Source organism: Lutjanus erythropterus, chromosome 2, assembly GCF_056507025.1.
Source record: "Lutjanus erythropterus isolate fLutEry1 chromosome 2, fLutEry1.hap2, whole genome shotgun sequence".
NCBI lineage: Eukaryota > Metazoa > Chordata > Actinopteri > Lutjaniformes > Lutjanidae > Lutjanus > Lutjanus erythropterus.
The window spans coordinates 3,636,479-3,780,657 of NC_139318.1; the positions used below are offsets into that span (position 1 = coordinate 3,636,479).

The 144,179-nt window shown below is 38.3% G+C and overlaps 3 protein-coding genes across 3 annotated transcripts; all 3 read left to right on the plus strand.

Annotated features, from left to right (window-relative positions):
* Positions 1-11,005: 11,005 nt before the first annotated feature.
* cntn2 (contactin 2) lies at positions 11,006-102,714 on the plus strand. The gene is made up of 23 exons (XM_084726303.1): positions 11,006-11,310; positions 56,078-56,242; positions 61,493-61,634; positions 62,470-62,645; positions 62,850-62,945; positions 63,991-64,206; positions 65,880-65,982; positions 66,170-66,351; positions 66,919-67,055; positions 70,551-70,680; positions 73,265-73,415; positions 79,768-79,895; positions 82,232-82,407; positions 83,623-83,743; positions 85,610-85,768; positions 85,998-86,147; positions 88,274-88,344; positions 88,819-89,053; positions 91,809-91,924; positions 93,970-94,156; positions 97,719-97,831; positions 99,170-99,338; positions 101,972-102,714. The coding sequence occupies exons 2-23, from the start codon at positions 56,182-56,184 to the stop codon at positions 102,079-102,081; spliced, it is 3,129 nt and encodes a 1,042-aa protein (XP_084582429.1). The 5' UTR covers positions 11,006-11,310; positions 56,078-56,181; the 3' UTR covers positions 102,082-102,714.
* A 6,081-nt stretch (positions 102,715-108,795) lies between these two features.
* On the plus strand, positions 108,796-119,243 carry chia.1 (chitinase, acidic.1). Its single transcript, XM_084726405.1, has 12 exons — positions 108,796-108,870; positions 109,307-109,355; positions 111,142-111,171; positions 111,295-111,499; positions 114,622-114,678; positions 114,818-114,983; positions 116,107-116,231; positions 116,543-116,666; positions 117,123-117,305; positions 117,458-117,574; positions 118,397-118,523; positions 118,757-119,243. Exons 2-12 carry the CDS (start codon positions 109,337-109,339, stop codon positions 118,963-118,965), a joined length of 1,362 nt encoding a protein of 453 aa, XP_084582531.1. The 5' UTR covers positions 108,796-108,870; positions 109,307-109,336; the 3' UTR covers positions 118,966-119,243.
* Positions 119,244-132,635: 13,392 nt separating this feature from the next.
* On the plus strand, positions 132,636-137,958 carry LOC146331030 (acidic mammalian chitinase-like). Its single transcript, XM_084726382.1, has 11 exons — positions 132,636-132,660; positions 132,782-132,808; positions 132,920-133,124; positions 133,287-133,343; positions 133,551-133,716; positions 133,815-133,939; positions 134,871-134,994; positions 136,276-136,458; positions 136,544-136,660; positions 136,759-136,891; positions 137,058-137,958. The coding sequence occupies exons 1-11, from the start codon at positions 132,636-132,638 to the stop codon at positions 137,411-137,413; spliced, it is 1,518 nt and encodes a 505-aa protein (XP_084582508.1). The 3' UTR covers positions 137,414-137,958.
* Positions 137,959-144,179: the final 6,221 nt, after the last annotated feature.

The window sequence follows — 144,179 nt, forward strand, 5'->3', positions numbered from 1 at the left end:
TGCTATAACTTTAGAGAAAACATTGGATATGTAGGTATACATATACAAAAGTGAGCAAGGAAGTTGGCACAAGTTACAAGATGTAAAGGGAATAAAACTTTAAAGCTACTACAAACAGTTTTGAAATGGTTTCCATCACCTGTTAATCACATTAAAGCTATTTCCATTTCTATTACATGTAACATTTCCACAATAAAATGTTTTCAACAGTGTTCAAACCCATCAAAATAAGTAATTTATTTAAGGTAATAATGTGCTTCCTGACAGCTGTTACTAGCTAGTTGCTAGTTGCTAGTTGCTATAACTTTATTGACATCAAAGGATATGCTGGATAAAGTACACGACAAACTGTAACATGAACAAAACTTTAAAGCTATTACAAGGAGTTTTTAACTGTTTTCCATTTCCCGTTAGGCTATTATACATTATACATATACATATTATACATACATTTCTGCAGTAAAATGTTCTAAATGTTTTCAACAATACTCAAACCCAGAGAAATATGTAATTTATTTAAGATAGTGGTGCGTTTTCTGCTAGCTGTTGCTAGCTAGTAGTCAGTTGCTATACCTTTAGGGAAAACACAGGATGTGCCGGATATGTTGGATTCATAGATATACGTATACAAAAGTGAGGGAGAAGATTGGCACAAGTGATTAAGCATCATTTGACTAAAACTTTAAAGCTACCACAAGGAGTTGTTAACTGTTTTCCATCTCCCATTAAGCATATTAAAGTTCTTACATTCCGGCAGTAAAATGTTCTAAATGTTTTTAACAATGTCCAGGTAGGCAGCAGTGCGTTTCCTGCTAGCTGTTGCAAGCTAGCAGCTAGTTGCTACAACTTTAGAGAAAACACAGGATATGTTGGATACAGAGGTTGCGCTAGACTTTTTCATTGTCTGTCATTTTGACTGACAGGGTCATAAAAATCCCGTCATAATCTATTTTTACCTGTCACTTTAATTTTTAAAATGATAATAATTACATATTCAATGGCATTTAATTCTGATTCATTTTTAATTAATATTCAGTCCGAACAAGCTGAACAGAGAATCCACACCGTACCTCTTTTATCAACACCATCATCGTTATTGGGCTTTTTGAAGAAACTTCAGCTGCTGACACTCAGCTGCTGTGACACTAGGTGCGTTCGAGATGATCCAGGCCTGCGCAGAATTGATCAGCGGTGATCGCCGCACAATGCATGCCGGTTAGATTTGTGTCCCGACTTGATCCCGACTTGCTCTGACATCATGCACATGTGGGCAACGATAACCTCAGGAGATTGAGGCGGCCGCAGTTTGTTGAGCCAGATGCAGCAGCTGCCCTCCACCGACTGCAAACGCCTGGCTGTCACCTGATTGACAAGCTGACAGGCTCTGATTGGCTCATAATTTTGACAACAAACACCACGTGTTGTATAAAATACTAATTTTCTGTGTAATTGTAATATTTAATGCTGGACATATCAGTCTTCTGTTGTGTGATGATGTTTTAATCTGTCAGCAAGCAGATATTTTGTGTCTGATAATAATAAAGGTTATATATATATGACTTATCAAAAGAACAGTTTAGTGCTTTACAAGGCAAATAAAAGAACAGATGTTACATGTGTCAAAAGGAGGATCTCTTCTATTTTAACTTCAATCAACGATCAAGAACGCACTTTATTTCTTCAGCTATGATCATGATCTGCAGACTAAAGGTAACCTACAGGTGATCTAACAGGATGTTCGTGTCTCTTCCTCTACTCTCTCGTAAGTCTGTTGAAAAGTGTCCAACTTGACTGCAGCTTTTTGTCTCCACCTCCTGCTGTGGCCGCCTGATCTCTACAGGTTGATGCTGGGGTGTTGGTGGGACTGAATGAGCAGGTGGTGACACTGTTGTAAGGCAGCAATGGTCTTGACAGGCAGAGGGAGAGATGGGAGGTTTTAGCAATTTAAATAGACTGCCAGATTGCAAGGGTGCGTTTGATATGTACTACAGAGAGTGAGGAGTGTTTTTGCGGTGCAGCTCAAGTTGACTGCCTGAACTAGCTCGCAAGCGTCACTACATATTTTGACTGGTTTCCAGCTCTTGTCAGACTATTACTGTTGCTAGCTAGTAGCAAGCTAGTGCAACTTCAGAGGAAGTATAATGTTGAATACATTGGATATGTAGGTATACATATACTGTGAGGAAGGAGGTTGGCACATGTGACTAAGCATAGCATGAATAAAACTTTAAAGCTACTACAAAGAGTTTTTAACTGGTTTCCACCTCCCGCTGCACACATTTAAGTTATATGTAAAAAAGTGATTCCATCTCCCATTAAGCTATTATTCCGCAGTAAAATGTTATATGTGTAAGAAAATGAATCCCTCATGGATCATAAACATGCAGCACACATCTAAAAGCCTCCACTTCATCAGGTGGACGGTAAAAAACACTAAATTGCACATTTTGCTTCATCACGTAGAGCAAGACAGAGCAGAATTGTCCATTACTTCTCTACTAACAGCGCCTTGCGTATGATAAAACATTATGGCTGCAGAGTTTTCAGATGTCTGCAGGGCTTTATGTGATATTTACAGTGACCATCATTGGCCTTGAACTGACTGTTTGAAACAGACTGTTTACAGCATCATCATCATCACATCAGCATGATCAGCCAGTGGATGAGAGGAAAAAAAAAAAAAGTGCTAACAAAAATACTATACAAATGCAGTCCTTTCCACTACATTCAAGGTTCACCAGAACATCAAAAATACATCTTTCCCCTCTGGTCTGTAGTGCTGTATCCATCTAGATAGTTTTGGTGTGAGTCACAGAGTTTTGGAGATATCAGCTGTAAAAACATGTTTGTCTGGATTATCTATCTAGCTGACTATCTAAATGGATACATAGTACTGCAGGCCAGCGGGTAAATATGTATTTTTGATTTGGGGGTGAAATGTCCCTTCACATTTTTTCACATCTCAATGAATTTCAACTCCTCTGCAGGTCAGAAACATGTCATGAGACAGAGGTCAGATCAGATGAAACAAGTCTAAGTTTACATTTTTCCAAAGTCTCAGTATGTTAGCCAGTTGAAAAGAAGCTGGAGGAGATTTTGATTTTGTTCTATATTTTTGAATGTCCTTGTTTATGGTTATTGCTGTGGCAACACTCCTGCTCTATGAATGTTCCTTTTAGTGTCTTTAATATGACCTTGTCCATGAACATGATTTGAGATATGATTTGTTTTTTGCTGTGTGTATGTTTCCATCAACCTTTCTGAGTGCAATACTAAAATGTGAATAAAAATACATTGATGTCTTCCATGTCTCCAAACATACAAACTCTATTAACAGCTGTTAAAAGTGGGCATGGCAGATAATAAAATAAAGCATGATTCAAGAACTGAAAAGCTTGTTTTCGTCTTAAAATGTATTGACAAATTGACTTGGGGGGTTAGTCTGGGGGAGGGGGGTGAGTCATTCTTCTGATTGGAGGAGAGAGCTGTCAGTCATCTGTTTCATCGATCAGACCACAGTGAGCAAAAACAAATAGTGTGGGTCTGGATTTCCCTTTTATTTTTACAGAAATTTTAAACTATATTTGGTAAAATTTCAAAACAAGAAAATGTAATTTGTGTCATTCTTCTTCTTCTTCTTCTTCTTCTTCTTCTTCTTCTTCTTCTTCTTCTATTGATTATTAACTTTTACTATAGTACTTTGAGCTTGAGCTTGAACAATGCTATATAAATAAAATTATTACTATTTTAAAAATCATAATTATAATTATTTTGGCCATTTCTATATGCCTTGTAAAGTTTTACACCTAATTATTAATGAATTTATTTATTTATTTTTGGTTTGTTTGTTAGCGTTTTAATTTTGTCTGTGTATTTTGTCCCTGTCTTCATCATTGTTGTTTCTGTAAAATCACTATTGTATTGTTTTGCTTTTGCACCAATGAAAATAGATAAATACATTTTTAAAAAGCAGCAGCAGAGGAAGACGGAGGAGAAATATTATTTTGTTTGTCAAAAACTGATTTAAAATGGTCAAATTCATCAAGTGCTGTAAATGAAATTCAGTTCTGTGGTGGGACAGAAGGAGTCCCTGCTCCTGTCCTCTGTAGTATGCAGCTGCAGAAAAAGACACATCAGCGTCTTCATTTCATCATGGACACTTCTTACATTTGTCACTGTGCTATTTCATTAGGAGACACATTCAGTTCATTTGCTGCTGCTGCACATCACTCTTTGTAAACCTCATTTGATAAATCTGACACCACCGACACACACACACACACACACACACACACACACACACACACACACACACACACACACACACACACACACTACAACGAGCCCGCGAAAGATGACATGTGACAGTTGGTGGATGATTTGTGGACGCTGCTGGCTGACTTGTGTGCACGCAGAGTCCAAATGAAAATGAATAGGACGTCAGGGAGCACAGAGGGCACATGGAGAGGGGTCTGGGTGGGTGTGGTGGTGGTGAGGAGGGGTTAAAACAGACAGGGATGATGGGATGAGCTGGTGAGTCTGTCCGGGGTAACAAAATACCCGAAGGTGGGGCAGTGAGGGGCACAGAATCAGTCTTTGTTTCTTTATTTTCAGTATATGACTAATAATTTATCTATAATTTAGTGAACCATATGAGCAACATCTGCAGCAAGCCACAGTATGAACTGGCAACCATGTCTCCCACAAAATATGTTCATCCCCAAACACTGAAGGAATCAGTGCCTAGCAACATATTTTGTTCTTTTACCTCCAGAAACTCAAACCACAGGACAACACTAGGGTTTACCTGTCGGCTGTTTAGACTACTAGACCTGTTAGTTAAAAGGACAGTTCAACCAAAAATCAAAGTTCAGTCATTAACTACTCACCCTCACACTGACTGAAAGACAGGTTTAGTTTTTTAGTCCACAGACACTGCTGGAGTTTCACAGGAAAACAGCATAAATAAATAAAATGCCTCCATACTGCTCGTCTGGTGAAATCCAAGTCTCCTAAAGCCTTAACATGCCAAACGGACTTGAAGGATGTTATTTACACCATGTTTTTAGCCTGAATCTTCACTCTGGCGTGGAGCCATGTTGATGTGCACGTGCATACCATCTGAACTGGGTGTGCATGGTGTGACTATGTGCATGCGCAAGTGAATGGCGGGCTTTCCTGTGAAACTCCAGCAGTGTTTGTGGTCTAAAGCACTAAACCAGACCTTCAGTTGGGCTCAGGATGAGTAAATAATGTCTGGATTTTCATTTTTGGGTAAACTAACCCTTTAAATTAGTAATTTAGTGGAGAATTTTAGTATGTGATATTTATCTAAAAGCTTTTCCACTCTACAATTGTTTTTTTTATTTGTATTAACATAGTCAGTATTAAACAACCTGAATGTCTGAACAAAAGCGAATTTTAAACAAGTGAATGGAAAATGACGATGGATGTTTTAAAAGGACCCTGAGAGAAGGGAAGTCTGGAGTCGTGCCCTGAAAAAACAGAGCTCTGAAAGCAGCAGGGAAGGATGAGGAGGGTGTGACAAAAAGCAGATGAATGGAGGTGTGTGTGTGTGTGTGTGTGTGTGTGTGTGTGTGTGTGTGTGTGTGTGTGTGTGTGTGTGTGTATGCGTTTGTGTGTGCGGTTATGACGTCATGGTTTCAGATTCTCAAGGTGTTTTGGAAGTTGAGAGCTGAACAATCAGTAAATCTAAGAGCTAAGAGGCTCAGAGGGGATTGGATCAGAGGGAGAAAAAGCACTCACATCAAATCCGAGTGTAAAAGGAGAAATGGGCAAATGAAAGTTCCTGGAACACAGCCAAAGAAATTAATTTGAAACCTTTGATGGCAACTACTCAGGATATTTGATGTCATCTTGAACCTTTTTTAACTCAATTGTCTGTGACTTGATAAAAAAGCTGCTCAGACGGACGGAAAGCACAGTGACACCACTGTGACTCTGGAATACTTGTTTCAAATGCATCAGGAGACACACAGGAACAGTCTGTACAGCCTCACTGAGCAGACGTCTCTCTGCACAGAAAGATCTGAGAAGCTAAATATAACATTTACAGCAGATGTATTTTTTGTAAAAAATAAATAAATAAATAAAAATGCAAAATTCTAATGCAAACAGCAAGTGAATGCTTTGTTCTAAATGTCTCATACATTACAAAAGCAATTCAAATACGATTTGCAAAAGGTGCAGTTTTAGACGTCTTGGGAAATCAGTGATAAAGATCATTTTGGTTTAGATTCAGAAAAACAGTTCAGTAATGTTTACCATCTTCTTGTTCACAAACGTTGCAGGGTGCACACGCATCGAGGAGCCCAAACTGCCTCAATAGTTGGTCAAAAGATTATAATCAACAGATGTAATCAACATGTTTATTTCATGGTTTATAAATTCTTGTTGACTTAATCATAAAATGTTGTTTTAGAGTTGGATCTGTTTGTTTGTCTTTCATATCATATTAATATGTTGTGTAAAATGTTATCTGACCATCAGTACAGTCATCAGGTTTCTGAATGAAATCACCCTATTAAATTTGTTATTCAAGTAAATGTTTAGCAAAAAGGAGCTGAATCACAAAAACCTTATAGGTTGTTACAGATCATGTTAATTTTGCTCAACTTCCCTGGTTTTGTTGGTTATTGAAGCTGTTTATCCTCCTTATTTGGCCATATTAAGGTTGTAATGTCAGTGTCTATGAATGAATTAACTGTGAGTAAAAAGTTTTTACAACAAGGTTACTTTACAGACACATTTGAAAGAAACTGGACAACGACTGTAAATATACTGTACAAGACATGAGACACGTGTGGCAGCTAAACATCACCCTGATTGTTATGACCCCCAGGTTTGAGCTGGAGGATGAGGGGTGTAACAATAATTAATGTAATCTGGAGAAAAGGAGGAAGAGAAAACTGAGACAACAAGTGTGTTGTGTGTCTTTGCTAGCCAGAGAGGCTAGCAAAGACACACAAGTGTCTTTCTGAATTTCTTTTCGACAGGCTTTTTTCACAGCATGAAAAGCACAGGTGTAAACAATAAAATGAATTATGGCTGGACTCCATTAAGCTGCTTCAGTTTCTCGGCCCTGGTATTGTGCATGCTGTCATGCCTTGGACACGTGAATGGAACAGAGCCATTGTTAATGTTATTAGTAACACCTGTGCAAATGTCTGCCGTGAAAATGGACTGAACATGCAAATAAGACATGAAAAAGCACCACTGTCTGTGCTCCAAAGGGAGGAGACGGTCTTTACATCAGGATGTCACATGTATCATTTTTCAGCTTTACTGAATGATTTTCTTTTTCTCATTGTAATGCAGCTCCTCACTGAACACCTCTGACTGCCTGTTTGCTCAGTGTACTTTCTGAGTTTGCCCACTGAATCAGTCTGAGCTCATTTCACTCACTGTGTACTTTCACCGCTTCCTTCCACTTTTCCAACACTGTTACTGAACTGTTTTGTTCTGAAATTCAGAAATTAGCATGAAGTCTCATTATCCAGCCAGCAAAACAAGAGCATGAATTATTGCTGATTAATTAAGCACATATCGGTCTTTCTCAAGGCACTGTGACTTGTGTAATTACCAATTAGCCCAGGCCCCGATCGCACTGCCTCTGTGTGCTGTCTGTTGTCGTGTGTGTTGTCTTCAGTTGACCCTGTCCATCTAATTGGTGGCACTTTGCATGTTTTCTGCTCTGCTCTAATGAGCCCCAGGGTGAAATATGAAATTACAAAACCAGATCAGAGCTCATTACTCACACAATAATCCATTACTCATCAGATTCCACTGTCACGCTGTGGCTCTCACACAAACTGTTTGTTTGTTTTAGAGCATTTACATGATAGTCTTGTTGATACATGATGTTTCTGTCCTCCTTCCTCCTGCTGTCACATGTGCTGGACTAATATTCATTTCTGACAATATTTGTTTCATTTGTAAAAGTACACTGAATTCACTGAGTAAATTATTTTTGGTTATCTGTTATCTCATCAAATTATATTAGATCAAATAATGAATGTCTAAAGAGACAGTTCACCCCAAAATCAAAAACACAAATTTTCTGGCTTGTAGTGCTGTTTCCTAGAAAGAAAGTAATCCTTATGGATTTTGGAAAGAGACACATTTGGTGCTTTGGGCATCACAAGCTGAGTGCTATTTAGACCCTTAAAATGGAGAACAGGTTGACATCTGTATGGCTGATGTCCCAAAAACTCTGAAACTCACAGCGAAAAAAAAAAAATCTAGATGAATAAACAGCATTACAGTCCAGGGAGAAAATATGTATTTTTGATCTTCGCGTGAGCTGTACCTTTAACATGAATTATAAAACAGAAACTGAACCCGCTAAGCATTTTAATTTGCGTATACACTTGATACACCAAATTATATTAGAAGCAAATAATGAATGGTTCAAATTAACCAATTTATCAATTTAATTAAAAATGGTAATTAACAAATTTGACATTTGACATCCATAAAGCAAAAATAAATGCATCCCTACGTTTTTCAAATAGACAGGAGAATACTGCCAGCCCCTGAATCTTAAATCAAACGTAATAAAAATGGCTTAAAAACCTTAGAATATACTAAATAAAGAGCCTTCAAGACTGTGAAAAAAGATCTTGTCATATAAACATAGGCTACTTTATGTTTCAAATTATTAATTAATTACGCCGTTATTGACTTAATTACTTTGTTTATTTAGTCTTCTCTTTTTCTCAGTATATTTTTGGCTGTTATGTTGTTTGGTTATTTGGCCTTTTTGTACAGATACAACTTAAAATAAATCTAAATAAATTAAAATAAAATAAATCTAGACCATAAGACAGTAAGCACAATACTTACAATACTTGGAATATATTATACGTGTATGTAAGTGTGATACGTCCACGCAGTGTTTAATTGAAGGGGTCTCTTCTCGTCACTGGTCCCCAGGGAGCAGGCTGTGGAGGGAGGCAGGGAGGGAGCAGCACCTGCCGCCTCTGTTCTTCACTTCCAGGCAGCCGAGCGCCCACAACAAAAGGAGCCGCAGACTGCCGCCGCTCCATCTGACGACCGACAGGCTGCGTCAAGCTCACCGGGGGGAGAGAGAAAATCACCGGAAATGATCATATTCTGCCTTCAAAATAAAAGGTCTTGTTTGAGGCTCCGTGTCCAACTTAACATAAAGAGACTTAACATGGAAAAAATATGTATGCACATGAAGACAATAGCTGTTTGGTTGACTGATTGAGTGTAATCTATTTATTGTATAAAGAAATTATCATAGCACATTGGTTATGACAGATTGCCATGGTGGTGTTATATTTCCTGAATTCTGATTCCTTCAAGTTACATGACTACATGGTTAACATATTTGATCTACACCCATGTATAAGGATTACATTTTGAGTTTTCTTCACCACCTGACACTATTACAGTGTGATTATATTCTTTATATTATATATGTTATATACTATCAAAGGTGGACAGTAGTAAAGTACATGTACTTGAGTACTGTACTTAAGTACATTTTTTTTGTATCTGTACTTTACTTGAGTATTTGTTTTATTGGAAACTTATGACTTTCACTCCACTACACTTCAAAGACAAATATTGTACTTTTGACTCCACTACATTTCTAGGAAGGTTGTTGTTACTTTTCCACTAAGTTTTGAAGTCAGCTGTTGGTGTTTTTGGTGTTCTGTTGGTGTTCTTTTGTAAAAGAAGGAAATACGTCCAGGCACTCTGTAACAAGAACAAGCAAGCTTTCCCTCTGTCATTCAAACAAAAAGCGGTAATGGTGACAGCAGGAGAAAGACTAAATTAAATCTCAAGATGTTATTATAATTATTAATTGTTCCAGGTAGCTTTTAAAGTTGGATTGTTTTTATTGGGGTGAAAAATTTCACATAATTCATGTATATATACTGCCTCTGAAGACAGAAAGAAATCTCAGTTATTAAACTTGGAGAACAGTCAGCTTCAATCTAATGTTATGATGTGATTTTAATACAGTTACATCAGAAAATGACAACAGCTGTACTTTTTTTTTTTCATTGTATTTCTATGCTGAAGTTTTTATAGGTGTTTCTATAGACTTTGTGTAGCAGAATGGTTCTACAAGCAGGTCAGTGCATCATTAGGTGGTTATAGAGAGTTACAAGGTTCTGTAAATGCATCGTGAAAACAATACAGCATGTATTGATACTAGAAAATGTACTTTGTAATTTGTACTTTTGAATACTTAAGTATTTTTAAAAGCAAGAACTCTTGTACTTAAACTCAAGTAAAATTTTGACTGAGCAACTTTCGCTTGTAGTTGAGTAATATTTGACCAGGAGTATCTATACTTTGACTCAAGTACTGGGGTTGAGTACTTTGTCCACCACTGTATATTATACATGTACTTATATTTGGTTCTGTTTTGTCCCAGGAGTAGCTGCTGCTGATGGAAACATAGCTGATAAAAACATAGCGGGTTTAAGAACAAAAATATCACATATCACATTATTATTATAATATATTATTATTAGGTTACATAAATTTAATTTAGTTTAAAATAAAATTTAAAATGACCAACAAACACTGTAGCTTTGAAAATGCTAACATTAGATGTTATGCTAGCTAGACATTCCACCACAAGTTAATAGACCTTTTTCATAGCAGCCATTTGACATTAAATAGTAAACACAGGTGTTACCAGTTATATTAATTAAGGTACTATTCCATTCAGGCCAGTCAGAATCTAGGTGCTGCTTTGTGCATGCTGGCTCACTGGAAAGGCTCTGCTATACAAAATGGAATGGGACCTTAATTAGTATATATTGGTACCACTTGTGTTTATACTACTTAAATATGGCTGCCGTGAAAAAAACTCAAGACTAACCAGTTGTTTGAATTATTAAGGAGACGTTTAATTGTGTAAATACGGACACCGGAAGTACGTCATGTGTATTTTGGTGGGCTTGACGCCAGTGAAAGGAGAGCAGAAGGTGATCGAAAGAAAGCAGGGATGCGGAGGAGAGGGAGAAACTAGAGACACAGAGAGGGAGGGAGAGAGGAGCTGGCCCGTCGTTGAATGCGGCTCGCTTGAAATTTCACAACGTTAGAGGAGGAGAAGAGGACAGGAAGAAAGGCACAGAGAGAGGACAGGAAGAAAGAGAGAAGGAGAGCAGCGACGCTGTGTGAAACGAGTCCTGGTTGCTTCTATCATCTCGAACAGCAGCGTCAACCCGCTTCCTGCGCATCATCCGCGGCTCCGCATCGCTGCCGCCCGCCCGGGGAGAAGACTATCCGCATCTCAGCGAGGTAAACAAACCCACACCTCGCACCAAACACCTTTACCTTTTCTTTCCTCTCAAAAATCACATTTCACCTTCTCTTCTTGCTCAATAAACGCTGAAAAATAAGTGCGAGTGCGGGTTTTGTGGATGTTGTTCCGAGCTGTTTCTCCGGGCTAATAACGTTAGATTATGAGCGGGTATCCCGCTTATTAGTGTTTTTGACGCAATAGCCCAAGTGTAGCTCGGTCATACTCAGAATACCAACAGCTAACGGTAATGTTACTGAACGTGTTTGTCTCCCATGTAAGGCAGTGAACGCTACGCCAAACTTCATGTTAAAATCTGCTAATTTAATGTCCCCTTGTATATCGGCAAACGCACACCTCATATAATATGAGTTAGGAGCTTTGGTGTAGCCTGTACTCACCTCGGCTTAAACAGCATTTATTTGTAGTTACATTTCTACAAGGAACATCTCTAATTCCATGTGAGTATGTGTACACCTACTGTATGTGTAGTGAATGAATTCACATTTTGTTGAATTAGATACGATGCTGCTTGCTGAGTAACTGTTTCCTCGTCGGGATCAATTCTGTGTTCCAGTTTGGTGTGACATCCTCACAGGAGACGCGTTTTTGAGCTGCATGTGCATGCTGGGAGCATTTCAGGATACTGATCTGTAGTCAGCCTGCTAAAGGAGGGTTTGCTTGGAGATCCAGGAGGTGCTCAGGTTTGTAATTAGTGCTGAGGCTCATGAACCAGTCTGAGCAGTGCCGTCCAATAAGGGCCCCGTGGGGGCTCTGTGAGTGTGTGTAGAGGTCCTGAACAGGGGGGCCACAGCAGAACTGCTGAGAATTTATTTCAGTAATTGAATTCAATATAAATGCCAAGAGTTAGAGGCTGAGAGATTAGGTGATAATTCAGTATTATCTGCTACTGTGCGTGTTGACTTTCTCCCTTGTGATTTTGAATTAGGGCTTCAGCTAGTGGTTATTTTCACCATGGATTAATCTGTTGATTATTTTCTTGATCAATCGATTAGTTGTTTGGTCCATTAAATATCAGAAAATGGTGACAAATCTCATTCAGTATTTTCCAAAGCCCAAGACAATGTCCTGAAATATCTTGTTTTGTCCCACATCCCAAATATACTCAGCTTTACTGTCATAAAGTAGTAAAGAAACTGGAAAATATTCACATTTAAGAATCAGAGATTTTTTTTCCTTGAAAAATGACTCAAACCAATTAATCCATTAACAGAGTAGTTGACGATTAATTTAATTTAGTTAATTTAGTAATTGATTAATTGATTAATGGTTGTAGCTCTATTTTGAACATACACCATATTTGTGGTGAGATAATTCTGGTATAAATATCACAATAATGAGTCACTATAGTCACAAGGCTCACCTTCTCAACCACTATTATCTACTGTATAATATGGACTTGAATGCTATAATAATAAATTAAATGAACTCTTTAGACTAAGTGGGATGTTAAATGAGTCTGTCTGGAGTTGACAGGTTTAAGGTAAAGGATGTTCAGGTCATAACATCTTGTTCAGTATAATCACATTATGTGTCGGCACTGTGTCTGTGCTAATGGAGGTTGTGCACTGTGTTGTCACGTTACACCTTTTTCCTTCTACTCATAGTGCAGTGTACTACACACTTTTAAGGCTGCAAGTAATGATTATTTTCATTGTTGATTAGTCTTTCAATTATTTTCTAGATTGACTCTTTAGTTGTTTTCTCTATAAGGTGAAGGTGGAAATGTTCCCAAGTTGACGTCCTCAAATGTCTTATTTTGCCCACAACCCTAAGATATTCAGTTTAATATCATAAAGAAAAAAACCCCCAAAAAAACAACAACTTAAAACCATTAGTTGATTATTAAAATAGTTGGCGATCAATTGGTTAATAATTGATCAGGCCTAATAGAGTAATCGTTGCAGCTCTACTGTACTGTGCCCATTCTAGGGCAGCAAGTAATGATTATTTTCATTATTGATTAATCTGCTGCTTATTTTCACAATTAATAGTTTTTAAAATGTCATAAAATTGTGGAAAAATGCTCATCACAGTTTCCCTGAGCACAAAGTAGGGTCTTCAGTTTGTTTCTTTTGTCCAACCAACAGTTCAAAAGCTTTGACATTTTTGCTTGAAAAATTATCAAAATAGTTGGCATCTAATTTTCTTTCTAACAACTCATTGATTAATAGACTAGAGCTGCAGCGATCAATCTATTCATCGGTTATTTATCAATTATTAAATTAATAGCCAACTATTTTTATTTGAATCAGTTTGAGTAAATTCTCTGATTCCAGTTTCTTAATTGTGAATAATTTTCTGGTTTCTTAACTCGTCTCTGACAGTAAACTGAATATTTTTTGGTTTTTGGGGAAAACAAGACACTTGAGGACGTTATCTTGAGTTTTGGGAAACACTGGTCAACATTTTTACCCATTTTCTGACATTATATAGGCAAACTGTTAACTTTGCATAGGGGTGCAAAGTCCAAAAATCAAAATGTATTGAAATGAAATAGATATGATAAGATTGAAGTAATCATTTCCAAAAGTCACAGGATGTTTTTATTTAACAAAATATTGTGCTTCAGTCCATATTTGCTGGTGTTCAGCCTTTCAAAAACAACATTTTCACTGTGGTCAAAAACCTGTTTGCTCTGCTGCCTGCTGTCCACAAAAGAGACACACACCTGCATTAATGGAGCGGTCTAACAGCAGCAAAAAATGACATTTATGGTGATGAAACTGACAAGTTAAATTCATTAAAGAAAGCTGATCTAATCACTTTATTCAAATTGAGGGTTTTGTTTAAGGATTTTTTTTTTTAAAGTAATGATGTCATAAAATACGACAGACATTCAAAGCTTCTTGAAAGCCTCAGTAGTGAAATCAAATGTAAGAAAAACAAAGACATTTGGTGCAGTCCTACATTTTAATCTGGTGGCTGTACATTTTTACACTTACTATAAATTTGTGTTAATATTGTGGCACTTTACTACCATGTTGTTGCCTTTAACTAGTATCAGTGGAATTTACTGTTGAAAGCTGCTATAAAGAAAAACATTTGTCCAGGCTGAAGTTGTTGTTTTATATATCTTATTTACATCTACTGACTTTATAACCTCCTGAAAATCATTGACAAAGTGATCCAGTCAGTTCCATATTCCCTTATTACACCCACTCTGTTTACATGCAGTTAACTTGAATTATTCATAGTTTAGATTTCAGTGAACAGTGAATGAGACATCACAAAGTCATTCTGCAGCAGCTGACTTGTCAGAGACTTGGCAGTTCTTAGAAAAATAAATCAGTGCTGTGCTCACTGTAAAAAATAAAACCGAACAAAGATGGAACGCTGGAGAAGACGTGCAGAGAGATGATTGAGCTCAGTGCTGTTTGGCAGACTGATCCTTTAATGCTGCCACATGATATACTGTAGATGTTGTCAGAAGGCTGCACGATGTTGAGTTGCTGAAATGAAAGGTGATATGAGGTTTACTTGTAACCCATTCTTACTTGTAAAGAAACCTGAAGTGACCAAATATAACAAAAAATTAGCTGCATTAGCAAGATTGCACTTTGAGATGGATGAAGATGTTTACTTGCTCTGACAACACTAAAGGTTCAGGTGTATTTTGAGAAAAACACTTGTTTCCTGTCTTATCCAGGGCAGGAACACCACAATGAGTGAGTTTTCCCACCAGTTAGTAAACTCGTAACATCAGCGGTGTTACGGATTACACCGGACAAGAAAAGATATTTGTTAGTGACGCTCAATATCTGTAGAGCGCTTACGTGTATCGAAAAATGTTCTGGCCTCCCTGGTCTTTCACTGCAGAGCCCGTTTTGTTACTGTAGTCTCATTCTTGTGGTGTGCTTGAAGCTGTGCGTATGTAGATTAGAGGTGTTGCCTCCAGATGCGGCCACCTTGATCAGACAGTGTTTGCAGGTTGCCTTATTAAAGGTGCAGTAAGTGATGCTGGAGACTGCCCTCTGTCTTTAATTCTTTAATATTTTAAATATCTTTTATCTTACATTTGACCACTATAATGACTTTGCATGTTTTAATCTGATGTATTTTATTATTTTATTTGTATTTTTCTTTCTTTTTCTCCTTTTTAAAATACCTAAATTGCTATATTATATATGTATGTGTATATATATATATATATATATATATATATATATATATATATATATATATATATATATATATATATATATACATATATATATATATATTATTACTATTATTATTATTATTGTTATTATCATCATCATCTTTCTCCAGAATAACTTACTGTAATCGACCAAAGTCTCCCATTACAGGCTGGATTTTCTGAAGCTTGAAAACAGAGCCAAGAGGAGGAGCAAAAGTCTAGTTTTCTCTCAGACCACTTTAAAGGGATAGTTCACCCAAAAATGAAAATGTAGTCATTATTTACTTGCCCTCATGCCAATTTAAAGTCGGTTTTAGTTTTTTAGCCCACAAAAACCTGCTGGAGTGGAAAACAGTGTTGCAGAATCTCCCGAACAATGGAAGTGAATGGTGACCAGTTTTCAAATATTAAAAAAAAAAACGAAAAACAGCATAAGAAACATTAAATGCCTCCATACTGGTGTAATCTAAGTCTCTTAATTACAATTTGCTGAAAGGTTATTATGGAACTTTTGCCAAATGATGACAAAAGTAAACTGCCTTCTTCAGCTTTAATGTTATCAGAGTCTCTATTAGCATTGGGTTTAAATCCCACATGTTACGAAACAGGTGCTTTTGCTCTGGCACCAGATGCTCTGCCATCGTTTTGCCAGTCAACCCTATTTACTCGCGTCAAGTGATGAGTGAAATCTGACTCTTGCTACTCTGTGCTGTGACTCTGCTGCTGCTATACAGAGTAGGACTGTGTATTGGCAAGAAACTGGCGATATGATACGTATCATGATACAGGTGTTGTCATTCACTATATTGCAATATATTGTAGCACTGAAGCAAAGTGATATATTTCTATTTTTAAATCTAATTTTGGGAAAACTGTCTTAATAAAGGTCCTTGTGGCTGAAATGTCAGCACTTTGTAATACAGTAATGCAGTGGCAGTACGTGTGTGCAGGGATTGGCTTTTCTGTTAAATTTTAGGAAATCTGTCATAGTATAAAGAATACACTATCATATTAATAACATTTGAGTTGGAAAGGTTACTTTTTATACAATCAGGACAGTGAAGATAGATAACAGCACTACTGTCTAGCAGTTAAACACAACACAAAGTGAACCACTGCCACAAATCTTTGCATGTATGAATATATCACAATACAGTGTTTATGAGAATCAATACAGTGTCACAAAACTTAGTATTGCTATACTTAATTGTATTGATATTTTCTTACTTTGTCTTAAATTTTCAGTTAATAATTGTTGCGTTTGTCATCTGATTCTGATAATGTACGTAGCATTTTGCAAATTAGATTTGTTTTATTTGATAAATGTGGGTGCTGATATGTAAAAGTAAATAATACATTACATACATACATACATAAATACAATAAAAATACATTTCTTTTTAAAAAAAAAGCTGAATGGGAGTGATGGGAAAGTAAAGTAACTGATTTGGAAGCGGTGTAAGCCTGTATAAGTACAGTGTAACATCAGTGTCGCCGACTTCCACTTCAACTGTCAAGTCTAACCCAGAGTCAGATCAGTCAGCTCCAGTTGTGTGCATCCAGTTCAGACAGTGACAGGTCAGTGTTAAGCCTAGACTGGAAGCCGGGACAAACTGTTAGCTTAGCTCTATTAAAAGAGAAAATATATACCTTACAACAACTCCAGGCCTGTCTTATTTGCATGTTCACTGTTATGTTTATGCCATTAAAGTCACATGATGTGATGAGAAGTCTGTACATTGACTATGTGCTCTGGTTTATGACTGTGATATCAGAGTATACAAGGGTAAATGGCCGCAGCAGCTCTCTCTGAACATAAACACCTTTCGCGCTTTTAGAAAGTTTATTTGTGTACAGTCAAGCAAAATTTAGTCTGGTGCTAATATGGTCATTTCTTCCCTTTTAATTAACTGGTATAAAGAGCAGAGGTAGTAAATAACTGCAGAGACTCATCACTCTCAGCTCAGTTTACAGCCACTGGAATCAGATGTTTGCTAATGATTTTAACAGCGCACACAAGCTGAAAGCAGTTGTGGTTGCCAGTCATTTTGTAGGCTCATCGTCTCAAGATCACAATTAGATTTTATTGTTATTTCAGAACAGGATTATTTCATTGTACAAATTAAATGGTGGTCATAACAATTACACATGTTAACCTCGGTACTTCTCCTCTGGAGCTCCTTGACTTTTGTTCTGTTCTCCTCTGGGACACCTCTGTCTCTCAACGCTGAGAGGAATGACTGTATTGAAAACTCTAGGATAAGCCTGTTCTGATGTAATCCTGACATAATGAGATCATGGTCAAATTGGATTTTTGTGGGCCAGTACTAATGATATTGATATTTGACTTTTTAAAGATCCTCATCCTTCATTGACTTACAACTGTTTTTTAACTGCAAGGCTCAACGAAGCCAGATTGCCAGATTGTCTGGGGCAGGTGAAACACCACATCAAGCTAGCAAATCTATCAACTCACTCACCCGTCCAGGCAGGTGGTTAAAAAAACAAGAAAAAAAAAAAAAGAACCATAGTTCTTTTCTGGAGCTGATGGCAGAAGTAGCTAAGGAGTGAGCCATCACACTTCCCTCTGGTCTCTGTTACCTAACAGGCAGATAAACATATGCAAGAATACAATGACAAACTGTGTTTTTGTTCTGATTCATATACTTTAAGATTAAACACGACAATTATTTAGTCTTCTTTCTAGTTATTTTCACGATTAATTAAAACGTTAAAAGATTGTGAAAAATACTCATCACAATTTCCCAGAGCGCAAAGTGACATCTTCATATTGCTTTTTTGTCCAACTAATGATCCAAAACCCAAAAACCTTTGATTTATTGTCATAAATGATAAACACAAGCAAATCCTCACATTTAAGAAGCTGGAACCAGCAAAGACTGAAATGATGAATTAATTATCAAAATATTTGGCAGGTAATTGCCTTTGATCGACTACTCGATCAGTTGACTAATCTTTGCAGTTCTTCAGCTAGTATCCCCAGTAAAACAGTTTGTGCAGGGATAAGTGAAAACTGATTTTGGTAGTAGTAGATTACTGACTCAGATGCAATTTTTACAAGCCTTTGCTGGCACATTGTTTCATTTATTAGCTGCAGAACAGGGCAAGTGGAAAAAGAAAAAGAAATGTTACCCAGGTTGCATTAAATTTATTAGCATTATGATGAAGCTACATACTGAGCAAAAATAAAACACTCCACTACAAGTTATGCATTTCATATTAAAGTCAAAGGGGATGGACCAAATCAAATTTCATGGTACTGTTGACCAAATACTTCTTTATCAATATTTATCAATATTGCTACAATATTGTAGGGATGACTGTTGGTGCTTTAACAAAATATTAAAACAATGGGATTTTTGATAAATAATCATCAGTAATGTGGATATAATGACCAGGTGTATAAAGGCAAATAATAGAACAGCTAGAACATTCTGTAAGTTCAGAACATGACATCACTTTACTGTAATTCATCCTTTAAATCCAGGAGAAGACAACACTTATGACATATACAGTATAATGATATCCAAAACCTAGGACCATATCTAGTCTCATATGATGATATGAAAATAATATCAATATATTGCTAAGCCCTGGTAAAAGTATCTAAGTATCATTTTCGTATTTACTGAAAGTGTGAAAAGTAAATGTAGCATTGCTGATGGTGCATGTATTTGGATGAATATTTCTGCTGCATCAATGTGTATGTTGTTGTAGATGTTTAAAGTCGAGCTCATTTTAACTACTTTATATACTGTTGGGTAGTTCAGTCTACAGCAATGCATCGTATTCTATAAAATCATCATACAGTAGTGTTTTTTTTATATATATATGGAGATATATGTTGTATACTGCAGAACAGCGTCAAAATATTGAGATATTATTTTGCAACACTGTCTCTACATTACCTCAGACATATACGCACAGAATATATACAAATACAGGCATATCTGTGATAAGCTGAATTTAGCTAATAATATTGTAGATGTCAGTGTATGGGTCAGTATAATGTGCATCTTATCCTTGGATAAAGAGCTTAGAAAGCTTAATGTAAAAGATCCATTTGTTATCTTGAGATGATGGCACAACTAGGATATGATCATGAGACAATTAGCTTAAAAAAGAAGCATGAGCGTCCACCGCTCCATGTCTCCACATCAGGGCTGTTATCGCTCCACCAGTTGAATGGACCAGACTCCATCAGCGGTTCATAAGACATGCTTTGAGCCGCAGTGGAACAGTAAAGCCTTCACTCAGACCTTTCTCACCCACAGAAGATTCATGTCAATGTGCCCAGTTCACTCAACAGCTCTTTGTGCTCTAATAAGGGGTGAGAGCAGAGAGGTCAATCCCTCCATCTCACAAAGATATGAGCAGCAGGACCCTGTCCTGACTGCTGAACCTCTGCGCTGCTCCTGACTGTCAGAGAGATGTGGAGATATGGAGCTGACAGGAAAAGAATTCCTTGTTCCGCTCAGAGAAAAAAATCACCCTGATAGCTGGTCTGAGAGAACGTCTACAGGGAGAACAGCAACTTCACATTTCACAGCTTTTTTGTCCTTTATGCTTTTATTACACAGATGGTACTATTCATAACTTCTCGCTAAAACAAAAGACACAAGAACAACTATTATAAATACAACTTACTATAACTTCCAGCTGCAGTGGTCAATAGTTACAAAAGTTACTTGTACAAATTAGGATCAAATTGCAGGTGATGTAAAATAACAATAGTCATCATCATTTATTAAACACATCTCAGTGTAGAGTAACAGAATACTATACTGTAGAAACATATTTATATTTTGGGACACTTTGTACTGATGTATTTCTTTGTAAAAGTAAAGTTTAGAGTGCAGGACTTTTACTTGTAGTGGAGTATTTTCAACTTTGGGTATTAGTACTTTTCCTTAAGTACAGGACTTAAATTACACACCCACTGCACCTGTGTGTTACTGGTCGAGCCTTCCCCTTTAAGTTAGGTGGGTTTCTGGGTAATCTGTGTGACAGAGGTCTAGAGAGGTTTGTTGTGACAGTGAGCTAGCTACTTAGACGCGTCAGGCTAAAGACGATTAAAATAGTAATGGAAGCTGTGTGTGTGTAATGTGGTGAGTTGTGTTGGTTCTTTGAGTCCTGAATGATCACACTCTCTAATAACTGATGCTAATTTACCCATGTTTTGCTGAAGGAACATGGGGGTTACTGAAGAGCATTGTGGGGGAAATGAAGGAAACGTGACTGGACAATATAATCAATAATCTAAGTCATTCTATATCTTTTCCTTGGTTGTGTAGATTAATTACAATTACAGATTCTGATCTTTGGTCTGATTGGTTGGTTGAACATCTGGTTACATATTGAATTCAATTAAAACATCTGGGATTTAAATTGTGTATTTAATAAAAGCTGCAGTGTGAATAAGTGTAGGTTGGTAAGAGATTCACAGTGTTGACAATTCAATAAATTCTGTTATCATCCAGTCTTTGTAACAAATCACCAACTGAAAGAGAATCAGAGATTATGCTTGTTTTGTATGCTTGGTTGATGAAGTGTGGCCATATCCAAAAAGTTAACTCACATTATCACACAATAAACTTTAAATAACCTCCTTCAAACCCCACGCAGTCAGTGTGTAGTGTACATTTTCATAAGATACTTGTCTTTTCTTTGTCTGCTCAGCCTTTGCATTTGATGAATATTTGATTGGCAGATTTCTTGAAAGCTCCTTCATCTTTGCTCTGTCTGCCTGTTTTTGCCTATGATTTTTTTTTTTTTTTAACCACACATAGACGAGCGCGCCTGCACACACACAAGCACGCTCTGTCTGCATCTATGGAATAAATCTTTTTGCCTCTTGCCCTGGTACAATCACTGCCTGTTTGAACTTGGAACAGTTCAAACCAAAATAAAAAATGCATTTTTCCCCTCTGGCCTGTCGGACTACTTATCCATATAGAGTAGGTTCGCTGCAAGGTCTGCAGATAATTTCAAGTAAGCGGGTCATGATTCCTGGAAAGAGGCACTGCTGATGAGTAGAGAGATGGCAGACATTTCTACGGCATTTCGCTTCTATCTTCAAAACACTGCAACTCACACCAAAACTATCTAGATGGATAAATGACACTACAGGTCACAGGAAAAATGTGTATTTTTGATTCTGGGCTGAACTGTTCCTTTAACATCTGCAGTGAGAGGCTGCAAACTGGGTGTCTGCATGAAACAACAGCCTGCTGGGATACAGAGCCCCAGACTTTATGTAGACATACAACCCTGCTGATACAACTGAATAGTCTGTCATCATAGTGCAGTTTCATATGTGGCTGAGGTGATGTATAAAATAAAATGTATTACTGGTCTTTGTCGGGACAAGTGTTGGATCGATTGCCCATTGTGATGTTTGGGCCTAGGTACCAAACTTTTGTTGTTTTATGGTAGTAATCAAATTGCTTCAATATTATCGAGTATCAAAAAATTCCCTGTCATTTGATACTTAATTTTGATACCTACAGAGTTGTGTCAGTTATTTATGTTTTATAAACTTAGGTGAAACTGTCAGACATTTTATTAACCAATGGAATTATTACTATTGATGACATGTCTGTTGCCAATACACACTGCTGTTGTTTCATTGCACAGGCCTAGATTCACACACATGGGCACACACAAACAAACAGCTTTTAAACATTCACAAACAGATGTGAGGTTAATGTCACACAAATAAAATAATTTTCTTTAGGGCTGCACCTAAATCATTCATTTTTTCAATTAGTTGATTAATCCAGTGATTAATTTATTGATTAATCTAACAATTAATTAACCTAAAATAAATATCAGAAATGTATCTTGTAGTATTTCAATATTTATTTCAATCATAGTCCTGAAAAACAGACATTAGAATAATGATAATGGTGACATGTTTTAAAGTTAGTCTAATATCCACCCTGTTTAACTCCATGTCAAATTCAAAAGGAGATGTGATGCATGTGAATTTGATATTAATCACTGTGCCAACTCTTCACTGAACTTGACATCCATCCATTCATTATCTTCCGCTTATCCTTTTGATTTATTTCATTATTGAAGTCATATGCAGGTAAGATGATCACTGGCAGTGTGTTTTTGCATCAATGCTGGACGAGGAAAATAATTGAAATTACAGACCGTCTGTAATGTTAGTTTTGGCCATTTCTGACTCACACATGGCTGTGAAATTAAACAGAAATAACAAACAGCAAAATAACACCTTTAGATGCCACATGATGTGAACAGCAGCAGTGCAGACATCACTTTTAACATGGGCATGATGAAGAAATGTTTAGAAAATCTATAAATCTATAAGTGACTTCTACATTCCACATGTTGTTATTCCTCATATGGGTGCTGACAGAGTATACAGGCTGCTGCTGCTGCTGCAGGAGCACAGGTTGCTCACTGCTTCACTTTCAGCACTTGTGTGAAACAGTTGTGCTGCTGTGTTAAGACATTTCCAGTTTGTGGAGCTTAAAGAGAGAAAAACTGTTGTGTCTCTGTCTAGAATGCACTCATCATTTTAGATGATTGTGGCGAGGCTTGCTCTCTGCAGCTTGTTCTCCAGGTGAATCCATGCTCTGACTGGGCACAGCAGTTCATAGCGACAAGTTGCTGCACATCATGCAATTTGATGTATTTCCAGAATTGATGTTTATTAGAGCTGCAACTAACAATTATTTTCATAGCCAATTAATCAGTTGATCTTTTTCATGATTAATCAATAAATAGTTGTTCATTTTAACATGTCAGAAAATGGTGAAAAATGTCAATCATTGTTTCCCAGAACCCAAGATGATGTCCTCAAATACCTTGTTTTACTCACAATCCAAAGATATTCAGTTTAATAATTAATTAATCCATTGCAGCTCTGATATGACAACAAAATGCCCCAGCCCTGATTTTCTTTGACAAAATATTGATGGAAAACTTTTGGCAGGTCATCAGACAGACTCTACTGTCTCTTAACAAACATGTCCATAATCCCTTATAACTCTCAGCTGGGACTATATTTTTTAGTGTCTTGATTTCTTGACAAAAACGGCAAACACCCAAACAAACTGTTGTGTGTTTTGACCGAATAGACTAGTTAAACTCAACATGTCCTCAGCAGTACAGTATGGTTTATACATGTCCTGCTGTTTTACTCATGTTTATTTTGATCACTGGAGGCTAAATGTAGAGCTCCTGGTCACAGTGACTTAACACCGGCTCGGTCCAGTTGTACTGCCATCACCTGACTGGAGCAGAGTGGTTCACAGATAGGAGCCAGCACACTGTTAGTCATCATAGGGAGTTGAAATAGAGGTGTGTGTGTGTGTGTGTGTGTGTGTGTGTGTGTGTGTGTGTGTGTGTGTGTGTTTGTGTGTGTGTGTGTATATATATCTGGTGTGTAGGGAAGAAGGGTGCTCAGGCAGTGGGTTTGTCTATATTTTTAACTATTAAATATTTAAGTAGTAGATGTACAGTCTGTCTGCAGATGTGTGTATGTGTACGTGTGTGTGTGGGATGACTGGCTGGAAGGCTCCTGGTGTCTGGGAAGGGTTGAGGCTGTAGATAGAAGCCTTCCAACAGCCCGAGTCCAAATTAAAAGTCAGTGAAGCGCTGTGCAGGAGGACATGCTGCAGACTGCTAATAGCAGGACATGCAGCAGCAGGGAGCTATCACACTCATAATGTTTGGTAAGCCAACGCTGGCTGGCTAACCCACTGAGAATACAGGGCAAGACTTACAAGTGTGGTGTTGTTAATACAAGTGTAGGACCATGCTGCTCACCATGGATAACTGCAGGTTACAGGTGCTCTTCACAAGTCTTCCCAGCTAATCTGTGACAGTGACCAGCTGTTCTTTGTATGTGGCAGTTTGACAATGCTAGCGTTAGCATTTGCTTAACATTAGACTTCCCCTGCTTTGCTTACCGTGTGTTGGGAAACAACAGACAAGACTTTTCTTGGTGTTGAAAAGCTGCAGAGTTTATTAAGTGACACACTGTAACCTGAACTGTACATTTACTGCCACGCTGACAATTTAATGTGAAGTTTAAGGTTCTGCACGACTATGAGCAGTATTGTCACTTCCTGCTGCTCGCTCTCCCTCACTTGCTTATTGCACACACTTACGTACTGCTCTCTTCCTTAAAGGAGCTACACTACCCTAATGACAAAAATCCATAACGTCACAGCCCTAGTGAGCAAAGATGGATGATGGATTATGAACAATGATATTGTCATCCAGTATGATGTGACATGGTCATTTTGGTAGTCATGACCTAATTGTATTCTCAAGTACTTGTATTATAGTATGAATACATTTGGAATTAATCAGTCTTGATGATATCTGGATATTTCTAAAGTTTGGAAAATGTAAGTGTATAATGAATTGGACTGGATGGAACTTTTTATCTACCAGTGTGTGAGAATCTGTTTCAATGAGCAGCTGTTTAAGAAGTGGGGTTTTACATTTGGCACAGAAAAATAACATTGCTTTTATAATCAGGGTGGTTGGAGTAAGAGGTTGCAATTACAATATTTACCTGCAGATTTGCCACCATCCAACTGAAAAGGCAGATTTAGGAATATACTGATGGGAGATTTGATGCTTTTTTTATGTGGATGCCCATGTCCCTGTAATATTCATGAAGAATTCAGGATTTGGGTTTAAGCTGAATGTGAAGTGGAAAGTGGTGTAAACATCACGTTCTGTTTACAATAACCTCATGGGGTTGAGAAACCTGGATAAAGTGGAGGGGATATTCCTGACTTATCTTGGGAATAAATGTAAAAACATAATCCTCTTTACTTGGACCAAGCTTTGCTAAAACCTAGTTTTCCATTGTATCATGAGGGAAATTATTTGCTCTCTAAACTGTTTTGCAGACTTGTCTTTTGCAAATATGTGGGCTTTCCTGAAGATATCACATTATGTGCAACATCATGGTTTTTCTGGGATTTTTTGAGGCAAAGGTGGAAAGGGCTGGAGAATGCACAAGGCACTGTGTACACAGTTTGGGTGTGCACCTTTTGAGTGCCCTGCGCTTAAGTAAAAAAAAAAAAAATCACAATTTCCCTTTTTGTTTAAACTTTAATGGCAGACAAAGGAGCTAGAGAGAAAAAGGGCAGAGCCTGATATTGAAGTAAAATCATTAATTTTCCTTAAATGCTTTAATATGAAAAAGATGAAGCGCTAAAATCCAATAAAAAAGTGGTGTGGTGTGTTGTATTTGTCCAGTGTAGGGATACAGTTCAGTATACATTCAGAGTCACTGAGTCACATGACACGGAAGCTATTGAAAAAAACTACAATCAGAATAAATGTGCTACATGAGACCAACTTAGTATACTTTTTTAATCATAATGTTTGCAAAATCAGTACAATTCAAATTGTAACTTATTGACGGTCCCTCAGTGAACTGACAGAAGTTTGTGCAGCACTTGTTACATCTGATCTTGTCGAGACGGCCTGAACAAGAGGCTTAATTACTGTCAATTTATAACAGACTGAATGGAAACAGTACCTCTCTTATAACATATTAAGATTGTGGCAAGTTTATAAGAAGCCAATCAGCTCTCCAGCAAATCAATCCAACATTCTAACTATCCAACAGTTTCAGCAGCTATTTAAATTGGTATTAGGAAAAAAAATGAAATTCAGAAAGACTCCTAGTGGTAAGATAAGATCCTTAAGAGGTTTAACTGGAGAGTCTTGCTGGAGGAAGAAATTATATTTCTGATTTGTGTGGTTACAGAGATATTTACTGTTGTGGTCACACAGGATTGAACAGTTAATTCATTCTCTACAGAGATTTGCAGGCAGTTGTTTTTCACTGTGTTAGTGTCAAATATTTGATGGGTAGTTTATGTTTGTTCTGTATTTCTCTTGTGACGAGGCAGTCATACAGTTGTCACTTCAGCTGATTAAAGGCTGGTAATTTGCCTGTATAGTGTGTTTATAGTATAGAATGTGCTCAAACACCACACATATGCATTAGGGATGTTCGTGGCGTCTAATTCCTCTGTTGACTAAACGCAAATTTTAATTTAGGCTTGTGTAACAGTAAGAAAACATTTGGAAAGCAGTTACAATTAAGCACAATTTATTGTCTGAAAAAAATGCTGTGTGTCAAGAACCATTTGAAGCTGTTAATCTACAATCACCAGATCATATTTTAAATGCTGCTGAAATGTGCGACACTTCACACCGTGAAATACAGATATTACACATTGACTTACAAAACATTACAACAACTCAATAGATGCTTCAACTTTTCAGCCCGAAAGTGAAAAAGCACTGAAGTTACTGCCACTGTGCCATAGTTGCCATTAGCTAACTAGCTCAGTCAGCTGTCCTATTAGACAGGGACACGGCCTCAGAGGGCAGTTTGACAGCTGGGAATACAGCACCTGAGGACTCGGACTCTGAGGACGATGGATGAAGACACAGAAGTTATTTATTCCCATGTTTTGAACAACAACTATGTTGAAATTCAGAACCCTTTTTGCCATTAGTATTTAACAGGTGGCTCACTTTGTGCCCAAAGTATATATTTAAATGATTAAATTCATATTATAAATGTGTGATGACTTTAGTCGGAGGCAGCCTCACTGTGTAGTCTAACAGCAGCTGTGCTTCCTGATGACCTCATACATATCTTTGACATTTCTCTACTGCACTGGCAACAAACATGCATTAATATATCTGTGCTAAGCTAAAATTGTCTGATTATATTGGGCAGACAAATGTATTTGTCTGGTTTGATTACAGGCTTCAAGTTTAATGACATAAGCTGAGAGAGTTGAAGATACTGTAGATTATGAGAACAATACTAACCTCACACTGCTCTATGAGTCACATTTCACATTTTCTGCAAGAATGGCAAATCAAGTCTTTTTTAATCATTACAATATACTGTAAGCTCAAGGTTATCAAGTGTTCACTGAAATCAATGCAGTTTTAGAATCCTGACACATAAAAGCTGCACTTGTGTCTCAGTTTACCACAGGATAAGTGTAATATGAGCGCAGGTATGGAACAGGTTCAGTCTGGGGGGGATAAAATAACTGCAATGTCCATTTTTATCTTTTTCAGTCCTTTTAACTAAAGTCACAGCAGCTTGTCTCTTCCAGGAAACACAACATGATGCTTGATCAGGTGGGGAAAATTTATTTCCAGCAGCGTGTCTCTTTGAGAGGCGTTTCACAGTCCTTGTCTTTCATTGATTTTATTGTTAGGACTTTATATCTCTTCAGTATCGCTCATCTTTGATTCCCTCGCTGCTGATCAAACTGACGTCTCCTCTGGTTCTTGCTTGGTTTTACATTAGCCAACTGAACTACATACTATTTTTATTTCTTCTGTTAACATATTATCTGCTCTGTGAAGCAATATTTTGTTCACCAACCTGTGTTACTTAGTAGCATTTTGGGCTGCACAGTTAATTGTAATTTTATTGAAAAAAAAATACTGCGTTAAATTAAATCTCGTGGAGCTGCAGAGGTGTCCTATAGACTTTAGAAAACATATTTGTTTAGTTCAGATCCCTGGCAAAAATAACACAACCATAATCGTTTTAAAGTGTTTTTCAGTGAAAATGAGAATAATGATGTAAAAATGATCCTTTCCTCTAATATTGCAAATCAGATCGTAATTGCAAATGCAGTCAAAATAACTGCAATTAGATATTTCTTCAGAATCGTTCAGCCATAGTATAATTTGAGCAGAATGTTGCTCGATGTGTGAGATGAGCCATTGGCTAAATTTCCTCATTGGCACATTTGATCACATAACCACAAAACTGTGCCTGTATCAAACATACAGAGCTAAGATCTGGCACCAAATGCTCAGCCTGGTTCTCAGCCTTTTCTTGTACATATACATAATCAGACTATTCCTGATTTAAATAATAATTCTCTCTATTTTCCTCTGTATTCATTTAGTTTTTGTAAGCTGTTTTATTAAAACAGTAAATAAGTCTGACATAATCTATTGTGTTTAATTACAAAAAGGTTGTTGTGTGGGCTGAACTATTTGAGAAAAAGTAGCTAATTATGATTATTTTGACCGATATTGCAATTGCGATTTAAGTTTTAACTTTTATTGGTGCTGTATATAATGTTACATATAATATATAAAAGTAATGTTATGACGTGTTTAAACATTTAGTAGGTTTGGGCCATTTGCACTCAACAACTACCCGCTATCAAGGTAGTGGGTACTCACCACTCTTTATTTTTTGTTTTGGTTTTAAACAGTGAAAAACATTTTCCGCTAACTAGGTTTAAACATCAGAATGATACAGAGTGCTGTGTCCTTCTCTTCGATACATTTTTGGCAAAGTGTAAATATTAATCACAAAATGGTCAAGAGTTTGATTGTGTTCAGGTTGGCCAACTCAGTAATTAATGTTAATTAGCTTCTCTGCTATGTAAAGGCATAGCTGGGGTTCTAATCAGCTTTTTTTTTTTAAGTATGCATAATGAAAGACTGCAAACAGAGAAAATAGCAGTGTGAAGGCTGGATGAAAGTAGATGAGTGTGAATTACATGTAGTGTTTCAAACCTGGCCCTAACCCTATAACCCTATAACCCTAGTCCTAGTTACAGGACCCGCTTAGTTACTGTTTTCCCATGTACAACTTTTTCTGTTAAATCATGGGATCACATGACTCATTTTGCACAAGTTTTCCTATAAACAAGGTGAGCCTCATTCATTTCAGCATTTGTCTTAAGATACAATCTGTGGCATAATAAGAAAATTGGAATTTTGATTCTTATCATTTGATGTTTGTGACACACACAAAATGAGTGTCTCACTGAGCCAATACTGTCTGACCTGAAATCTTTAATAACTCCCCTTTATGTAAATATAGCCGCCTACACTCTGGGATCCAGGCACTGAGCCACACGGGCACTGAGCTAGATTGAATCAAAACAGCACAGTGGCAACATGAGTGAGTGCAAGTTTACAGTGACATCCTCCACAGTTTGAAGAGAGAAAACATCCACATAACACTTAGATCAACATTAACCCACAGTTAGTGCTGCCAGTCATCTCTGAAATTCCTCTGAAGCCTGTGATTGGTTGTTTTAAGAGGCTATAGGGCCCTGTTTAGATAATCTATAGTACATGGTTCAAGTAAATTTAGGGCGTGTCTAACTGTATTTGCTGGTTAAGTGGTGCATAATTTGGGTGCACAGGAGTTGTATTTAGTCTCTTAATTAATGCTGAGATAGAGCTGACCAAAAAAGCAGGTTGATGCCCTCTAACTGGAGTTGGGTGGCTCACCTCTCCCAGACCCCAATCTTGAGTGGGAGTCTGAAACAGTGCATATTTTCAAATATATATGGTGATTGAGATTCATCATTCACAGCAGTTTAAACTGTTTTTGCTAACTCACTGCTTCGTATTTTTATATTTTTCTTTGATACCTGTAGAAGCACCACCAGACTACAACAGCAGGACTTCTTGGCCACAGGTGTTAGCTTGACTAACTTCAGTACAGGTACACCTTTGCAAAAAAGGACCTCAAATATGCCTCTGGAGACAGTCAAAGCTCAGTGTTTATAAGTGAGATAGAGAGTCTGAAAACAGCTGCTCATGGTTGACTGCTACACTCTGTGGTTCATTCTGTCTTTGTGGTCTGTGTTTGAATATCTACTATGTATCCACAAGGCTGCGCTCCCTACAGTGGTAGTCCTGTTCCCCCCAGCTGGTCTCCCCTCCTCAGCTGTTTAGCATTTTTCAGAATGATACAGTGGGTGGAATTCGTCTCAGAGCTGAGGTACAGTTACACTTTTAGTTCCACTTTCCACATCCTATCAAAAACTGGACGCAGCCAGAAACTCCCAGCTGGGTTTTTTATTGGCTGTTGGATTGTTTTTGTTCCATAAACATGAAGCTGTAAAGAGGGTTTGAGTTGACAGGGAGTACAAAGGGATGTCATCCTGATCAACTTTTAAAGTTTTTGAAGGCACACTGACAGTTTTTTCTTACCTCTCTGCATTTTGACAGCAGTCTGTAGATTTTGTTGAAGAATATGAAGGGGTATTCACAAGGTGAGCTGTGAAAGCTCTAAACCCTATACTTCAGACAGAATTGTGATGGCTGCTAATGTTTTTTTTTAGGGTGGCTGTCTCTTGATTATTGCTTGAAGGTGGAAAAACCCTTCTGCAGAACACAAGATAAAAACATCTGGCGTTCACTGAGTGCTAGTTTTATTAGTTCTCAAAACTGAGTGGCAAATTTTACAGTAATGAAATAATGTCAGTACAAACTCAGGAATGGTGACCCAGCATTAGTGAGAGAAGTGATTGAGTGGATTGTTCAAATCTAGATATGGCTGATGTTTGATTAACATGCCCTCAAGATGCTCTTATTCATCTGTTTTGTCTATTTTTGTGCTTCTATTTGCTTTTAGATCACTAGAAGGTAAACCAGGGCAAAGAGTGTGGACAGATCCATCATGCTTGGCTCAACTTTGTGGATTTAAGTTCAGAATTGTTGTGAAAGGCTAATACGTGTCTCATACATCAGTGTAAGCCAGCTCTCACCTTTTTTGTCTCTGTCTGTCTCTCTTGGTGCTGGTTGTGTGCAGTGTGACAGATGAGCAGGTACAACATTAGCGGGGATGGCTCTCCGCAGGGACGCAGGTGGCGCCGATGCCTGACTCCAGAGGTCACTGCGTCTGGGTTGGGGTCTCAGGAGAGACTTGGTTCCTTTAGATGGAAAGGGTGGGTGGGGGAGCTTATTTATTTTAGTGGTGGCTGGTTCCCTGCAGGGTGATAAACTGGATCATCGCTGGCACTATTACAGCTAAGTAGTTGAGAAAATCCACTTTGGGACTGTGAATTATAGCACTTGTGTCTCGCTATTGTACAGCATCAGTGGAATACTAGTAGGGCCTTAAAATGATGCAGCAAATTTTTCATGAGGTTTGGTGCAGCAATACACTTTAAGTGTAAAGATGAACAGATATTGAGTCAGAGATAAGGTTGCTGTATTTGTTCCTCTTGTCCAAACTGCCCTCTAAGAAATCCTTTCTTCAGTTGAAGTGGATCTGAGACTTCAAATCAAATGGTTACCCTCCAAATTAGTAACAGAGAGAGAGAGAGAGAGAGAGAGAGAGAGAGAGAGAGATAATTCTATACTAAAAAGACTCAGAAAACCTACCTGATTTATCTAAGATAAGTTAAGCCTCATATTCATTTAAGCTGACTTTTCACATTTATTTTTACTTTCATGCTTTCATTCATTCAAACATTTCAGGAATGCTTTGAGGGATGGAACCTCATTTTTAAAAAGAAAAAATATAACACAAAAAATTAAAGCAATTACATCCAAAACCATCAAGATTTAGCATTTATGCTCCAAGGCACTGGAACTGATATTTGCCACTAATTGTATTACATATCACAATCGCCGTTTCACTCAAAATAAATACAGTATTTACCAAATCGTGCACCCCCAAGACCTGAAAAAATATAAACCTGTGCTTGATCTTTCTTGTTGCTAAATGCCAGTTAAGCACAACTGTAATAACTCATTTTGTGCAGACAGGCTGTAGTTTATGTCTTTGACTGAATGGATGTAACTACATCCTGGATCAAATCAGTCCTAAACAATTAATATTCAGTTGGTATCTTTGAAGATTAATTGATGAATGTAATCCTACATTGTATACTGTCAGTGAAAGCCTGCTCCTCTGCTAAACCCTGAAGGATGACTTCAAAAGGTGAAGAAAACATAATCTTACTCTTATATCTATTAGTAGGCAAGTAGGATTAAATGTTTTTACTCAGAGAATTCTGGGTCACTTTTTGGACCCATTTCCTTTTCTGAGACATTTAATAAATAAAGGCCCAAGAGGAGAAGCCGAACTTGGTGGTCTCTTAAGAACTTCAGTGGCCAAGCTGTCCATCCGGTGCCTCGAGTGCACAGCTGACCTTATTCCACCCAGCAGCTCTTCTCTGGCCTGAGGTCAGTTATAAGTCAGACCTGTCTGCAGTCAGGACAGGAAGTCAGAGGAGATGGTGATGACTGCTGAGAGACAGCACTTACATCTGAGGTCAGAAGTCACACATCCACTGTTTATAGGCCACAACACTTCACATCTGTTAGCACACTCAGACACACACACACACACACTGAGGCTGTTGAGTTTGTCCTTCAACCAGGAAGAAAGTACAACAACGACATTGTGAAGCAGAAAGGAGAAAGTGGAGTAGTGTGTGTGCTTGTGTTTGTGTGGCCCATGTGAAAAATGACTGAAGCAATCATCATTTTCAAAAAAATAGTTGCTTTAATTGCTGGTTGTTTAATTTTCTGTCAGTCATCTAATCTAGGGCTACAGCTGAGGTTTATTTTCATTATTGATTAATCTACTGATTATATTCTTGATTACTGGTTTAATGCGTACTTTAAACAGATTTAAAATTACAATTTCGCAGGGCATAACATGACAGCTTCAAATGTTTTGTTTGTTCAAAAACCCAAAGATATTAAGTTTGCAATTATGTAAAACAGAGAAAAGCACTAAATCATCACAATGAAGGAGTGGGAAGTATTGAATATTTGTATGTGTTTGCTTGAAAAAAAAAGATGAATATATTCATTATTAAATTTATTTTCAGGCAGTTGAATTACCAATTAATCAACAAATTCTTTAAGCCAAAGTCAGGTCCAAATTATAGGGGCCAGTTGTATTTCTGCAGGTCTCAGATCTGTGAGTCAGTCTGTCTAATAATGGGGGTGGGTCGTGATTTTTGAATAGTTGAATAGTCATTAAATTATAAAAAACTGAATAGTTCGGGTGAAAATCCTTTTGTGTTTTAACATGTATTTTGTTTGTTTCTCTTATTTTACCGGTGCCTTGAAATAACACAATACTACCAGATCTTGCGTTATTAGAGGCCCAGCTCGAATCACCAACGGGACATCTGCAGACCTGAGTTGAGTGGAGAAAAACCATTATTTTTGGTGACAGCATGTGTGTGGATTTTACTCCATCTGACTGCTTTCTTAATAAGCACCTGCCAGTATCAGTTCAAACTCAACGATGGATAAATACCAGCTGCTGTAACCCGACTTGAAACTGGAAAACTGTAACTTTGCTCTGTATTACATGTTTTAGTGTTTATTCTGTAGCTTATCCTGTTGAATTTGGCACTAATGTTTCACTAATATGGCTGTTCCCAGAGGCTCGGGCGCTGTTGTACTGACTATGTAATATTGGGCGACGGTTAAGAGTCACTGTGTGAATGTTAAGCCTTGTTTGAAGCAGCTATATATGAAAGTAGGTGCTCAGATGCTGTAAATGTTTTTTCATGTCATGTTTTGTGGAAGTTTATACGGCAGCGTGAGCTTCTTAGCTTTGTTTATGTTCAGTAGCTGGTGTGGCCCTTGGCTCCAGCATGGGCATAATACGTGTGTGTGTGTGCGTGACTTGGTGGTGGGGGTGGACAATGCTCAGTGGATACTGAATAGCATTTTGGCTTGAAATACCCATTTCTATCTAATACCTGAGTGGATCCAAGCACACCCAGCTCTGATGACTTGGTGCGTCACAGTCATCACAGATCTGCCCTATGGACTAGTCATTGTTTTTTCTTGATTTAGACATGGGTCATGGGGGAAGGTTTAAAGTTTTTATTTTCAAGTCAAAAAAGGCCCAAGTCCAAGAAAGTTCCCGAGTCATTGATGTTAAAGACCAAGTCGTATTGCAAAGTTGAGTCAAGTTTAAAGTAATCAAATTTGTGACTTGAGTCTAACTCAAGTCCACAACTCTGATACAGACTATAGTCCTGCACTGGGTCAGGTACCTACAAGCATGGGTACTGCAGCTGGGCAGTAGTTAGGGATGGGAATCGAAAACCGGTTCTTGTTGAGAACAGGTTCCCAGTGTTTCATTTCCTTGGAATCATTTTCCAATTTTGCAAACGATTCCCTTATCGATTCCAGTGGTCGCGAATGATGTCAGCACGCACGTTGCGTAGCTTACGCAAGCTACATTCACCAGTGCAGCCAGCAGGAAACATGGCGCCCAAGCGGCACGAAAGGATGACAACAGGGCAACTTGCAATACTTGCAAAGTGGATATTTCATCAAAGGGAGGAAATACTACCAATATGTAGAAACATTTGCACACACAGCATGTGATAACTTTGAATGAATGTTGCATTTTCGATCCGCTCCGGAGTGAATCTCAACCCAGCAGCAGCAGCAATGTTAGCACGTCCTCTGCTGTTAATACTGCAGGTAACTAACTGACTAACTAACACTGCCTATCATGTTAGCACCATTTGCCTCATTGTAAAACCTGCTATTACTAACTGTTAACTGTTAACATTAAATTAATGCCTTCCATGCATTACATTTAGATGACCATGACTGGCTCAGAGGCTGACAGTACTCGCTCCAGTTCACGTCTAGCTTCCTGTTTGTTCTCCTTTTTTCCCAAATGAGAATCGATAAAGAACTGAATCGTTAAGCAGAATCAAAAATGGAATCGAAATTATAAAAATCTTATCAATTCCCATCCCTAGCAGTAGTAGAGAACAATAATATAACACATACAATACAATAATATGCTTTTTCTCCCTGGAGAAATCAGAAATGAAAATGATTGTGCAGTATTTTTAACATATAAATCTGCTAATACAGTAATATCAAGCCTAACCAACTGGGAGGATTTTATTGTGAAAGTCTACGACACAACCTTTGAACCACATCCTGCCAAACAATGGGACATCAACTATGAAGGCTAACTGATAGCTAAACCTGCTGACATAAAAGCAAAAATAGTCAGTTACTTTGCTGCTTGTTGAAAGTTTCATCATCACGTTGTTGTCACTATGGAAACACAGCTGGAGGAGCACAGGTGCTGCGCCAGAGAATAAAAGTGTTTAATCAGGGGTCAGGGTCTTAATTCACAGTTTGGGGCAGGTGCAGGTTTCACTCGAAAACAATTGTGACTAACAGCTCAGTTCTGGTTCCCAGCTTTGCAGTTATGGGTGGGGAAAGGTGTGCAAAACACTATACGATACAAACTAGGCCTAACCTTTATCAGCTGGGTGTGTCCCTTCCTGTGAGCTCTGCACTCACGTCATGTCCAGTGACTGTGATTTGAGTGGGTTTTGAGTGCTGCTGCAGCGGTACAGTGGTCGGCCACTGTGCAAGTGCCCTTCACGTGTGTGTGTGTGTATCAGTGTTGTAAGTGTGGATACTTCAGTAAACGGCTCTCTGTTTAACATGGCCACAAGTGGACATAGACCCACTATTGTTCCGTAATGATCGCACACACTCACACAGATAATAGATGTGTTTCTCTGTGTCCTGATGAAGTCAGCCACAGTGTGCATGAAGTCATCCAGCTCTCAGGCGCCACACTCCCCTTGTTAGCGGGCAGGGAACTGATAGCTGGTTCAGGGTGCAGCAGGCAGCCTCTACATTTATATTTCTCCCCCTGGTTGGCTGCCTGGGTTCAGGACTCATTACCATGCTCTGCCTCCTCCAGTTTCATCTCAGTACTTAGTGAACAGTTCAGCATGTCCCAATATGATTGCTCATTTTTTCCTTCCATTGATGTTGCAGTAATTGTGTTTTTCGCTGCATGTGGTCAGTCAATTAATGCCTTACTTGCTGAAAGTGGTGGCAGGTACGTGGTGTACACTGAAGTGTAGGAGTGACCCTGGAGTTCTAATTAGACACTTGATCTGCTTGGTGGTCTAAATTTATAATTTTTCACAATTTATGCCACCTTGTTCGTGGATCAGAACAGGACGCATTTTGTTTTAGGCTGACAAGATTTGCTTCTTTTTAATTAACTAAGTCCCAGTGCAGCTTTAAAGGCTTTAGTTGTTCATTATTTTTTAATGACTAATTGTAACATTTGCTTGTGTGGTGGCGATTAGTGATTGCAATCAATTAATTACAGCATAATAGTTAGATGATTAAGACCGAGTACAGGAGGTTAAACATGCAGGGGTATCATTCTGAGACATTCTTCTGGCTGTTTCTTGTATACTACTCCAGTTTAAAGGGACAGTTCACCCCAAAATCAAAAATACATATTTTTCCCCTGGCATGCAGTGCTATTTATCCATCTAGATAGATTTAGTGTGGAGATATCGGCTGCAAAGATGTCTGCCTTCTCTCCAACACAATGGGGCTTAATGGCACCTGACTTGTGGTGCTCTAAGCACCAAAAACTTACAGTTAAAAAAATGTATAATCCTGTCTCTATTTATGTCTCTATATAGTTGGGGTAAAGTTTTCTTATGTGTAACTTCTAATAGTTCCTCATTTTCCTTCCAAACCTAGTCTTACAAGGAGGGTGCTGTGGCTCATACAAGATGTGACATCTTCATTGGGAAAAACTGAAGCAATCTGATGTTAACTTGCTTTGCATTGCTCCCAGCTAGGAGGAGGTGTTTGATGTTAGGAGACCAAGTAACAGCAGAATTCAAGAGGTGTTCAAGGCACAGAAGGATTTCTGTTGTGCAGAAATGTAGCTATAAAAATGTCAGTAGGCTTCCTACAAAGTGCTTGTTGTGTATGACAATTTCTGTAACTTTTTGAAACATGCAATCAGACAAGCATGCTTGAGTCTGTCTTCCAATCAGAGGCTGTGTTCCTGACTTGTTAACCATTAAGGGGCCATGTGAAGGCTCTGATTTTAAATGCATTGTGCAATCGAATAACATGAGATTGACACAATGAAAACAATTCTGGTGATGATGGTAATGAGCTCACTCCTGCAGTAGGTGTCACATGGCCATGGTTACACAGTCACAGCCCTACAAGCACGCCCTCTTCATGCTGTGTCAGCAGGGTTTGAACTTCTCTCTCAGAAACTCTTTTTTTCTTGCTTCACACTACTTTTTAGTTCATTTTTGTTGATGAATGAGTGCAACAGAAAGACTAAAATTGTTCCCCACCATTATATTATTACTTGTATGATTCACTGCATCTCACCTGTCTTTATGGCCAAGTGTAGCCATCCGGAGCAGGAGAAAACACTTCTGTCTAGTCTGTCTGAAGCCTATTGAAACTAGTCTTATTGATATTGTCTAAGGATAATCATACACAGTCAGACTAGAACAAGTTCAAGAGTCACATGAAGTATTCTGCAGGATCACTGACACTGACAAGATAAACACATCAGTCAATGCAAAAAAAAATCTTCCCATTTCACAAATAATAGAATAATAGAATCACTCCATGGACAAAATACCACCCCACTGTTTGAAATGCATTAATCAGACAGGCATGGTCAATAGTGCTAAAGGAGAGACGAGGTCAGGCAGCACTGCACTGACACACAGCACTCTTTTGACTCAGCATCCATCAATAATACATACGTAATACCCCAAGAAGGATGGCTTAGTGCCATGTATCAGCACAAACCAGACTGAGAGGTTACAGTCAGGGGATTGTAGGAAGCATTAAATACAAAACAGCTTCTTAAAAAGTGAGCAAGAAAATGAGTTGAGATGACCTGGCATGTTAAAGCAACAGAAAGATAAGTCCACAACCCTGATATGGTTATTGTTTATTAGAAAATAGGGTGTAAATATTAAAAAATAGGCACAAAATAAAGCAACCAATGCATCATAATGATCTTGCATATATATATATATCCAAGTATGCATATCTTGCAAGTCCATATCCATATTTGTTAAACAGTAAAACAGTATCCAGACTAACAGTAAGTAGTAACACAGATCTTTTGTATTTGGAGTTTCACTAAGATTGCACTACAGACCTCAGTCAGGTGATTTTCTGCTATAAAACCACCATACATATCAGACTGCTATCATTTTGAGCCTGTTTGAGTCAGGGAGACAAATTACACTGTCTTCATTTTGCAGAGCCGATGGCAGTTGTGGAGTGGGTGTAATCTTACTGCAGCCATTCACAGCACATAGGTGCTTTATGTAACCAACACCATGTTGGTTCAGATCATACAGTCAGTGGATTAGATGTCTCAGTGTAGCACAGAGGTATGTATCTTAGTTTGATTTATCAGGGTTTAACAATAAGGGTTGCCATGTTGGGCAACCAATTAAACTGAAAATATTTTGATAATTGATTAAATCATTAAAGTCATTTTTAACACAAAAATGGCAGAACATGCTGTTTTCAAACTCTCAACTACGGAGATTTCCCACTTTTCTTTGTATATTATCATATTAAACTGAATACCTTTGGTTTGGTCTAACAAAATAAGACATAAAACATCACTGTGGACCATGGACATTTTTCTCTATTTTCTGACATTTTATAGATGCTTTAGCTTTAGAGCTTTAGATTAAACATGTTCATCTTTGTTGTTACTTGATAAAAAATATGAAACAATTTGCACAGGGGGAAAGCAAATATTGACTTTACATTACATTAAAAGGTAACATTAACATTAAACCCAGTTTATCATATCACATACATGCCAGCCTGCCAGCAGGTCATAGAAAAGTTGAAAAGGGTCATATCCAGCCCACGGGCAGCTGATTGAATAGGTCTGTTGTAGAATGTCAGTATGCCACTGAGCTGTGCACGATTGTAGTCTCAGCCCTCTTGTTCTCTGTTCCTGGAGTATAAAACCAAGAAGTCAAGTGGCGATGTTCTCCAGGAAGATAAAAGGGTCTAAAGGGTACTGTAAAGTAGTCTCTTAGATCTCTCTGCTTGTCTGTGGGTTTTAAAATGTAAGGTAGTTGCTGCTACCAAACATATGCCTCTTACATTTTTTCAAGGACACACCTTGCTGGAAACTAGGCTCTGCCCCCATTTTCCTCAGTCGCAAGTCCATGATGTCATCTACCTAATATGAAGGGCTGCCCTAAACACTTTGAATTAGCTTGGCAATGTGTTTGTTTTTAAGCATTTGAATTGTTTCCAGACAGTTTTAACAATGAAGGCTGGGACATTGTCCTCAGTCTCTACTCAGTGAAGCCTATAGAGGCTGGCTGGTGTAATAACTGTAAGGAGAAAGTAAAGGACAGATCTCCAGGCCCTGAACCAGGGCAAGGTTTTAATCCTCGATTGTGAAATCAGCTCCGTGCTGCAAGCAGTGTATCATCCATCTGATATTTATGAAACCTCTTTTGAAACAGAAAGGACCTTGGATATTCTGAACATAAGTGAAAGAAAAAAGCAAAACAAAGGGAATGTCTCTACTTTCTCCCAGCAATAATGCTGTGCTATTGCATAAGCTGAAGGGTACAAATACTGTGCTTTTAACAGAACTGCAGCAGAGGTGTAGGGAGCTCGTTTCTGAAAATCCATGGAGGGGCCTCTTGTGAAGGTCAGACTCAGAACAAACAGATATACATGCATAAATAAAGTTATGAAGAAAGAATTGAATTGCACTCTCAGTCTTTACAAAGACTCCATATCATTGAGCACGCTGACATTTTCTTGAAATAGGCAAAGGAGTCCTTGCCTGCTTTATAGAGAATTTAAGTATTCTCACAAAGATAGAAAGCCCAAAGTTGGGTCAGACGCACAGCTAACCTCATAGACATTTGCTCTGAATGCAGAAGAATCCCTCTAGACGTACTTTAAAAAGGTCAGGTAATTCTTTTCTGCTTTTCAAAAGGGCAACTTCACACAACAGTGCTTGGAGGGAGAGATTTAACTCTGCTACCTCATTTTACTATTCCTTAAATACACACACACACACACACACACACACACACACACATACCCCTACACACCTCTCCAGCATGTCAGTATGGCTCAGACGAACAGAACTGAGCATCTTGCTGACCATCTGCATGGTGGGAGAGATGGAGGGACTGTGGGGTTGTGGTCTGCTGGCAGCTCAGCTCTTTCATGCATGGCTGCCAGACAAAGGAGAGCAGGGCAGCTGCTCCACCATGAAGCCATACCAGTGTTTCCAGTCTCTTTAGGAGAGCCAACTACTGGTAGATACCAGGGATGGTGGGCAAAATAACAGACCACAAGACAAAGAATTCATCTAAATTGGAAGTAAATCAATTAGAAGTAGTCAGGCAAGTTGTCAGAAAAATGCAATACAGGATTTCACTCAGGCAGGCGACATGAAATTCTAACCTTTATTTAAACTTTAAAATCATTGAGGACTGACCTTCATTTACAATCAAGTAGACAATGATACAATGTAATAACAAAAGAAAAAATAATAAAAGATACAAGGTGAGAGAAACAATTAAAGCAACACATGAATATTGTTCATAAAAATATAAGATACCCTTACTAAAACAATTCAAGTAAAACAGGTGTAAACGGGGCAGTGGGGTTAGAGATCATGAGTTTTAATTCACAGAGGAACACAGTTTCAGTAAAAACTCAGGAGACTTGTAGGGATCAGTGGATCGAGTTTTATATGATCCAGGAGGCCAAACTAACAGATGAAATGTATGGTGGCAATTTCCAAACTATAGCTTTGTAAATAAACAGGTACATATGCTTGTCCTGCCTCTGAGAAAGAGAGGACCACCCAGCAGTTTCAGTTATCATCCTACAAAACATTGGGAAGATAACTCTATTTCTGTAGAGGAAACTTTTTTTTTGTCTGACAAGGTTGTCAATGTGATGTGTCTATTTTTCATCTACTATTCATGTCCAAGGTATTAACATTGTCGTTCACAACTACAGTGATGGCTCAAACAGTGCTGCGCATGGACCTGAACCCAGACTGATGAGGGCTCAGAACAGAGTTTATAATAAGGGATTCCTTAAGTTGACAGTTAACAAGTGATTTTAGAGTTTTAGTCAAACCAGATCATTTTAATATAGGTTCATAATTATTTAGATCATTCCTTTCTCCACCCTTATGCAGAAGGACGACATATGCAGTTTTTCAGACTCTGGGAACAACGCCAGTAGAAATAGAAAGGTTAAAAATGATTTATTGGCTCAGCTGTTAAAAGAGCCTAAAGATTCAAAAAGAAAGGGTCCAAGCTATCTTCACCTGTAGCTTTCACTGGGTCAGCTGTTTGCAGAGCTTCAGTAACTGCACGGAGAGACACAATCAAGAATAAACACAGAGGCGTGATTAGTAGTAGATATATAATCATGATTATTGAAGAGATGGCTAATGTTAGGGTGAGGGGCTCCACTGTCCATGTCTTCAAAAATATGACCTGCTGCAGCAAAGTGTCTGTTAAAGGCCGAACATATCTCAAAATAATCGTGTACTCCGTAATCATCAAACAAGATATGTAAAGGTAATGCAGCGGCCAAATTGCTTTTATTACACTTTACCACTTTCCAGAATTTTATAGGGTTTGTGTAAAATGATGCACAAACAGACAGCAGAGAAAAGAGAAGATTATGACAACAGGCTGCTCCGTCATGTGGAGTCTGGGCCCGGCACCAGCCACCATGTAGCCATTACCACACAGTCACCTTCTACCACAGAGGTATTCTAATTAATGAGATCTGCAGGGTGAGCTGAGAACCATCAGCATCATTGTTTGACTACAGTGAACTAACTGTGAGACAGACTGCAGGACTGTGACCAGGAAATCAGCTACTGAGGACAGACCATTATAACCTCCCATTTGATGCTTTCTTTGATGCCTCATTTTACTGACTATGAACACATTTGTCCCCCTCAAAGAATATTGAAATCAGTGTAGAAGTTGTATGTTAAAGATGCTGTAATTGATCCCTTTGTTTGACTCCCTTTGCACTCCCTTTACAATATTAATATCATCATAGTGAGCTTCATTCAAACTTGTTGGAAACAATATAAAACTCACAAAAACATCTTGGCTAGACTTTCCACTGTTCCAACAATCTGCAGCTCTGGTTTGTTTGAAATAAACACCAGGCTCAGGTGGTATCCATTTTTTCATACCTTCATTCCCACCTGACATTTTACTGGGATGTAAGGCATTAAGTGGCATTTGTGTAAGGCTTGTGTAAAACAATTCAACTCCACTGTACTTACGTAGGCGGAGGTGATTGTCATAGCAGCTCTATTCCCACAGCTGGGAAACAGTGTATGCACATGGAGGAGCTCCACTTCAGTCTTGAGAAGTTGCAGCATGTATTTAATGACAAACTCAAACCTAAACTGTAGATTTCAGTGTTGTCTCTGTACATATTCTGACAGAATGACAGAACTTCACTGCTCACCTTCCCTTCCCTCCCATCAGTGCACATTCGCCGTAATCGTAATCGCCCCTCATCCTCTGTTACACATTTCGGATGAAACACTACTCTGACCAGTCAGTAGTCTGCAGACTTTGTTAGCTTACCTTTAATTATCTGGACTGAATGACCTAGGATGTCATATTTCTTCTTCATATGACAGCTGTGGTTGTCTGCTCAGCTCTGCTGCCCTCACAGAAACTGACCCCTGGTGGCGAAAGGTGCACACTACAATTCAGCATCTCCCTATCAGTTTAACTTAACTAAGCTGAAAAAAAGAGGAGTCATTGAATATTTGTATTGGGGACGCAGGCCTTATGAAGAGCACTGGGGTTAAGTTTTTCACTGAAGTTCAATTCTAGCATCTTTTCATATCAAAATGAACTATAAATAAACATAGATCAGATTTTTTTTTTTTTTCCCAAAACACATAGTTGACTATCATTTTTTGTGTCTGTATGTATTCCTTTTGGGTAACATGGTGTAAGCTGTAGTTTTAAGAAGCCCCGGTGAGCTGCAGTCAGCAGGTTCTGACTGACTCTGCTGTGTTGTTCCTGTTGGATGGAAAATCCCTCACACATCACAGGCTCTGATCACGGTGTTTTACTCATGACACGGAGCAGCACAATTAACTGTTTTTTTTTTCACTTTTCAACTTGATGTTTATGGTTTACAGAGGTTTACGAGAAAATCACATTCGCCACATTTCCATCTGAGGCATCTCATCACAGAAACAGGGGTGATAATAACACACGGCGCACACTGCAGCACTGTGTTGCACTTTTTACACATTTATCTGTCAAATAGTAGTTTTTGGAGTCTGCTGCTCTGCTAACTGAGCATGGTAATGGTGCCTTTAACACAGTGGGATGGAAAAAGATAATGTGAGATAATGTGTGTGTGTGTGTATTTGTGCATTAAGATTCCAGTCACGACAGCAATCAGATCTTACTCATGAAGTTATATCAATGATGAGCTGGTTCTCACTTTCACCATCTCGATTTCTGAGATCAACGGTGAGGGGCCCTGTGTGTGTGTGTGTGTGTGTGTGTGTGTGTGTGTGTGTGTGTGTGTGTGTGTGTGTGTGTGTGTGTGTGTGCAATGTGCTCTATCTGTGAATCAACAGGGACTTGTTTTTTCTGCTTGTTGCTCTGATATGCTATTTGACCTACAAGGATGGTTTTGTTTGTGTGTGTGTGTGTGTGGGGGGGGCATGTGTGAGAGAGTGATGAAAAAATAGGCTGATGTATATTTTATCAAGGAGGATATAGATGTTTGAGTGTTTGAAAAAATATTTTTGATTATTATTATAGGGCAGTTTTAAATACTCAGATGTAATCAGGCTCATTACATATTTTTGATCATCCTGATTTCTTGACCAAAATTATATATTTTTATATATTATATATATTGATACACACACACACACACACACACACACACACACACACACACACACACACACACACACGTTTTCCTGGTGACTAATTTCCCTGTTGACTAAGCGTAAATTTTAATTTTAAATCACCAAATTGTTTTTTAAATGCCACTGAACTGTGTGCCACTTCGCACCATGCATTATGAACACTGCACATTAACGTGCAAAACATGACAACCCCCTAAATGCTTCACCTTTCCAGACTGAAAAGGATCACAGTGTCTGGGGGTAAATGACATTGTTCACCCGGAGCTCACGTTAGCTGCCACAGCAGCAGCAGCCGCAGGCTAATATTTATGTCTGTGCTGAATGTTGTCACACATTACTCCAGCTGAGTGGTTATGAAGTGGTTTATTCTGGCACAGTCTACATTTAACCTTATTTTCATTTTCTAGATTAAAACACTGCTGGTTTTATGAGCCGTCATCTGACCGACTTTGCTGATAACAACATCTGGAGTTTGGTGGGCCTTTGCATTGGGTGAGAAGGGCTGTTGTCTGATGGTGCTGCAGCCCCGACTAGTGGTAGGCAGCTGCATAACACCCTAGAGGCAACAGATAACTGGTGTCGTACATTAATAAAATATTCATAAATAGTTTAACTGACTAGTATTTCTGGTGCCGACTAGCGAGGGTGGCAACATTTAATCGTGTAGTCGACTAATGACGTGCATCCCTGATATATATACTGCCAGAATATTATTTTTAAGTTACCAGCCAATGTCAGCATTGATCATGCTTTCAAGACCCCCAGAATATATCAGAAGAAAAGACAGAGCTTCAGTTTTTTTATACAAAAATCTGTCTCCCCTGGCATGTCTGCACTATTTATGAGACGTTTTAGCGTGAACTCCATTGTCTCTCCATCACCTCTGTCAGAGTCCTGTCCTTCAGTTTCACTGTCAGTCTCATAGTGATCCTGACTCGACTCACCACATTCATCATCCAGATCAGCTTGGTCAAAATATGCAGTTTTTAAAAAATAGTTATGCTGGTCCTATGCTGCTGCTTCTTGTGGTTAAACTCAATCCTTCTGTTTCTGGTGGCTGTTCTTCTTCGCTTGTTTTTGGACCCAGAACAGCTGTACCTTTTCGCAAGATCTGCAACAGCATTCTCAAATGTGTAAACAAGTGAAAACACGTTTTGCCTGGTGTAGCTCGTCAATGGAGGGGAAGCATTCTATCATGAATGACGGAAAATCTCTTCAGTGGTGGGGGAAGTGTTAAAAAGCTCTTAACATCATGTCTGTGCACTCTCTTGTAAGTAATGTTTGGGGAAAGCCATTTAGAAATTTAAGAGCGTTCAAAGAAATGCTCTTGGAAGATGTTCTTAATGTCTAAGATCAATGGTTATGTGGAAATGGTGTCCAGGCACGTTCATACAGCGGAGCAGAGAAGGCATGAATGAGACACTTTGTGTAAGTCTTAATAAGGTTTACACAGCAACATTACTACTACTGGTAGAAATACAAGATGTTTATATTGTATATTGTCAGGAAAATCTCTGCTCTGCTCTGGAAAAAAATAACCAGGGAGTCATGGCTCCAAAATAGCTCTGTAATTTCCTACCTAACTGGATTTTTCAAATTAACTTGCTACATGCACTAACATTTACATGCACACATGAAACCTATCCAGTCATCCTCACTGCTTATTCTGTGAATTAACTTTCTGTGCATTGTCATCTACCAATAATCATAGTCCCTTTTACATCTCTTAATCCTCCATTTAAATGATATTGTGGTGGCCTAAAATGTGCAAGTGTGTGTGTGTGTGTGTGTGTGTGTGGTCCTCGAGGGAGTGTGTGTTCCATCAGCAGATGTCCACAAAGCCCTAAAAGCCCCATGGCCTTGGGCCGTCTGACTACCCTATTGAGCATGAAGGTGAAAGAGAGAGAGATGCATTGTGGTCAGATGAAGAGAATGTGTCCCACAGTTTAACTGTGACGGTGAGGAGCCATTTTGATTTTTTTCTGCTGATGTGTTAAGTGCCCTTCAACAGGCTCAACTTCAGAGCAGAAAGTAGAGCAATAATGACAGATTGCTGCTGTTTCAGATGACTAAAAAGGCTTTAAGGCTCTGAAGTAATACATTGTGGTTGTAGATTTTTGTGGAACATGCATATTTTGTGTATTTTAGTTTTGTGTGACCACATTTCCTTGCTTGTCCATCCTACTTCAATAAAATCCCCCCCATGAATCTGACTTAGCACTCTGGCCTTGAGTACCACCCTCCACAGTTCAGATTAGCAGGCTCAGTGCTCAACACCAGAGCCCCCCAGGGCTGTATGCTCAGCCCCCTCCTGTTCACACTGTGACACCACCATCATCATCCGGATTTCAAACAACAATAAGACTTAATATTAGGAGGAAATCAGCAGTCCTGCAGAGTGGTGCACAGAAAACAACCTGGTGCTCAATGTCAGCAAAACAGAGGAACTGATTGTTGATTTTCAAAGAAAGGAGGAAAAAACACACTCCCCTGTCTGCTGAGGTGGAGCTGAGGTGGAGCAAGCGAACAGTTTTATTGGGAATCAACATCAAAGTTTTTGTTGAGTAGTAGCTGGGGGATTTCTGTTACATGTTTGCATCAAGCTAACAGACCAAGCACCAGTTACTTTTAACATAAAATATTGTGAACGGTTAAAAAAAAGAACCATGATAGATAGGGAAGAAGAATTTTTGAACATTAGGTCTTCAAGTCCACAGAGAAGTAAACAAAAGCAACGTCTCATTTCTAGCTTTAAAAAAGTGGACTTTGTTGGCTAAATGATGACTCTAGCTTGCAGAAGTCAACAGGCAGGCCATGCTGGCTGCTTGAGCAAATCTTCCTCATAACAAATCCCTATTTAAAAAGTGGTATCAAACACCAGTTTGGCTGGAGATGATGCTACTGCAGGTAGTAAGCTAGTTAGCCGGACATGCTAATGCAGAAATGCAGATAAGACAAAAGATGAATCTATTCCTCACACGTGTGCTCTTGTGTTTTCTGTTTTTGAAAAGACACAATCCTCCAAACTCATGACACACAGAGAATTGCTCGTCTTAGCGCCCCGTACATAGCATTAAAACATGAAGAGAATACAGAACAGGCCTGCAGTGCTTAGTTACGGTTGCTACTGGACATTATGTGTGTTTGGTTTGTCAAGGTAGGCAAATGCCAGCGTGTAGACCTGGATTTGGTAGCCAGTGCAGCGTGTGGAGGAGCAGTGTAGCGTGGGTAGGTTGAAGACCGGCCAGGCTGCTGCACTCTGGTTGTGCTGCAGAGGTGGGATGACACGTACGTACAGGCACGCCAGCCAGGAGCGAGTCCTAGAAACGTGAGACGATAAGAGCCTGGACCAGAACCTGAGCTGCCTCCCGGGTCTGTCCGCCTGATGTTGTGAAGCATGAATCTGAAGGAGCTGGGTGTTGCAGTCATGTTGGCAGCAAAGCTCACACTGCTCAACTTTACAGTAATCATCAGCACTAGATGCTGTTTATTTTTTGACTGTGAGTGTCAGTATTATGATCTTTTGTTCACTATCATATTGGGCCTCACACAGTAACATTGGTTTTAAAATTCTCTGGTCAGAGAAAGAATAAGAGAAGTCTACTTCAAATGCATCAAATGTTCTTAACCACACAAAACTGCTCTTACCCAGGTGTGGCGAATGATCAGTCCCACTTGTGATCAATTGATTGTCAGTATGTGTAACACACCCAAAGGCAGGCGTTGTGCTGTGTGCAAACACTCTGACACATGGTCGAGAACTGGAGAGACACTATGATTTAAAAAATGATGAAAGGCTGAAAGAACCTCAGCAGGGTGAAGACCACATGATGAGATGCTGTATCAGCAGAGAGGCACAAAGAAACTGCAGAAACAGAGAGAGTGAGTGAAGTTAGGCTCGGCTTGGAATTAAATAATTTTCATTTTATTATGATTCTTTTTTAATCAAATGGTTGGTGGTATATTCAATAGTTTTTATTAATTTTTACCAACTGATTTGAGCCCTTTTTACACTTTTATTTTAAATATTTAACATCTATTAAATTATTAATGCAGTTATGTTTTTGACTTGTCTGATACCTTTTTATTACATAATGTCAGTTTATGTGCTCCACTGAAGTCTTCAAATGACTTGTTTTGTCCAACCAACAGTCTAAAACCCCTAAATCATTGAAAGTAGGAGTTAAAGGCGGAAACACTGAATTTATTTTGATTATTGTGTCAGTATAGATATTTAAATTATAATGATAACAAATAATTCTACACAAATAATTACCATTATTATAAATAATAATTATTAATACTTATATGTTCTTTAAACTTGTGTTTGACAAACAATTAGTGGACTGTGAAAACAGGGTGTACTCTCAACTCGCAACATTTTATCTCAAATCCCAGAAATCAGTGGGTACTAACAAAATAAGAACACGTAGTTGATATGAACAAAAATAAGAAAATTTGCTCTTAAACTGCTTCTTGCATGAAGAATGGTTGTGGTGATTGGCTGTGAGACAAACCATATAAATAGTATTTTTTTCTAGATCTGGGTGCCAAAATTATGCAGGTATTGTTTGACGGGAGAAGTTTTGATACTACTTGCTGCTGGTTTATTTCAATTGATATCTTAAAAGGTACTGTGTAGTGATACCCAGACTCAACACTGAGCGACAGGACACTCAGGCAGGATGTCTCAGACCACTTTAAGGTCCACCTGACACCATGTGACTGTTGCTCAGTGATGTTTGAACCAGCCTGATAAAGGGAAAATACCAGACTTTTTCTTTTTCTCCTTACTAAAGCAGGTTTCACTAACCTGAGATGTTTATTAGCAGGCAGTAAAGCAGAATGAAAGCCTGAGGTCAGTCTTCATCAAAAGCGAAAGCTGCTTCTTCTCCTCCTGTTGTCCCAGGCTCCTATTAGACACAGACAGAGAACAGATAGGTGGGCAGCAGGAGGACAGCAAATCAGGCTCAGTGTGAGCCGGGCTTACACTCCCCCCACAGGGACGGTCAGAGAGATTCAGTCTGCTATCAGAGGGAAACGTTCACAGCCTAAAGACAGGACAGTTTGACAGGAATTCAAAAGGGAAAAGGTTCTGTTTTTGATTCGACTTCAGAAAGCTTTCTCTGCTGAAAACTGACCTTGAGTGGAACTTATTCCCTGAAACAATATAATGAATGTAGTATTCAAACATTTTGACATTTTGCTACATGACATATTTTATTTTTACATAGTTTATCTCACTATGTGATGCTTTCTTGCTGACTACTGTGCTGTGAAAAATGGAGAGAGCAGCTGAGTGACACACACTGCAGCATTCAACAACTCTGCTCATTCTGTTCCCCTCAGAAACCCTGCGACTGCTCTGCATGTTGGTCAGCGTCAGCGGTGTGTTTCCCTGGAGCTCAAGGTGCAGCAGAGAGGCTGTTCTCCACAACTGGAGACAAAACGTTAATTTTAACACAACACAGGAACTGGTGACTTATCCAGGGTGTACCCCTCCTCTCGCCCAGTGTCAGCTGGGATAGGCTCCAGCAACCCGCGACCCTTACGGAATAAGCGGTTACAGAAAATGAATGAATAACACAACACAGTGGAGCACGCCGCCTCATTTTATTGTTCTCATACAGGCAGGAGACTGCAGGATACTTTCACATTGATTCATTTATCAATTAATGCAGTTAACTTTTTAAATGAAAGGCTGCAGACCATTTAATTATCAGTCAGATTGCATGTTGTAGTCCAGGTAAACTGGAGCAAGAGACTGAAAATTGTGCCCCCGTTTCTATTCATTCTGTCAAGAATAGATTCTGAATCAAATTGGACAAAAAGCTGTAACATGTGCATCATGTTTACTTCTTAACTAGGCTAATTCTTGAGTTTTGTTGAGGACGGCTGAGTGTGGGCAGCTGCAGATGGATACAATCCAACTGGCACCCTATGACCAATGAGTAGGGCTGCACAATTAATTGAAATTTTATTGAAATCACAATATGGCTTTCTGCAATTTTCCAATTGCAGGATGTGCAATATTTATTAAAGGCAAAATATGTGTCAAAAAACTAAATGAAGAAATGTAATGAGGCAGAGATGTCCTGTCCTACACATCAGATTCTACAGACTTAAAAAAAAAAATCTTCATTTGGTCAGATTCCTGCAAAATATCACACCATAGTTATTTTAACATGTTTTTCAGTCAAAATAAGAATAATGATGTAAAAATGATCATTACCTCTAATATATCACAATTGCAATGTCAGTCAAAGTAATTGCAATTAGATAGTTTTTCAGAATTGTTCAGCCCTACCTAAAAGCTTCAAATGTTGATGCATCAAGATGAGTGGAGGGTCATTTTATCATCGAATCGTAGCCCTCTGAATCAGAATCGAATCATGAGGTATTGAGAGATCCCTACTCCTACTGAACAAAAAGTCGATTAACTGTAAAAATCAGTCGATGAGGAAAATGATCATAAGTCGCATCCCTGTTTTGTCAGTGATTTCATTGCAAAACAATCCCACAGTGCATGCCTGCCTGCCAGCATCTAGGACAGGGGTCTGCAACCTTTATTATCAAAAGAACCAAAAAGAACAAAAAACATCTGTCTGTCTTTCTCTCTGAGACTTTTTACTTTTTGGATTTGGCATTCATAGCTAGCCTAAGGAGACTTAAGACTAGAGCTACAATGATTAATCGAAAAGTTGATAGTCAACTATTAAATTAAGTCACCTATTTTAATATTGAATTGATCAATTTGAGTTTTTTTTTTTTTTTTTTTTTAGATAAAACCCCCCAAAATTCTCTGATTTCAACCTCTTGAATGTGAATATTTTCTGTGTTTTTTCTTTATTTTCTTTACTCCTCTCTGACAGTAAACTGAATATTTTTGGATTGTGGACAAATCAAGACATTAGAGGATGTCACACCAGGCTTTGGGAAACACTGATGGACATTTATCTCCATTTTAGAGACCAAAAAAACAATCAGTTAATTGAGAAAATAAACAGATTAATTGATAAAGACAGTAATCTTTAGTAGCAGCTCTACGTAAGACGAGCCACCAGCAAAATTTAGAGGAAAAGGTGCTGAACTGGCTATGACACACATTTTAATTTTTTAACCTTTTAAGTTAACCTTTAAACTTTTTTATTTCTTGTCCCACTGTGTTGCATCACTAAGTCAAATTTCTGTGTGCTTTGTACATTTGGCAAATAAAGCGATCCTGATTCTGATTCTGATAACCATTTAATCATTTCCATATAATGTTTTTGTACCAGGGACCCACTGGAGAGGAGCAAAACAGACACATGTGGCTCCAGAGCCTCAGTTTATTGACCCCTGATCTAGGGTCTGCCGATAACTGGACATTATCACAGTTTCATGTGACTTTTTCAGACATGCTTTTAATGATAATTAAAATTTGTACCGGTAATACTATCGTTGTTTTAACTGTTTCATCCATATTGTGTTATCTCTCCAGCATCACTGCCAGCTGATGTTAATATACCAATGTGACATCCTGCAAAGAACTGGGCATGCAGACATGCAGTTCTCATGTTAGCCAATGTGTTTGGTTTATACAGTGAGCAGCTCAATGTCACACCTACTTCAGGAAAATATACAGTCATATGTGGTCTGTGATGCACAGACAGTGAGGGGTCATTTGGAGTTCTGTCATATATTGCTCCTTCCTATTTCATGGCCTATCTTTCTCTGTCTGCCTCCCTCTCTATTTTATTTAATCTCCCTGCTTCCTCTCTCTCTCTCTTTATCTGTCTGTTGTGCCTGCTTTTACTTTCCTCTTGTGCTCTCGTTTTTCATTGCCATGGTTTTTATATTAGATTTTCCATTTGTATTTTTGATTTCTCTGTCATCTCCTTCCTGTTTCATTCTTCTAGTGTTGCAGCCTTCCCTTCAGTCTCAGCAGGGAGAACTGTAATTCTTCTTTACATCGAGCGAATCAAAGCCAATAAGACAGACCATCAGGTTTGGTCAGGTGGTCCACAGAGATAAAGAAGGAGCCCTCAAGGATCTGTTGTTTATAAAGAAAAAAACAAAGGCGACTGAAGTTCACATAAACCAAGTTATTCAGGATTATTTGCCCTTTAGGTTATCTTTGCTGGAGAGACATTCGAGGAAGACAGACACTCAGTTGCAGCCCTCGGGAGCTTTATTTAAAACTTCACAATCACAGGCTCACAAAGCAACAAGCTCAAACTCTGCTTTGTCCTCTGAGGTGTTTATATCTCCCCGAGTGGACAAAACATGTCCAAACCTGGCAACAACAGAACTGTATGTGTGTGTGTCTCTGAAGGACATCATGTTATTTAGACTGAGGTGCCTGGACCTGCCTTAATATGTGTCTGTGTGTGGGAACAGTTAAGTAATGACAATTACAGTTACTTATAATACTTGAGACGCATCCCATCCTGCACTCTCTCAGAATTAAGAGCTTCCTTGTTCTACTCCTATTTCTACCACAACATCTTCCTGTGGGAAATCTTGTCCTTTATGTGTGGATATTATCAAAGACGGGTAATAAAACTCACCAGTTAATTACAGTTGAGAGTGAAGGTCATTCTTGACATCGACCTCTTTTCTGTCGGTAAAAACTTTAAGATGTTTTTGTGGGCGGACCTTAGGTGGCAAAAAAATAGAGAGGTAAAGTCCCGCCTCTTCCATGCGCCCCATGGGATGTTACTTTGGAAATTAATATTTTTAAAAAAAGAAATTTAACATTTTTTTGGTTTCTATTTGAATTATGACATATGATGTTTGACAATTTAAATATAATTTTATAAGAAATTAAAGTCTCAGTTGTTGTATGCTGGTTGTAGTTTAGTTTAGTTTGAAACCTCTCCGTGAACTACATCTCTCATCTCGCACAATATACGTCACCCATACCAATATGGCTGTCTCTTGTAACGTTATCTTATCTGAAGTGTTTTATCTAACAGCTCCTGGTTCTTTTATCAGCTTTATCAGATTCTTTTCTTTACATCCCTCCTGTCTCTTCTTCCATTGCTCCTCCTCCTGCAGTCAACATGGACAGAGAGATGAATTTTTTTACTGTAAACAGCACAGTCGGCTCCTCCGGGTTCACTGCTGCACACGGGTTTATAAACAAACATGAAGATAAATTTCTTCATGGATTGCTGCTGCAGAGGGGCTGAGAAGCAGGAGTGAAAATAAATCCACTTTTTAATCTGACAAGCTCCCCTTGTGCCAATAAAGGAGACAGGTGGGGTTTTATGACAGTGTTGGTCACTCTGATAGCTTGACAATCCCACTGTGCTGCAAGAAAAATGACTGAAGTGAGATGAATTTATTAGTTAAAACATGTTGGCAAAGTTTTCCTTTGAGGATAGAATTTGCAGTTAAAAAAGGGTAATAAATCGCAATGTTATGGCAGTAATTAGTGTATCACAAAATGTTTCAAATTACAGTAATATCGTATCTCCATAAACCTTAAACTCTAGGGCTGAAGAATTAATTGAAATACAATCTACTGCAAATTTCAAATTGCAGGATGCACAATATTTGTTAAAGGTGAAATGTGGGTCAGAATTATTATATTGTGGTGCTGCAGAGGTGTTCTGGCCAACACATTGGTCTCTAGACTCCAGAAAACATCTTTGTTTAGTACAGATCCCTGAAGACATAACCCACTATAATTGTTTTAATGTGTTTTTCAATGAAAATGAGAATAATGATGTAAAAATGTACTTTTCTTCTTAATAGCACACATCATATTGCAATTGCAAAATAACTATCAAAGTAATTGCAATTAGATATTTTTTCAAAATCGTTCAGCCTTACCTTACACTATGTCAGTGAAGCTTACAGAACCTTTCTAGAAGAGTTCTCTGTTAAAGGTTCTGCTACAGTGCAGGCCTGAAAAACCACTTCCATCCACTGTAAACAAGCATTCGTGTTAAGAGTGAACCTTGGAAATATTGGCCTGTAAAAGAAAAATGGTCAGATTTTCTCAAGCCAAAGAGTCTCTAACAAATTGATTTCTGGCTGCAGCCCCGAGTGTAATAAATGTTGGCGTGCTGTTTCCTTTCAAACCTTGAATCCTCCGTCCAGTGTCCAGTACTGATTTTCTTTTGGCACACTCAGAAAGGATTCTGTCCTGTTGACTGTGGCGTTCAAATACATCTCAGGTTTGTTTACTTCAGTCTCATATTGAGGATCATAGAATACCAAAGGTCTCTGAGGAGACACCCAATTAGAACAAGTTTACCTGCAGCATGGTTCAGTGTTACAAACGTCCCCACAGGTTGGATTTCAGTGTGGTGGAATCATCTGAAGTGAGTCTGTGGTCCGATTTATTTTGGGATTGTTTTTGTGAATTAAACTCATGCTTTGCAATATCACAAAGGCGTTAAAGCAATTGTTTGTGGTAGATGAACATTTCTAAAAGGGTTCTTTACAGCTTTGATAATGGTCAGCTGCAGTGAAAAGGTTTCCTGGTGCCACATTCAGTACTACCTCTTTCATAGAGAACCCCAGATGGATGAAGAGACTGTTTGGAGGGAGGTTTGAAAGAAAATGGAAAAATGTTTTTTCCACTCAGCTGGATGACATGTGATGGCTGGGAGCTACTCCTTTTACAAAATGTAATGTTTGCTTTCTACTAATACAGATGTATCTTTTGTTACAAACAATTTTGACATAAAAGCCTCATAATATGTAACTGCAGAGCCAGTTTTGGTGCGATTAAAAATGTCTTTGCTAACCAACAGTTATCAAATAATGCCTTCAACAAGCCACATCATGCTGCGTACACAGGTCAGTCCTATTCTTCTGTTGATGAGCAATCGCACTGGAATAACAGTGAACAGCTGCACATTTAGAGAGCTACCAGTCCACTTTTTTCAGTTCTGATATGATCCCTATATCTGAATTTGGATATCTGTCAATACGAATACTATGCAGATACCAGAGATCGTTCTCTTTCTTGATGTTTATGATTATTTATTATTTTTCTTCTTCTTCATTATTATTATGATTATTATTATTATTATTATTATTATTATTATTATTATTATTTCTAATAGTAGTAGTAGTAAGATTACATGACCCTGAAACTGAACTGAAGTTTGTGTAATGTAACTTGTGTAATGGGTGTCCTTCATCCATTGTGGGTCACTGTAGGAATCTGGTTTTTGACATTCACATGTACAGCTGATTGACTAAGCTTGATATTTATTGTTCCAAAATGCAAATGTTTGTGTTTGTGAAGGGTTTGTTCAGATGATGATTTATGGTGGTTTATGTGGGTACATGTCTTCACTCCACCTGTATTGTAGCACAATCATTTGCAATGCATTTCCCTTATATTGCATGCAATGGACTTTAAACCAAAGTGTGGATCAGTGTTGCAAGTCCAGTACCTGACACTGGATCAGACTGGTCCCACCTCTGTCCTGAGGGAATCTGTTTTGTGATTACCTGACTTTCCTCAGTGTTTATATTTCCTACAAGCACTGGCAAGGCCCTGGAAGATGGGCTGTCAGCAGCCCTCCATGCAAACAAGATTCTTTCTGCTCTTGTTATGGTGCTCCAGCAGTATTCTTTGAAAAAAACCCTGTTTTATCTGCCTTACTCTCAGACTTGCAGCAAACTGTCCAAAACGTAATTGGAGTTTCCACATCCTCTAATGCCACCCAACTAAACTCCTGTTTTCAGGATAGTTGAAATGCTGACTTGTGCTTCAGCTTCTAAACTTTGTCTTTTGATAGCCTAATATGGCATTCTTCTTGCCCCAGACAATCCTTAAAAAATAGTTATAATATTACAGATGCTCACAATTGTAAGTTTTTAAAGTATTTTATCAAGAGAAAAGGTGGAGAGGGTTTTTCACTTATGGGTGGGACCTCGGAAGTCGACTGTGATTACATTTCTTTAGGCAGTAAATTCTTAATTATTCATATACTTACTCCTCTTCGATGTGTATTATTAATGTAGGTAATCTTGTTTTTGTTTTTCTCCACAGGCTCAGATTGGACACGTCTCCCTCCTGTGAGATAAGGTGAACAGGTTTTGTTCCCATCTGCTCCTGATCTGTTAGTGATCCTGTTATAATCCAGCTGGATCCAGATGATGGAGCGCCTGCTGTGTCTGCTGCTCCTCAGCTCAGTGGCTCTGAAGGAGGCTGTCGGTACGTTCCACTTTAACACACACACACACACACACACACACACACACACACACACACACACACACACACACACACACTACAAACATGTAAGTCCATGTTGATGTTCAGACTGATTCAGTGTTGGTGCTGATGATTAATTGCTAAGATTAGTTTTAGTCCAGGGAAGAGTTTAGGGACAGTAGTTTACTCATGTGTGAGAGAGTGAGTTAAATGTGTGGGTGCAGTTCATATGGGGGCCTTTAGGGCCTGATTAAAATTTCATGATTGTTGTTTTAGGCAGTGGGTGGAGGGGATTCAATTTTCTCCAAGAAGTCCCTTTTCCCTTCCTCTCCACCAGGCCTCAGTGGTGAAACACGCTGATGAATGATAGATGGCGATCGGGCGAAGCTCGTGCTGGAATTAACGAGCTCTGTCGGTGTTGTGAAATGTGCGGTCACGCGTGTCCCGTCCCCCCGGGCTCACCATGCACTCTGCAGAACAAACGCTGTTCATTATCACCAGTGCTGAGCTGAATAACATGCTCTGTGTATGCTCACACACATCCACACACACATAATGAAGTCTTCATGTGTCCACACTCTTCAGTTAATTATCTACACAACATGAGTTGATATATGAATACAGCTGCAGCCATGTTGAGGTGTGTCAAACGAAAAGAGTAAGTTCCCATGTACAGATATTTTTGCGTGTGTGTGTGTGTGTGCACTAACAAAGGTATACATGTGCTGGGAAAAAAGATGCTCTGCACACACTCGCAGCACACATCCAAGGTCTTAGAAACTGTTTTTCTGCCCCCTGGCAAGGAAGGAAGATGAAATATATGAGGGACAAAGGACAAAGTTTCTTTCAAATTGAGACTGCCTGTTAAAATCAATACACTTTACACCTAATACTGCGCAGACTAAGTCCCTGTGAGAATACTTCATTTAATTCACTGTGTGCTCAAAGAACATCCACATAATGCAGAATATACAAACTGAAGGTTTATACTAAAAGTAAGTTTGAAGGTTTCCATCCAGCTGATTTATTAAATACTGTTTCAGATACGCCTTAATGTTCAATCAACTGGCTTTAAAAGTTGATGTTCAGTCAATCAGTCCACCCACACACACCCAGAGCAGTGATGTTGTAATTAATGAAGAACTAAAATAAGAACGGTGTTCATTAAAAACAGGAACAGAGGGGACGCTGTCATGTGAGAAAACACTGGAGGCAGGGTGTACAGTAGATAAAAAGTGTTAAAGGAAAACATTCCAGAAATTAAAAGATAAATAAGTTAATTGTAATAAATAGACACAAGTGATATATCAACTAACAAGAAACAGACAAAAAGATACGAATAAATAGGCAATAAATAAATGGATGAATAAATGAGGTTTAATTAAATGATGTGTCCTGAATTTGCTTTTAAAGACAGCCTCTGTTGCCCTCAGGTTTTCAGGCAGGCTGTTCCACAGATGTGAACCGTAGTAGTAAAAGGCCGCCTCATCGTGAGATTTGTTCTAACTTTAGGGGTAATTAAAAGAGGGTTCTAGAGGCATTATAGTCAGTTCTGCAGGTAATAAATGCATTAGTGTTTCTGTGTTGGCTTAAAAGAGAAACAGTCAGACTCTGACAGTAATCGTGAAATGATAAAATGTAGTTTTAGTTAAGTTTCTAATGTGTTGCAGAAAGTTTTCTGCCATCCATGACTTGATAGCTAAAATACAGTTAAAAAGGACATCAACGTTGATGATGTTGCATTGAAAAAGATCTTATAAAGGCTAATGGAAACAATAATAAGTAATGGCATGCTGCCACCATCTGTTACATGTTTCTTCTTCAATTCAAATTAGAAGGGGTTTTATTGGCATGGCAACTGTTTACCAAATCAAGTTCTGAATAAAAATGATTGTGATTTTTCCACCAATAAATAAGTTCATATATATATATATATATATATATATATATATATATATATATATATATATATATATATATATATATAGGTAAATACCTTTAAAAGCTTAAATTAATTCATTACCATCCCATAAATGCCTAAAGTACACACAAATCATTCAGTATTCAGAGCTTTTACCTGGTAAAAAATCACATTGCATAGATTTATTTGGCCACTTGGGGGCAGCAACCTGTAAAATAAAGTGTAAATTAAGTTGTTCTGGTGAAACTGACAACAAGCAGTTGCTTATTTTCACATTCAGAGCAACATTAGCTCAGCAAAGTAAAAAAGAAATTTGACATGACTTTGACATAACTGAAAATAAACAGCTATTTTCAGCAAAATGTGTTTACTGTTATAATTAAAAGTAAAACCACTTTCTATGCAGAACATTGTGCTGCATTATTATATTGTATTACATTGGAGTATTATTACTGGCGCAGTCTTGTTTTAGCTTCATTTTAATGTTGTAGCTGGTTTAGATGGAGCAAATTTGAACTATTCACAGACTGTTTGGTGGCTTATAGGGCTGTAGTCAACCAAAGAAAATCTTAGCGACTGAAATTCTACCTAATCTTTAAGCCATTTATTGGTCAAGGTATAAAAAAAAAATTACGTTATCTCTAGATTGCCTCAGTCAGCCGCAGTGCACTGAAAGACCTGCAGCTGAAATGGAGCTAATCAAAGCTACACAGTGTTGCTGATTTGCTGATTTGTTTCTACTTGTAGCTTGTAGTTGCTGGCATCCAACTTAAGTTATTTAGTTGGCTTCAAATGAGGATTAATGTTCACACAGTTTCTCTTAACTGTCCCTCAATATTACAACATCAGTCCAACACTGCCCCAGCCTGTGTAACCACATTAATAAGTGGCTAGTGCTAAAACATTAAAACAACATAAAACATGGCAAAAGCTTTAGAGTTTGACGTCCGATCATGGACAGCTGGTAATTATCCATCACTGATTTGAAACGTTACCCGCAGGCGCTTGTTAAGAAAGCAGTCAGGCAGAGCAAAATCCACACGTCAACATCCATTCAGCTCCTCTGTCCTCTGAGGCTGGGGGATAATGTAGTGGTATGTCCTGGTCCTGTGATGGTTTCATTTCATTTGGGTCGAAGTAAATATCCAAGACAAGAGCATGACCACCAACCAATCGACCAGCCAACCAGAAGGTGTCAGTCCCAGTAGCTTACCTATAACAATACTTCTTATCTTTTAAAACTGATCAGATATGTTGTGGAGTACAGTACTTTTATTTCACATGTAGTCAAACAGAGGTATAAAGTCTGTCTGTCAAGTAAAGTACAGTATCTCCATGTTTGCTCACTTTTTGTGTTTTAGAATGTCTGCCACATGTGGATGGGAGTGTGTTATTGTAGTGTGTGTATAACTCAGGTTAGCAAGTCCTTGTCACTCGTCCTTGGACAATCTCAGCAGCATTTATTCTTTTGCCACACACACTCATGCTTAAATCTTTGTACCAGCTCTTATTTTTTGAGGATATCAGAGGTTCAGATGAAACTCATTATATTTATAATTTTTCCTCCATTATCCTGCTTGTAGACAGACACACAAATGAACCCAATGACAGCAACACTACAGTGGGACATCTTTCCAGAATATGTTAACAACAATGTAAATATCTCTCATTTATGTTAGACAAACGCTCTGCTTTCCAACTTTAGATCAAACAAGGAGAACTTCAATTATGTGTAATGCATTAAACATTTCATGCCATTTGCTGCTGGTGCAGAGTTCATGCTGTGTAATGATGAAGCTGTCCCTGCAGTGTGTGTGGTCATTTTTACTCCAGCAGACAGTAAAGCTCTTTGTATCTGTCTTCAAAGAGAGACTGCAGCTCCTTGTCTTTACTGACTCCTCTCTCAAAGTTCTGTTTTACATTAGACCTGCAATTTAAATAGGTTTAAGATAAACAATAATAATAATAATGCTAATAATAATAATGCTAATAATGATAATAATAATAATAATAATAATAATAATAATAATAATAATAATAATAATAATAATAAGTAATAGTAACGTAATTCCAAAATGATAAATGTAATATTCAATGCAATAGTAAAAATGGCTACTTGAAAAAAATGTCAATTATTAAATAATAAACCAGATGTCTGCAGCATTTTTGGTCATATATATATGTATGTATATATATATATATATATATATATATATTTATCTTTTAGTGCTTTGTTTTCCTTTTGTACTAAAATAAATTAAAAGTAGCAGCTGTGACAACAATGTGCAATAAATTGGAATGAATTATCTTTAGCAATGAATATTTGAACTAGTTCAATTGCAGAAAATCAAAACATAATGATGCAGCAGTCAGAAGCAGTTCTTTTATAAAATACAATAAAATAAAAAATCAAAATATTTATCCATGTAATATTACGGAAGGTCGCAATATAGAAAGACTTCTGTTTTTATCACAATATCACAGTATTCATTATATTATTACATCCCCTGTAAGTAATATGTTTAAAATATTTATTTGCTATCCTTTTATTCAAAGCTCATTTATTGGATTATTATGGAAATTAATAGATGTTGTTGTAATGGTATTTTCTTGTACATACAATACTCACGGTCCACGGGTCTATGAAATGGTTTTTGTGAAAAAATTACATTACTCAGGCTGCACAGTAAGAACTACAAAATGAAACCAACATGACATTTTTGCTAGTCTTAAATTATGTTCATAATAGTTTTAAAAAGTTTTAGATTTGATTTGTTGTAACATGCAGAAACCCTAATTGAAAAAATCTTGTTATAAATATGGTTAAAACATGGTTTACCTTATTTTATTCAACATTATCAGTGTTGTTTAGTTTTTAGGATTTCTATTGGTTTTTAATTTTTTCTTATGTTTTGTCTTTTTTAATTTATTTTAGCTCGATCTTAGTCTAGGTTTTATTTTACTCTATATTATTAACATTGCTTTTAACTGTATTTTATTGTATCTCATTGTCAACATTTCTTGTTTTTACTTTTTTTCCGCTTGAAATAAAGAGTATATAGTTTTATTTTGACTCTATTACAGTTTTCACTTGTCAGTCATCTGTTAAACACTTTGAATCACAATCATCTGTCTGAAGGGTGCTATACAAATAAAGTTTATCTGATTGAAAATAGAAAAAATAGATATAGAAAGTTATGACTGACAGGACTTCCAGTGCTGACAGTATTTGAGTGCACCATTGCACACATGTGTAGGTCCTCACTGCTGGGAATGTTCTGGCGCAGGGTTTTGGTGTATGACGAGTGTGTTGTTCAAAATGTTTCCAGGTGGAGATGTGTGTGTGTCGGGTCATGACAGTGGGCCCGTCTTTGAACAACAGCCAAGCAACATAATTTACCCAGAGGGCCTGAGTGAAGGCAAGGTGACCTTCAGTTGTCAGGCCAGAGCCAGTCCAGCGGTTTCCTACAGGTGAGTAACACACACACACACACACACACACACACACACACACACACACACACACACACACACACACATGCTCTGGATGTGTTGGATTTTAGAGACCAGAAGAAGAAGTATTCCAGTAAAGGTGTGTATTTCAGATGACTGAGCCTCAACCCCAGATGGAGACCAAAATTCGGGAAATTGGGAGAATTTACAGTTTGGAGTTCAGGAAACTTAAAGGGACAGTTCACCCTAAAATCAGAAATACATGTTTTTCTACTGGCCTGTAGTGCTATTTATCCATCTAGGGGTTTTTTTTGGTGTGAGTTGCTCAAGTCTGTGGATAATCTTGAGCCGCCAGATCATGATTTTTGGGAAGCATCACTGCTGTTGAGTTTTTCAAATTTATTTTTTTGGTGCATTGAGCACCACAAGACTAGTGCCATTTGGCTCCATTATAATGGAGAGAAAGCAGAGCTCAAAACCTCTGCAACTCACACCAAAACAGTGTAAACTGATAAATACCACTACAGGCCAAAGTTAAAATATATACTTTTGATTTGGGGTTGAATTGTCCATTTAAATGTCAATATATGTCGCTTTTATAGGTCCCATAGGAATGTCTTTTAACCATCTTCAATTTCTCTTTTTTCTTTTAACAAAGACAAGTGTTGCACATGGCATATTTTAGTACAGAAAACAGGAAAGGAGAAAGTTGACTGAGATGCCAAACTTACTCAACTGTCATTGGAGCACAGAGTTAAAAGAGGTGGGACTTAGGAAGGGTCAGTTGTCAGTGATGTTTCTGATCTTCTGTTTGTGGTGTTCTTATCAGTTCACTCTGCTCTTTGTCATGCAGATGGCTCGTGAACGGTACGGAGGTCCCACTGGGTTTGGACCCACGCTACACCCTGGTGGCCGGCAACCTGGTGATCAGCAGCCCCGAGTCTATTCGAGACACAGGCTCCTATCAATGTCTGGCCATCAACCGCTGCGGCACCATCATCAGCCGAGCAGCTAACCTCAAATTTGGCTGTGAGTGAAAAAAAGCCTGATAGAACAGATAGAAGACATTATATGATCATTCAGAGGATTTGCTGTACATGAATTCTCCACAATTATACTTTGGTCACTATCAACTGTGTGTTATTGCTGCTTCTCTTATGATCTGCATGTGATGGTCATCTGTTTTTCCCATTACTCCCTTTTTCTGCTTGACACCATTGCCTGTTTCTCCAGACCTTGATGACTTCCCTTCAGACAGCAGGAGTCCTCAGACAGCATATGAAGGTGTAGGGACATTCCTGGCCTGCCAGCCCCCTCCACATTACCCAGGTATTGCCTTTTTATAAAGTGTAATGTCTGCCTTTTTCTTTCTAAGGTGTTCGTTCACATAGATGTAACTTCCTCCGTTGTCTGAGCAGCACATTTTTGTGTCTTCTCTTGGTAAACCAGATAATTATTGCTGGTTTGTTGTTCTTGGGAGAAGGTGTCATTTTTGGGACTCCTTGTTGGGCTTGGTGGGATCCCCGCCGTCCATTGGTGTCACTGCCCAGGCATATGACCGGGGCCTGATCTTTAACCCGCTGATGATGTTAGAGTACTGCTCCAGATCGGCCACACAGCACTCTAAGAGGGCCATCCTCTTGTCCTTCTCAGCATGTTGTCTCTTAAGGACCTTAATATCCCCCATTAAGCCCATTATTAGCTTTTGATGTTTGTAGACAGTTGCAATTCCTACAGACAGAAAGTCTGGCACTTTCTTTATCTCCTCTATCCCCTTGTCCAAAATTGCACTGTTTTGTCTGGTTTGCTTTGGTGGCATTTTGCTGTTTGCGCACTGTGTCAGCAACTGACCAAGATCACAGTGGCCACCACAGCTGTATGTAGCTGTAAACAGCCTAGCCAAACTAAGTAGCCACGCTAGCCAGCTGGTTTACCAGTCTTTTAGATCTGAGTTCAGTCACAGTCCAGGCAGTGGTCATCTCAGTTGTATATAGTCTGAGGTCCAAAATCCAAAATTAGTTGTCTTTTATCCAAAATGCAGTCAAAAATCTGAAAACTAGAGGCATGATAATTCAAAACACCTCTGACACAGGGACTAGACTGTGTGCAAACAAACTGAGACAATCTATGAACATTATGTGCTGTGTTACCTGTAAAATTACTTTCACTTCATTTCTTTCACTGAGAATTATCAGAGAATAAGGAGATAAGGGATTAACAGGTTAGAGCAGAATGATTCACCTAGTTTGGAATAAGTGACTTTCTAATATTGAAATTTGAGCACTTGCAGGACGGCATTTAATACAAGCTGGTACGTTCTGACTGTATCACTGTTTAACATTATTTTTTTTGCACCAATCTCTCCTCTCTGCAGCTCTCTCCTACCGCTGGTTCATCAACGACTTCCCCAACTTCGTCCTTCAGAAGGGGGATGGCCGCTGGTTCGTGTCGCAGGTAACAGGGAACCTGTACGTGGCCAGAGCAGAGCCAAATGACACTGGGAACTACTATTGCTTCTCCACCGTCAACCTGGACATCAGCTCCAAGAGCACCTTCAGCAGGCCCAACAAGCTCACTGTACTCCCTGATGGTAGGAAGGCTGTGCAGCTGCATGAATCATCTGCTAGCAGCCCCATGGAGCTTTACCATGGAGGTCTGCAGACACTAAATATGACCAAACAGAGGACAGAAGCATGTCTGAAAAAATCTGCTGTGGTGTTCTAAGTGATGACTTGTCTTAAGTTAGTAACTGAGTACAAATAATAAATCAACCCACTGGTTTTTAATTAGGCCTGGGTATCTTTTATCTGTTTGAATATTTTTGATGCTGATTCCAATATGACACCTCAGGTTTGGTTTCAAAACTTAAACTATACTGAGCTGACATGTTAAATATAAAACTTAAATGATAGTTTTGATTATTTGAAGTGTGGTTGTATGAGGTACTTCTCCATAGTCAGTGTATTATATATACTCGATGGTAGTCAAGACGCCTCAGGAGAAGCAGCAGGAGTACCAGTGTAGGAAGCTGAGCAATGTACTGCTGTGGACAGGGTCATCAGCAAGACCTTATTTTAGACACACTATTTTAGATATTATTTTACGCTATATTTAGAATATTTAATTGCCATTTTGTAAGCCAGATATCACTCTCTCTACCGCCACCAGACTTGTTTGGCAAAATTGATAAGACAATCAATGGACAAACCATTGCTGTGAGATAGTCTTTTCTGTTGGGAAACTGAGGTTATATGGCTCCATATCACTCTTTCCAAAGCAACCAGACTCCTTTGGCAAAAAGAGAAATGTTATTTTGCAGGACATAGATGTTGCTGCTCTACCTCTGCCTTGATCCAAGGCAAGTAACGTTAGTTTGGACTGAACCTAATGTGTTAAAACACCAGTCACACAATAACTACAAATAAACTAACTGATCAAGGCAGCAGTAGACCAGCAGATTCTGTGTTCTGCAAGGAGTCTGGAGGCGTTGAAGATTGCGTAGATGGCATGTTGAGGGCTTCAAGGCTGTCTGATGGCAAAATAAAACAGTGAGAATGTTCTAAAAATAGCCATGCTGATATTCAGAACAACAGCATGACCTAGAGTGCAATATTACAGTCATGTAAAGGATAAACTTAAGCAACTGCCAGCTGGTCCTGGCAACATAAATACCAAGAGGGTGATCACCAGGGAGTTAGCTCTGATCACTCACGTTTTCTTTTTCAATTACTTTGATCATTTCCCTGTCATTCAGTCTCTTATTTCAATCTTTCTTATCATTTATTATCAAAGTAAGCAGGTGACAGGAAACAACAGGCTGAATACTAATAGCTAATAGCTAATATGAATAAACTCAAGTTATTTCATGTATACTGGTAGTTTTATTTCTTTATGTCATATTTCTGTAATGTAACATTTGTAATGGTTATTAGAACGCCTGTAAAACAGAGTGATATGTGTAGTTAAAAGTCCCAGTGCTGTTGTATTCTTTATCTGCATATATGCCTCTTGTCCAATCAAAATATTTGGTTGGACCTAATTGGTGCATAAAAAAGATTTCTTAGATCTTTGTGTATGCTTCTTGAGAAAATAAATTTTGATATCATATGCATTTTACTAGTGAAAGCCACAGGTCCAGAGGCTATAAACTTTGTGTATATACTTAGGTCACAGACACAATTCTGTCATTGTGTGCTTGAGATAAAGATGCACAATCTGAATGAGATTTAATCTGAATATTTACTTAATTGTATTTTATTTCAGCCAATCCCAGGAAGTCAGCTCCAAACATCAAAGTGCGCTTCCCAGCAGAGACCTATGCCCTCGCAGGCCAAACCGTTCAGTTAGAGTGCTTCGCCTTTGGAAAGTGAGTGTACAACTCTAAAATCACTGCATGTGTCTGCAAATGATTTTGCGTTGAGAGCTTGTGTTTTGTTCAGCTTCAGTAACACGTCTAAATGATTTTTAGACTTTAGCCCCATCTGGACTTTATGCTATTCTGTTTTGTTCCTTTACTTCACCTCCAACTCTTCTCTTTGTTTTTTGTCTCATAGTCCGGTCCCAAAACTGCGCTGGAGGAAGGTGGACGGTTTGATGCCGTCCAAGGTGGAGTCTAGCAATGAGCGTCCCACCCTCATCCTGCCTGATCTTTCCTTTGATGACGAGGGCATTTACGAGTGTGAAGCCTACAACTCAGAGGGAAGTGACACATACCAGGGACGCATCAGTGTGCAAGGTACACAAAAGATACTGTACAAATATCTGTTAATACTACAGCAAAATATATATTGTAGATGTACTGTCATGATCACATTCTCATTGTCTGACCTGAAACATTTCAATGTTTCACACTGCTGAGAGAGAGAGAGAGAGAGATGAAATACATATCTTGTAGACAGAATGTAGTTCTGGTTGATTCTACAGCAGAAAGTAAATGAAACTGTCCACAACAAGGTGTGTAGATTATCTGGGTCATGACTTTTGGACAGAGACGCTGATTTTTGATTTTTCAAATAAGTATTTTTGATGCTTTGAACCACAAGTCAAGTGCCATTTAGTCCCATTATATTGGAGAGAAGACAGACATCTCTACAGCTGATGCATCCAGAACTCTGCAGCTCTCACCAAAACTATCTGGATGGATAAATAACACTGCAGGCCAGGGGAAAAATATGTACTTTTTATTTGGGGGTGAACTGTGCCTTTATTTCCTTTAAGTGTTGTTGTTGTCAGTGGATCTTTTTATATTTATTGATTTGTTGTCTGCTGCTTGTGCCTCATCTTTGGTCTCTGCACCCTGCAGCTCAGCCGGCGTGGCTGCAGGTGATGAGCGACTCAGAGGTGGAGATCAGTTCAGAGCTACACTGGAGTTGTGTTGCTGCTGGCAAACCCCGACCCTCCATACGCTGGCTACGCAACGGACAGCCGCTCAGCACACAGGTAACACACAGCTGTACACACTGTACACATACTGTACAGCCACAGACAAAAGACTTAATATCCATCTTGTACAGTAGCGCTGCTGGTTTAATTTACCATTTACACTTAAAAGGATATACATTTTCTTTGCTCTTGTTCTGATGGTCAGGAAACCAAACAGTGTTAATGTGTGGTGATGTTCCTGTTGCCCTTTACTTGAAAAATCTTTGTACTGGGACACCCAGAGAGAGAACATTTCCTCTGAATTAGAGAACACATTAAATACAGAGAAGGTCATGTTCTGTGCTATTTCTTCATCAAACTAGAGGGGATACATCTCGACACAGAAAATCAGCTTCTTCTCAAGTTTTCATTAAAACCTTCCCTGCTGTGAATGATTGGGTACCAAACAGTGAACGCTGAATATTCTAGACGTCCTTTTGCTCAGTAACAGAGGGAATAATTAGACTCAGAGGAAGTGAACTTTTCTACAGTTTCTAATCCTAACTTGCAGAATTCATTACACATGATTAAATACAACTGTGACTGCTCTAAGCAAGAAACAGGCGATGTAGTAACACAGCTGATCCATATTTTATCAGCGCTGCTGAGTTTGACAGTTTGATCTGAGTTTACGGAGCCCTGTGTGTTGCCCTGGGCTGACTTTGACAATCACCTGTCAGTCACACAGGAGCCCTGCCCTAAAGCACACCCTGCTTTATGATCTGTTTTACTCTAAACAACCATAACTTACTAAATTAGCTTCATGCTGTATTGCAGAAGATTTCAAACTGGTGATGCAGACAGCCTAAAATTTATGTCACGATATAATTAAAGCATGGATGGTGGTGGTATATTTGATGCTTTATACCATGGTCTGGGTGAATACTCTTTTCTGATTGGGCAGTAGTGCGTGTAAAACTGTTTAATGCAAACGTAGGTCAGGTTTAATCATTGTTAATCATTGTTTGCAATTCAACAAGCAACATTAAAGAGCACAGCTGCCAAAGAGGGTGAGTGAACAGCTGATTGGTTTGGTTTTCCTAAATGAAGACGTTCTAACCTGCTCTGTGTGTCAGCCAACAGGCTGAGCAACATGTTGCTTGCTTGAAAAATGGCTCAGCCTGGCTCTATTTCAGCTAAGTGTCATGCGTCTCCAATCTATTTTATCTGTTTAAAATGGATGCAATGTCTTTAACGTCTGTGTTTTCCCTCATCAAAGCAGTCAAAGGGAAGACGAGAGACTAAATAACAAGGTAGAGAAGAAGCGGCACCTTTTATATGGTCCACAGCTACATTTTTATGGGAATATCCTCAAAAAAGGAAAAAAGGGAACTTTCTATCTCAATGAATTTAGAGTTTGTATTGATTACTGTATTACTTTTATATTATTTTCTATATTTTATTTGATATTATATTTTATATTGTGTTTTATCAATTAGATCTTTTATTGGTGGAGCCTTGAGCACTTTTTAGCATGGTTTCTGGTTTGTTATGCTGTATAGTGTTGCAGGTGTCCTGAGGTCTGTGTGTTTGTATGTATGCGTGGACAACTCTCTGCAAAGCAAATCTGCCCACGGGCATGAATAAAGTAACCTGAACCTGAACCTGAACCTGAACTGGCCTCCAACTATAACAACACTGATTTAAGAAAATTATGTCAGTTATGAATAAATAACTGCGAGACCTAATTTGTTCATTTACAGGAGGAGGAATCTCAAGTGTGCTGCTGCAACATCATTCGTATATGTGGACAGTTGTTTGTTCACATGGCTTCTAGTAAGGAAGCGGTGTCAACGGCAGCGATCAGCTGAGTTTGGTTGTAAAAGGCACTTGAGTTATTTGTTGTCAGGACAACAGTAAGGCATTAAACGTTAAACAGTTTGAAGTCACTTGGTTCCCTGTTGGGTGGTTCTTCTCCTCCACATCGAGCCTTCAAACCATTTAACACACACCTACTCATTGATTATCCCTTATGGATTTGTTTTTTTCCATCTAAATTCTTCTGTAGAGGTAAAGCACTGGTATGATAACTGTATGGCAGCTATTACTGTACTCTTGATTGTATTATTAGGACATATTTCACATAATACAGACATATTTTAAGAACCTTTAATGTGCAAAACTGGAATAATACATAAAAAAATACAAACCTTTTTCTCAAGTATATCAGATATTACCTCCTTATAACTGCTGTCATCTGACATTATTTGGAGATTTTCATTTTCTTCTTGTTGTCTGACTTTTTAAACTTGAACCATGTCCATATGATGGCATGGTACCAGTCTTTTTTTCAACACCTCCTCTTTGTTGTGTTCACTGTCATTTTTTTGTGCTTTTAACATTTTGTTATAAGTTATTATCATGTTGCTTTTTGGTCAAGCAAAGCGATGCTCTACCAGACTGTAGGTGTACTTTCTATACCGTTTAAACCTTCCACACATAATTCAGACCATAAACTCATCAGGAAACTGTTCACCAGTATCATACATCAACTGTGAAGTATTGTATTTCCAATACATCAGAGCATTGTAAAGTCCAAACATCAAAATGTTTGGCTTCAATCCATATGTGTTGGCTTTTAGCCTTTCAAAAAAAAAAAATTTCACTTTCACTGCAGTCTCTCTCACTTGCTGCACACAAAGGAAGGCACGCAGCTGTATTAACGGAGGAGTCTCATTGTCGTTTCATGTTGAGGAAACTGACAAGTTCTTTTCATTAAAGGCAGTTGATTTAATACTTAAAAAACTAATTTATTTAAAAAAGATGAATAATTTCATTCAAATTAAATATTTTCACTTTTTTTTCAGGGTTATAAAATATGACAAAAGACATTCCATGTATCCTTCAAAAACTCAATAGAAGCCTTGAACGTGAAAAACAACATTTGGTACAGCACTAATTCTGACTCCACCATGATGTAGTGAACTTGACTATTCACACAGGCCTGAAATCACCTGGGGTCACCTCATCATGTGATTTGTATTAACTACAGAATTTGTGCGTGTTTTGAAGCCTGTGTAAAACGGCTGTGTCATGGCCTGTTAAATAAAACTTTTAGTGAAGTACAGAGGTCATCTGTTATTATTCGTCCCATCTCAGAGAGAGGAAATGATTATATTGATGAGAGCTGTGATTACATCAGGGGCTTCATATGCGGCTCAGCAGGAAGACTAATTCTGAAGAGTGAGAACAAATTTAGGGAACAAATCTACAGAAGAATATCAAGGAATAATTAGTTTAATCGCATGGATAATATTTGATAAGGAACATTTGACATTTTAGCAGGCTTAGTACAAACTTCTACAGCTGAGTTTCAGTGGATAGCACCTGAAAAATAGGCAGAGTTCTCCTCTTTATTGGGTGGAGCAGAATTTATTGTGACATTTTTATCTCCCATACACCACTGCAAATGTACACACTATACATGCACATTTTGTTTCACAGCTCACGCATCCTTTTTACTTCCTTTCGCTCGCTTACCTCTCTCTCTCGCTCTTCCTCTGACCCCCACAGGACCGGTTGGAGGTGAACGGCGCTCGTCTGAAGATAAGCAACCTGGCCCTGGAGGATTCTGGGATGTACCAGTGTGTGGCTGAAAACAAACATGGCACCATCTACTCCTCTGCTGAGCTCAGAGTGCAGGGTAGGTGTCCAGTGAGGACTGCCTTTATTTTACCTTATATGAAATATTTAACAGGCTGTCATTTATGCCTCATATTATGCCTAATAGAACTATTAAACATTCAGACCTCTGTTATTAAAGAACATGAAGTGAATTGTCTTTGTATTTATGCCAGCTCAAGTTTAATATACTATACAAGTCTCTCATCTCAAGTTAACACCTTTCTGACCGTCGTTTCACTGTTCTTCCGTCCCCTATATTCTGACTTTTCCCATCCCTTCCCTGTCTGCCTTTCTGTCTACATCACATCCATCATCCACTTCGTTTTCTGTAGATGCATTACAGATCTCAGGAATGAGATGTGCCACAGTAACAAATTTGTAACCTTGTGACAGGCAGGTAAAACAGGAGCAATGAGGACACAGTGCATCTTGTTTCATTCCAGATAGCTTCTCTGCATGTTTTATTGAACACCTCAAATTCATAAACACAACATATAAACACATTTCTGTTCAGTGTGTTATATTTGATTCAGTTCCTTTTCTCAGTTCCCTTGAGTCCATCACTTAATTCCATATTCCCACAACTTCAATAGAGCACATATTCATTCCAGTCTGTTGTTAATTCTGTGATAAACACATTTTCATTGACTCTTATGTCCAATAAACACCTTTAGGGATGCACTGATAAGGATAGCAGTATCGGGTATCGGTCTAATACCGTTCTCACATACTCGTACTTATACTCATAAAACTACTCTGATACCCCACACCTGATAGCACATCACAAAAAATAGCCGCTCAACACAAGCAAACATCTAAAGAACCAACATGATACAGTGTTCAAGAAGTTTGCTGATGCTTACCCTTCTTTTTTGTTTACACCGTCATCATCAGCAAGAGGACCCGCTGTCCTCAACATCACCCACTAATTCCTAACTAAAATTCCATGTAAGTCAATGTAAACTTGAAACAATCTCACAGAGTGCAGCTGTAGACCACAGCTAGCCGCTGTCCAGTAAGTCCTGTCGGGCGTAAACTAGTTGATGCCTCAGCTTGTTAATCTGGAGAAGAATAAAGCACCACTGCCACCAGTCTATAACCCTCTTTTCTTGGTAATAAGCTGCTACAACTTCTCTTTGTGTACTTCATCTTCCTGACAGTAAAATACACCCAACTTCACTCTCTGAGGTTCATAGCAGGTAAACAAAAGTGTTGCACACGTTACCACACTCATACCTGTCCCCCCTAAACAATGACAGGTAGGAACTAATTAACTCTTAGACAAGAGAGACATGAAGAAGAAACTTAAATACTACACATGTAAATGTTAAATTAAAATACTAGTTAAAATGCTGTAAATGATAATGAAATAATTATGATATGTAACACCATCTCTAACAGTCAACTTGATTCTGCAAGTCTATAATGATGTGTAATTATTGCACTGAAATATATCATATGCACAGTAAACTGCACAGCTTAATAAGTAATACATTAGAAAAATAACTTACTACAAAAAACCCCAAAATGTCATGTGTACAGTAACTATGGTTACACTAGCAGCAGCATTTAGAAAGTGAGGAACATCTTATGAAAATAAAGTTATTTTAAAGTTATTGTAAGAACTGTAATGGCATTATTAAGTACTTGTATCGGTACTCAGTATCAGCAAGTACCCAAATGTAGGTATTTGTACTCGTACACACACACACAACTGATCAAACACTGCTAACAACTGGACAACCATATATTTTTAGCAGAAACAGTGTGTCACTAACAATCAGTATTCAGTGGAAACAATATTAACTTTAACAATTTCAGTCATTAACTTGAAGAAAGTGCATGTTAATCATATAAACCTTATGAAACAATTAGTGTTGAAACATTGACGGTGTACAGGAGCCTTTAGAAACTCAAGACCACTGTCAGGTCACTGATCAGGCCAAATTTGCAGCACACATCACCGGGAGGAACCTCCACCAGAACAGAGTGACTTTCTTTCTGTTCCTTACCCATATCACAGTCACACAAAACACTGTAAACTCTAAACACAGTCACGTTAGGTGTGTCACAGATACACAATAACGATCAGGGCCTGTGAATTATCAGCCAATATTGTCCTATCCAGCTATATTGGTCTGTATCAGTGTATATTAGCTGATAAATATCAGTTGTACTAATATCTGATTTGACAGATAATGTCAAAGCATTTAATTTGAATTCTTATGCAAATGCTCTGTGAAAGCCAAAGTATATTTGTTTTTTGTTTTTTTGGGTTTTTTTTTTTTTTATGAACTTTAGTAGGAAAAATAAAAGAACATTTGAAAAGTCAGAGCTGTTCTTTGTCAGTTCAGTTCAGCTGTAATAAATCATCCATCTTTGCTCACTACAGCTGAGTCTTTCTTACCCTCAGGTGTGCATAAAGTACAGGTTATATCAATGTCTTTTTAAATTTAAATAATTAAAGAAAATTACGAAATGATCAACCACGAGAAGCTGGTAATTATCAGTTATCTTATCGGCTGAAAAAAAGCCATATAGAGCATTTCTAGTCCTCCCTCTGTCCTGATATTCTGACTCTGTCCTGCCTCCTGTCCTTCCAGTTCAGGCTCCAGACTTCAGGTTGAATCCAGTGAGGAAGCTGATCCCAGCAGCCAGAGGTGGACAGGTCATGATTGAGTGTCGCCCCCGAGCTGCCCCGAAGCCCAGCCTGTTCTGGAGCCGCGGGACGGAGCTGCTCATCAACAGCAGCAGGTAGTGCTGAGTCATCTTCATTTTTCACACATGCAAAACAAGTACAGGTGATTCTGCCGCATTTATTAATCTCATTTCCTTTCAGTTTCTTCCCCTGAGGAGGACCTGCAATTGGTCGATGCATCGATGATAAAATGAAAGGGAGCTGTGGTTTCAGAGGGCAGATAATCCTTGAATCACAAAACAAATAAATAACACACTAGACAGGTTGGAGAGAGTTCAGAATACACATATTGAAATACTTATTTCAAATACAAACTGTAGAACTGTTTTCCTGTTTTTTAATTGGTGATATTTTGACCGCAGTTTCTGTCTTTAAAAGTAGATTACTTGAAGAGATTATATGATTTTGTCCTATTTGCCCTTAAATTCATATGAGGCGTTTCCCATGAACAGATTTTTTAAAAAGTGCAAGGAATTGTGCGTGTGGTGCACCTGCCACCATGAAGAGACACACAGTCTGTATGTAATGTAAGGAACATTTTACCTACACACGTGGTCAAGAAGGTTTCAACATTACAGCACATTGCACCTAAGTTGAAGAAACACCTTGAGGTAACCTTAATTTCTCTTTTGTCATGCCAGTGTGTTCTGTCATGCTAATAAGAATGTAACAGATGGTGTTGTATGCTGTACAGATTGTAAAGCCCGCTGATTCAACATTATTTTGTGATTTCTGGCTACAAATAATTAACATTTGATTTGGCTTGCTCTTTAGTTTGGCTAACTGGCTTAGCTAACTTGCCAGTATGTATCAAAATATGATACATTTATTCAGCACATGATTCATGTTATATTCTTAATGTGCATAAGCTGCTATATGTGACCTAGTGAAAACAGAAAATGGATCTCTGCAGTGAGGTCAAACTCAAATGCAAGTGTTGACTGCATTCAGGGTGACTCAGACAAATGTGTTCAGAAAGATTTTGAAACATCCCAAAAGTAATCAAAAACATTTTAAAAGTAACCCTCTCTACACTGACTATTGTATACACATATATAAAATAAAGAAACTTAAGGCACATTGTAACATACAGCATGAAGTGAGCAGCATACCTGCATGGGCATACAGGAGATTAAAGATACATAGTTACTGGGGGACCATGGCTTCAGCATGTCACCGAGCCCAAAATATCCCGAACACAGAAATCATGAACGGTGTAAATCAACACACAACACAATTCAGTACTACATAGTTCTCAGAAAATAGTTGCTTGAAAACATGTGAAAAGACTAACATGTATAATGTTTATAACAAAAACTCAATTTTCCCTTTACACAGACTCTAATCAGTTCATACAGTTTTCACCACTTTTTTTATACAAATCCTGCTCTGGCTCAGGAGAGAGCCTGAAGGTACAAGTCATCATTATTACTGAAACACATTCACACACACTCGCTGCTTCAGGTACCAGTGATTAAACTGTGATGAGAATGTTTCTGACTGATTTGTACATGACTGTGTGACACCTTTGTCTCTAATTTACTCATGCAGCAGTAGGCACTTTACATTCTCTTTACAATGGGAGTCATAGCTTCAGACTCAGATACTGTTCCAGACAAACAATAAAAGTCGCACCTGTCCACTGCTGCAACTTCAGATTCAAGCGATTAACAAGCCGAGCTCCAATAAATATCATTGTTTGCAGGGTGAGCGAGCCCTCAGTTTCTGCTCAGCCCTGGAGACACAGCTCATTAAAAACACAACTTTTACCTCGTGTCAACTGTTAAAAGATTTGGAGAAACCCAAGATGCTTATTACTTGGAGGTGAGATCAAAAGCAACATCCCACAGTGCTGTGTGTGCGTGTGTCGGACCACTTATTACTGTAGATTTCATCAGAGTCTGTCACCGCTGCAGAGAGACTGGAACCACCTCAGTGTTTGTGTGTGTCGTATCGATTCAGAGGGAAAACATCAAAGTTTAAGATAAAGACACTTTGGAAAGGAGCGAATGCAAAAATATGAGAGTTTAAGTAAAGGAGTTTGAAGTTAAAGTTTCATATTGGAAATGTTTTTCAGGCCTTTGTCCACCACATATCTAACTGTTGTTGTATGCTCAGCTCACGTTCTAAGAGTCAGTTGTTTTTGTCATCCTTTTAAGGGTTAAAGTGCCCAAAAAAGTGAGGATTACATTACTTGTTCAAAAATACAGATCAACTTAAAGGGACAGTTCACTCCAAAATCAAAAACAAATATTTTTCCCTGACCTGTAGTACTATTTATCCGTCTAGATAGTTTTGGTGTGAGTTGCAGAGATATCAACTGTAGGAATGTCTACTCGCTTACTTAAGATAATTCACAGACCTTTTATGTAGGAACTACTTTCTATCTGTGAGAAAGAAAATAGTTCCAGTAGATTCTTAAGTAGTTACAGTAGATTCTATAGTAGTTCCAGTACATTCTATTACAGAAAGAAAGTAGCTTCATTAGATTTTAGAGTAGTTCTGGTAGATTTTTTTTGCAGAAAGAAAGTAGTTCCAGTAGATTCTGAAGTAGTTCTTGTACATTATACTACAGAAAGAAAGTAGCTTCATTAAATTCTAAAGTAGCTCTGGTAGATTCTTTTGCAGAAAGAAAGTAGTTCCAGTAGATTCTACAGTAGTTCCAGTACATTCTATTACAGAAAGAAAGCAGTTCCAGTAGATTCTGAAGTAGTTCTGATACATTATACTACAGAAAGAAAGTAGCTTCATTAGATTCTAAAAGAGTTCTGGTACATGCTGCTGCAGAAAGAAAGCAGTTCCAGTAGATTCTAAAGTAGTTCTGGTAGATTTCTACTGTAAAAAGAAAGTACTTCCAGTAGGTTCTAAAGTACTTCCAGTATATTCCACTGCTCACAAGGTCTGTGGGTTCTCTTGAGTAACCCGGTCATGAGTTTTGGAATATTTCAGTTTTTTTATTTTTATTTAATTTTTTTGTGCTTTGAGCACCACAAGCCAAGTACCATTTGGTCCCATTATACTTTAAAGAAGGCAGATGTCTCTACAGCTGATATTCAAAACTCTGCAGCTCACACCAAAACTATCTCGATGGATAAACAGCACTACAGGCCACTACAGTTGAGCTGTCCCTTTAATGGTTAAAGAACTCAAAAAAGTGAGGATTACCCTACTTGTTCAAAATTTCAGATGGTCTTAAGAGGCAGTTAGCCATGTAGTCTGTGTGAGTGGCAGCGTCTGATGGAGTAGTGCAGTGCGCCCTCCTCCTTCATCCAAACACATCAGTCACATTCAGTCTTTCCGTGCAGCAGCAGCAGAGTGGGCGTTAACTGTCATTTATTTAAAGCTACAAACCACTGAGCTCAGATGAGTAGCTGCTTGTGTAATTCTGTTATGTCAAGTTATGAGCAAATATGAGATATGTCTGGCATCAGCTCTGCGTAATAACATTTGCCTAATTTAGTTCTGGATGTCGTCATCAGCTATAGCCACTGAGTACAAGATCCTGTGTCATTTCTGCCTCTTCTGATGACTTACTCACCAAAGTGACTGCTGGGATGTGGGGACACAGCTTTACAGCAAAATCCAACAGAGCAAAACACATGCGGTGGCCAAAATATCCCAATTATTTGGCAGTGAGGATGTAAGTAACACACAAAGCTGCATTCTAATTGAGCACTGCACTGTGTGTACAGACGCATCAAAGCCTGCAAGCTAGCTCAGGTAGATAACACAAGTTGTACTGCTGTGGCAAATTAAAGGAAAACCAAACACAAAGGGTGTTAGTAAGGCTTCCAGAACAGCATCAGTGTTCCTTGTCTTAAGAAACACAAAAGTCTAAGATATGTATTTTAACTCTTACCTGGGGGGATTTCCATCAAGGCTGGTAAATAAGTCTGTGCTTAAGTGAATTAACTTCAACTTCCACTCAAGGCTTGAGCTGCTCCACTAAGACAACTTAGCCTGGTCAAGTCAACACTAACTCAAGCCAGGCTAAAACAAGCTTGTATTGTGAGCATGCACGGAGAACTAAGGCAACCCAGAACAGCTGGTTGGAGCTGGAACAAAATGTCACAAAAAGAAGAGAAAACAAGAGCGCTTTTCTTCTCAGCTGCAGAACAAACCCTGAAGATCAAACTACATAAAGAATATAAAGGGTTCATCATGAATAATGGCCAAGATTACCACAATTAACCAAACAAAGGAAATATCGTGACAAAAAATGAAGTCAACGTTAAGGTGAAATTGATGTGATTCTGGAACGTGTCACCCTGTCCCTATAGCTCACCTAGTAGAGCATCTGCCTCATCTACTGAGGCCTCAACAGCAGCTTGGATTCCATTTCCTGTCTTCAGCTGTACTCTGTAGATTTTAAAAAAAGCCAAAAAGCCACAAAAATTATCCACAGTCATCTCATGAAAATATATACAAACCTGCTTATCATTTTATTTGTATTTGTTCATTAATGTCTAACCTGCTGCAGGACATATTGATATTGTAAACTACATAATCTTTCTCTTGTTAAAATGTTCTCTTCTTCATAGGATGTCCATTTGATTTACAAATATCATCTGCTCATTGGCACTGAAAGTCAAAAACTGCACATGGAGCAGAAAAATCCAAAAATTATAAGTTGAAGTAGGAAATAAAAAAACTAAATGTCCAAATATAAACACAGTAGTAGGTCATGGTTTGGACCGTATTTTTTTTTCTTCACAGCTTGAACAAAATAGTTGAATGAATGAATAATTTCTTTAAAACTTTGGCACACTTTTTTTCTTAAATTATAAATTTTAAGCTTTTAAATAAACAGGTTCACTCCAGGTCAAATAACCTGACGGCCTTTTAAAACTGTAATTTATTGTAAGTTGTAAGACATGATTTTCTTACACAGTACAGTGCTATCAGTTACCATGGTTACTGAGCAGGGATTGCTATAAGCCACAGTCATGGAGCAGATCTCTCACTTTAACTAGCCAGACTAAGCCAGGCTTTTCCTTTATCCACGCTGATGGAACATCCCCCTGTAGTGCTCTTTATTCATCTGGATAGTTTTGGTGTGAGTTGCAGAGTTTTGGAGATATCAGCCATAGATTTCTGCCTTCTCTCAAATATAATGAGACTAAATTGCATTTGGTTTGATGAAGTGTAAATACACTGTATATGTATATATAAATCATAATGCACCAGTAATCACAAACAAAAAAAATCAGAATCATATTAAATTTAAAACATTTGATTGGGTTTAGTTCGGTTGTCCTTGATGAGACCTGAGTTGTGACCCTTTCTTGAGAATTGGAACAATCAATTCTTACAAAAAACATTTAAAAATAATTACACTCTAATTCCAATTTTTTGGTGAAAATGTATTCTTTAAGGATTTATAGATATGAAATAATATGATTTAAAAATGTGCTATTATAATCGTCATGGTCATAAAATGATTTTTTATGAAAATGTTGACCTTTTAAAGTTGTGTCAGATTTCCATGAACTCCATCAGATTTTTACAAATATCTGATTTAATCAGGCATAAAAAGGGTCAGCTATACCTTAAGGACCCCTGTCTCACTTCCTGGTTTAAAACAAGGCAGGAATACTTTTCAAGCTCTGGTAAAATTTCTATTTTTAGACAAATTCATCAAATAATATTGTGTCTCAACCATAACATGTCGACTCTGTAGTCCTTCTAAATCAAAGCTAAATAAGAATTATGGTTTAAAAATTTATATTTTGATTAACATTAAGAGAACTGAGACACTTTAAAAAATAAAATGTCTGCTCACTAATACTAACATTTTGTCAACTTTGTAAGCATCAACTCCGTCAGATTTTCTACCTGATGGGGTTGATGTCTACATTTAAAAAAAAAAAATCACAAAATATATTTTCCAGCATAACTGAAGAATAAAAATTAAACCACTTTAAAATATGGTTTTGTCCCAGTTCTCAAGAATGAGTGAATTAAACAGAATTTCCATGTTTAAATCTAAAGTAATGACTTGTGCAGCAGCAGTCTGAATGTTGTGCGGAGGTCTTGAGGCTGGAAGCAGCAGAGCAGGAAGATGTGGGTGTGAAGGTAAATGAGAGGGAATGCAGCTGGAATGGATGTATTAAAGTTAAAGCTTTCACCTTGAAATTCATAACATTGCATCACTGCTACTGCTGACACAAAGGAGGTGAACACAATAACACAAACACCTGTGCAATACAACACAATCAGATACAGTGGCACCTCCACAAATCTTTGTGATGCCTGTAATGTCCAGGTTGTGTAGTATTTCATGATATTTGAAGCCATAGATACTGACGTTTTATTGGACTACCTGAGAGTTATATCCAGTTTTTCTCATAATCACACTGAGTAGCTAACAGCACTGTAGTCATCCAGCTGTCCTGTGTGTGTTCTCAGAGTCACAGTGACTCCAGAGGGAATCTTGTGGATCTACAACATCAGCAGGGCTGACGAGGGCAAATACACCTGCTTTGCTGAAAACTACCTGGGCAAAGCCAACAGCACCGGACACCTGTCTGTTCGAGGTACACATGCACACACACACACACACACACACACACATACATATTACACACCTTGAAATGTAACAACCAGTGTCAGCAGTGTTGTGATCTGAAAACTACAGCAAAACAACAAACTAAAACTTGATCTGTCACAGTCAGCTGTGGCTGCTCCACCTGGTCTTTCTCAGCTTTGAGCAAAGAGAGGAAAACTTAAATCTAGACTTTACAGGTAACTTCAGAATGGTAAGGGTGACATCACAGATGCTGCGCCAATTATTTGTTTGTTTGTGTGTTTGTGTGGTCTACACTTCTATCTTTGACCCTAAATTGAAGTCCTAATGCTAAAAACACACTAGAAGACATTATGCAAAAAGAGTCATATTTCAATCATTTTTGTATCACAATATGAATCAATATGAGAAACTTCAGTGGGAATGGTCATTTTTGCATTTCATTGTCATTGAGAAGAATCTAAAAGTAGGCTCAGACACCTCTTTAGCATCACAATGCTTCATGTGTAATCGTATGTTGTGACACATTTTACCTTTATCACAAATTACAGCACCTGGGATTTGGATTTTGGACTTGGCTTTATTGCATATTTTCAATAATGTTTCAATTAATTGTTCAGCCCTATTAAAACTAAACCACTGTATATCATAAAATAATGGCCATTAATTCAGCTGGGCTGATATGCAGTATTTGCTTATAAACATACTGCAGACAGACTGATGCATACGGCCAATAAATACCAAGGAAATGCAGAACAGAAATGTCAAAGACATCTTTGCTGTAATTTAGAAACAGTGGGCCTCATGCTTGAATGTTTTCTTATTCTCCTCTTATATTTGTTCTTAAACAAAGCAGTAGGAGGAGAATACAAAGATCTTTTGTGGGATTCATGAGACGTGCACTGACAGCCAAGTCTGTTCTCACCCACCTGCATATGTTGATGGATTGCGTTCCAGTTTAAATCGGATGCGTGTGCCAGGAAACTTGCAATTAGCATATAGAAACAACCAAATAAATCCATATAAGGGCAGTAGACCTAAGTGCTGCGTACAAAGCACAAAGTATCAAGTCACTGACAGACAGGTCATTTTAAACTCAGAAAAAAAGAAAATAAGGAAAAAGAAAGTAAATGCCACTGAAGGACAGCAAATAATAAACTTTTTAACAGACGTGGAGGAGTGGATTGGAGCATCATTTGACAGCGTTCTCTGTCGGGTGGAGGTGCAGCAGGTGCCACCAGGTTGCATGAACAGTTTAAGATCAAACCTGAGCATAAGAGCGATTCATGCATGAGGCCGATGACAGTGACAAACAAATTATTTTTTAAATTAAATCACAAATGTAGGGATCTCACAAAACCAGCATCAACAAGCCTATAAGTGAAAATCGTTTTGTCTCTCAGTAGACCTGCTTACATCACATTGTTAAAGAGGAAGGAGGTGTAACATACTTACTAATTATCCTTCTGTATCATACATAGTATCAGCACTTAACCAACAACATAATCCCTTTCAATTATCACTTATTACAAGTAGAAGCATGTGGTGGTGTCTGTACCTGCAGAGGTCCTGCCCTCTGCCTGTATTTCCTTAATTGTAGTTTCACCAACCCAAAATGTTAGTATTTGACCTTCTAGCATCCTTCTGTTTCATTTTCAAACAGTGTGGATAAATCCTACTGCTTCTACCTTTAATGATGGCTCAGTGTCTTGTAGGGCTGCACAATTAATCACAATTGTAATAAAATCATAATATGGCTAAGTGCAGTATCCAAATCACAATTTGTTGAAAAAAGGATAAATGTATGAGAAAATAGCATTATAATGAGGTACTGTAGTGCTGCAGACCTGACCTAAAAAATCTTGTTCTCCTGTGAAAGAAAATGTTTTTGTAGTACAGAACTCAATAAATATCACTTCATCGCAATTTTAAGTTTTTTCAGTGAACATGAAAACTGTAATGTAAGACTGATCATTTCCACTAATCATTCATTCATTCATTCATTCATTTTCTGTAACCGCTTATTCCGTAAGGGTCGCGGGCTGCTGGAGTCTATCCCAGCTGACATTGGGCAAGAGGCGGGGTTCACCCTGGACAAGTCGCCAGTTCATCGCAGGGCTGACTCCACTAATCGTAACCCATAGAAATACCAATTTTAGACAAAATAATCACAATATGATGAGGTGTGAAAGTTAGCCTAATGTTTTTTTTACACTCACCTATCAAAGCCATCACTCTCTCGTTTTAGAGGATTGGCCTCTTTCTTTCTGTATTGTAAAATGTGAGAACCAATCAGAGCCAACACAGGTCACAGCTCAGTTCTCATTTTGTGCTCCGACCCTGCAGACGCCACTAAGATCACGCTAGCTCCTTCTAACGCCGACATCAATCAGGGGGAGAATGTGACGCTGCAGTGTCACGCCTCCCATGACCCCACCATGGACCTGACCTTCACCTGGGCCCTCAACGGGGTCCTGCTGGACCTGGAGGACTCTGCTGGGCCGTACCACCGTGTGGAGGGGGTGAGTCCTGTGATGAATGTTGTGTGTAGGACTGTGAGTCTGCAGTGAGATGAAACGGAGCAGTTTGTTAAAATAATGTCTGGGTGGTTTGTGGTTTAGTGAAGGATGAACATCAGTGATAGTTGAGTCTGTGGTGGTGGTGTTCTCTCTCTCTCTCTCTCTCTCTCTCTCATTAGTTCCATCCAGGCTTCAAAACATCAGCCCACAAATATCTTCATGGTTAGACCATTACCAGGATCCACCTCAGCTTTGAGCTGTTGTTAGATTCAGTACTTCTGAAGAAAAGACTACAGAAACATCTCTCCTCCTCTGATCAAAGCTTTTCTATCTGGCTCGACTGAGAAGGATGAAAGCAGTGGAGTTTGGGAGATGTTATGTTCCCTGTTACTCTTTCCACCAAACTCTATTTTTTTTTATTCTATATTCTTCTTAATTTTGTCATAAAAAATATACCAGTGTGTTAGTCAAAAAAGATTTAACTGAATGAATGTGGTGAAGCAGAGATGTGCTGTCCTGCACATCAGATTCTACAAACTTAAAAACATCTTAAATTGGTACCATGAAAAACTCACACCATAGTCATTTTAAAGCGATATTTGATGATTCAGTTCAGCTTGAGGATCTGCTGAGAGTTGTTCCTTCATGTACTAAACTGCTCCAAAGTTCCCTCTAAGTCCAAACAAAATGCAGACAAGAGTCTGCAGGCTGCTCTTATCATCACTGCTCTTACTGCTTCATTAATATGCTAATATGGTTTCACCTGTGTTTATTGGCTGGAGGTCCGGTGCCAAAGGTGAATGCTGTCCAGCTGATTCCATGTTTGGAGGGACATTACCAAAACAGACAAGGGGTCTCACAGCATTTTCTTCAACTGCAGCACTAAATTGACCACGGCGCTGTATGCAAGGTTCTCCAAATGTAATTAGTTCATTTCAGGACAGAGTTTAACATTTCACGCTACCTGAGCACAGGGCCAGGGAGAAACAGAACTCTCCATTCCTGCTCAGTGTTTAATGAAAGCTGATGTGATAAGACGCTGCTATTAGCTGGTTGTGGGTCCAGCTGAAATTGAGCTTCTGTAATCTTCACTTCAGCCTCTGTAATTCTGCTCAGTGCTGTAATGTTCTGCTGCAGCATTCAGCCCTTGTTCAGCATGTTTCCTGCAGTCTGTCAGCGTTTGACTCATTTGCTTTGTCGTCTCTGTTGCCCTTTCAGAAGGAAAACATCGGTGATCTGTTTATAGTGAACGCTCAGCTGAGTCAAGCGGGGATGTACATGTGCACGGCTCAGACTGTGGTGGACAGTGCCTCGGCTTCAGCTAAACTGGTGGTACGAGGTAAGAAACATCAGAGATTGCAGCATTTCCTATTAGAGAAACATGAGAAGAAAAAAACATTTAAACAAGAAATGAACATCAAATGAGTCATAAGAAATCCTGGAGTCATTGTCACTGATTGCATCTCTTTCCTATACGGATCCCATTTTCTTATTATTTTCTATCATTTTGCAAAACTGCAGTATTTTGATTAATATGATGTCCAGATGTTCCAGAGCGATCAGTCTGTTCAGTGATAACTAGCAAAGTTAATGACTATGTCCTGAATTCATGTACTATACTGTACTATAATGTTCTGTCAGGTTCTACCTGAGAACCTCCCAGGCTGTGTAGAACTCCCAGCACTTCTTGGTTAGTTTGAATGGAAGACAAAAACTGCCAAAATAAATAAATAATAAATAAAAATAAATAGATAAACAAATAAACAACTCATAAACTAAATATTCTAATAATTCTTAATTTATGTTTATTTATGCATTTATTTATGTTTTAATGCCCCCTGATTTTGGTCATCCACTTTAAATGACAGCCCTCTCCTTGCAGAATGAGGCAGAAATGCAGAAAGAAATGTAAAAAGAAAATATAGAGGTAAAAACTTTTAAAACATTAATGGGAGGGGGTGCAGAAATAAATACATAAATAAATTAAAAAAGCAATAAATCAATGAATAAATTGCAAAATGAAATGGGAAAGTAAATAAAAAAGGTGAATTAGTACAAAGGTAAATACATACAGAACTAAATTGATTAAATTAAATGTAAATTAAAGTAAATAATTATAAATAAATTAATACTATAATTTATTTTTTTGGGCAGCATGGTGGTGGGTCGCCTGAGTTTGAATCCCCCAGCCGGTTAAGGGACTGGGGAGTTTGTGGCTGGGGCAGGGCCTTTCTGTTTGCATGTTCTCTTTGTGTCCACATGGGTTCTCTGCGGGTTCTCCGGCTTCCTCCCACAGTCCAAAGACATGCAGCATAATAGGTTAATTGATAACTCTAAATTGCCCATATGTGTGAGCGTGAGTGGTTGTGTGTCTCTGTGTGTCCAGGGTGTACTCCACCTCTCCACTTCTCACCCAGTGTCACCTGGGATAGGCTCCACCCCCCCGCGACCCTTCAAGGATAAGAAGTTACAGACAATGAAAGAATGAATGAATGAACATTATTATTTCTGATGTGTGTAATGGCATATTCTTCTTTTCTTGAGTCATTTATTTATTCATTTATTTTTGAAAGCCATGGGTCACGTTGAAGTGGTAGAGCTGGCGGGGACATAAACAGTGTGGGTGTCGGTTCTGTCTGGTAGAAGAGACAGAAAATCACAGACATGTTCATGTGATGCTTGACTGAGGGCAAACACTGCTTCTGACAGCAGTGAAATTGTGAGCATTCTTCTGTTTTTCAACCATCATTTCAAGAAATGATGTGACAATCAGAGTGTGTGTTCATTGTTAGAACTGTGGTTTGTAGAGGGAACCAGTGTAGCATGTGACAGGGTTGTGTAGTATCTGAGTGAGACAAAAAGCTAATGTAGATGAATAACATGTTGTGAAAAGAAGACCAGACAAATTGTTTACTCAAGTAAAAGAAGCACAGCAGGACAGTGACATATGTTCAGAATCAAAAGTAAAGAAGTCATTCTGATAAATGTTTTTCTGTTTTGAGTGTCAGCAGTATTAATGCTGTAGCTGGTCTGTGTGACATCACACCTACCTCCTTCTTATACAGGTCCATACTTTAAACTTTGGCAGTAGATCACATCTGAGTGCTGATCAAACTCACTCAGGACTTTGATTCATAGATAGACGGTGAGATATGAATCATTTCATTTACTCTATAAGACAGTAACATCTCTGGTTTGTGTCCAGGCCCCCCGGGACCTCCTGGAGGTTTACTGGTGAAGAACGTGGCTGAGACATCGGTGGAGCTCAGGTGGAGTCGAGGCTACGATAACCACAGTCCCATCGGAAAGTATGTCATCATGGGACGATCGCCGCTGTCGTCAGAGTGGAAGAGGATGAGGACAGGTGTGTGAGTGTCTGTGTGTGTAGAACTGAAATCATCTTGTGATCAATAGAAAATTAATCAGCATTTGCAGTATCAAATATTTACTGGTTACAGCTTTTCAAATGTTTATAAAAGTCTTAGTCAGATTAAATCAGTACCTCAAAATGATTTGGCTATGAGAATTTGTTTTGTTTTTAGTTATTTCATCCTTTTCTATTAATAATCTCACATCTCCTGCCTGTCCACCAGAGCCTGCTAACATCGAGGGGAACGCAGAGTCGGCCCGTGTGATAGGTCTGATGCCCTGGATGGATTATGAGTTCCAGGTCATCGCCAGCAACATCCTGGGCAGCGGAGAGCCCAGCATGCCCTCACACACCATTCGCACACAGCAAGCAGGTTAGGGGCCACAGGTCACAGCCACAAGGCTGCACACACTCACACTTATTTGCACACACATAAGAAAATTTATAATCCAGATAATGAAACAATAAGAGACGTGTCAGGCTTATACAACAGACCTCCTCTCCACTTAGAAGAAAAACAAACAATAACAAAACAATGCGTAGAAACTAAGCTAACATAATGTAGGAAAAATGCAACAAAAATGACAACAGGAAAAGCACACAATGACCTGAAAAACTAACCAATCAGTACCGACAATCCGATAAAAACAAAGACAGCATAAGCACAGTATTTATAGATTTATTCTGAAGTTCATCAGAAAACATCACCCTCATAAAAACTGCTAAATATCAATAAAAACGAAAATAAATATGAGATATGACGGTATGTTCCTCTGACACAATATTGTCTTTGTTTCTGCTTCTTGTAGCTGGCAGATTTTTGGTATAACTCTTGAATGTAATTATCTGAAAAGGACACTTCACTTAGCATTTCACTCCTACAACAGAATCAGACTCATGTTGACAAGTTTAACAAAAAAACATCAAACTCAGTGATGTTTTCAGGCTGTAGAATATTTAGCCTGTGACAGGACACTTTGGCCAATAACAGGTTGATAAGATAATTGATTGTTGAGTCTCATTCCCAGAACGTAAATATTTCATGATCTGTGAATTAAACACAACAATCAACCAGCTTTCTCCTGAATCACTTACTGCACCTTTAATGTGTAAAATCACTGTTTCCTTTTAAGCCTACAGATAGCAGGAAATGTACAAGTGATGTTCATCAGTCACTTGAATGTTATTACATTCATTCTGTTAATACGTGTCTGTCTGCCAGATATTACACTGGATTACCACAAAAAAGTTTTGTTGTAATATATTAATGTGCTGCTGCTTCACCCCTGCTTTGTGTCAGGACAGCTCCTCCACACACACACACTATTATGTCAATGATATACACACCAATACAAATGCACACAGAGCAAAGTCAGTGAGCAGTAGAGCAGAGACAATGCGGTGGAGAGGCAGTAAAAATATGTCCAAGATTAGCCTACCTGAGTTGACAACAACACAGATTACAGTCAGTAAGTGCAGTAAAACTTTGTAAGTAAAAAGCCAATACTTTATCAATACACCTGATCAATAAGTGTAAACATAATTACAGCCATGTGTCTATCAGCTCTGTCCTCAGTCTCTCTCATCCGCTTTGTTTTACACAGACACAGCACGCTAGCTCGACTAAAAGCAAATGGTTCCAAACAAGCTAAAACAAAAGCTGTTTGAATGTCGTCTGACTGGTTTATTTTGCCATGAATCATAAAATTTGTCAAATTCTTGTAAACTGAACTGCTGGATGAGACAAAGCAGCTCCTCCTCTCCCTGCCAGCGGTGCCTGCAGACAGTGAATCGCATCAGAAGAGGACAGAGGACAGGATGAAGACACCGACCGATGTTTCTGATCTTCACTCTGTCTAAACTTCTATGTTAGAAATATGATTTATTTTATGGATGTTTTAGTTTTGTTTCCAGTGAGATATTATTAAGTTTATTAGTGACTTTGCTGTTGTAAACCGTTGCTGCTCTAGAAACAACATTTAGTTATATTTAAAATATATCATCCTGTTCTGAATTAATTTCTCTTTGTCTTCTTTAAAAAGCAATTATTTAGTAATGAAAAAGAACCTAAAAAGGCTGTTTTTAAGGTCGCAACATAATTCAAATAGTCTATTCCAGGCAATATGAATGTGAGTATTATAATAATTTATGAAATTCAATTAAATAGTTGGTATTAAATTTAATTCTAAGTGGTATTAAAAAGGTCTTAAAAAGACTATAATTTAACTGGGAGAACCCTGAATGTACCCTGATACAGAACAATAGACAATAAAATGGAAGTATTTATGCTCGCTCAGTCTGTGGTATTTCACATTTAAACATTTTTTATTCTCAGACATGAACAGACACAGACTTGATTGTGTCTGTGGGTAAGAGAGTATATAGTATAACATACAAGTATAACATGTTGTTCCCACTCATACTGCTTCATGCTGATCCTCTTGTGTGGATGATATCATGTACAGTACATCATGTAGTGCTTGTATATGTGGCCCTCAGCTCCCACAGTGGCCCCCAGTGGACTTGGAGGAGGAGGAGGAGATCGCAATGAACTCATTGTTACCTGGACGGTGAGTGCTTTGTCTTTATATGTGTGCACCGTGTGTACATAGTATATTACACACGTATATCATACAGTGCTCCAGCATAATAAAAATCTATTTTAATGTGCAGACTGTTGCATCATCTGATTTCCTTCATCTAATTTCCCTGCAGTTTTGTTCTAACTTCACATTTATATGGCTTTTGTGCTGTGATGGTTCCAGGCTTCTCTCATCATTCTCTTCTATTATATTACAAAGCTGTAATTTATTGCTAATTCACCAGCACTCTACAGATTTAGTTTTATTATAGTTTTATTTTATAAAAGTGGAGGTTGTAAGAGACAAATCTAAAGAAAAATGATCAAACTTAAAGCAGAAGAGGCCCAGGTATCTGTCAGAGAGCCCTCAGTTTCTTGCTTATGTTGCAGAGGGACAGCTCCATCAGTGAGAACCTTGTCTTTGTTGAAGCTGACTTGTTAATTTCTTTGCTGAACCTTGCAGCCCATGGCCAGAGAGTACCAGAACGGTGACAGCTTTGGCTACATCCTGGCATTCAGGAAGAAAGACACATCATCTTGGTTGGTGGTGCGTATTCCCCACGTGGATTCATCCCGCTATGTTTACTTCAACGACAGCCTGACGCCATACAGCCCCTTTGAGGTGAAGATCAAAGCTTATAACCGCAGAGGAGAAGGTCCCTTCAGCCAGATCGCTGTGGTCCACTCTGCTGAGGAAGGTGAGCCGCTGTCGGTGAAAGAAAGAATAAATACAAACTCCTGTCAGGGAGGGTTCGTCTCTCCAGCTGGGCTGCCAAGATGAAAACATTCACTCACATATATTGTATCACTGCTCAGCAGGTTTCTTTTTTGTCATCAAAAATATTTTATAAAAAAGAAAGAAAACATCAGGATTTGATTGATCAAGTTAAATGATCTGAAATATAATAGACTTTTTATGAGTGTGCTCTGCATATCTTGCATTCGAGCTTCCTTGTTTAATATAGGCTTCTACATCTTTATATGTTTCATTGACTGCATTAGCATTTGTCAAACTTTATACTTTGTGTACCACTTCAGAGAATATCGAGTTCTCTCAGTACTACATTACAGTTTGATGCTGTTTGGTGCAGCAGCTGTGGACACTTCACTGGTGCTTCTTACACAGCCTCTAGCATCGGTTCTCAGTTTACTGTTGTTTGGTTCATTTTCAAAATGGATCCACAAAATATTCCGAACTTCTCTCCGTAATAAGTCTTTATTTTACCTCCACTTACTATCTTACCATTACAGTTCAGCTCATAACTGATATTGAAACAAAATACAGGAAACAGAAACTTATTTTTAAATGGCATTTCACTGATTTCATATCATATGCATTTTCATTCATTTCTGTATTATTTTGATAATATTTTTCTAAAGTAATTTTATTTAAAAAAGAATCTAGGGGCTGTGTAATACTGTCAGAGAATATGCAGTATGTTCCTGTGGAAACAAAGCTTTGATTGTGAAGAAAAAACATGTTTGGTGTTGTTTGGTATAAAGAACATTTTGATGTTTTTTTGTAATAATAATAAATCAATTAATTGATCATTAATGTTGCCAATGATGTATTAAGGAAAGTGCTTACAATTTGCAACCCTAGAAAAATAAAACAACAAACAGAAGTACAGTGAGTAGTCATAAAGCAGATCGTAAGTGCATTATTGTGTAAAACTGGAACAGAAACACTGACACATACTTTACATTCTGGGCCTGCCCCTGCTTAAATTCCTACTGGACCTCTAAACCGAATGTGCTTAATGACATCACAGGAATAATCATCTACACAGAATCAAAAATAACCCACTGGGCAACACATTTATCGTAGAAGTCAATGAAAAGAAACTCAAATTTATTAGAGCAATTTATTGCCCTTATCACAGCAAACAAATGTACAGCCATGGAATGAAAGATGAACAACTGACTGCACCTGCTGGAGGGACAAACGAATCAGCGTCATGTAGACCAAATGAAAAGACAATTTACAGCGTGGAAAGAAAGCCTGGAGAATTTAAAAGGATTTGGGCTGTTTTTCCAATATTTCTGAAGACAGAATCCACCACACAGTATTCCTTTTATTCAAATTCAAAGGACCCTTAAGGGATAGTTCACCCAAAAATGAAGATTCAGTCATTATCTACTCAACCTCCTGCCGAGTGACAGTTAGGTTTAGTTTTTTAGTCCACAAAACACTGCAGAGTTTCACAGGAAAACAGTGTTGTGGAATCTCCCAAATGGAAGTGAATGGTGATCGGTTCGTCTGGTGTAATCCAAGTCTCCTAAAGCCCCAACATGCCAAGTTGACTTAAAAATGTTATTTAGACCATGTTTTTAGCCTGAATCTTCACTGTAGCATACTGTCTGAACTGGTTGTGTGTGTTGTGTGTGTAGTTGTTTTTCCCATTTGAAAACTGGTCACCATTCACTCCCATTGTTTTAGAGATTCTACAACACTGTTTTCCTGTGAAACTCCAGCAGGGTTTTGTGGACTAACAAAATAAACCCGACCCTCAATTACCACAAGGGTGAGTAGAAAATGGGGTGAACTATACCTTTATTAACATGAGAAACAGGTTATTAAACCAATAAAGGTAATGTTGGAAAAAAAAAACAGACAGACACATGCAATTTTGTTCTTGACAGCAGTCCATGTTTTTCAGCTCCTCTGTAATATGGAACTGAACATTTCTAAGACGTAGAGATGAGTATTGTCAGGATTTTATTGATACCAATATTGATACTGATACTTATTGATACTCTTATTGATTGATCACCATAATTTGGTGTGAGAACATATTCCAATTATTTTATTTTTTACTTTTTCTCGAAGTAACGTAAAATGTTTTTGAGAGTTTTTGCATTTAGCTGCATTGTTGCTGCATTTACTAAATTAAGATCATACTTGTGATCATTTTTTCCTGTCAGCTGTTTATGGAACATTACATGAATACTGACAGCAGAATTGTTTGTCCAGGATCAATAATTTGGTAGTGATCAGTGAGGAACCAGCACCATTTTTCATTATCGATCCCTAGTTAAATAGCACAGGCCTCAACTGTTGTTCAGTCTTGCTTTTGTACATTCCATATTTACAGTGTTCAGTAGATTATTCATTCAGAATGATTTAATCCAGGATTTTAAGACTGTTTTCATGGCAGCCTTGAAGCTAGAAAATATTATTTTCTGTTGTATAAAATCTAATATGAGAATCATCATTAAGAACACAGATAAAAGTTTTAGCTCACAGTGAAGTCAGCTATGGAAATTTTGTAAGGAAAGGTTAGAAGCAGTACTGCTGTATTTTTTGTTACCACAAGAGGGCCACCACAACACTGAGTAGACTGAGTAGACACGGTCAGCTCACTTTAACTGAACATGTCTGGCAGTTTTGACCTGTACTTGTGAAGCATGTTGCACACTCTGACCCTCTGACCTCTCGCCGCCTCCTCACAGAGCCCACAGTGGGACCATCCAGCATCAACGCCACGGCGCTGACCGCCTTTGAGATCCAGGTGTCATGGGAGCCCGTCCAACAGTTCAGCGCTAACGGCATCCTCAGAGGATACGAGGTGAGCAGCTGCATGAATACACAAACACACAGCAGACTGGAACTGACAAGTGATGTGGTAAAATTCAAAATGTTCTCCGACTTGTTTTATTCTCACTTTATCTGCCCTGTCTGGTTTTATCTCTTTTTTAAAGCACTTTGTAACATTGTTAAGAAAAGTACTCTATAAATAAAGTTTGTTATTATTATTATTTGTGGTAGTAGTAGTGGAAGTCATGTACAGGCCAATCTGTTTTATAAAGTAAGATGAAAGATAAAATGTAAACTGTACAACATATGCAGTACAACAGGAGAGCATAACACAATAAAACAAAAAACAAAGATAGTGTACATGACAGAAGCACAGAAACAGTCGAGGGACTGAATCATAATTGTGGGTGTGATAAAAAAAAAATCACTCAGTTTTAGAGCACTGAGAGTCAGGCCCAAGGTAAAAACTAGGTCAAACTTTATGGCTTTGGTTGTGGGTGGAACACTTTACATGTTGTAAAAAATTAAAAGCCTTAGTAACAATAATAATAATTAGTTGCGTCATTCACACGTAGATTAAATCATCAACCACAATCACTTTATCATACTTGACAACTGCAGCAGTAATAAAATGAGAGAAGTCAGATCAAAAGTTGCTGTTCAGTTTTGGTAAATGACAACAGACAGGATTAGTGCAGCCTATAAAACACATGAGCGCCTCAAAGCTGGCAAAGAAATAAATAGATGACAGTAAGATGAGAGCATTTGAAGATTCTTAAAAACCACAGCTAGTCCACCACTGTGGCTGCTCAGCTAAGGGGAGTTAAAACAACAAAAATGTGGGAAGCAGAGCTCCTAAAATTTACTACAATCACCTTCCTTCAGCCAGGTTTTAGTTGAGAAAAGGAAATCTAATGAAGTCGTTTAAAACAAATTTCTTATTAGAGAACACTCTCCAGTTATAAATGTGGGTCTAACCACTGTACAGAAAGTCTTTTGTACAGCATTATGGTGTTTGTGTGGTCTATGATTGATTATAACTGGGATAATAGAGAGGCTCTCTGGAGTGTCACAAGAATAGGTGCAGAAGAATGTTGTGTTTTATACCACATTTATTTTCACTTTTTTGCAAGTACCACAAAAAACATAAAATTACCACAAATATAACAGTACAACAAAGAGACACAAAAATACCACAAAGGCACAAAAACACTACAAAGAGGCATAAAACTACCACAAGGATATGAAAATGACAAGGATGTGTCTTAAAAACCACAAAGAGACAGAGAGGCATGAAACTGCCACAGGGAAACAGAAATGACTTGGATTAGACTCAGAAGTACCACAGAGAGACACAAATGTACCACAGAGAGACACAAAAATACCACAAAGAGACAGAAAAGTACTACAAAGAGCATGAAACTACCACAAGGAGACAAAAGTGCCTACAATTAAACACAAAAATACCACAGACATAAAACAACTACAAAGAGACACAAAAATATCCCAAAGTGAGACAAAACGACTACAAATAGACACTGTGTCTATTTTAATCTGGCGGTGTTCCTTTAAAGCAGGGATGGGAGACCTTTAGTATTTATAGGACGTGCATTTTCACTTCATATTTTTCTAAGTACAGTCATGTTTGTGTACACATGTTTGTGTCTCTGGTCCGACAGCTACAGTGTTCCTCTTCAGCTGCCAAATGAAAAACAATCTCAGTCTTTGTTCTCACAGATCAGGTGAAACTGGTGTATAAGAGCCGTTTTATTTGCACACAGTCCTCTGACCTGCTGTTAAATTTCTAATCACTTTATTAGCTGCTCGTAGTCCCAAGTTCAAGCTCACTTTATCATCTTTGATTGTTTTAATCAACGTTAAAAATCCACAAGATCATAACAAATATATGACTTTATCAGTGCTGATGGCTGATGTCAGCAGGCTCAACACGATCACTGCCTGCTGGTAAAGTTCAGATAATAAAGTTCACACACACAGGTTTGTACAAGTCTTTTTAACATGATCTGTGTGTGTGTGTGTGTGTGTGTGTGTGTGTGTGTGTGTGTGTGTGTTCAGATCCGGTACTGGCGGCAGCATGAACGGGAAGCGGCGGCAGACCGTGTGAGGACAGCAGGACTTGAAACGACAGCCAGAGTGTCCGGACTCCGACCCAGCACTCGATACCACGTCGCTGTTCTGGCGTATAACAGCGCCGGCACTGGGCCACCCTCACCACGCACCACCGTCACCACCAGGAAACCACGTATGTCTTCAGCACTTACACATGCACCCGTAGACATATATGGTGGATAATTCAGGAGAAACCTGATCAGGAAGCAAAAAAATCTAATCTCCAAGTTGAGAATGATAGAAGAAGCCAACAGAAAACATGTATGTAAACATCAGATTGTCACATCAGGTCAGTAAGGCTGAAAGAGGACACGGCAGGACCACAGTGTCTGTCCAGAGTCACTGTTAACATGTCATGAAGGGATACAAAACAACTACAGAGACACAAAAGTGCTACAAAGAGGCATAAAAACTGCCACAAGGAGAGAAAAAAACATCTACAGGGAGACACTAAATGACTACAGAGGCACAAAAGTACGTCAAAGGGGCACATATGTACCACAAAAAGGCAAAAAAAGAGCAAAGAGACATGAAAATATCACAAAGACACAAAAGTACAACAAAAAGGCATAAAACTACCATATAAAGACAAAAAAACGACTGCAAGGAGACACAAAAATACCAGAGACACAAAAGTATCACAAAGAGACAAAAATATTACAGAGAGATTCAAATGTACCACAAAAAGACATAAAAATAACACAAAGAGGCACAAAAGTACCCAAAGTACTACAAAGACATAAAACTACCACAAGGAGACAAAAATGACTATAAGGAGACAAAAAACAAAATGACTACAGAGATTCAAAAGAACCACAAAGAGACATAAAAATAATACAGAGAGATATAAAAGTAACACAAAGACACATAGAAATGCCATAAAGAGGCACAAAAGTACCCCAAAGTCACAAACGTACTACTAAGAGACATAAAAATACCACAGAGATACATGAAAATACCACAAAAACACAGAAAAGTTCTGCAAGGAGGCATAAAACTACCACAAGGGGACACAAAAAGATCACAAGGAGAGACAAAACGACTACAAATAGACATTGTGTCCATTTTAATCTTTCTATGCTCCTATAAAGGAGTGGTGGGGGACATTTAACATGTCTGTGTCCACAAGCTTTTGTGTCATAACCTGTCCATGCCCTCTCTATAGTAATAACTACTCTGTCTGTCTTTATTAAGACATGTGAGGTTCATCTGAGTCACAACTCATAATTGTCCATCAATAGTTTCTTAGTGACACCAGAGAAAATAAACAAATACATAACACTTAATGTTTAGTGACCTACAGTCAGTCACTGCCATCACTTTTTTTTTTTTTTTTTTTTTTTTTTTTTTTGCAACTAATCTTTGACGTTGCAGTTTTGTCATTATTTTCTCTCCATATCCACAGATAGAGACACACAAACACACCCACACACACACACACAGGAGTGATGTCCTCAGGCATGTCCTGTCCTGAAGATCCTATAACTAATACAGCGAGGTTAAATGACCCCTCTCCACCCCTCCTCTGGGCAGAAACAGATTATCCCTCTCAGCTGTAGCAGCCAGTGGCTCCTCTCCCTCATCAGGGAGGAGAGGAGTTACTTAACACTTCCTGTGCCCGTGGCTGGAAACGTATTCAACAGGAGGATTACACACCAGCTCTGTTTCATTCACTCACTCCTCTGCCCGGGGCGGCCGTGGCTCAGCAGGTAGAGCGGGCCGTATACTGAATCCTGGGTTGCTCCCGAGCCGCTGGGTAAAGCCCAAATAAATGTAGAGGGTCGCGTCAGGACGGGCATCCGGCCTAAAAAGACTACGCCAAATTAAGCGTGTGGTTGGATGGAGAGACTGAAATCAGTGCAGATAGATGACCTGTGTCGCGAGCCGCTGTCAGGAAGCAGCTGAAAGCACAAGTACCTGCCTGGAGTCTGAAAATATTTCCCTATATTCCCTACTGTATTTTTGTATTATGTGTGATTTGATGAGGTATTTTGTACTTTCAAATGAATAGAATTAATTTAAATGAATTAAATGTATCAGTAGAACCACAACCCTGTGGTCTACTTTGCCACATTGGAAAACAAATGCTATAATATATCTCTGAAGCGTATACATTTATAACTGCTCACTCAAACCTTGTACAGCGGACATATATCAATATATGGAGACACATTCACAAATAGTATAGACGAATATAGGGGAATGCTGATGTTGAATGTTGATTTTGTTGAGCAATCCTGAATCCTGAATGTGTATTTACACATTAAAGTCAGTTCAGTGTGTGCAGGTTTATATTGATATTTTTACCTGAGATGTTCCTGTGACCACCTGATCCCTCATCTGACTGTGCACTTCTGTTTACTAATATAAAAAAATATTTCAGCTAATTACATAATTGCTACTGGACAGATAAAGAGACACTTCTATACGTGTGTGTTACTGTAAATGTGTGTAAGATAAGGCTCTAAAATAACAATATGTAACAAATGTCCAGAAACGAGTTCTGCAGTCCAAATAGTGAGTTGGAGCCACAGACTGAATATTAAATTATTATAATCCTGTTTAACATATGATCTATGGTTGAAGCGAGTTGTTCCCCCCGCCTCCTCCTCCCCAGACTGAAGCTCAGGCAGTCTGCAGGAACACAAGACTCACTCAACACTGTAATTTGACAATAATAAGAGAGGACGCGTCCTCCACTGTAAGTTGATCAGCAGTTTATAATTCTGTCAATGTAAAGTTCAGCCTCTTATCCTGAAAACAAAAGCCCACTGCTCTGAAATAACACTCTGGATGATGAGTTAAGTGACTGCCTGTCTCACTGCTGTCAAACTCCATTAACACACTGATCATTTTAACTGTTATAAACTTCTGTGCCCTCTAGATTCAAGATTGTTAATGGTTTCTTACAGCATGTTTCCTTTAGCTCTGATGACATATCATGGTGATCTTCTGATTTATTAATGTAAATATATTACAGATTTCTAAAAGGAGATTAATATTAAATTGTTTACATTTCTTTCTTTGAAAGTAGTATTTTTACAGTGCTTTGCAATCTCTGCATAATGCATGGTGTTTTCTGCCGTCCTGTGTGTAGTTTTAATCTTAAAGGGCTGCTCCATTTGTGACAGACAGATATTAAATAGAACAGGGTTCATACATTGTGTGGGAAAGTATGGAATTTGGTTTTAGTCATTTCCAGGTCTGGATCAGTTTGGTTTAGTTTAGTTTATTAGGATCTTCATTAGCCACAGCAAATGCTGCCGCTAGGTGCAACACATGATGCTGGGAAGTGTGGGAAAAAGAAAAGACAGTATGGAAAAATAGATGTGTCTCCAGACTATTGTCCTAATTCTTAATAAACTGATCATACAAGCAAAGGGGTTTTCATGCCATCTGGCTCTGCCTCAGACTCATATTGTAATTTTAGGGTTTAAAATTTCACCACTGACCAGTTATGCAAACTAACGTCAGACGAATCAGACCATGTTTAAATGAATCGTAATTACAGAAGTTCTGATCAGTCGTGGTGTTTAATATTAATAACTATCAAAGTTCCTCAGACTAAGCAGAGGTCCTTGGAACAATGATAACAGATTTTACACATGGATGTGTAAAATCTGTTATTTCCTCTCACACCCACAATCTGCTATCAGTTTTATTTATTTTTTCAAATTTGTGTGTTTTCATTACAGCTCCTAATCGTCGTCCAGGCAACGTGTCCTGGAAGACTGATGGCTCCTGGGTAACAGTGAGGTGGGACCATGTGACGGCCATGCACAATGAGTCTGCTGTACTGGGCTACAAAGTGAGTAGAATCCAACTGAAAGCGTGTGTGTTTGTTTTCTTGAAGGCTTCTGTCAGTCAGTAGCTTACAGAGGAGTTAACTTCAGACAGAGACACTTCAACAACTGTGAGACTTGACCTCCTTGAAATGTGACTTGAGACTTACGTGCAAAAATATTCAGGTCTTACAGTTTTGAGCTGGTAAAACAATAAATAATAGATAAGTCAGTACTAAGGAAATCTTATATAACTACACACCTTCAATCTTTAATGATAACTATAAGTTTGTTATTAGGACTTGATTATATGGCATCATAAAAACCTGTTTACACAAGAAGAGAAATTGTTCACATGCTGTGTCACTTCAGTGTCCAGCATTCAGAGACTTGAATGACCTATATTTTGACTTGTTATGTCCCTGTGGCTTGGTGACTTGACTTGGACCCAAACAATTTGACAAAACCTGTGGTATGTTAAAGGGTCACTTTGTTTTTTATCAACCTGGACTCCTATTTATGTTATGTGACTAAATTATTAGGATCAACATTTTTGAAACAAGTTCAATATTGAAGAAGAATGCTGCAGCTGTCTGGCATGAAAGAGGTTGCAGTGTAATCCTTGTGGACAATTGTACACGGTCACAGTACTTCCAAAGTGTTTAACAGGAAAGGATCCGTAAAGAGAAAGATACATTTTGCTTAATCAGAAACAGCTGTTTGATCGCTCTTGCTAAACCCACCAGAGTCCATTTACAGCAACAGTCATTTTATCATTATAAAACACACCTCATTCAAAGTGGACAGAAACCAAATAAAACCACCTTGGTTCATATTTTCACTGTTCCAACAATCACCAACTCTGGTGTGGTCAAAATAAACCTTTATTTTTACCAAGTTAGATGTGAAAATATCAGGAGAGGAGCAAGAGGGAGGAGAAGCAGGAGAGGAAAAACGGCATCTGGAACCAGAATATCTTCACATCTAATGTGGTCAATGAAGGGTTTGTTGTGACAAAATTAGAGTCTGTGATTGTAGGAACATTGGAATGACAAGCCAAGATGATTTTCGTGAGTTTTAATTTGTGTCTGTTGAGTTTGACTGAAGTGTTTTAGAATGACAAAATTACTGTTTCTGTAAATCTGGCAGCTTTGGTAAGAGCGACAAAACAGCTGTCACAGCAAACAGTCACCAACTCTGCTTTGGTTGAAATAAACCTGTAATTGACCAAATCAGAGTTGTATTGCAGTACACAAAGGACCAAACTCTCATCACATTTGTGTAAGTATTTTGAGTAGGTCCCTTTAAAGATGTCTTGTATATTGTAATGTTGAGTTAATGCTGAAGTGTGTTGTGTGTGTCAGGTTCTGTACAAACATGAGGGCCAAACAGCGCTGAAGATTCTGGACAAGGCGAAGACGTCAGTGAGCCTGCCGCTGCCGAAGGACAATGGTTATGTTGTGTTGGAGATTCGGTCCTGGGGAGAGGGCGGGGATGGGCCAGCTCATGAGATTATCGTGTCCCGGGACTCAGGTGGGAAACTAAGAAACACATACCAGAGCTTCTTTTAGAGTAGGGAGCAGAGAGGGAAATAGTCACTGACGATAAGAAAAGGTGTTTCCAGCAGCTGGTAGAGCTTAAATGAACTGATCTTTGAGGAATTACAAGGTTGATGGAAATATCAGAATCCAAAAAAAGATTCCAAAAAGGTTTAATGTACTTAGATGAAGATGGAAACACTTTTTTTTTCTTCTTTCCTCAAGTTCTGACATAGTAAACATTTAACTCACATGACTGTTTTCATTAGTGTAGGGTGTGTCCTCTTCTATGAAGGCCGCCATGTTGCATCACCATGTTTCTACAGTAGCCCAGAACGGACAAACCAAACACTGGCTCTAGATAGAGTTTTGTGGGAATCAACCACTACATGGCTCTGGTCAGAGGACAGAGTCATCTGATGAATTTCAGCTCTTTGCTACAGATACTTACATCAGCATTAAAGGGAAAATTCAGTCATTATCTACTTACCCTCATGCTGTTTGCTTGAGTTTCACAGGAAAACAGTGGTGACCAGTTTTCAAAGAAAAAATTTAAAATGCCTCCATACTGCTTGTCTGGTGTAATCCAAGTCTCCTAAAGTCCCAACATGCCGTTCACTTGCGCATGCACACTGTCACACCACATACACACAGTTCAGACAGTATGTACACGCATGTGAACGTGGCTCCAAGCTGAGGATCTACAGTGAGGATTCAGGCTAAAAACACGGTGCAAATGACGTATTTCAAGCCAGCTTACCATTTTGGGGCTTGAAGAAACTTGGATTACACCAGATGAGCAGTATGGAGGCATTTTATGTTTTTGTTCTGTTGTTTTTCATGTTTGAAACTGGTCGCCATTCATGAAGCACAAGAATCCAGTTCTGGGGGGGGGGCGGGGGTCAAAATAATGCCAGGAAACGCTGATCTACACGTTGCTCAGATGATTTGCAGGACCTTGTTCCTCCTGATATATTATCACCAACACCTTTGCTTCCACAGTACTTGTGAGGGACATCTCTGCAGTGTCTGCACTCGTAGATTATCTTATGAAAATCAGCTTCAAGGTGCAAGAACAAAGCAAACAGATAGACTGTGTTACAGCATGGAATGCAGAGGGTAGTTTCCACTGATGTGGATCAGCGGATCTGTATCTTGTAATCTTGTTATCTTTGAATAGAACAGAGACAGAATAGTATAGTAGTCAGGAGACTGAGACATCATAGAATATTGTCATGTATCGAGTATCTTTTGAATTTTAGTGCTGCTATGATTGTATTTAGATACCTGCATCTAAAATGCTTTTTTTAAAGCTTTTAAAGCTTTTGCACGTTTGTATTATTCATCTGTCATCCGATAAAAATGGTCATCCACAGAAGCCTTGCACACTGAGTCTGATGCGTTTAATTATTCTATTCATCGCTAAAATTTGCTATGATATTAGTCAAAATAGAGTTGTCATGCAGTGAGGATGATTTTTTGGTCTTAGCCTGGTTTCTCTGGGATGAGCTGGAGAGACAAGGTGGACACCTCATGTGTCTTCACCTCCTGCAGAGCCTGACACCGCTGTCGCTCTGTCTCTAGCTGTCTCCACTGGAGGTACCTCCCCAGACTGACAATTATTTTCATAGTTGATAAATTTGTTGATTATTGTCTCAAGTAATCAGTCAATTGTTGTTTGACTATATAATGTCAGAACATTGTGAAAAATGTTGAACAGTGGTTCTCAAAGTCCAAGCTGACATCCTCAAATGTCTTGTTTTACTCACAACCCAAAGATATTCAGTTTACTGTCAGAGAGGAGCAAAGAAACCAGAAAATATTTATATTGAAGAAGCTGAAATCAGTGAATTTGGATTTTTTTTTTAAAAATGACCCAAACCGATCGATAATAATTGATATCAAAATATATGCTGATTAATTTAATAAATAATTAACACTTGATTAACTCACTAGTCACCACTCTCTGCCTACATCCTGCATTTGACAGCAGAGCTCCCTGTGGGGACTGAGCTGTCCTCCCTCTCTGTCTGCACACTGCGCAGTGACACAGACAAGAGAAGGAGAGACTGTGAGCTGTCCTCATCCTCTCTTTCATCCTCCTCATACAGTTAATGTGAACAAATGCAGAAAATCAAACCTGCTGTAAAACTTTAATGACAGGCAAAACTTTCAGATTCAGTGTGTAAATGTCACTGACACAACATGTGGTCACAGTTATTTTTGAATGCAAAACAAAGAGGATGAAAAGTACAGACTTGGGTGTGCAAAGATCTCAAATTTGATAGATGCTGACAAAGTTTCCTGTTTCCAAACACAAGCAGCTGAACTAGATCATATTGTCCAAAGTTGAGTAAACTTATATTTAAAGCTCAAACTATTCAATGTCTCTTCAACCAAGACATTTGATTCAACCTTTTGCTACTTGGGAGTTTTTGGTATTAGATGCTACAGATAGAGATCACTGGATACTGAGCCCCAGTTTTCATCTCATACTGTAAATCAGTTTTCTCACAGGTTCAAATTTGTACCAGTTCATTCAAAATGATTTGTGTTCCATTCAGCAACTGTTGACTTTGTAAAACTGAGCTGTCATACAGTCCCTGACCCTCTGTCTGTGTCTCACAGGTACTGGTATGATGGTGCAGAAGGATTCCTCCTCCACCCTGTCCTGTCAGCCTCTCCACCTCCTCGCCGTCCTGCTCCTGCTCACCCTGGTGTCGTTGTCAGGCCTGTGATCTCAGCCCGTCTGTGGACTTTTTACTTTGAAAGGCTTGAAACTAAAGCTCTCCTGTGTCTCAGCCTGTGTTTTGGGTTGGGTGGGTTCCATTGGTTGGGGGAGGTTGTAGCACTGCAGGGATCACAGGGGTGGGGGAGGAAGGAGGGGGTCTCGGTTTTCTTTTTTTTTTTTAAATAATAAAAACAAAGTGGGTGTTTTTTTTAGTGTGGATGTGTTGAGAGGAGTGGGGGAGCAGGGCAGCCCTGTCTGCTGTATTTGTGTACCGGGGTCAGTTGAACCATGCCTTATGGGGACCATCACATCTGTGGCTGACGCAGCACGTCCTTCAAACTGTAGCTGGCAACACACACATATTTCAGGTGTAAATTATTCATAGAATCAGTTGTGTGTGTAACCTGTGTACATATGGTACATCTGACATGTGATGGCTGTCTGTTCACACTGAGAGCAACCTGACTGATAAGTCTGTGTACTCTGACTCTGTGTGGGTGGTGTGAGAGCTGTAAAGATCTGCATCAGCTCCTCATACATTTTCACTTTCCTGTCACAATCAAGGCTGCAACTAATAAGGCTGGGTATTGTTTCAAAAATGATCATACCAATACCAATAAAGTACTAGTACCCTTAAAGTGATGCTGATACCAACAAAATACTCTTCCCTGTACCTTTTTTACACGGTGCAGCCGTCCACCCTGAACTTTGTCATCTTGCTTTATTACATACTTATCATGTCAGTCATATTCATAGTTTTTCCTGAAATAATCATTCCACATTTTATGCATTTATATTTATCAGACACTACAGGAGTGTCATACAGCCGTACTTTTGAATGTTTTGGTGGCAAAACCATACAGATACTCAATTTTTTTTTACAGTTCTGCATACGAAAATGATCTAATGCAAGCATTGTTTTACTGGCTTCGATACTACTTGGTACTGGGTTATTTCGATCGATAAAGGTATTGAGTACTGATACCCGCCCTAGCAACTAATGTTTATCTTGATCGTCAATTAATCTGTCAATTATTTTCTTGAGTACCGAGTTGCTGTTGTTTCTCAAATGTCTTGTTTTAATCCCAACCCAAAGATATTCAGTTTACTGTCACAGAGGAGTAAAGATTTGGACATTTTTCTTAAAAAACTGACTGAAAATGATTAACTGATTATCTAAATAGTTGCTGATAACTGTGTGATCGGTGTTTCCTACACCCTGAAAAGTCTGGAGGTTTTATAATGCAGCTTTTCAGTCGAGAAAAAAAAGAGCTAGTGAACTTAATGTAAGCTAGAAACACGTTTTCCAAGTAAATTCTGACTAAGTGAACATTAAACTCACATGACTGATCAGCTGTTTCCTCCTGGCTCTCATGGCTCTATAATACATCCATGATGCTCCACACAGATGGAACTCTCCTCACACTAATACGTGAAAATAACAGAAATTTTCTGCATTGTTTTTCACTGTTAGAGCTTCAACAGGCGCTCTTTTAATCATGTCATCTTGTTGCGCCCTCAGCCTCTGCAATGGTATAATAGTTTTCAGACTGGAGAATTGGCACCACCTGCTGCTTATCTCAATGAACCAATTACTAATAATCACGTAACAACAGCAAATTAAAACAAGCATTTACTCACTTTTTCATTTGCAGATTTACTCGAAATTCAAATTTGCCATACGTTTGGATGGAAACACAGCTAATGATGTGTCCTGTAAAAGTTTTAAAATGAAGGCTTCAGAATCTTCCAGATTCTTGATCTTAATTTCCAAATTTGAAACCAGCTTTTCTCAAATCACGAAATTTGCCATTCGCCACATCTGGTCAGACTTCCACAACAAACAGCAGTGTGTGCAATCATCTGGCTTCAGATGATGGGATGTGAAAAGCACTTCAAAGATGAGTGTATAATTTTAATTTCTTTCTTTTCTACATTAAAGGGACAGTAAGTGAGAAAGATGGTTGATTGTTGAGTCTCATTCCCAGGTCACCAAATACTGATGTTTTAGAAATGAGACCCAACAATCAACTACCTTACTGAGCTGTGATTGGCCCAAATCTCAAAGAGGAGGAACAGAACGTGAACAGAAGTCACGATTTCTCTTAGACCACTTGAATTACATTAAGCTTAAAGGAGAAATGTGCCGTGTATTTATTGTAATAGATTAAATAAAATGACTGTGATGTGTCATCAGCAGTTAAGGAAACATGATAAGCTGAAATACTCACTTCTCCAACAGGAACACTACAGCCACAGTGACTTTAAATTTCATAACTTGTGTTACTGTTTGCTTGTTTCACATTAATTAGAGTTCAACTTAACGCTGAATGTTCGCTGCATGAGTGAGTGTCTGTTTATGAATCGTAAGAAATCATTTCTAATCTTTTAGAAGGTGAGCGTCTACCCACCTGAACTGGTTCTGACTTGCTGGTCTCGTTGCTCACAGTGTGAACACAGAATAAGAAGTCACTCATTGAAGCACTGAAGAACTTTTCTTGTTGATTTTAAGCTCCTGCTAATGTCTGTATGCTCGTTTGTGTTTTGGTCTCAGCTGTATTTATAGCAAACTACATGTCACAGGTCCAAATGAATGTTTACATTTTCTATTTTTTGTCTCAGTTCGGGGAAAGGAAAATTGGATGGATGAAGGATTTTTCATTCTTTTTTATATTTGTTGTGCCTGCTTTAATGTAAAACTGCTTCTGTTTAGTGTTTGTTGGATTTATTGAGCTGTTTTAATGGCGGTAGGCTGATACGGGACGCCCGGGGCAGCAGGGGATCAATCGCTGCTGGAGATGAAAGAGCTGCTCACCAAAGTTATCAGAGTGCAGTTAACAGTGTCGTATATCGTCGTCATCGTAATCCTGTCAGCATCTATCAGCTCTTATGTAACACGTCTGCCTCGCTACAGCTCACAGGAAGGAGGTGACCTCAACACGCCAGTGTTCTTTTGTCCAGGTCAGGTCTGGTCATCATGTCAAAGACAGACATCAAGTGCTTCATATTTGTGTCTTTTGTTGTTGTTGCCTTAAGTTTTGGGTTGATTTGCTCAGAAGTGTCAAACAGTTTGCTGTCAGCAGATTTATGATCAGAAGCGTAACTGATGCTTGGGGTTTAGATTGTGGTCCAAGAGTCAGCAGCAAGTTTTATTTATTTATTTATGGTTTGTTTGATAGGGACAGATACAGTATACATAAAACTGAAAACAGCCATCCGATGCACGTGTCATAGTGTTTGTAGTGAATGCTGATTTACAACAGCCATCCCTAGAAGAGCTTTTATCAAAATAAGAGATTGAAACAGTGAGGTAAAAATATGGTAAACTTAATACAGCAGAATATCATAAAACTAACACATTTAACACACATTTAAAACATTACATTTAAAATGTTTGTTGCTGAATTAACCAGTATTTTGTTGCCCTCTTAACTCTGCAGCAGATTTCAAGTGATCAGGTTATGAGTTCTTTGCTCCGATCACAGAAGAATCTGTCTGAACAAAAGCTGTTTTATGGAATGAAACTTCACAGTTGCCACTTGAAGCTGCTCTGGTGGATGTGATTTGTAGTTTGTTAACATATTCTCAGAGCAGCTGAGGAGCCAGTCTATTTAAACATTTAATCACAAGCTTTACATATTGAAAATCAATTAAATTTGCAGAACTGAAAAGCTTGTATTTACGTAAGATGTGGCAGCAGCGGTAACTTACTTGCTTTTTGCTGAAGATTTTCAAGGTCCAGTGGTAAAGACACTCAAATAATAATAATAATATAAAATATAATATTCAAATATCTGATCAGAACTGACTACTTTGATGAAGTTATGGCAGCCATGTTTTTCAGTTCCCCTGGTTCCTAGACCAGTCCAAACCCAAAGCATCAGAAACTGCTGAATCATTCCAGGATTTCTCTTTTGTTTAAACACTCTGAAAGTGACACTAAAAAAGTTAAATATGTTTAAAAATTGCCAAAATCAAAGTATGGCTCTGCAGAGAAACAACATGTGAACAAGCTTGTAACTTAAATCATTCTCTGTTACCAAATGAACTTTTTTTATCGTTTCTACTTTAAAGTTGTTTTTTATTGTCGTATTTAATGATTTGAACGGTCTGGACAACCAAAACCTTTTTGTGTTACTTCAGTATTACATTTTATACTTTTGCAGGTGGTTGAATGATAGACCACTTGATTGTACAATAATGTGCTTTATTTTGTCAGGAAGATCTAACTTTTCATCACGTGTTTAATAATTAACACCAAAATGTTACTTTATTGTTAAATTTATGTCAGTTTGGCTGTAGAAAAAAAACAATGTATTAGACAAACAGATCGTTTTCTATCAACACGGGGGAGGAAAATATTACAGTGTCCAAATATGTTCACTCTGAAGTTCACTCTGTAGGCTTTTAGCTGTAGACAGATATGATTATTGCTCACATGTTCTTTGATTAGTACAAACTGAGATTTAAATTTTGGTTTAGACCAATATTAAAGTGTACCTCTGGACCTACAATCATTTAAATACTCTGGCTGATTGTTGGTTTGCTGAATTATGATGCCAGCCGTCCAAAAGTCAAATTGGTCCAAACCCGACTTTAAATCCCCGTCACTGTGTTTCACTCACAGCTGCTTCATCTCTGCACTACAGTCCAGATGGGGATACATTGAGAGATGCTGAATGACGTCCCAGTTTTGTGTTTTTGTGCTTTATTCTGTACAAAGTGTTTTCTCAATGCCTTTAGTGTTCATCGAAGAGCCATAAAGTCATTTCAGCGGTTGTTCCCGGGTGCCCAGTCACTGAATGTTCTGCTTTCATCAGGTGGTAACAGTGGGTCTGTCGGCTGGATGCTCTGGATCAGGTTGCCTTTGGGCCTTTTCAAACTTGTGATTGAATGGAAATGTGAGGGAGGGGAGGGAGGGGAGGGGTGCTACTTGTAAATATGATTTCAAATAAACACCTCGGGATTGTATTTCACTAACATTTGTCTTCACTTACCGCATTTAAAGTCATGTTTATTGATGATCTATCCAATTAAGATCACAGAAGGTCACATAGATAACACAAGACCCTTTTTTTTATATTTGATGACAGGTATTTGTGCACTCTTTTACTTTACTTGTGTAACTTTAAAACAATATAATGGGATTAAATGGCACTCGGCTTGTGCTGCTCAAAGCACTAGAAAAAATACATTTAAAAACTGACATCTGTATGACATACCGCAAAACTATCTAGGTGGATAAATAGCACTACAGGCCATTCTCAATTTTGGGGTGAACTGTCCCTTTAAATTACCATGCAATGATGTCCAAAATGTTTCTATTTTAATTAATATACATCACTGATAACTTGTGTTTGAAGCCAAGATCGATTGAGAAATGAGAACAATACTTAATTTGTGGTCACATGACTGCTTTTGCTCATGGTTGGTCAGATACAGGGGTGGCTCATTTTACCTACTTATCCCATTCTCCCCTATCACTTAAAGTCTGGCAGACACTTTCAGGATTTGGCCTGATTTTCACCTGGAGTTGGTTGTGCTGAAACAAATTTTAGAATCATCTGATGTGCAGTTTGAACGATCTGGCTCTCTGATTATCTGCTGGATTTCTGTCGGGTCACAAAAGTTTTGGTTTGAGCAGTTCCACTGTCTGATTTCTCTCACTGCTGCTGCCAAAATACCCATCACAAAGTGTAGTGAGCTGGTTTTTATATAATTGTAGTATTTCACATATTTTTGCTAAAATTGTAGCCTTGACTGAGACTGCAGAACAGATATCTGCAGCTCCATATGCTGCCTTTTTTCATCATTCATTCATTTTCTGCTCATAACAGCAAGGGTGTAGAACTGGGCAGGGACATGTAGCTACAATCCAGGGATCCAGAATTGCAATAGCAAAAATTTTGAACAAAAAAATGAGAAATATACACAAATCTATTACTTATTCCCATGCTGTAATCTTAGTCAGGACTCCTCTGGCAGCAGTACAGTATCTCTCTGTCTCCTACAAACTGTGGCATGAAATATCAATCCTTGCATAATAGTATTGCACAAAGTAACACTTCTTCCTCTTGAGTAAACTTTATTGGAATTATCTCTAATAGTTCCATTCATGAATGAATGAATCATCCGTTCAGTGTTGCAGGCTGTGGCCGTGCACAAAGGCAGAGTAAAATGTATTGTGAGTTTGCTCTTTAAAATGAAAGGCTCATCCTTTGCAGAGCAGGAATGCAATCACCCATTTTTCATTTCTTGCACACTTGATTGCAGAAACCATGTCCACATGTTGGGTCACCTCCAGTTCGAAAGCTAAAAAGATGCAACATATACAATGAATAAGACATCTATGTTGGACGTTGGAAGACAGTGTGCCTCCATTCTAGATCCTGGATGTGATGCACAAAGTTCACACTGATATAAATCAACTCATCGGACTTTGTAAAATAGCAAATAAACGCATTGAAATGAATGAAAACCAGATTCACAGCAGAAAGCTGCAAGTTTAAGTTCATGTTTCAGGAAAACTTTATTTATCACCTGTTTACCACCTTCACTATTGTATTATTACTAATCATTAATTCATGCAGATTGAACTGAGCTCATTTCCCAGCAAGTCTAATTCCTTCAGTCTTTGCTGGAAGTGGGGTTATTAGGCACGTCAGCCAAACTCCCACCACCCGGAGCTCTTATCAGCCGCACTTTGACACCAGCTATTAGTCATTAATGAGGAAAATATAAATGAGAACAAACTGCACTGAGCTGCGGACTCTCCTCCTGTTCCTCTACAAGAAAGGTAATGAGACCCTCATCATGTTTGTGTTGTATACAACTAGTGTTTAGCTCCAAGTCGCCTCCTGTGCAAACATCAGTTATTTGAATTGAAACAAGAACAGTGGTTACAGTATACTGCAATTATTTGTAGCTGTGCGTAGGCCTACAACTCTTCATTACTGATTGGTTTTGTTTTGAATAATTAATAAGTTGTTTAGCATAATAAAATGTTAAAGACTAGTCCATCAAAAGACAGAAAGTGATGTCTTTGAATTACTTATTCTGTCTGTGGAAAAAACCTAAAGCCATTTAACTGTATATCATATGTGAAAGGAACAGGAAATCAGCCATCAGTTAACACTGTTGTTTCAGCAGGAGCTGTATAATATCTGCTTTTATTTTTAATATATTTCTTCATCATCTCATGAAGTTTTATGATCTTATGTTCACTGCTGCAGCAAACACTGGTTGGATCTCCAGACAGCACAATGGCAAGACTCTTAACAGGTAAATATCTCTCACTCATTCAGTTTTTAATATTCCATATATTATATGTTATGTTTGCACAAAGACACGTACATAAATACCAAAACACCAGAAACTTTAGCATAGCATACACTATCATTCAAAAGTCTGGAATCACCTGACAGAAAGCTTGAAGAGTTTGCAAAAAGGTGTTTTGTACATGTAGAACCAGACAGAAAGAGACATATTTGAGCAACAGTTAAATGAGGATATCAGAGATCACCAGTCATTGCTAAATCAAACTGTTAACTTAGCATCAAAATCTGTGCAGATTTGCGGTGTCAATACAAGCTGGACGTGAGTGTTGCTTTAGCAAAGCTGTTCCTAAAACTTTTCATAAGAAAACAAACAAAAATGTCAGCAGAGAGAGGTAGAAGGCCAAGAACATACACAAAGACCTGTTTTCATCAGTTTGTACAGTCATGTAGTCATACAGTGAATTACTTACACTCATTCAGCCAATCATTCCCTCCTAACTGTAACTCCACTTTGAGAAAATCTCTAGTATAAGTACAGAAGGCTGGGCTTATTATCACTGGAGCTTGATAGATTTGCCTTATCTAAGTTAGTATAATATGATTTGAGTACCATAAAATAGTAAATCTGTAAAGGAATAAGATAATAAAATATATAAAGAGAAATAAACAAAAGAATTAATACAGATGTGGAAATATAAAGTGAGATAAATTAAACTGTAAATAAATGTGGAGATAAAAAGACAATTAGCACAATATAATAGAATAATTACAAAAAAATTCATTAATTTGTTAGTTTATTTCTGTATATATTATTAAAAAGATATTTATTTTATGTATATAAATTATGATTCATTTCTGAAACTTTTATTTATTTGTGTGTATACTTTTTCTTATTCTATAAAAAGTCATTATATTACTATTATGACTCCATAATAATGAATTAACATGTACATCACCAGCAGTGGTCAATAATATTTCAAAAACTGCAAGCCAGTGGCGGCCCTCATGACATGGACTGCATGCATTATATTTTAATCATTCCATTTCCATTCTGGTTTTCAAGGAATTTAATGTTAAACATCGATATGAGAACAGTGACAAATCCAAATTCCTGGAGTTTCCTGTGCTGGATCCCTAAATTGACATTGTCAAAATTTGAGAACGACTGATTTAGTGTCTAATGAAACAAATAGTAGATATACATCATAATATTGAGAATAGAATTGACTAAATCGCTAATATACCATTTTTTTTTTTTTTTACATTTGCACTCTGAGTAAAAAATATACTGTACTGTACTAATCTTGTAGTTTTTAAAATTACCAGGTGAATATTTATTTACTCAGTGTTATAGGAAGTGCTTTTACTTGAACAGAATCAAAACATACTTAAGGTACTCATTATGCAGAGTGGGGCATTTCAGAATTATAATTTATTATGTGACTGGATTAAAATTATTGATGCAATTATGTGCAAACATCATTTTAATGTTGGAGCTGGTAAATGTGGAGCTCATTTTAACTTCTTTAAACACTGCTGGGGATCTTAAACTATAATTATACATCAGAATTCATTTGTTATATTTTGTATTAGTACTGAATCTGCAAAACAACTACAGAGTTCAAATAAATGTATGACAGTAACATACCTAAAATGCGTCAAAACTGTACATACGCACAGTACTTGAGTAAATGTATTTAGTTATTTTCCACCACTCTGTTTACTCCAAACAGCCTGTATATAATGTGAAAGACTGACTTCTTCCCTCTCCTGTTTTCTCTGTTTTGCAGCTCTGGGCGTTCTGCTCATGCTGCATGTCGGTAAGCATCAGTTTTGTACGACAACAGACATTTGCTCTTCTTCACACTAATGTGATCAAAGTTTCAGAACAAACGCTGGAGCAATTCAAGTCTCATTGCTGCTATCCTCCTGTGCTCTCTCAGCCACATCCAACAGACTGGTGTGCCACATGACCAACTGGGCCCAGTACAGGCCCAGCGCCGGCAGATTCACCGCAGACAACATCGACCCCTTCCTGTGCACGCACATCATCTACGGTCTGGCCACCATCAACAGCTTCAACCAGATCAGCCCCGTCGAGTGGAACGATGAGCAGCAGTTTGGCCGGCTGCACAGCCTCAGGAGTGTGTGAGTGAACACAGTCTGTCCTGTCCGCCGTCAACATTCAGCTCATCATGAGGATATTTTAAACCAACTGTACATCCAGTGTTTAGGTCAAATGTAAAAGGTGTAGCAATAGCATTGATGTATGGCGGTATGACAGTGATGACATGTTTGACAGTGACAATATTCAATTCATTTAACAAACCAATGAATAAAATGATAAAATAAAATAACATATATTTGTAATGCAGTTAAACTAATGTTTTTCACATATTCTAAATGCTGTTTAGTTCCTCACTCTTGACTTTCTATCATGCACTGAACTTCAGCTGTACAAAATATAAAGACTAACTGTTACTCACATTCTGTAACTAATGATGCCAAAATATTGTTATTGGTACAAAATCTGTAAATTACATTCTAATAACATAAATTAGCTGATTTACGGCCAGAAACGCTACAGCAGCATTTTCAAAAATTATAAAGTGGCAGTAATAATATAAATTGTAGCTGAAATATAGCCAGCAATGCATGATGTCTAATTTAGTTCACAAATGATTAATCTTAATTTCATCCCGACGAAAAAATCAATTCTTGAAAAATGTTATATCCTTATTACTCATTAGTAAGTTAGTTGATGGCAAAATATTTAATTAGCTGCAGGGTGTCCTGCTAAAGAAGAATTGGTAAGATATTCCTAAGCTGGTCAGTGCTTCTGGCCTTCTGTCGGCCATCTTGGTTTTGAGAAAATTATGTTGCACTTACAACAACTGGCCAGTGGGTGGCAGTGTCTGAGATGATGCTGTTGTGTTCCTTGTGGTGGCTGATGTGCAACTATACTATCAAAAATCCAAACAGTCTGTAGCATAAAATTACTTGCAATGCATCAAATTGACCAAGAAAGCTACATTATGACAATCAAACAACTTAAATAAAGTGATAGCACTAAAGTTATACAGAGAAACAAAATTATTGTACAGATTTTTCCTAAAATATTACTATCAAACACTTTCAAGAAGGTAATAGCACTAATGATTTTACAGACAAGCACTGTTATTTTACAGATTTTTCGAAATCATTATGATCAAACACCTTCAATAAATTGACAACTAACAGTTTTGTAGAGGAACACTGCTATTTCTCCTGTAGATGTATTGTTTTGGCACTTTATTTGAATTGGGATACTTAAATTTTACATTTTTGCTACATGTTTGTTTGTCATTTGAGCATTTCTTCCTCCCATTTTTTTTTTATTACAGTCAAACACCTTTAGTGAAGTAAAGCAGTAATAGTTTTGTACAGATTTTTCATGTAAAATTATTATAATTATTATTGTTTTTTCACTTAATTGTATTCCTGAGTTCCCCTGCTCATGGAGCTGTGCTGGCAGTGTCTGCATGTACCAGAATGCATTGCACACAGGCTTCTGATGCTCATGTTGCTGTGTATCACCACCATGGCCTGTAGCTATTACTTTGTTGGCCGCAACATAGTATAAGGTGACGAAAATACTCATCTAGCACACCCCCTGTGTACTCAGGGGATGAGACTATAAATCCAAGCTGAAACAGCCTCTAGTTCTTTCATAACATGACATCACTGTGACATCAGCTTCAATTGACCACACTGACTGGAAAAGTGCAAAAATTTCCCTTGAAGTTTAAAATCAAGTTCAAATTTATTTTACATATATTAATTTAATTAACTGTAAGTGTTTTCCACACTAACATATATTAATACATATTCAATGGTTACATGTTCTGTTGGCAGTGTTAAAAAGAACTGCTTAGATTGTAAATAAATATAACACAGAGACATTTCTCAGGTTGGCAGGCAGACTGGTCCATTCCTGCGAGGACAAACACTAAAAGGGGTGAGACGATTATATATCCCCACGTGGAATGATCTGAGTGGTCTGACAGTCCCACAGCTAACACACGTATCACATATGAACCCTGGAGCGAGGTCATTTAAAACCATGTATACTGTGACGGGCGGCCAGCAGAGACTGCAGTCTGTCTTCTACTGTGAGTCCTAACAAAGTTGGCTGCATTCCTGATCAGCTGCAGTCTTTCTATGGGTGTTAGGCAAGTCCAGAAAAGACAAGTGTTACAATCATCTGATCAGTTGGTAATAAAGGTGCATACGTATAGATATGTGTAAAGATTAATGACTTGTACATACAATAAACCAATGAGCTGGTATAGTACAGGGCTGATATGTATAAAATGTACTAAAGTATACCAATACACACAATATACAGTACTAGTGAATATAGCTACAATATGTTTATAACTGTGATGAATACAGTATAGAAACAATAAATTCTAAGTACTGTAGAATGAGTTTAGCTATGTCATGTACACTTTAAATAACAAGCAAGTATGTAATATTCACTGTGCAAAGTAATATGTGTGGTATTATCTACAGATAAATATGGTCAGAGTTAAATTATAATCTGAGTTAATATTAATATGTGGAGCTAAGTGTTGTCAGAATCAGAGACAATCAAATAAATAAAGTTTCAACACACAGAACAGTCTAAACTATGTGTTTTGGGTCTTTGAACTAGAGTAAGATGTAAGTATTTAACTGTAATGATTCAGTGAAAAATACGTTCAAAACTTCAGCAGGTTAAGTGGTGAAATATAGAGTTCTGTCATCAGCATAGTGTTTTGTTTAAAGCTGTGGACGTTATCTCACTTACTGATTCACTAAATATGGTCTCCACTTACAGCTGAACTGACTGAACTGACTGACCATCTGACCACCAGTGGGTCTCATTAAAACTTATGACAGTGAGCCATGATATAATATAATATAATATTGATTTAAAGGTTTTGTTTGCAAATAGTTGTCCACTTATAAATCTAGCAGATACAGAGTGACGTTAGCATTCATTTGGAGTCATTTGAAGTGAGGTTTGTATAGGTCCAATATTCACTCCTCCTTTAGCTCTGGTCTCCACCAATTCTTAAGAGTTGGATGCTGATTCACAGTTGGACTGACAGTACTGGCAAACCTTATAGATATCAGGGAAGCATCTGATTCAGAGTTATGTCATCAGTGCTTGAGTGGAAAGTATTTAATGATGTGCTGATTACATTTATGGTTATGTTTCTCTCTCTCTCTCTTTCTGCTATTAGCAATCCTGCACTGAAGACTCTGCTGTCTGTCGGAGGCACAGTCAATGGACTGAGCCCGTAAGTTCAAATCTTATCTCCAGGTCTTCCACACACATCCTCAGTATCCTTGACACCTACTGAACTCAGAAGTCAGTGAACCTTCCTCTGCCACTGTATTACCAGGCCTGAGTTTTTTTTTGTATACACATCCCACCAGATTTATCGCCATGGTTTCCAAGCCTGAGAGCCGTGCGAGCTTCATCAGGTCAGCCATCAGCTACTTGCGCACCCATAACTTTGACGGGTTGAACCTGGCCTGGGAATATCCTGCACACAATGGCAGCCCAGGGGGGGACAAGGAGAAGTTCACTCTGCTGGTCACGGTTAGCATGGACCTCATTTTTCAATAACAGCTGTTGTAAACTAGTGGTGTATGTCAGTGTCTCCTCTGCATTCAGTAGGTGTAGTGCCTAAAGCCATTATTGTCAAAACCTTCTGTGTGATCATAGCATTTGAAGAATTATTCTGATGCCATAATATGAAAATATGAGGCAATCCTACTAAGAAATGATTCAGTCCATGTAGCTTTTAGTCTGTTTACCTTATGCTGGATCCAAGCGGCCATGCACATTACTGTTTGCCACATAGTGGCTTTAAAGACCATTTGCAAATCTCAACACCTGCAGCTCACTGCCACAGCATTAGAAACACCAAAGTGAGTAGGATACATCCACGAGAGAAATGTCTGTCCAAAATTTGATGCCACTCCATGTAGTTGATACTGACACTGATACTGGTACTGATGCTGTATTTATCGAGATAAGTGAAGTGCTAAATGAAAAGTGAGAGGACTGCAAAAGCACCAAATTACATTGCAATCCATCCAATAGTTGCTGAGACATTTCACTAAAAAACAAAAATGTCAACCTCATAGTGGTGCTAGAGATCAGAGGATCAGCAAAGTCAGGTTTCGTCCATGGGGAGCATGAATGTGCAAAATTTCATTGCAATCCATCCGAGGCCTTTTACCTCAGACTAGATCCACGCCATTTGCATGGCTAAAATCATGATTCACATGATGAAATGAATGTGTAGCCTTCATATAGGCAATCACTAATAAATACATCACACAGCCCATTTACACCTGGTATTGAAATGTAATCTGGATCTGCATCCAGATTCTTGCATGGATTGGGTTTACACTTACCTAAGATCTGAACACAAAGCAAGCCAGACTACCTCTAGATGTGGTCAGGCAGACGTGATCACATTCTGATCATGTAGCATTTACACCTTGTATTTGTGTTTTTCCTTGTCTGGATAACATATCTGGACACATTTCACATTTTAATGCCAGATGTAAATCAGGTGACTATATTTTACTCAGAGGCATCCTTGAGCCAGCCAGTTTGATTTAACATTTTTTTACTCCACTTAGTCGTAGGAAATAGACAGAAACAATCAGATGTGGAAGAGCTGAGGTGTTTTTGTTCGTTCCTCCTGCAGGAGCTGTCCAAGGCCTTTGAAGACGATGCCAAGGACAACAGGAAGACTCAGCTGCTGCTGTCAGCCAATGTTGCCGCTTTCCTTCCCACCATCAACAAAGCCTATGAGGTCAACAAGATCGCACCGTAAGTTTGATTTCACTCAACTCAATCTAAAGTATCCAAAAAAGTATAGTTTTGGTACAGTATAGTATTAAGTATAGTATAATTAGGGAGAACTATGAACACGAAACCATTGATGAGACTTCTGAGAGATTACTGAACTGAACCAATGATACTCTTATTGTTCAAAGCTAGAGAGAATTTTACATTACATTTTACATACATACATACATTTTACTACACCAAATTGTTTGCATGTAATGTGTACTATGTCCTTCACCAATGGTAAAATGTCTACTGCTCATCTAAAAAGAAAACTTTTTTAAAATCAACAGTCACCTTGACTTCATCAACGTCATGACCTTTGACTACCATGGACCCTGGGAGGCAATTACTGGACACAACAGCCCACTGTACCGCAGCTCTCTGGACACCGGCTCACACATTCATCACAATATCGTAAGATGCACGCAAAGATACGTCTCTTCAAACTACACACATTTTTTTAGTCTATTTGTTCATTTTACTGTATTATTATTATCAGATTTTCCAACATGCAGTTTGAGAAGCTTCATCTTACTGACGAGAACATTTAGGGTTAGTTTTCACTTTAATCTGGATTAATTTATTTCAAATTTGTCAGTTTAAAACCTAAGTGTGTTAAGTGGTGAAATATAGAGTTATGTCATCAGCATAATGTTTGACTGGAAAATTTGTTTTGTTTAAAGCTGTGATGGATTTATCTCATTTACTGATACACTAAAGATAGTCTCCACTTCGAGGTGCATTGACTGAGTTTCGACCACTAGGGGGCAGAGGGTTTCACTCCCCTGTTAGCTCCAGTTTGAGACATCACAGGGAGTCATCTGATTTACTGTTAATATAAAAAAAGGTCTCCTTTGTCCTCTTTCTCAGAACTCATCTATCGGTCATTGGCTGGCTCTGGGAGCACCAGCCAATAAGTTGCTGCTGGGTTTCCCCACCTACGGACGAACCTACCGCCTTAGCAGCGGTGCCTCCGGTCTCGGAGCACCAGCTAACGGCCCTGCAGACGCTGGACCTTACACTCGCACCGCCGGCTTCTGGGCCTATTATGAGGTGCAGCACATTCATATATTTCTAAGTTCAGTTCAGTTTTTAGAGTTTTAGAGTTTTTAGAGGCAGGTTGAGCCTCATCAGCACACGTCTGTAATCAAATCCCCAGCCCTGTGCTGTCCGATCTAACTCTGTTCATGTTTCTGTGTTACCAGATCTGTGACTTCATCTCTGGTGCTAATGTTGGATGGATCTCTGAGCAGGAGGTTCCTTATGCCACCTATGGCAGTGCCTGGTTGGGCTATGATGACAAGAGAAGCTATTCATCCAAGGTAACACACACTGTTCCACATGAAAATTAGCACATATATGCAGGCCTTTTAAATGCTAAACCTCCCAAAAATGGTGTATATCAACTTGGGTCTGTGCAACACAGCACAAAGACAGACATTTAAAGTGTTTGTGCCTTTTGTAGCTTCTAACTGAATCTCTGTGGTTTGAAGTTCAGCTGAAATATAAAACAGTAAACTAAAGCAGAATGTACAAGAGAGAAACTAGTCACAAGTCAAGTTACTGCTGATGAAAACATTTCCTGATTTTGCTGCTTCACAATAAAGCCTTTAGAACAGAATAACCAGTTGTTATACAGCTGATTGACTCAAGACAAGTGGGTCAGTTAAATACACACCTCCAAGTGGGTGCAAATCCCTGCTGTTCTGGGTTGACGCACAAACCAAGTCAAGCCAAGCCAGCATATGTATGAAACACGGGCAGAAGAGTTGCAGAAGTTGCTGACAGAGGTGACAAGCCTAATTGTCTCTGCTTGAAAAGGCAAAACTCACCATGTCCACCTGGGTGTCATGTTTCTGTCACTGCTGATCAGAGGTGGAGCTGATAAATAAATTGTGACCACTGCAGAGTCATTTGACCTGGGAATGAATGCAGATTGTACCCTTTACCACTGAAGACAAAAGCCAGATGGTAGTTCTGTTAGTGTTTTTTTGTCCAGTGTAAAAGGGGCTGAAGAGCGCCACTACTACCTCAAGTTCCACTAATGTTATTGTGATTTGTGAAAAGTATTTCTAGTATCCTACAGTCTAACTTAATTCTAGGTCTTTTTAATCATCTTTGTTATGGATGTGTTTGTCCTGTAGGTCCAGTGGATGACTGCCAACAACCTGGGAGGTGCTCATGTGTGGACTCTGGACATGGACGACTTTGGTGGATCCTTCTGCTCAGCTGGACATTATCCTCTCATCAACCACCTCAGGGTGTCAATGGGTAAATACTGCAGTTCAGATACCTTAGAAAGTCATCTCTGTTCACTGCGGTGGCTTTCATTTTCTTATTAATCTATTGATCAACCAATGTAAATTGATCTCAGAAACCTGGACACAAGGATAACTGCTGATCTGTATCTAATAAGTGTTTTTAAAAATCAGGTTTGACTATCAGTATTGTTGCCGCTTGTAGTCAAGAGTCATAATTTATTTTTTCTGTGTCTGATTGTGCAGGCTTCCCCCCGAAGCCCACCACCACCCCAGCCCCCACCACCACCAGGGACCCCATAGCAGATTTCTGCCGTGGCCGCCCCGACGGCCTGTACGAGAACATCGCTGACAAGACGACCTATTTCCAGTGCTACCAGGGAAACACCTACATGCACCACTGCCAGCCTGGCCTCATCTACTGGGACTCCTGCAAGTGCTGCAACTGGCCCTGAGCCACAGAGACATGAACTACAAACACACACTGACTCCATGAATGAAGTGTCATCTGACAGTGATTAAGCTCATGGTGCTGGGGTAGTAAACCACTGGCTCACTGCTTTTAAAAACAAAATAAACAAAATCTTATCATCGCATTACCTGCTGAATGATATGTCTGATTTACTTGTACTTTTTATTCTTGTGTTGTACATTAAAAGTGAACGTTTTCTCTACATTTCATACACATTCTGAACTTCTCGTTGCACAATTAAATACATTTTTTTGTCGAGAATATGTTTGAGTTTTTCATTTTTCCCAAATACAAAAGATTCAATTCAACAAATACAGGTCAGTCCATCCGCTCAAAAAATGTCTGAGTGGACAAAATTAGAATTACAATTTAAGTTTTAAAATAATTTTTAAAAAACATTGACAGTAATAACTGTAACAATATGTAGAACAGTATCTACCTAATGCTGCACTGCATTTAGCCTCTAAAACAGACTACCCAGATTTTGACTGGTTGATAGAGCCATACAGAGGACAAAGCCCCCCCACCCCCAATCAGGGCCTACATGAATTAGTCATTAGTCATATGCTCAGCTGTATTCTTATGTATGTTTTCCCATAGACTCTCTAACAATGCTATGCTATGAATGTAAGCACGGATGGAAAGGCCAAATGAACAAGCTGCACTTGTATCAGCTGATTGGTCTGTGAAATAGAATAGAATAGTAGATTTCTGTACATGGACACAAATTTTCTATTTTTTCGCTACATTTGCCACATCTTTCAAACTAATGTATCATTCTCTGTTGTTCTCACCCTGTGATCAAGATAGCAATAACAAACATGAAACATCCGCTTACACTTTCAAAATCCCTGACCCAGTGAGGCTCCCACTTCTGGTGACAAATGATAACACAGGTGTCTTCAGGTGAGCTCAGGGAGGACAGAAACCTCCATTGGAGCAGAAGGGTCATGTAATGTTGATTTTTAATATTAATACAGGGTGTGAAAACAGGGCCTCACAGTCCTTCTCACTTGATTTTAAGCAGGACGTGTCTTAAAAGATACTTTCTGCCTGAGGAACCAAATCTCCTTGGTTAGGTTTGGATAAAAGATCATGGTTTGGGTTAAAATAACTACTTCTGCACTGACAGTCATGAAAGATATAGACACGCCACACGAACTCACTGCTTAACAATAAACATAAATATGGGTTGTAATAAGCTGCTTGCACAGATGATCAATACGACTGTCTTTCTGGTGAGGAAGGGCTGTTTTCTTGGTGATTCCTCAGGCTTCCATGTGGCTTATACATATTTTGACTGTATAAATGAATTTATGAGGAAGAGTTCCATTAGGGTGGGGGTCTGTGGCTGCTGGTCAATGGAGGGCACTAGGACGCTGCCCTACCTCTCTCCATGTCCTAAACTTCAGTGAAGAAAACTTAATTACTTGAAATATTTATGATATATTTATTAAGTGCACCAGAATAATATTGTGTAGTTAATGCATAAAATGTATAATCTGCAATAAAATGTGGTGTTAAACTGTTTTACGTTGTCTAAAGTTACTGACAGGCGAGCGGCTCGATTGACATCTGACAGTTAATACAGCAGAGTTAGATGTGTTTGTAATAAATCGGAACTTTTGTTGAATACAGAAATTTAGACTTAAAATGGGAAAAAATGAACAATAAAACTTGAAAAACCATTTTTTTCCTGATGGGAAAAAATGTTTAGTATCTTATAAATGATTTGTGATGAATCGATTACTAGGGTTTTCATCTATTGGTTATGGAAAACACAAAATTTTCAACCCATCACACTTTTACTTTAGTATATTTCAAGCACCAACACTTTTACTTGTAATTGAGTAGCATTTTAGCAATGTAACTGTACTTGTACTTGAGTACAGATTTTCAGTACTCATTCCACCACTGACCATCACACATCACACACATCACAGATATTCAATTCAATTGAATGGTAGAGTTATTATTGCAGTGTACCTGAAAGTCCAGAGGGTGGCGCTAAGCGCCAGCAGAATTGGCCTGTCGGGAGCAGGGATACAGAACAGAAAGGGGGAGGGGGGAGGCGGTGCGAGGGAAAATGAATGGAGTCCGGCGTGCACACAAGCTAGCATGATGAGTGAAAGAGTGAGGGGAAAACGTATTTATACCTGAAGAGAAGAGATTCACTTTGTTCTGGAATACTGTTGTTTACCAGAGGATGAAGAAGGGTCACTTACAGATGTGTTTTTGATGACAGTCCTCCAGTGAGTGTGTTTTTCTTTCAGTGCTAGCTTAAAAAACGATGTTAGCTTGCGCTCACTTAATGAATGCGCATGAAAAAAAAAAAAACAGTTGGAGGAGCGTGTTGTGTGTGACTAAAGCACTGTAAAAAATTTGTGACCTGTGAATTTTCTGAGATGACATATTATTGCTTGAGAATTTTATTTTTGTTTGTATGTTTTGTTTGTGAACGTTTCAGCCAGCAGTTAGCTGATGAAAGATAAGAAGATAACCGTACGATTTTGATATAAATCTGCACACTAAAGAAAATGGACATTAACCAAGGTTAATTTGTGTGATGTGAGAGAGGACGGCGGGGCTCTTCAGCGAGCCAGAGGTGCAACAGTGATCGCTGCTGTCAGCTGTGTGGATTCGGGAAGAGACGCTGCTGGACTGAATGGACTGGATCTCCTCTTGGATTGCAGATAAGCATAATCAAAATACATAAAAAGGGACCCTTAACTGAACTAAAACTACGTATTTGATTGAAAAAAAAAACAGAACTTACTGACTTTGACTGAACTTTCAAGGAATATCTATTCAGGAAAAAATGATTTGTATCTGATGAGGAAATAAACAAGAACTAAAAATGTATTGAGCTGAATGGGATACTACCCAGGTAATAACAAAAGAACTGAAGGGTGGACAGTTTAATTTATTTTCTTATTTATTTATTAATTTTGGTTTTATATTTGAAGATCTTCGAGAAAGGATACATTTAAGTTGTTTTATGTTTTTTAAGAGCCTATATTTTCTTTAATTATTATTATTGGCTAAGTGAAACAAGTAGAGGGTTAATTTTTGTGTGTTTGTGGTATAAATAAGCTGAATCTGTGGCTTAATCAACATCCTTAAAGGGCCTGTATATAAGATATTGGTGTAACTGTTTCTTAGTCTCGTAGCCAGTGGGCGGACTTGAACTCCTTATACTCAGTAGTTTTTGGTTTTCAATCCCAGTCAAGAGATCGTACATCCTGTCACAGAGAAATGTGTTAGAGTAGCTGATTATAGAGATTATATTAGTAACATGTTACTTCATTTCTTTCAGCTGCACCTGTTGGTTCAATCATGTCCTGCAGCAAAGTGCATGGTTAAACTGAATTTGAATAATATAGACACTTAAATATTCCACATTTGATCTTAATCTTACTTCCTGCATTTCCATGACTGCAGACATGGTCTCCTAATCCATGGTCTTTGCCCTGCTGGTAACCTCATCCTGCAATGGAAGAACACCAAAGTTGGCTAAAGCAAAAGAACTGCATGAGATGAACAGTGTTCTAGGAAAATAAGACCTATTTACGCATGGTTCAGGTCCGCCATGGGGGATCAAGGAGAATAATAGAGTCTCCACCCACTGAAATATAAAAGGCCTATCATTAGTTATGACCACTGAGAGAAAAGTAGTTGTTGAGTAAAAGTAGTACACAGTACCTTGTATGTATTGCTCCCGAGCACAACTGTGAATGTCGGATGATGCAGTCCCCCCTCTATTCCCTCAAGTGGAGGTCCCCCTCTGATGGCTGTGGTGTCAGTCCTTTTCTGTTGTGGCATGAATGGCACATTCACACACACACGTCCACACATCTCAACTACTATTTAAACACATACATTAGGCATTTCATTACAGGCTACTTATTGCTCTGTAAAATGTTCTGAGGTTTGATCTGTACTTGCTGCTAAGTTCTCTTTTGACTATTAAGATTGCTCCTGTTGAGATGTTAACAAAGGAATGAATGGAGGCTAAGGGTTACAAGGTCAGAGAGGCATCACACACACACACACACACACACACACACACACACACACACACACACACTTTTGCCACCAATCTCCTGTTGCTTTATTTATCGCCACAGTGTTTCTTTTCTTTGTAGTCACTGCTTTATATTCCTCATAGAGCTCCAATATCAGTGTCTGCTCCGCCGGACTAAAGTACACTGCTCGCACCTTCATTTCCTTTTTCAACATCGTATCAACTTTCCGACACTCGATTGCTGTGGGTTGCTTGTGTAGCCCATGAGCGCACCCAGTGTTACCTTGTTCAGGCCTGATTAACCTAAGTTAATGCCGATTAGACACGGCTGAATTGTGTTAGCGGAACGGATTAAGCCTTGAGTGGAGGTCAAGGTTTATTCAAGCGGGGCTTTTTCAATTAAGAGCCGATCTCTTTATCAGCCTTGATGGAATACCCCCTGGTTATAACACCTTTAAGTAGGTACTTTATGTCAACTTGTCAAAGACATTTAACCGCAGAGTTATTGAGAAATCTGCATCACTCAGGGAGGATTTTGTGGCAAGATGGCAGTTTTTAAATTTCAAATGTAATGCCATATTTTTAATTAATTTATTCTTTCTAATAGGTTTTAGCGTGTTGAGAATATTCTTCCATTGTCTAAAGGTTTGTGGTGTCAGATTTCCTTCATATTTATTGAGGTACTCTTTGCTTACTTTAGTCTTTCATCATGAATTGTAAAATAGAATATAATTATTATAAAGGATTTGCACTAATTGAAGTACATAAAATGTACCTTAACTAAGCAAGTTCCATTAGGCTATAAAAATGTTCATTTAGTTAAGCAAATGCAAATAAAGGCATTTTTCATATATGATTTTCAATATAGCCTCCTCACCTGGAGAAAAATTCACCAGCCACCACAGGTTGGGGTCTGAATCCTGCAGCTCTGGAGCTCCTTGAGGCTTTCAAAAAAAAAAATTATATGGAAAAACGGTTGTTTAATTAATCACTGCTGCAGCCATAAAGTGATTCTTACATTCTCCATTTGTAAAAAAAAATAAAAAAAATATGTAAATGTGTAAATAAAAAATGTTTGAATATTTTGTTAATTAAAATGCATATCTTAACCTACATCTAAGCTTTATCCTCACAATTTTGCCAGTGGCTGGCTATGGATGCTAAAGTCTCTGTGGAAAATATTGAAAAGAATTAAAAAGTTACAATTATATTTTATGATGTAATTTGTTTGAGTTTAACATAATTTCACTTTTGAGGCTCTGAATTGGATTTGTTCAGTTCATTTATACTGAAAAGCAGCACATTCCCACATTGTGATGTATCATGTGGTGTGACCTTACGTCTTTGACCTGCTAACAGGACAAATCATAATCAGCACAAATCAGTAGTAGCAGGCAGACAGGTTCTTATTAACTGGCAGATAATGCATCACCTCTCTTCTGGAACATTTCCCAGAGCTTCTATTTTTAAAAGATTTTTTTTAAAAGATCAACCCCAATAGTTTGTTATGTAGGGGTTAATGTACAGCGAGCAGGTCGTTATTGTGAAATAAACCCTGACATGAAGCTGAGGGGTCCTGCATCATCCTGAAAGGGTTTATTTCACAATAATGACCTGCTCCCTGTACATTATCCTACTTATTACATGGTTAGCAAAATTTGTACACATTTATGTGACACAAAATATTAATTTAAAATGATTTTATGGCTTTATGTCACAATAGTGGCCTGCTAATTGTACACTATCCTGCTCAATGGTTAAGTGCCATAAATCAATAATTTGACACAGAATATTAATTTTGAAATTATTTGAGTGATTTAACAATGGTTTTATTAATATTTTTTAATTATTTTTAAAATTATTAATTGTTTTTATTATAAATATTATTTATTTTACTATGATCAGAAGTGAGTCCATAGCAACAGTCTGTTCTGCATAGAAACAGTCTGTTATGCAGAAATAACAAACCCCAGAAAGCTGTAACTGACCAATCAGAATCGAGTATTTAACAAAGCCATGTAATCGTGATTGAAAATGTGGATGTTTGGAAAGTTAACTTGATATCACTATTGATCTGATCACACTGCGACTTACTCTCATTATTACAACTTATCACTTTTTATATTTGGCTGCCTGAAGAACAGTGAACCATTTCATGTGAGTGCTGATGGAACCGTGGGATGATGGGAAATGTCCTCTCTCTGACCTCCGCACCTTTATAGTTCTTTTGAATTTATTTGGGTATATTTTATCTTGTTTAAATTTATGGTGTTGGATGAGGATGTACTGTGTAAGCACAGGTGATAAGCTTTTATGAATGAATACATTTAACCTTGAGCCTTTTTTCCATTTGATTTGGAATTTTGTACTTTGATCTTAAAAATCATTCACAGTGGCCGTGGATGACACTTATCATATCACCCCAACGCCTCTGTAAAATTAGCCAAAGTAAATGTATCATCCAGACAGGTCATGAGAGTTTTTCACGTTCCCTCAGACTGTTATTCACCTCAGATTTATAGTACTTAATAAAAGTAGCAACATACCACACTGGCTACCAACCTGAGCTTAATAATTGTAATATTTGTTTTCCATTTGTTCAAAGTGCTCTGTTATCTGTGTTATCACTATTTAGAACAGGTAACAGTGCCAGTGCAGGACTGGACATTAACCCTGCTGGCTGTATAGATACAGTACACCAGAGACAATCAGTGACTAACTAGATTTACATACACACTACAGTCATGAGTGAGGCTGTGAGACGCCTGTTGTAGGAGGAACAGCTCAGTTCTGATGCAAAACCTTTTTGAAGGTTATTGTGTCAGAACTGGAGCTCTGGTGGAATAATAATTATTAATTTGCATTATATTACAGTTTAAATCAGCTTTTGTGATCATTATCCCTCCACCTTTTTCACTTCATTCTTAGCTTGCTTTTATACTGATTTCACATTCTACTTTTTTCTTGTTATTTAGTTGTTTTTGCTTTAATGTAAATACTGCCTTGTTTCCATGTTTTTTTCCTGCCATGTATAGTGTCTTTCAGTACCTTTTAAAGCACTACACAAATAAAATATCTGCTACTAGTACTAGTACTAACTACTACTAATAATATTAACTGACCATGTTCCACATGATGTATATGATTATTGATTGAGCAATTAATGAAGTACAAATACTTTGTTACTGTACTTTAGCTACTTTACTTTACTTTTCAAGCATCTGAAAAATATTTATAATATATTATAATATACTTACCTATTTATTTTATTTTTGTATTTATGTTCCTGACATTTTTTCATCCTGACATTTGAACACGAATGTCTGTACTTTCTACACCTTTCATTTTCAAAATAGGCTTGTTGCTTTAGTTTTATAGAAATTGTGGAATTATTATTTTTATTTTTTTATAAGAAATAGAATGACTTAAGATGAAAACGATGTAACAAGACCAAAAATTATGCAACAAGACAAAAAACGATGATGTTAAAGACATAAGGTGAAACAGACAGAGAGGGAGAGGGAGACTGCACAGAAGCAGTCAGTAGAAATGTACTTTAGAGGACAATTCAGTCATTCAGTCATTTTTTACACAAGTCTCTATACTTCTACTTGAGTAAAGGATGTCAGTACTTTTGTCTCCTCTGTAATTGGGATATGGTTAGTGTGTTTCTGCTTATGATCGATGGTCAAACTCCGGCCTCTGGTGAGGCCTTTGTGAGCTCTTTTTGTTATTTTCTAATAATTACCTCTATGCAAAGGTGTTTTATTTGTCTGCTTGCAGTGCACCAGTCAGGTAACACAGCATAGACTTTGGACTTGGACTTGGACATATGTGTTGATTTATGGCCTTAATTATTCTCCAAATCAGCTGCATTTTGTTGAGGCGGGCTTTTGACATCGTGTGAAGAGCGAGAAAGTCCCCATCTGAAGGAGGTGGGGTGGATGGAGGAGTCAAATAAACACTGGACTTTCACCCAGGAGACCAGCGTTTGTGTCCCGTGTGAAACTTGACTTGCATGACTTAATGCCACGTGACAGACATGACAGAATGCACTAATTTGAATGCAAACCATGATCTTTTCCTAAACCTAAGAAAATTAAACCAAACCATTTCACAACATTGAGCATGTGTTAAAGGCTTTCTGGCAGTTCAGTGGGTTTGGATATCATGGATTTTTGTCTCAGACAAGAATTCACAACTTGAAACAATTTAAAAATGTGTTAAAAGTTGTCAAAAATCTAAAGCTAACAATACCTACTGATAACATGGGTGTAAGAATCATCTTTGTTTTAAAATTTCTTTTCTTTTAGGAAAATGTTGGCCCAGGTTTACATTAATTCCATCAGATTTTTACAAAAACATCATTTAATCAGGCATAAAAGGGTTAGCTACACCCTAAGGACCCCTGACTCATTTCCTGTTTTAGAAAAGCCAGGAATACTGTTCAAGCACTGGTAAAACTTCCATTTTTAGACAAATACATGAAATAATATTTCTATCAGATGTGCCTCAACCATAACATGTCAACTCTGTAGTCCTTCTAACTCAAAGCTAATTAAGAATTATGATTTAAAATGTGTATTTTGATTAACAGTAAGAGAACTCTGAGACACTTTAAAAAATAAAATGGCTGCTCACTATGACTATGAGGTAAAATGAAAAAAATCTAACATTTTCCCAGGAGGTTTTTTCCCCGTTCTCAACAAAGAGTAATATATATCAAACATCAATACATGCTGACCATATGCATTTAACAATAACAACAACAAGTAGTAGTACAGTAATAGTATAAGTCAGGTCGTAGTTGTGTCATCTTACACAGTATCCAGTACAGATAAGTCTTTATGATGCAGGAATGATAAAACAAGATCTTTCATCTCTCCTAAATGAACTGATTGTGGGACTTTGGTGGCTGCCCATTGTGAAACTGTCCAACATACAAAACAATGTCATACATACTACACTGTCACACCCAACATGTGTGTTTATGTAACACTGTTATCAGTAGAGGAATTAATCATTAATTTGTGCTCCAACATATTATCACAGCAATATTTACTAATAACAAGGTTTCTTATTGGTTATGTTCAATGTTCTGTAGCTTTTGGCGAGGATAGAGAGATAAAGTAATCTCCAAACCTTACACTTCAGCAACTTTATGTATAATGGATTGATGAATGCAGCATTTATAAAGGAATCGTGATATAAATGATCTACATGTCCTTTGACAGCTCAGCATCTGTTAATGTCCTGAGGGGAAGTGTTTCAAGTGGACAGCTGTGCACGTTTTGGGAAATGTGATTATTCACTTTCTTTTATGTAAGAGAGGTAAAAGGAGTGACCTCACTCTCATATCTGTGGGTAAAGTACAAAGACATGAGGTGGTTGACCTATCTTAACTTAGAGACAGGCAGCAGGGGTAAATGGCTAACCTGCCTCTGTCCAGCGTGAAAAAGTAAAGCCACACCTCTAAAGGTCACGTTGTGTCTCATGTGGTGATCGGTGCATGAAGGCATCTGTCACACTCGCAGACCAAGTCTGGCAACATGACTGTAGCCACATAAGTACTGGAAACAGTTGTTGACTGATATAGCTGGACACAGTCAGGCTAGCTGTTTATCCCTGCCATCAGGCAGCTAGGTCCTGACTCCAACACACAAACCTGACATTCATATCCATCTGCTCATCTCTTGAATAGAAAGCTAATCAGCACACTACACTAATGAATATTTTTTGCACCAGCAATAACCCAAGTGACTATTTGAAAAGAGTTAATCAGAAATACACAGTAAGAAGTGTGTAAAGGTGCATGTATGTGCAATATTTAAATCTAATACTGCCATATATGCAGGTAATGCAGATGCATTAGGGCCCGTGACCAACTGTTTGGTGCTAGTGCACATGAGCCTCCATTAATTTACTATATAGATGCGGACCCTAATCTTCATATGACAATATGACAACATGTGGCTACCACTTATATGGTTGGAAAGATATTTATGCTGCTTATTCAGTCAAGACACTTAGTTCATAGTGTCGCATACTTGACACAAACTAAGTTTTACATATACAAGCTTACAGTTTACTGACCCATACATCAATGTCACATTTCTAAATTAAGTTTAAAAAAGGATTAATGGGTGATTTCCTGTTCTGAAATGTACAATGTGCCGATGTGGAATCCTGGGTTAGTGCAGTTATGGACATGTGCAATACTACGCCAGGGAAAATAAACAGAGTTTATTAGTTAGCAAGTGAAATGTCAAGACAGCAAGTAAGTGACAAACAAGCCATATACAAACACAACAGTACGTCTGAGAAGCCAGAATTGAAAGAAGCAGCTGAGAAAGAATAAGCAGCTTTCAGAAAGAAGAGCAGCACGAGTTGTTTCCATGGATGTATTAACGTACTGACGATTTAAGTAGAACGTATTTATTATTTTATTTGATAAATAATCAACTGACACACTTATGTTTTTGTTTACTTGCTAATGCCAACATGTAGACATGAGGAATGTTATCAGTGTGAAGATGCGCCGTCAATGAGCATGCTGTATTTTCATCTGTGTTAAGGTGCGCTGCCACCTGTTAGTTTTCATCTTTGTGCAGACGCACCATCACCTGTTAACCTATATGTTTTTCATCCATGTAAAGGTGCGCTGTCACCAGTTAGTTTTTATATGTGAGAAGTTGCTCTGACAGCGATGATGCTTTAATCTGTTCTGACGCTCCAACACCAGATGTTGTCAGAGAGGCTAGTTTATCACCATCTTGTCCTTGCTGTTATGACTCCTCTGTATCATGGCGGGGCACTTTGCTATTGTTGGTCGTTTTAAAGCTGCATACTTTCACTTCTTTAATTCACTGACATTACTTTATATTATGTCTGACTGTGACTGTTTGGTTTGATAATCCTGCATTAGGGCCTATTGCTGACTCATTACACCACTGTATATATGGAAAATAAACGATGAATAGAAATACGAGTATGGATGTAAAATTATGTACCAGGGCTGGGCAATATATCAATATTATATCGTACTGTGATATGAGACTAGATATCGTGATAAATTTCGGGTGGAATTATATTGTGATATGGTATAACTGTTGTCTTTTCCTGGTTTTTAAGGCTGCATTACAGTAATGAAGTGGTGAAACTTTCTGAACTTACCAGACTGTTCTATCTGTTGTATTATTTTCCTACCCAATTATCAGAAAATCTCATTGTGTTAGTATTTTGTGAAATCACTTTCAGTCATCCCTACAATATTGACACAATATCAGTATTGAGATATTTTGTCAAAATGATTGTGATATTTTATTTTGTCTATATTACCCAACAATAATACGGTATCACCATAACCGCTTCCACCCTTTGGCGTACACAACAAGACTGAAGATCAATCATTATCAATATCGACCATTAATAAACTTCACTATCATGACAGGTTTTTCACCTATATCGCAAAAGCCTATTATGTACAAAATGTGCGTCAAGCTCATGTATAATGATGTAATAACAATGCTGCACGGTGAGTTATTGCATAAGTTATTGTAAATTCAAGTCAGGAAATCAGCTCTTTGTGAACATGAGAGCAGAATATTAAAGCATTAAGAGCAGAAATGTGCAGCAGGACTTGGATTTTGGACCATTTGAAACAAGTCAATGTGAGGCAAAAATGTCCTTGGACAGCTCAAGGACAATGTTTAGCTGTGTTTCCATGGTAACAATCAATGAGAACTGCTAGCAGATGACTAAAACACTGCTTGCTTTGGGGTTTGCTAACAATGATCAGGAGATTAGAAATAAATATACTTATTTTCTGTTTTTGCTCTACACTCCATTGAATCTCCCCAGTGAAATCTCACTTGTAGCGTGATCCAGAGGGTGTACATTTACTCCTGGAGTAAAAAGTACTGAATAGGCTGAGTCACATCATGACCTAAACTGAGTCCCATATCTTGTACATCTCCATACCATATACTAGCTTATCAGCATCTGTGAGTTAGGGTCTGGCGTTACTTATCTTATCCCTCTGTGAACCTGCAATATACTGAACATTTATCATCACTGCTCATCTCCTTTTCGTGGTATATGAGCAGGACAGAGGATGTGTATAAGAAGCTGGAAAACTCATACCGATTGCTTCCTTTGGAGATCACAAGGTAAGTGTGCATTCAGCAGGAATTCAGCAGTATTGTTTCTGTTCAGCTTCCAAGTGCTGCTAGACCTCAGTTTAGTATGATTCAGCTTCCTAAGTGTTTTTATTCTTTCTGTGAAATTAAATTAGATATATATGTATACATCTGCTTCCTGTAAGTTGGGGAAAAGAGCTGCAGTTGCTTTAAGGGCTGGATTGAAAATGTAAAAGTTTAGGTCTCACATCCTCCAGACATGGTTACACCTGCAACCTGGGGCTAATAGGCTGTATGCCTCCAGGGGAAAGTGCCCTTAATTTGCCCACATTTTGATCCAGGATGTTAATCACTGAGACATTTCTAAAGTAAAATGATGTATTTTACTCAATCTTGAGAACTGTGACAAAACTGTATTTTGAGGGGGTTCTGATTTTTACTCCTCATTTGTGTTGAAAAATATATTTTAAAATGTTGACTATTAAACACTCAAATATTTTTTGTTGACTTAAACCCATTTTATAAATCACTATAAACAGATACATAAACATACATTAATGAATGTGACAGGAAAAACTATGTGACAGAGTTGACGTCACATGCAGAGGCATGTCTAGACTTTTTGTGTGGATGGCTCGAGTGGGGCACTGAATTATTTTCAGTTGTTTATTTGTTTTATTAAATTGAAAAACAAAACAAAACAAAACCCTAACTTCAAACACTTTATTCAGTTACTAAACACAACTGAGAGTTTTGTCTCCTCGGCCAACTCTTTCAGATGTTTCAGATGATCTTTCAAATATTTCATTTCTTCATTTCACAGCATAGTCGTATGAGCAGCCATTTGCTCAGAGTTCTCTTAATGCTAATCATAGTACTCATTTTCAAACCATAGTTCTTCGACTTCCATCTGCGGCCCGTTTGCTATGTGTCATCCTCTCTTTCTCTACCCCCTTTCCTGTCATATCTTCAGCTGTCGCTGTCAGAATAAATGCAAAAGTCCCCCCTCCGACTTTAAAGAGCCAACATTTTCATAAAAAATGTATTTTTAAACAAAAATGATTAAAATGATTTTGAATGCGTTTAACACATTGAAAATTTAAAGTTCTTTTGGTTTGACATAATTGTCCCAATTCTCATGAATAGATGATTTATGAACATGATGTGTATGTAATTCATGTTATTACCACATTTAGGACTTACTGAAACAATGTGAAACTGTCACATTCATGTATGAAATCTATTAATACAACTCTGACAAATATTGTTTGGTTCAAGTAAGAACAACAGTCATCGAGAGAAACTATAATGGTTAAACATTTGTAAAAATAAAATTGTTTTATAGGCCAAATGCTTTGAGTAGTTACAGTCAAGTTTACATTAGAATCATCATAATTCCAATGAATTTGTAATCATAATATATTCATTTTGTTTGTCTTTACCTTTTTCATGACAAATTTGTGTATTTTTTCTAGAAAAAAGAAGCTGAAGATGACCAAGCTCACTATTCTAGCAGGTAAACCATCATCAGGTCTCAGTGCTTGACGTCATGATAACATGATACATGAAGCCTGATGTAATTATGTTATCCACTCTACAATGTAAAGCACTCATCTCTAAATTTGACCTCTCTTTAGGTCTGTGCCTGATGATGTGCCAGCTGGGTAAGTTACACTTTAACTTAAAAAATAAAAAATAAATAAAACTTATAGACTAATTGAAAACTATAGATTACATGCAGTACTGACCACAGATTTCCTGTCACTGATCTCCAGCAACTGCTTCCCAGATGGTGTGTTACTTCACCAACTGGTCCCAGTACAGACCTGGGGCTGGGAAATACATGCCCCAAAATGTGGATCCCTTCCTGTGCACCCATCTGATTTATGCTTTCTCCATCATCAACCACAATAATGAGTTGGTCACCTATGAATGGAATGACGAGACCCTGTACAAGACCTTCAATGGCCTGAAGAACAAGTAGGAACCTGTCATTTCATGCTAGGAAATATTACATATGTGTGTCAGTGACTAAAAGTTACATGTGATGTTTAAAAACCACATTTTAGATAGAGACACACTTTGTCATCTCCGATATTCTGAATTATGCAAGTCATATCAACCAACATCTGTGTTTAAAAGGAACCCCAGTCTGAAGACCTTACTGGCTGTTGGTGGATGGAACTTTGGCACAACTCAGTGAGTATTTTTTCTTTGTTTGATCAAATTTATGCTTCATTATAAACACCCCACATGTTTAATAATGAATGCAAGCTTAGTTTACTTCAGAAATGGATGACACAGTGTAGATTTAGACATAAGCAGATGCATGAGACATGTCAATCTAATTACAATATGTCTCATACATTGCTGGATGATGTTACTAAGTCCTATTAATTTATTCAGGTTCTCCATCATGGTGTCCACTCCAGCTAACCGTCAGAAATTCATCCAGTCTTCCATCAAATTCCTGAGAACTCATGGATTTGATGGTCTGGATCTGGACTGGGAGTATCCTGGATCTCGTGGAAGTCCTCCAGAGGACAAGAGGAGATTCAGCCTGCTCTGCAAAGTGGGTCAAGTACTCTTAAACCATAGAAAATATATACATTGTATTGATAATACTATATTGTAAATTGTCATTATCTGATCAATATTTTTCATTTGCAGGAGCTTGTTGATGCCTATGCAGCTGAGGCTGCGGCCAGCGGCAAGCCTCAGCTCATGCTGACTGCTGCAGTGTCTGCTGGAAAGGGAACCATTGATGCTGGATATGAGATTGCAGAGATTGCCAGGTACTGCAAAGGTTTTTTTGGAAATGCTCATATTAAGGATGTACACGATGAGTTGGCTACATGATTAAACGTCACCACCCTCGCTAGTCAGCACCAGAAATACTAGTCGGTTAAACTATTTTTCAATATTTTATTCATTCACAATGCAAGGTATCTGTTGCCTGTAAGATGTTATGCAGCCACCTGCCACTAGTCAGGGCTGCAGCCCCAGACGGCAGCCCCTCTTGCCGTATGCTGTAAGCACGTATGCCCCAATGGCCCACGCAACCCCGGGTGTTAATATCAGCAAGTCATAAGTCAGACAGCTGACAGCTCATAAAACCAGCACGGTTTGGCAGTGTTTCTATCAAGAAAATGGAGATAACAATGAATGTAGACTATGACAGACTAAACTTGTGTATAACCACTCAATTGGAGCAACATGTGACCACATTCAGCACAGACATGGACTAGAACTGAGCTGACTATAACTGCTTGCAGGTTAACGTCAGCTCTGTGTCATTTACCCGCAGACACTGTGATCCTCTTCAGTCTTTGGTCTGAAATGGTAACCACTTAAGTATTTAGTGAGTTGTTGACATGTTTGTAGGTTAATGTGCAATGTTTGTTTTGCACAGTGCAAAGTGACACCCATTTTGGCATTTAAAACACGATTTGACGATTGCAGACTGTGACAGTTTCAAATGGCTTTTAATACACACAGTATTTTCGGACGGTGTTTAACATCATAAATTAATAAATTATGCTCAATTTTAACTGTTTTCTGAGTGTTTTCTTTCTGTTAGACTAGTTGACTAGTCTGAATTAAATTTAATCAACAGGGAAATTAGTCACCAGGAACATCCCTAGCTCATATCTTAACTCAGTCTTTGTTTTTCATGAAGGGTTGGCTCAGGAGCGTGTCTTAATAAGTATTGTATATGCATTTTAGGCATCTGGACTTCATCAACGTTATGACCTATGACTTCCATGGAGCTTGGGAACGATCTACTGGACACAACAGCCCACTGTACCGTGGCTCATATGACAGTGGTGAACTCATCTACTTCAACACTGTAAGAGATGTAGTGCTGCTAGCTTTAAACATTGATGGAAGAGTATTGTAGCATAAATAAATCAAATGGATCAAATCTCATAGACTAAATATAACGAACTAAATCTTCCGTTACTTTAGAGAAACGTTGTCAAGTATGAGAAAATCACCCTGATGATGTCATAGTTAAGTCATCAGACCATGAGACTGAAAATCAGCTCTGTGTTGCTTTAATGCTGCATTTGTATGCTGCTTCAGGCACTGTTAAAACAAGTTACAGAGAGAGAGAGAGATTTTACAACTCTGGAATATGACTGTGGCAAGCATCTTTCCCTTAGTAGAAATATGTTCATGTTGTAAAGTAATCCAGAATGTGCAATTGCCTGTGTGTGACTGGCAAGTGGAGCATCTTGCTAAATGATGCCGGAGTCTTCCCTTTTCCACCAACTTGGAACTGGTTCCATTTTGGTTCAAACGCCTAATTCGAACCATTAACAGCATTTCTACGAAAAATAAGTGGGTGTGGAATCTGAAAAGTTGGTTCCCAGTTGGAACCAAAAATAGCAGGATTTCCTTGACCTGAAGTGCAAACCGAAGGGGGCATGTACTATTCTAAACGTGTTGTGCATTATACAATGCCTTCCATTGATGACGTATCTTTAATTATAATGGTTCTGCTCAAAACTGGTGGAAATGCAGGCTGATTACTCTGACAGAACCACAGTTCCAAGAATCTTGAATGGAACTGGTTCAAGTACTTGAGTTAATTTTGTGGAAGTTGTGCCACGTTCAACTTTTTTGAATGAGCCTGACTTTTTTTTTGCATTCTGGTTTGCCCAAGCCACCACCCTTTTTTAAACAACATTTCACTTGCAGAACTCTATAATAGTATGAATTATTTTAGACTGCCATCATTGTGTGATGTCAGACAACTACTCTGATGTCAGGGTGGATGGATTTGCCCCAAGTTTACAAGTAGGAATTCTGACTTTGAGTGGTGTTCACTATTTTCAGTAGGAGGTCAGAAGTATTCAAGTTCCAACTTATCTAGAACACAGTCTTAGGTGAAAATGCAGCTGGTTGCATTATGGGAAATAATAAAAAATAATAACTTATATAACTATAAGTCAAGATGTATCAGCCTCCGATCCTTCATCTCAAGTTCCTCAACTTTATGGAGGTGCAATAACAAATCCCAAAGCACAAGCTTTTGATTTCCAAAAAGCACTGCCAGATGATGCTTTTTGGATAAAGAAATCCAGTCCTCATATCTGTGTCCTTCATCCCTTCATGTTTATTTCAGGACTTTGCCATGAAATACTGGAGAGACAACGGCACCCCAGTGGAGAAGCTGAGGATGGGATTTGCTGCGTACGGTCGTACCTTCCGTCTGACATCGTCAAACACTGGTGTTGGAGCTCCAGCTAGCGGTGCTGCATCAGCAGGTCCATACACACGAGAAGCTGGATCCTTGTCCTACTATGAGGTAAAGTCTGAACAAAATGAAATGCATAGATAAGTGGAGGACATGGACCATGTAATTATTTTTTGTCATTTCTTAAACTTTTCAGATCTGCACCTTCCTGAAGGGCACCACCATTCAGTGGATTGAAGACCAGAAAGTTCCCTATGCCAGCAAAAACAATGAGTGGGTGGGATTTGACACCAAGGAGAGCTATGAGATCAAAGTAGGTAGCACAGGAGGGTTGGTCTGCATGGAATTCAGGAGCTAGGATCAAATCTTAATTACTTTGTGCTTGACTTCATCTTCTTGTTCAATCCACAGGTCCAGTACATGAAGGAAATGAAGTATGGTGGTGCCTTTGTATGGTCCTTGGATCTGGATGACTTTAATGGAGAGTTCTGTGGAGAAGGAAGCCATCCTCTACTGTCTCATCTGCGTAAACTCATCAGTGACGGTAAGTCTTGCTTCTTATCTTTATAATGGGCCAATATGTTCACAGCTTGTCAGGGTAAGACAAGAATAATGAGGTTACCATAGGCAATGTCAAGTTCTTGGCAGGTTTTGGGAAACCAGTATGGTGCCCTTTATGTTATGTTATCTTTTTGTTCCACCTCTCACAGAGATACCTCCACTTCCATCAACCACAACCAAGAAACCAGCCACCACAACAACCCCCAAACCTGCTTCTACCACTGCTGCACCAGCCACCACGACAACCCCCAAACCTGCTGCTACCACTGCTGCACCAGCCACCACAACAACTCCGAAACCCAGTGGTACCACCAGTGCTCCATCCACCACAACCACCATTCCGGTCCCAGGACAAGGCTTCTGCAAAGACAAGGCTGATGGCTTGCACGCCAGCCCAGACGACAAAAACAGCTTCTATATGTGTGCAGGTGGACGCACCTATCTGATGAACTGTGGAGTTGGCACTGTCTTCAATGACAGCTGCAAGTGCTGTGCATGGCCCTAAGTGTTTATTGTCTGTCACTGACTGATATCTCAGTACTGACTCTACGAGATGAATGCCTCTGGGAAGAGATTTTTGTGCTTTTGGACTATTAGAAGCTGCAACATTATGTGTTGAAAATGGCTGGTAAATTAGAAGTAAAAAGTTAAATTTGAAATGTTTATATTCAGTCAGAATAAGAATTATTAAATTAAAATTTGTTTAGATATTTAGAAGCAAAACTATGTTGGTACCTTACCACACACATTTCCATATGTGGGATATGGAGCCCCAGCATAGCCTAAAAACATACTGTAGGTGTCTTCAGAAAAGCTGGATGTGCCATATTGAATTTTCTCCACAGCACAGCGCTAGACTGCTGTTTTGTACTGTATGTGTACTGTATGTGTCCAATCTGTTGACTTTCTTCATCAGCAGGTTGATTTATAAAGTCACCCAACAAACACAAGTCACATTTTTGTTTTTTCTTCACCCATGTGTTTCCACAGCAGAGCTGGGTGTGGAGGAGGCTTGTTGTTAATGATGTTGCCTATTAATTAAAACCACTGTGGTACTGAATGAAATCTTGCAAGACTATTATTACAGGAAGGAATGAATGCTGGGAAACACAAACGTTTCCAACAAAATGTATTACTCAGGCTACAACTATAAAATTCATTCTGCATTGGATTTTTGGGTGTGCCAACTACCCCCCTGGGTGTCACAGGCACACCCATTGCTATGCCATTCATATAGAGAATTCAGATTATAAATGTTGGCAGTAATGCAATCACAAATTTTGAGAGTTTCAACCTGGAGTAAGACATGCTGTCCTAGATTAGAAATGTAACCACCGCAGCAAAGTGACATCACCTCATTTGGTTCTGAAAATGTTAAAATTTTTAAGACCTGAATTGGCTTACAGTGAACATGGTGGGTGATACTTCATTTTGCTCTCCATAATGTCTTCGCAAGCAAACTGAGGAAACAACTGAGCTGACCTACAGCACAATCACACCCCTTGTTTCGGTAAATGGCCTGCCCATTTTGCTTGTACACTTCTGCATGTATCATAGTTTCTCTTTCACTAGGGCTGACCTGAATGCTTAGATGCTTCTAATGTTGCCATGGTAATCAACATCTATCAGTGTGGGCTTTTTGTTGAGGGGAAGGAAAGGTACCGGTTACACTGAAATTGGCAAACCCCTTATAAAGAGCAAGGAACTGAGCTCCTCTATGGCATTTAGTTAAACTTTAAAGCTCACCCTTGAGTCTAATTTTGCGATTGTACAATGGTTATCAATGCAATATATAAAAGTTAGAAATGAATTTATGCTGTGGGAAAATTGCTCTTAAAAAACAAATATACTTTTTGCTAGTGTTATCTCCATTTCCTCGGGAAAATTGAGGTCTGACTAATTACGCAATGAAGCCTGTTTACTGCTCCAGCAAACAGGCTGACCCTTAGCAATGACCAAACAATAGACATGATTTTAAGTCCGTGAAATGTTTTCAAGAGATTGTGGAATTTTCCAAACTGATAAATTCCATACACAAGAACACAAAACTGCTTTGTTGGCTCAGGCTTGTTGGCACTAAGATATCTGCAGATTTTTTTTCCATGGACAGACTCAACTGCTACATCTACAAACTTCACATATATTTTGAAGTTAATAGTGCTGTGTCAGACTCTGCGACACAGTTGATGGAGGATGCTGAACAGATTTTTTACATGATCCAAACATTTCCAGTAATTCTAGAATGGTGCGAAGTCCAAGAGTCAAAATGTTTCGATAAGAGATAGATTTCCAAAATTCACAGCAGGTTTTTATCTAGCAAAATAGTCTTCTGCCATCCATACTTGTTGGTATTAGCATTGCACTGTGGTCACAAAACTGCTTTGCTCTCAGCCTGCTGCAGTTATTTTATATTGTTTGAAAGGGGTGGCATAGGAGCAATCTAACAGCAGCATAAATTATGTTCATTAAAGTCTGTGCAAGGGGAAAAGGAAGATTTTCTTCTAACCACATTCTACATGTTAGAACATAGTTGCTAAAAACATGAGCATGTCAGTACATCGTACTACATAGTTACATAGTACTTGTGAGTTTGACTGGTAAACTGTTGTTCACAGTTTCTGTGTTCATGATCTTATGGGTGGACCTGAAACATGGCTCAGTGATGTGGCAGAGGCATGGTCCCCCAACACTATACAAGCCCCATAAACCAACACACAAACAGTTCAAATGAAAAAAGGGCTTAATACCATGAAAGTCAGTTTACACAATACATCACCATCACAGCAGAACTTTGCATTTTATAAACCATCACAGAGAGGAGATGGCATAGATTAGATAAGATGCAAAACTATAAAATTCATTCACAGTGAAAGTTTGTGCAGAATTGTATAGTACCATTAGGCTAAGGCTAAAAGCATGGCATATTTGTATAATAGTACAATATCAGTCACAGCGGGATTTGTTTCTCTTTGGTTTTCAGCATTGCTTTTTTTTCTGCCTAAAGACCTTTGCATTTGTATTGGGGTAAGTGATAGGGGGTGTGTTTGCACCAACACCGAAGTATCTGTGTCATTATTTGGTGTTTGTGCCAAAGATGATGGAGGCAGAATATCTCTGATTATCGCCTGCCAGAATGTGTTACCTGATATTTGGCATTCTCTGGTGTCACCATATCACTACTGCCCTTCAGCACTTTATAACAGCATGGAACTATGAATTGGGAGCAATAAAACACCTTTAGATCCTTGTCAATACGATATCATTAAATGTTAAAGGGCCAGTTAGATGACAGAGTACAGTACCAAGGTGATGCACAGAGTTACCTGATGGACAAAGAGAGATTCGCTAGTTTACTTGCTGTCAGATGTGGCTAACCTCTATTCACTGAACTGTAGCAGGATTAGCCAGTTGGCTTGTTTAGCCATGGAGCTAGCAGCATAATTAGCTTAGACAAACATGGCAAGAGTACTGTAGTCCTTGTCAGTGGTGGACAAAGTACTCAACCCCAGTACTTGAGTCAAAGTACAGATACTCCTGGTCAAATATTACTCAACTACAAGTGAAAGTTGCTCAGTCAAAACTTTACTCAAGTTAAAGTATTAGAGTACTTGCTTTTAAAAATACTTAAGTATTCAAAAGTACAAATTACAAAGTACATTTTCTAATATCAATACATGCTGTATTGTTTTCATGATGCATTTACAGAAGCTTGTAACTCTCTGAAACCATCTAATGATGCACTGATCTGCTTGTAGAACCACTCTGCTACACAAAACCTATAGAAACACCCATAAAAACTTCAGCATAGAAATGCAATCAAAAATTTAAATAACTGAGATTTCTTTCTGTCCTCAGAGGCAGTATATATACATGAATTATGTGATATTTTTCACCCTTATAAAAATAATCCAACTTTAAAAGCTACCTGGAATAATGAATAATTATAATAACATCTTGAGATTTAATTTTGTCTTTCTCCTGCCGTCACCATTACTGCTTTTTATTTGAATGAAAGAGGGAGAGCTTGCTTGTGCTTGTTAGTGCGCCTGGACGCATTTCTGCTTTTACATCAGTCCCATTTGAGAGGAGCTACTGTGATTGGTTTCCTTCTGAGGAACACAGCATGTGACCAATTGCATTTTAGAAAAGAAAAAACACCAACAGCTGACTTCGATGTGTTCAGTCAAAAAGTAACAACAACCTTCCTAGAAATGTAGTGGAGTCAAAAGTACAATATTTGCCTTTGAAATGTAGTGGAGTGAAAGTCAGAAGTTTCCAAAAAAAACAAATACTCAAGTAAAGTACAGATACTCAAAAAATGTACTTAAGTACAGTACTCAAGTAAATGTACTTCACTACTGTCCACCACTGGTCCTTGTCATCAAACTGGTAGTCTGACTCACAGAATGCACACTGTGGGCGTATGTTCTGCCACTGATTGTTCACTTTGTATTCACTACCTACATTTTCAAAGTCCCAAGGAAACAAGAAAAACATCCTAGTTGCAACCTACATGCTGAAAACTGCAAATTAGCGCCTGGATGCTAATGGTACAAATGTAAACAAGCTAACAGCTATTAGCTTTTCTTTTGCAGTGATGTAGTCATTTTAATACCAGAGCTCGCCTCCTAATGTGCAAATATTCCACCAAAACAAGTTTCCCCTCGACACTATTTTGCAGCAGCACGCTTGCTGAATCCAGGGCTTAGCTACACCCAGAACTTGTTTTTGGTTTCAAGAAATGCAAACGAAACAGGGGATTTTTTTCCCTTATAGTGTGTATGTGTGGAGAGAAACCTGGCTATGCAAGACTATCAAACTGGCCAAAGTTGGTCACGGAAGTTGTGTCCTAGTCAGGCCAGCGTCAGCTTGCTTGCTTTATGGTGGGGGCCACATGAAAGTGCCGAGCGATCCGTACTGCACATGTGCAACTCTCATATGAGAAGGAAGCAAGATGTCTCAACCCTAGCCACATCCATCAACTGCTGATCAGTAGACTAGTGCGACACCATTAGTAGAAATGCCTGCCCAATCATCCACATGATATACAAAACAGGGACTTACTCAAGGACTTTCAGTTGTGGGTTTGACTGCTGGTCAGACAAAGCAGGGTTATGGGCAGGTCATAATTGCAATTTGTCATAACCTTATAATAATTGAATTGAATTGCTTAATATTTTCTTTTCATTTGAAATGTCACTATTTGGACAGCAGTTGCTGCATTTATCCATGTCATACCAACAGTAATATCTCTGGAGTTTGCACACTGTGCAGGTATCCCATTGTTGTGTTGACCTCCTTTGTGTTTGTTTTTGTTTTTTTTTTAAGTTATATTTCTGGGCTTTTCTTGCCTTCATTTGATAGTACAGCTGAAGAGTAGACAGGAAAGGGCGTGAAGACAGAGGGGATGACACGCAGCAAAGGGCGCTCTCCCAACTGAGCTAAACAGCCACCCCTCATGTTTGGTTTTGACTGTATCACACCACCCCTTTCTGTCCCAGAATCCTCCACACACACCTCCGATTCAGGTGAGGGTTATTGTGGAGTGGAAAAACAGGCTGGGTGCCAGCAGGGGAACATTGATGGTCAATGGTCAGGGGCGGTGTTCAACAAAGGAAAGAGATAAACTAATCAAAGCTGTTAATCTAGAAACTAGAACAGGAGCATCTCAAGCCAAGTTATTTCACAATGCATCTCAGTTTATGTGCATCTGTTTTGATTATTACTGTATGTCGTCAGTCAAAACATACCACATGGGTACTGATAATGAATATTTTAGATATTACTTCATCTTTCTTGTTCAGTTTCATTTGGAATGTGCCACGTTTATCACAATACACACACAGAGCATATATACAGATAATTTTCTAGAATACAATAGGGTCAAATATAAAATTTAAATAGTACAATTTCTACAGTTATTTATGTACATATACACCCAGGAAATAATTCTGTCCTGTATTTTTTGGGTTTATGTCTCTTTGAATGTAAACAGCTGCAACAAGATGGTGATGATAATATGGTCAATATCTTCACATAAAAAGTTCAACCCATGGAAAACACACATCATCCAACTTGACTGTGTTTGAGCATGAAGCATCATCAGTGCAATCAAATAGTCCGCTCCCCATGGCCTGCCAGAGTTCCATTTTGTCTGTTTCATTCCATCACTCCACATCAGCCAGGAGCAGCCTTAAGTCCAAGCTGGGTCAGCATTGCTCTTATCCCAACTCACCTCCACTTGTCCTGGGGTGGCCCACGGTGGTGCATCCAGCTGACCTGGCTAGGTGTTCAAAGACGCTGTGTGCACTGTTGATCATTTCCTGCTCTGCTGCTCTTTAATCCAAGCCCCCAACACCCACAGGTGATACATGTTTCAATACACTTTTTTATTTATAACAGAGTGCTTCAAACATATATAGAATCATTGCAGCTGTAAGACTATAATTATGTGCACTTTATGCTGGATGTACATTTTGCACCTATATAAAAAGTTTTTTAAGTTCATGTCACTGAAACACAATATACATTCATCTATAAATTTGTTTTTTCTTTGTTTAATTGTTCAGTGACCGGTTTTGGTATCAGTCTATTCACATATTTTATAGAGCACAGCCTTTGTTCAATAAAATGAACATTTCCTGGTGTGCTGGTGACCTAGTGATTGAAACAATGCTGCTGTTGGCACCCCTCTCGCAGTTTTGCACTTGCACGGCTCCACGGCCAAGTTAGCAATAACAAATATGTAATATCCAGAAAACCAAAAACAACTTGGGTTGGTTTAGGAAATAAATCTTGCTTGTCATCAATCATGTCAGTCATGCTTGGGGTTAATTTGCACGTCAGTTTATATTCGTTACATATGTAAGTTTACATATTTGTCATGTCACTTACATGGCATCTTAAAAAGAAGTCAGCGTAGACTCTTGGTTTCACACAGGACATGAACCTTGGTTTCCTGGGTGAAAGTCTTGTGTTTGTGTGGCCCATCTACCCAGCCCACAGAATTTCTCACTCTATATACGACGTCATTTTACTTTGACAGCATAAACGTAATGCTAGGACGCCTCCAGAAAGGACACTACAGAGGTACCTATATCATATGTCATATTTGAAGCATAAGGGCACTGACCAAGCTGCTGTGTTTGATGCACTGGGAGTGAAAATGGCCTGGTTCTAAAATGTATCACTGGTTTGACTTCTGTCAGAATCCATGGCTTTTAATGTCTTCTCCCTCTCTCTTTGCTTGTTTTCTAAGCTATTATTATATG

What these genes read in the sequence shown, in the direction of transcription:
- cntn2 (XM_084726303.1), top strand. Translation starts at nt 56,182, where the DNA reads ATGATGGAGCGCCTGCTGTGTCTGCTGCTCCTCAGCTCAGTGGCTCTG. An exon ending in GACAGCCGCTCAGCACACAG is followed by an intron (nt 67,056 to 70,550) that starts GTAACACACAGC and finishes TGACCCCCACAG; the next exon opens with GACCGGTTGGAGGTGAACGG. An exon ending in CGTCACCACCAGGAAACCAC is followed by an intron (nt 94,157 to 97,718) that starts GTATGTCTTCAG and finishes TTTTCATTACAG; the next exon opens with CTCCTAATCGTCGTCCAGGC.
- chia.1 (XM_084726405.1), top strand. An exon ending in TCTGCTCATGCTGCATGTCG is followed by an intron (nt 111,172 to 111,294) that starts GTAAGCATCAGT and finishes GTGCTCTCTCAG; the next exon opens with CCACATCCAACAGACTGGTG. An exon ending in CACACATTCATCACAATATC is followed by an intron (nt 116,667 to 117,122) that starts GTAAGATGCACG and finishes CCTCTTTCTCAG; the next exon opens with AACTCATCTATCGGTCATTG.
- LOC146331030 (XM_084726382.1), top strand. Translation starts at nt 132,636, where the DNA reads ATGACCAAGCTCACTATTCTAGCAG. An exon ending in TTCAATGGCCTGAAGAACAA is followed by an intron (nt 133,125 to 133,286) that starts GTAGGAACCTGT and finishes TGTGTTTAAAAG; the next exon opens with GAACCCCAGTCTGAAGACCT. An exon ending in AACTCATCTACTTCAACACT is followed by an intron (nt 134,995 to 136,275) that starts GTAAGAGATGTA and finishes TGTTTATTTCAG; the next exon opens with GACTTTGCCATGAAATACTG.